The following is a 120,605-nucleotide window of genomic DNA, read 5'->3' on the forward strand; positions in this document are numbered from 1 at the left end:
TTTTCTTTAAATAAATTAATACTTTAATTATTTTGTCACTAAATATGAATGAATGTCACTTAATATATAGCTATATTATTTATATCGCGTTACTTATTCCAAAATGACAGATTTTTATACTGCCTTTTGGTTTTAGGAAGCTTCTCAAATCCAAAAAAGTGTGAATAGAAAAAAAAAGGATTCATTGACACAAAAAATCTTTACTCGCCTAAAGAAAATTTTTACTTACCCCAAGAAATTTTTTGCATTGTGAATTGAAAACAAAAATTTATTTAGAACTAGAAAAAATTACTTGGTACACGGAAAGAAAATTATGGGAACTTTTCCTATGCATTATGGGAATGGCTCCCATAATGGTATGGGAATAGTACCTATACTACTATAGGAATGGTTCCCATATATTATGGGAACCATCCCCATAATAGTATGAGAATAGTTCCCATACCATTATGGGAATGGTTCCCATAATGATATAGGAATGGTTCCCATAATGATATAGGAATGGTTCCCATAATGATATAGGAATGGTTCCCATACCATTATGGGAATGGTTCCCATAATATTATAGGAATAGTTCCTATACCAATATTGGAACCATTCCCATAATGGTATGGGAATCATTCCCATACTATTATGGGAATGGTTCCTATATTGGTATAGGAACTATTCCCATAATGTTATGGGAACCATCCCTAAAATATCATAAAATTCTTTTTTTGCACAATAATGTAGAAATTTCCCAAAATTTGAATTTTCTTGAATGTTTTGTGCTGACAAAAAATTCTTGTTAAAAATTTTAATGATTTTTTGCCAAATACGATTTTTTTTTTGAATTTTTGAATTTTTGTTTTTATGTTTAATAATATTTCTGTGTATTGTAGAAGTGATTACCACACTTCTTTAAATTAATTTTTTCATGATAATATGGGAACCATTCCCATAATATTATAGGAATGGTTCCTATAATAGTATAGGAACTATTCCCATAATATTATGGGAATGATTCCCATAATGGTATAGGAACCATTCCAATTGCATTATGGGTATCATTCCCATAATATTATGGGAATAGTTCCCATACTATTATAGGAATGATTCCCATAATATTATAGAAAGTATTCCTATAAATTATAGGAACCATTCCTATAGTGTTATGGGTATCATTCCCATAATTATAGGAACTATTCCTATAATTATGGGAAACATTCCTATAATTATAGGGACCGCTCCCATAATTTATGGTCGTAATTCCTATGTTGGTATAGGAAAAAATTTCACAAAATTATGGGAACCGCTGCCATAATTTTCTTTCCGTGTACAAGGAATTATTTCTTGACCAAAAAAACCTTTTCTCTCCAAGACAATTTTTGAATTTAATTGATAATGCACAAAATTTCTTGGTGCAAATAATTAAAATTTTTTGCGGCAAGAAATCTTTTTTTTCTACGTATTTTATAAATTTAGTAGTGATATTTGGGCAGTCACGTAGTGACTGCAGGTTGCTCGTAATATACTCAATCGATTAATGACGGAACTGTATTTGACAATTAAAAATGAAATATTTTGCAAATCATTATTTTATTTTAAACTAATTTCAATCATAAACAGCACATATTTATTTTTAATTTTAAATTGTAAATCATGATTTTCAATATCATTGTTTGTATAGTTAAGTTATTTTCGGAAAATAATCTTTCAAGTTTTTTATATTCTATTTAAGAATCATAATTTTTTTCCGTGTAGTTAGCGTTCTTTTAAGCAAGTTACTTGAGGAAAAGTCCTCCATCATAAGTTTCTTACGGAAAATTTAAACAAGACTTGAAGAAAATGGATTTCATAACCAAAAACCTCATTAAGTCTTGCTTAAAATTCTTTTTAAAAATTTACATAAATCTGTAGAAACAGCCTGCAGCAATTCTCAACCATCATAGTACTATATAACAATATTAGGTCAGAGTTGCTGCAGAATTGCTCAAAATATCAGGTTTCTTTATCTCGAGTAATTTCAAGCTCAAACGCAGTACCTATAACTAATCCAGTATTCCTCATTTAAATTTAAAGCACTAAAAACTGATAGTCTTATTACTCGTTAAAACTGTAACGAACATTAACCTTCCGTTACACGCGCTTTCTCTAGTGTCTCACTCGTATTCACGTCAACTCTATTAGGATAAGTAGTGTTGTGCGGGGAACCCCCGTATAGCGCATGGAACAAAGGGTTAAATGAGCACTATTGAATTTATTATGCTGGATAGTAGGCGGCATACGATATAACGAAGAGGGTAGCCATGTCCAGGTATCTCAAACAATTTTGCAGCAAATCTAAGCTAATGCATCTGAAGCAAAGTATCTTGTTTTAAGGATAGTCCATACTCAACAAATTCTCGAATTTTCGATTTCTATTAATTGATTATCATTGCAGCAATTTTTTCAGCTTTCTGAAAAATGCATTCTTAAACGAACTTCCTCCAAAGACTTTCTTCATTCAAATTCCTTAAATATTTAAAACGTAATTAGAAATTTAAAATCCGGAAATTCGGTTAGTACTGCCGACCCAAATATTACTAAAGATTTTCTTAACGTATCTTCGAAAGTATCTTGCCTCAGACTTGTCTAAGACTGATCATGCAGACTTGCTGAAGACTGACGGTACAGATTTACATAAGACTTCCTTACGAATGCTACTAGGGTAATAAATTAAAGAAATTTTTTTTTACTTTACTAAATGGAATTTTTTTTTCATTTTTAAAACTTTGTAATCAGTATATTTTCCATACAGAAATAAATTTCAGATAAAAACGATCGTAAGTAACTTATTAATATACAATTTAATAGTTATAATGAATATTCATTAATTAATATGTAATATGTAATGTATATGAATCATAAATGATTAGAATTGACGTTTAAATAGTAATCTTTTATATTATTTTAATTTATACAGTCAGTCAAAATTAAAATTTTAGAATAATGTATAAGATTTTGATAACAAGTAAAAAATTATGCATACTTCAATATTGTCAAAGTATGATTAACATTTTTACATGCATAATTATTGTTTTTATATTACATATACATATACATATACATATATATGTATATATATATATATATAGATTGCTCGTTGAACATTCCATAGAGAACTTGATCTACATATCGCATCGAAATCGTATACTAGTGTTATTTTTAAAAATATCGATATCAATTGACCTCTCAACCCATTTTAGCTTTTATCGCAAAGAACTTGTCAGAAAGTGTTGAGAAACTATATAAACATTCAATTACACAGTTAACGTTCATCATTTGCAGTGAGAATACTTATTTTACATCTTGGCATCTTGAACATAACAAATATAATAATGGCACGTTGGTTATTATTTTTCCTTATTGCTGCTTTCGCCCTCATTTCTGTCATTGAGGTAAATAAAATTTTAATCAATAAAATTTATTTATATAAAAAAAAACTTTTACTTTACAAATAAATATTTTTTTTAGACTGCGCCAGCACAAGAAGAGACAAGTCCATCGAACAAAATTGAAGATTCAGTCAAGCAAGCTATAGAAAAAATTAGTCAAAGTTTCAAAGATCTGATGGAAGATCCAAAAATCAGTGAATTTTACAAAGAGGGTCAAAAAGCGTTTGAAAATGCTGCAGAAAAACTTAAAACTGAAGCGGCCAAACTTATTCCAAAAACAGATGAATCTACCGAATGAAGTCATTACTTATTCGAAAACTGTTAATATAAACTTATAATTATAAATAATATTCAAAAAAAAATTTCTTAAATTTTTTTAAATGTGGTTACTGGTAGTAATGGAATAAATTTTATTGACCCAATAACGGATTATTTTTATTATGAAATCTTAACAATTTAACTTAACATTAATTTGACAATAAATGTATCAACCTAATAAAGCGGAAATTATAGCATCTGTAAATTGCTTCCAATATTGAAGAGTTGGAAATTACGTTTTATTTATTTAACTTGAGAATATTTTGTCCAAACAATTTATAATTTATAGTTTATACGAAATCACTGTAGTTTAATTTGAAAAAATAATTCCGAGTAAATCATCTGAAAAAGAAAAATGCGCCTGGAAACAGGGAGGGAGAGAGGGGGCCTGGATCAAATGCGTTTATGAAGTCAATTTAGAATCATTTATGCTCAAAATATTATTTCGGGTCGGAAATATAGTACCCGTCAATAGTTTAATGGTATTGCATTAAAATCGACTCTCGAACGGAATTGGGTGTTACAAAACAGCTTTCTAGAACATAACAATGTTATATAACAATAGCTTCCCCTGTTTTAGAAATATTTACAATTTTCTTGAATAGAAGTTTAAAATAGATTTCAAACTTCTCCCATTTGCTCCAAGGTATCTCAAATGTGTTCTAAGCTACTACTTCACTAAGTCGCCTTAGCTACATCTAAATAGCTTCTATAAAATAATACAATTACACCAGAAAAACATTCCAAAAGCATGACGTAAGTTAATGTGTGTGATTTGTAGCAACTCCGTGATAAATACTGATAAGTAATACAGAAATCAATAATCTATATATAGGAACAAAAAACAGTGCGAGAATACAAAGAAAAAAAATCTAGGCAACGGTTGTCCCTGCGGGCCAGCCCCAAAACTTCCCGCTATTTTCGAGCTCTTTGAGCTCGGAAAAATTATTATTATCAATATTTTTAAATTCTGTGCGCTTGAAAATACTTTTAACTACATTGGCATTTTCGAGCTCTTCGAACTCAAAACGAGTTACGTTTGATATTAAATTATGAAAATTTAAGAATCGAAAATATCACGAAAAAAAATGAACTGTTATAAATAAAGTTTGATGTCTAATAATTATAATATTTTTAGCAATTAATTTTAATTCAAATAGTAATATCGTGATTTCAATATTTAATAAATAATAATTATAAATCGAATGCTAAAATATATAGTTCATTTAGATAAAACTATCATTTAAAACTATAAAAAAGACAAAGTAAACACTAAAAAAATTAAACTTGAAAGATTAACAGCCAAAACTTAAATATCTATCGTTTGTAAAATAAGAAATTAAAGTCTCAAACAATGGAAATATAAAAAATACAAAATAATAAATTTAGTTAGAACGTTATTTTGTAAAGTCCTCTAACTAAGAAACTTTACCAGGAGTTGTTTTTAAATTTTAATATTAGTCGGGCCCACTTCCACACCTTGAAACATTTCAAGAACCAGATGTTAAGATTTTCTTAGCCATATTATTGTAAAAGAATTGGATTGTTCATTCATTAGGGGTCACCGTAAGAGGCTGTTGGTTTTACAAGTTAGTTCTGACTTTCTATCGATGGGTTCCGTCCACACTGATAAGGAGTTATACGAAAAAATTGTAAGTCCTTTTCCACCATACCTGCACCAACAGTTTAAATTCCTACGCTGTTTATAGGAAAGAAAGTCGTTCTTTTTTTTTATGAGAAAACAAATGATAAAAATTAGCGCATGTGCCATTTCGTCTCCAAACAGAGGTAAAAATTTAAACTTTCAGGTACAAATCCGGTGAAAAATTGTATACACACCTAAGGAAGAATACTCGCCTTTGGCTCGGGTAGGCAATTGTACACACGGGTTGGAATGTCCTACTTTCCTCCTCAGGTGTGTAATATACTATTACACCTTGGGCAGTAAATAAGAAAGCCTCAGATCACATGTTTGTTGACCTCGGCTTCGCCTCGGCCAACAATTACATGAGATCTGAGACATTTCTTACTTTACTGTCCGAAGTGTAAAATATACCATTCTTCCCAAGAGAAGAAACACGCATGTTTCTGCCCGCTGTATGAAGGTATTTTTGAATTACGAATTCGCTAGCAGTTGTTTGCAGCATCGGCTTGAAATTAGCTTGTTTCGACGGGCTGTAGAGACACTGAAACTTCAAGTTTCGATGCTGGTATCATGAAAATTTAATTGTTCATGACCAAATTACTTTTGAAAAAACTAATAATACAAACAAAGTAAATATGGACCATAAGTAAATATATTAACGAACAAGTAAAAAAAAATAAAATAAAATAAAAAAATGCTTATATTTATAACTGAATGATGATTGATTATTTGATGCAGCAAAATTCGTTAATGTTATCTTGACCAATTCGACCTCCAAAACGATTTCAACATACCATAAAGTATCATTATCAGTAGTAAGCAATAAAGATGATTGGATAAACTTTCATTCTTAGAAAATATATAATTTTTTTAGTTAAATCGCGTGTTCTTATTTTTTTACATATTATATGGGAAAATCTTCATTTATTGTTCGATCAATGTAATAAATGATGAATATAAATTACAATGTAACTAATTTAGTAACTTTTAAAAGTTATCTATAATAAAATGATCGAATAACATTTAATTTTTGTATATTATATATATTATTATGTACTCACTGAGAAAAAAAAACATTTTTCAAGTATGTGTATGTTTGTATCCTACCGAGTAAATATTTATTTAATCATAGTAAATATACATACTCCAACCGAGCAATATTTTCTTGATTTTAGAATTTCTATACTTATTTTAAGAAAATATACTTAGTTAGAGTATATTTTTATTAAGATTATACACATAGTTTTCTCGGTAGGATATACAAACATATACAGATATACTTGAAAAATGTTTTTTTTTCTCAGTGCTAATTGTTTGGTACACTGTCGTTGTCTAAATAAAATAAAGATTAAATCAACTTTTCAAAAACGATAAAATATCTATTAAAATTTATCATTTTTATTTTTATATCCAAGTATGTGTGTGCTGAAGCAGGTTCTCACGCTTGTGCGTGTTGAGTAGAACAATTAAGCTCTACGATTCTTTCGGAATTAATTAACAGTTTTCAATGGTTCTTGCCACAAGCAAAAAATTCATCGAAATTTAGATTTAAACATAAGGTAAAAGACCTAGTACCTGATCAGGGAACTAGTACCCGATCACTCCATGTATTTGTATATCTATATTTAGTAAAATCTAGTAAATATAGATATACAAATACATGACTGATCGAGTACTAGTTCCCTGATCGGGTACTGGGTCTCTTACCTTCCCTAACGGACACAATTTACGGTAAATCCACCGTAGTTTACGGTAAACCCACCGTAATTTACCGTGAATTACCGTAAATTTGCGGTAAATCAGGTCTGCTAGGGTTACTATTAAATCCATTAACCACGTAAATTTCAAGATGTTTAAAAAAAAAAATATCTTATAATTTAAAAATATGATTTTTTTCATCTACACAGAGAAATTATTCTTGTTTGAAATGCTATGGTGTCATAGTAATGCCAGACCATGTTGGACACCTGCAGAAATTGAAATTAACACATTCAAAAATTTCTATGACTGTAGTAAAATTTACAATAGTTACAGTACTTTGTGATATAATCGTCAAATTTTACTGGGGCGTTTCAAACGAGAGTAATTTTCGCGTACATCAGTTAATTTTGGTGAAATTGTAAACCAAAAGTTACACTTTTCAATCTGGTCTAATTATATGTTCTAAATGAATTTCGAATCAGTTTAATAAATTTCCTTGAATGACACTATTGAAAAAACTAATCAAATTCAAAAGCATTGAAGAAATTATACGGCTGCCCAATTTCAATACACGGTAACTGAAGAAAATAAAATTTTTGAAATATGTATTGAATCATGTTCACAAAACTCTACTAAAATTAAAAATACTAAAATATCGATTTTAAACAATTTGTCCCTTACTGTGTTTTAAAATTGGGTAGCCATATATATAGTCGATGAATTCGACAAGTTATTTTTATATAATAAAATACGAATATTACTATTTTTTCTTGACATTCGCAAACTTCTAAAATAATTTATATAGTAATTCACCTGTTACCTATCTCAAAATCGTTGCAAATGATATTTTATCTTAAATAATCAGATATTTATAAATCATAGGTTTTATTGAATTAATAAATCCTTTTTTATAAAATAGTTGTCTATAAAGCTTTGGAAGAAAAAATAACACAAATTATAAATATACATTACAATAAAGATTTATTTATTATTCATTTAGTGAACCTGTATATTTAACATAATCGTATAAAATTTAAAACATTTTTTTTTTTTTTGAGATAATTTTAATCCGTTGAATTTGTTGTATAGAATAAGAAAATATAATATTTTCAAGTTAATTGAGCTTGGATATATCGAATCCGGATATGAATAAGTTCTTTAATCTTAAAAACATTTAAAAGTACTACGGGATATTTTACGTTCTTCATATTTGGTTCGTGATATATATATTCATAATAAATAATAAAACGACGATATCGTATTTTTATACAAATTGTAACGATTAAAAGAACTTTGGAAATTTCTGTGTGTCATCAGCGAATACTTAGCGAATGCTAAGTAAAAAAAAATAATGGATAATAATTCGAACTTTGGCCTGAATATTGTTGATAAGAGACAGCTATATAAGAATCCACCAAGTGTATTGCATTACGTCAGTCTTCATTCGTAATAAATTTGAAAGTGTTGTAATTCATTTTTATTTTATTTTTTGAATATTAAAATTAAATTACAACGTAAAAATGAAATCTATATTAATAATTGCAACTTTAGTGACTATTTCATATGGAATACCTGCTGGTGAAGTATCTACTCAGCCTATGCAACTGTCTGAATTGATAACTCAAGCTCAAGCAAGTATAAATAATTTTGGGGAAGAACTACAAAAAAAACTTAATCTTCCTGACCAAGAATCTGTTGCTAAGGCAATTCAAGCTCAAACTACAAATTTTGTTACCAACGTCCAAGATTATGTTAAAAAAGTATCTGAGGATGTAAGTATTAGTTTGTTATTTATTTGATATAATAAATATATTTTAATAATTTATCTTACTATTGTTGATGTTGAAGATAAAAACGAAAAATCCTGAGCTAGAAAAAATCTGGGACGATATCAAAGGAAAATTCACTAAAGTTGCTGATGATATTAATTCACAAATTCCAAATGCTCAGGAACAAGCAAATCAACTTAAAGAAAAATTAACTCAAGGATTTAATGTTCTCGTTGAGGAATCGAGCAAAGTTTCAAAGGCAATTGGCACAGATTCGGAAAAAATCCAAGAAGATGTAGGAAAAATTACGAAACAGGCTGTTGAGCTTGTCCTTGAAACAACTAAAAATTTTGAAACTAAATTGCGTGAATTGGCCGTTACTGAAGCCCCAAAATAAATTATGCGAAAATAATATATTTATGACTTGAATATTTATCCACTTTTTTTTTTTTTTTCCTATTTAAGTCAATAAATTAAAAAAATTTTTATTATTCGTTAAAACATCAAATTGACAATTTTTGATCTACTTTATATCAAATAACTGCATTTCAGTAAATTATAATGAGGTCAATGTAATCAAAATTTTTCTGTAATTGGAATTTTTTTTGTCAGCATATTTTTTAAAGTAAAGAATAAGCTTGTAGTCAGTAATATGTTTATTTTATTATCATACTTTTGAGAATACAGTACAAGCACTTCTGTTGTGTATAAAACTTGTTGTTTAAATAAATTTTTTACTTAAAAAATTTTAATTATTACAATGATTGTACTACAACATTGAATGTTTTAATTTATTTTGTGTGTTTAAAATAAAATTAATTTATAAATAAATATGGAAATAACTTCCTGGAGAATGAATATCCTTCTTTCAATAATATTTATCGTAAGTTATTTTTTTAGTACTACACGGAAGTTAATTGAATTATTTATCATACCAGTTGAATTTTAAATTATCTTTTTAATTATGGTTTGTTGATTTTTTTTAATCAATCAGTTGTTTGATAATTAAGAATTCGATTGCTTAATTATAAAAAGTTAATTTTAAAGTTAACGTCACTGTGTTTGAATTCATAAAAAAATAATATTTTTTTTTTATTTTTTTCATAGATTTTAGTTACTACCACAGCTGAAAAATTTACTAAAGATCAGAAAGAACTCTTAGAGAAAATGGTCAAAGTTGTAGCTGTCCATCCTCGTTATCCGAATTATGAGACTTCTGAAGAAAGAACGGAGCGAATTAACAAAGAGTTAGATCAAGCAATGAATTTTATTAACGTCGTTGGACAAATAGATAATTTTCTTAGAAATAAAATGAGAATTTTCATTAAACAACTCAATTCAATGTATGATATGAATGATTCCGATCGTTCGTAATTACAGTTTCGACCTTTATACAACCAAAATGCTAAAGCATTGTAGCTTATTTAATTATAAAATTTTTTTATTGTTGATAGTAGGATTACTTAAAAAATATTAATTATTTACATTTGTTCTGTATTATTATAAATTAAATATATACACAACTTAATTTTTAATCAATATTAAACATAAAATGAATTAAGAACAGCAGAAAGCAATGATGAGTTCAATGAGAATCTTTACAGAAATAATTATATTACAGAAAAGAGAGGAACTCAAAATTTAGTTATAATTACTTCATGTAGAGAGTAAATTAAAACCATCATGTGAGGTCCAATAATTTTAACTTTTTACATACGTAAAAATTGTCGGATCCCATTAGTGGTTTCAGTTCACTCTCCACTGCAAAAATTGAAAATAATTATTAAAGATTGAAAATAAGAGCCCGGATCAAAAGATAATTGAAATTAGACTCTTTGACTTAAATTTAAGTCAACGAAGCCAAAACTAAGTCAAATTCGAACTTTTTGACTTGAATGGATACTAAGTAGGTCAAGTTAGCCAAAAGCAAATCAAAATTAAATGGGTTTTTCATTCACTTTTGACTTGCTTTTGGCTAACCTGGCCTACTTAGTATCCATTCAGGTCAAAAAAGTAAATTTTGAGTTTTTTCCTTGACCCGGAAATGTCTAAAATTTTATTTTCTCTTAAATACTCTGAGCAAGTATTATAATACAGTCAAAAAACTCATAAAGTCTTGAGAAGTTAGAAAATTTTCCAAGTTTTTTAGAAAAATTATCAAGATTTATTAAAACTTTGAGCAGAAAATTTTCATGGCAAAAAAAAAGTTCATTTTTTGTCAAAATTTTTTTTTCCTATAACGCAATAATATTCTTAATTATACCTGATTTTTTTTTAATAACTTTGAAAACTTTTTTTTATTGCCATGAAAGTTGTCTGCCCAAAGTTTTAATAAGCCTTGATAATGTTCTAGAAAACTTGCCAAATAATCTAAATATTTGAGTTCTTAAAACTGTATATCTTTTTTTAATAATATTTTCTTAGTTTGTAAGAGAAAATAACAATTTCAAAACTTTTATTTTCAATTTGCAAGAATTATTTTTACTTTTTGCAGAGAAAAATTTCCACAAGAGATGGCAATTTTTGCAAACTTTTTTTATTCATGTATATATTTATGAAATATATAATTTAATACATAATATATTTAAGCATTTAATAATATTTCATTATAGAGTATAAGATTGAAAACGCGTATAAAAAAAAGGGCTTAAGTACTTTTTACGAATCATAAAATTTTCGAGAAACGGCACATCAGTACAATAGCGAATTAATGAGCGTGTTCAGCCGATGAAAGTTCTTAGTAGTCTGAGTAAGTTACTCAGCGCACTGAACTAAGTTTTCGGTCTGGACACTTTACAGATACTAACTAACTTTTTTCTGGCCGCCATTTTACTTAGTATACATTTTACCGCGTAAACCACTAAAGTAAACAATAATAATTAGTAAAGTGCAAATCTGTACATGTATGCTTTCTGTAAAATTTGCATTAGTTAAGTAACTTAAAAATGGAAGAAAATAATTTGTATAAGGAGCATTACGATCATAATGGTGTAGGTTATGACTCCCTAAACTATAGTAAGAGCTAACAGCGTGTCCAGGCCGAAAACACACTGCACTCAGACAAACAGACCAAAATTTCTTTTAGGCTGAGTAACTTACTCAGACTACTAAGAACTTTAACCCTTCAGCACCTGCGTTATGAGTTTTTTTCTCACACTTGCCTTCAAATATTTTTTTCTAAGTAATTTCAAATGGAATGACCTAGTGAAAATTTTTTTATCTTAATGAAATTTTATGCTTTTTATGATTTTGAAATTTAAAAATTATTTCGAACATAAAAAATATTTTTAAAAGATTTATTTTAAAAAGCAATGAGACTTTTTCTCATCACGCGAGTAAAGTAAGGAATAAAAATTAATACGGTTTGGCTCAGTTCGGGCAGTTCCGAATCTTTTCGCCAATCACCGCCGTTTTTTTCAGCCGTTAAGTCTGTCATTACTTACAAAATTAAAAGTAAAAAACAAGTACATTATAGAAAATTTAAAAATAAAAACAAGCGAAATATTGAAATAAATTATAATTACGTCATAATCGGGAAAGTGCATAATATTTTTGTTTTATTCGACTTAGAATTTACGATGCGCCGAAGCGTGAGACTTTTTCTCATCACGCGGGTAATGTTTTACGTTGTTCTAACGCGGGTGCTGAAGGGTTAATCGGCTGAACACGCTCAATAGTCCGCGTCAACCTTTTCCTGATTATTTTTTATCAATATTATTTTAAAATATTTTAGGTAATCAAAAGAATGTTGCCATAGGCTGATAATATAGTGAATTTGTCCGGATCAGTTTCTTAATAAAGCACAAGGAAACTTAAGACTCTTAAGTCTCCATGATCGAGCATTACATGAAAAATTAATGTAAAAACGTTTTAATTTTGAATATTTGATCCACTAATAAAACAGAATATATATTTAATATATATAGATATATTATGATACATATAAATCTTTGAGCATTAATGAACGTTTACATCGGCTAAATATAATTCCTCAGTAGTAAAATCTAAGGGTGATTTTCACACCGAAACATTTTTCCAGCAATGGTGATTCGCTCTCAAAAGATATCAGCTGATGATTGGTCGAAGTAGTTATCATAAAAAAATTAGATCTAAAAAATTCGCGGTTGCATGTTTCCGTCACTGACCATAGTTAAACTCGATGTATTTAAATATGTATAAATACAAAAATTGAATTTATTAATTAAATTTTATTTTTTACAATGAAAGGATAAATTGTAATTATATTTTTTTTTCATTTCAAGTGTTGCAATATTTCTTAAATAATCAATTGTGAGTGTTTTTGCGGCAACCAATTTTTTAGATTCTTAAATTTATTTAAAATATCTGGCAGGTTCGAATTATTCCTCGGAATCCGTACACAGTAAAAATTATCGTATATCAGTGTTAAAAACGGTCCGTGTTAAATTTTTTTTATATTTTGTGTTAAATAACATATTTTACTGTGATACTTGAAATTTGAAATCCATCTTCTACCTAAAACTTTAATAGTGTTACCTATATATAATATACTACATAAATCGAAATTATCAACATTTATTAAGTGTTACTTTAAAATTAATACTAAATTATGTTGAAAACTCAATCGATAGTCACGGAAAAATTATGAAAAAAAATAAAAGTGAAATCGACATTTTATAGTGTCAATTTAGTGACTCAAAAAATTTTATTATTAATTTAATAAATTTACTACTTACTAAAACCTGGAATGTTTACTTTCATAAATAAGAATCAAAAAGATTTAGTTATAATTTGATAATTTCGAATTATTTTATGTAATGTAGAAATTATTTTTTCGTTAAATAAAAATGGTTTTTTTTTTTTTTTTTTTTGTGTCGCCACTGACATTTAAAAAGTGTTGAATTTGCTTCTGGTATTACCCGAATTTGATGTTTAAATTCAACCCACATAGTCTGTGTCAAAAAATTACACAATACTTTAAAAGTCCACACAAGCTGAAAAAAATGATTTCCGAAAGTCAAAGGAAAACTAGTAATTTGTTTTCGAAACTTCCTACTGTGAAAATTAATAAAAATAGTTTTTATTTTATTAATTCCGATACAACATTTATTGAATTAATCTTCAAATTATTACAATGAGAAATTAAAGAAAAGATTTATTTGTCAACTAATCGATAAAAGTAAATAAATTTTGCTCAGCTTGTATATGTTAATTAAAATGAAAACATATTCAAAGGAATGAAAGAAAAAAAAAGTAATTTATGTAATTACAAAGTTATTGAAATTAAAAACTAGTATAACAATATGAAAAACAAATACGAATGAGAATGTCGCAATGAATTAAGCGCGCGATGCCAACAACTTTCCTAAAGTCGAAACAGGATTGGTCGTTAAATAAGAAAGAAGAGATTTTATTGGACAGTGAAAGCTCGCCTAAGAGTTTTATTTTTCACCGAGAGATCGAGACGAGAGAGAAATCTATATATGTTAAAGTTTATTCTCTTGTTCACCACATGTTGATTAATAATATAAAATTCGATAAGCGTGAGTGGAATCGGAAGTCGTGGGTGTTATCTTATGAATGCTTAGACGCGTAAGTTACGCGATAAACGTAAAAACGTGACTGCTCCCGTTCCTTTTTAAAAACATCTCGCTCTCGGAAGGATTCCAGCGAACTAACAAGAAACGAGGCAACGAGGGGTAGAAGTGCGCTGAGTTACGTCACACGCGACATTAGAATTATAATTTTCGTGGTGGCCCAAGTTGGTCGTCTCTCTCCCCAATTGTCAGTTATCTTTGCCACGAGGTGTGGCTAGTGATTTATATTTTATTTTCGTAAACAAAAATCCATCTTAATACACAGTAATAAGTGTGTTTACTAGCACACACCTTGTCTCAAGTAATCTAGGCGCGTCATCAGCATAACCTCTAAATTCAATCGTTCATGTTGCTAAATTATACGGACTTAATTGACCTTTGTTATCGTACATAAATTAATTAACTTCAAGTTTCTCAGTGGCATTATTGCAGTGAGTTTATTTTATTTTTATTTAAAACTTAAAATTATTTTGTTATATTAAAGATTTAATCGGAAATTATTCAAAATTCCGGTCCCCACTAAGAAACGAGAAGGCGCCCTGCGAACAGGCGATAGATTTCTGCAAATCAGTGACCAAGATTTTTCCTCAATAGATACCATGAATAACAAAAGAAAAAATCGTTCCAATCCAACTAGGTAATATATTTATCCTATTTTTATTATTTTATTTTATCCCTGTTCAAACTAATTTAAATTTATTTAAGTGACAGCTATTAAGTTGTCAGTCAACTGATAAGACTTAAATTTAGTTTTTATACTTTACTTTTGTTTATTCCTATAAACAATAATTTAAGCAACTAAATTATTTTAATTGTAGGTCCCCTCGAGCTCGAGGTCCTCAGGAGAGAAGTGTTGTTGCTGAAGGAGTTTACAATAATGCTCATTTTATGCATGCAATAACAAGTCATGTTGGCAACATAGTTCAGGTGATGAATAAATTTATTTTTATTAATTAATTTTTTTATGATACTGAAAGTTAGTTATAAGAAAATTTTATCATTTTCGATGAAAAAAATAAATACTGATAGACAAAAATTTTTAAAAATGCATGTAAAAAATTTTTTAAATTTTTCTTATGTATATTTAAAAAAAATTTTTTCGATGACAATTTACTTGATAATTAAAATCCTCTAAAATTGTCAGATGTCGACTTCTTTCAGTATCATTTTTAAATAAAATATTTAATCGCTCTTTTTTTTTCTCTTATTTAATTTTTTTTTTTTTTTTTATTTAGATTCAAACCCAAAATGGCTCATTGTACGAAGGTATATTTAGAACTTTTTCAAGCCAATTTGAAGTAGTTTTGGAAATGGCGCATCGTGTAGATAGTTCAGGGAAGATTTGTGTAGACACTGTGGTTGAAAAACTAATATTTAAACCACAAGATATAATTACAATGTCTGCTAAAGACGTAGACTTAGATTATGCAATTAGAAATACATTTCAAACTGATACATCAATTAGTAAGTTTAATGGTTTAGTGGGAGAAAAAGAACTTGAACCATGGGATGCACCAGCAACAATAAATGGCGATGACTATGAATTAGATGGAGGAAATTCTGTACGAATTCATTTGTTTATAAAATGGTTTAAATTTATAGATATATATACTAATTATTATTTATATTTTAGAATGGTTGGCCTGCTGATGAAATGTTCAGTAGAAACGAACAAGTATATGGTGTACAAACAACATTTGAACCATCTTTAGTCGGTTATACTCTTCCATTACATCGTAAAGACACTAAAGAATTCAAAGATCAAGAACAAAAAGCTGCTGAAATCGCGAATGCAATAGAGGCTCAACCAAATCACAAAGCTCGATTGGATCTTGAGAATGGTGATGAGGAAGAACGTTTCGCTGCAGTAATACGACCAGCTAACGAAGGAAAATATGTTCCTCCTGCTAAAAGAAACAGTGTCAATTCAGGTAAATTGACACGATCAACACCGCCACCACCATCGCCTGGTTCAGCAAACAATAAAAACATGTTTAATCATCCACCTCCTGGATCAACGGTAAATTCTTCTCAGCCAAGTAACATTCCATTAGGGGGCCCGTCAAATCATCCTTCAGTACAACATCCGGTAATGGCTATGCCACCAAGTGGTGTTGTTGTTGCTTACAATACACCACCACCATTTGTTCCTCCACCAACGACACAGCCTCCTCCCGTTGCAGCGATTCCAGTGATACCTCAAATCCAGCCTCAACATCAACATGGATCAACGATGTCACAAGTCACATTTGCTCCACAGCAGCCACCACCGCCAAATAAATTAAATCTAGAAAAAAGAGAACGTCCAGGGCGACAACAAGGTTATCAATCAGACAAAGCGCCTCCTGCGCCATTTCCACAAACTGCAACTTCTCATCAGCAACAACAACAACAACAACAACAACAGCAGCAACAGCAGCAACAGCAACAACAACAATCGCCTCATACTCCACACACCCCTATTCAGCAGCAAAATTCTCTTGAAGGTCAACGAAGTGATCTTCTCACTTCAAAATCTGATCATAGGAAAATTCCTACCCCGAGGACAAGAGATGAACAACATGCTGAATTACGACAATTTTCATCAGATTTTAAATTAAGTGACCAACAAACACAAGAAACTCAATCTATTCCACGAAAACAACAGCAATCACATCAAGATACACATACACAACAATCTATGCAACCGTCACATCATCCACCAGTTCATCAACATCAACAATCATTACCACAGCCTCCACAGCATCAAACGTCTCATCAACAGCAACATCAAATTGTACAGGAAGAAACAATAGTTGTTTCTAAACCTCCATCAGGTCCTGTACCTATACGGCCTACAACACCACCTCAAGTTCAACAACAAACTACACCGCCAATGCAGCCAAGTCACGAGCCAGCCGTTGAAAAATTAACGACAACCTTCAAAAAGTCAACATTAAATCCAAATGCTAAGGAATTTAATCCAAACGCAAAGCCATTTACACCGGTAGGCAATAATAATAATTAATATTTTAATTCAAATAACGAAGACTGATGATACGTTTCAGCGATCGCCAAGTACACCAACTCCAAGCAGACCACATACACCTCAAACACCCCAATATTCTGGAGCCATGCCTACTACAGTAGTTATGACACCAGCTTACGTCATGACAAGTCAACCACCAACCGGGTTCTCTCAACCTCAGGCCCAACCTGTAGCAAGGTTCCGGAAGGGTCAGTATTTAGGTACAAACACAAAGCTCTTGATTATATATTTATATATTACAAAAAAAATTATAAGTACCATAGACATCACTGGTTATTGAATTATAATTAAACTTTACTCTAGTACCAATGATGCAACATCGAGCGCCAGATATTGCATCACAAATGCAGGTAGCAGCCGCAACAGGGCAACCACTGCTTGCTCCTGCGCCACTACATCCATCATTTCAGGTGCCTTATCCAGGACAACCAACTTATCAACAAATGGTGCGTATGGTACAAGCACCACCACCGCCGCCACATATGGCTACGCCTTATCATCATCACCATGAGTCGCCTGGGCCTCAAAATCCTGGTATTCAATATATGGGTCACCACGGACATCCTCATCAACATCATGTAGGACAGCAGCCTCAGAGTCAAACACAATCGCCAGCTAATCAAAATCCTCAACATACACCTGGTGCATATAATCCATCGGGTACACCGCAAGCATCGTATCCACAGCCTCCACCTCAAGGTCACACACAAAACTACCCACTTATGTGTCCATTGATTCCACCACATTTATCAATTCCACCACAACACATGCCGTATTTACAACCTCAACCACCTGGTGCTCAACAAGCAATACCAGTTATTTTACCCCATAATCAGTAGCTACGACGGCGATTGAGAAGAGAGAAACGTTAGTATTTTAATTGAGACGCAAAATAATTTATATTAAAACATAAATAATCCTCTGAATAATTAAATCTATTTTATTAAATATAAATAAATATCTTTAATAAAGATTTATTTATTTAAACTTTTTACATCAGCCGTTTTAGGCGTCAGGTGTCAATTTTTACTACTGATGATTTGCATTTAAACTTTTTTTTAAATATCATTCTACATAATGCTCAAATACGTACCTTATTATTTATTTTTTATTGGGAACTAAGATCTCGAATAAATACAACAACTTTTTTTCATTCACACGAGCAAATTATTTAAATGCAGCATTAAGTGACACAGCCGTACGGCTTAAAGGATAAATAATAAAAAAAAAAATAATAATAATAATTTAAAAAGAAAACTGCGTCTCAATCAGTGTCTAATTATTGCACTATTACTATTCTCTCGACTCAGGAATGTTTACGTTCCCGTTTGTCGGCTCGATTGTCATTAAATCTGCAATCTTATAAACGATTTTTAAATCGGTAAAAAAAAAATCCACGTGAAATTGCGGGATTTTTTGCGTGGATTTTATTTAATTTCACGTCCCCGTTTGTTTTATTATTAATAAATTCAACTAAATTATTGCTTAGTAAAACAATTATTGTTAAAATCACAAAATTATTTGATTTAATCTTTCAATATATATTTTTTTTTATCTATAGATTCTTCATTTTTACTTTGCTGTTTAGTCAAAAAATTTTATTATTTTTCACCTTGAATAATATTTAGCCGAAAATAAAAAATTTAAGTAAAGTAAGCAAATGCAAATTAAAATTTCAAGTGCTGGATCACAAATAAGACCTTTCTAGGGAATTTCTCAACTTAATAAATGCTCGAAAATTTAATTATAATATTAAAAAATCTATGCACGAGTATAATTACCACATTATTGTAACCAAATAGCCATTATTGCATTATATAATTAACATAAAAAAAAAAACGTCTTGAAAACATATTTTGTTTATGTACGCGCTCGCATGATTTTGAAAAATATAAATTTCATCAACTTCTTGTTGTCATTGCGAAAAAAAGTATCGATTGCAGGTTACAATAATAAAAAAAAAGAAAATTTTTAATGTTTTCTTATATGTATAATTATAATGAGAATATTCCTGAGAGAGGTTAAATTATCTAAATTCAACAGACGTACTAGTAAATTATTAATATACTATCATGCAGAGTAATTAATCATCATATCTCTGCAATTTGTTAAAGTAATTTTTGTTACAAGATGCTAATTTTTGAAACTATTAAAAAAATAAATTAAAAAAAATCGCAGACAATTGAGTAAAATATAAGAGAAAAATTTTCTCAAATTTGTCTGCAGTTATAGAATAGACGGAAAATAATTATTTTATCATGCGAAAAAATAAATTAACTCGTGTACAAATGTTTAATAATAATATTTTATTTAACAATGAAATATCGACAATATTAATTATTTAAATTAAATTCTTTTATATCATTACTGTATGTAAAGTAAACAGCTAAACTTTGCAATTAAATTGGTATTAATATAATTATTATATTTGCAATATATTAATTAAATTTGTTATAAACGTTTGTAAACGAGTTACCCTATCCAAAAATTCCCATAGAATCCACTCAAATGCGACAAAAACTGCATAGAATCCTACAGAGTGTATTGGTTTCTATGCGGTCTTTGTCGCATTTAAGTGGATTCGATGGGAATTTTTGGATAGGGTAAGTAATTATAGAACCTAATATCAGAGAAGTCTGAAATTAAAAATGAATAATTAAATAATGTTATTAAATTAAAAATCAGTGAAAAAAAGAAAAAAATTTAAATAATATTGGTTGGACATTTGAAAAAATTAATTAATATTGAAATAATCATGGTATTTTGAGTTCATAAAATAATTAAAAGAGAATAAGATGAATACATAATAACGACGATATTAACGATAATATGAATGTGTGGAAAATGAATTTTCCTATTTACGAAACAAGCTTGCTACGAGGCATCGTTAGACACAAATTTTATATCAAAGAGATTTAAAATAAAACATCTAAATAAAACGAATAAGTAAAACACCATATTAATACATTTTTATTGTTTAAGTTGAATTTATTATTTTCCTCTCCTGTTTAGTTGCTTTTTAATTTACTTTTTTTGTTTGATTCGAAGTTTCCCGCGATTATTAAAAATATTCATTAAAATATAAGTATCTAAAGGCACGTTCAGAAATTTATTCAAGGGGATACAGTTGCATTCACAGATATCTGGTTACACCAGATGGACAATTCGACATCACCATAAAGCGTTAATAAATTCTGTGAAGAAAATGTAAATGCAGTGTCAGGTATTTTCTTGTTCCTCTAGTTTTAAGTAAATCATGTGGATTTTCACTTACAAACCATATGAGAATATATTTATCAATCTCTAGAGTTTATTTCTGAGCATCCCCTTAAATAGCCAGGATTGTCAGCTAAAGTTTGCTTTCATTTTGTCATCTAATAACGGCAGCAGATTTTGGACCAACTAAATTCCCAGTTTGATGACAGAATTTCCCGTCAATTTTACGACAAATATACATCAACTTCTTTCGTTCAGGCTCAGTTTGCTTGAGGAGGGGAGACGAGACCTTTATATCCTCCATACTTCAAAAGTTTTCTATTTAACTACAATGTGAGTTGTGAGTACAAAATACAGTGCAAACCGACAGAAAGTTGGCCGCTTTTAAATCTCGTTCTTTAAATACTAGTACTTTGCCGCCCGATACCAACAGTAGATTTTGGTTTCGAACAAGTTGAGTTTTCAAATTGACGACAATCTCCAGCCCAAGTGGAGGGAGGAATTTTATAAATACAGAAATAAATAAAATTAATTCATAACCTCAAAAGCTGAAAACACGTGGGTATAAATGTTATTAAAAATATGTCTAATAACTCTACAAATGGAATTAATAAGCAAAAATGGGAAAATTTAGGGGTTACTCTAAGTAATAGAGTTTTAAAAACTTTAAAGTTACTTAAGTTTCACCATCCAACTCCAATTCAAGTATGTATCCAACAAAATATATATTTAAAAATTTTTTATTTATCAAAATATTGCAATGATTTTAGGCAGCATGTATCCCTATTTTATTAAATGGAAAAGATGTAGCAGCAGAAGCTGTTACTGGAAGTGGAAAAACACTAGCATTTCTTATACCATTGATAGAAATTCTTCAGGTATTTATTTATTAAATAATTTATAAATCATTATTTTATAATGTGAATTTATTTTTATAGAAAAGAAGTGATGAATGGAAAGCAACAGAGATCGGTGGCATAATTATTTCACCAACAAGAGAATTGGCTACTCAAATAAGTGAAGTATTGAACCTATTTTTGAAAGACATTCCAAAATTAAAGCAAGTATTATTAGTTGGTGGTACTACAGTTAAAGAAGATGCAATAAAGTTAAAACAAGGTGCAAATATTATTATTGCTACACCAGGAAGATTAGAAGATATTTTTTCAAATTGCAAAGATGTTAATTTAGGAAAAGCAGTCAAATCATTGGTTACTACTCTATTATTATATCAAATTTTAAAATAAATTTGTAAGTGATATTAAGTATTAAATTTTAATATTTTTTATTCTATAATTTTAGGAATTATTAGTATTAGATGAAGCTGATAGACTTTTAGATCTTGGATTTTCGGCAACATTAAATACAATTTTAAGTCAATTACCACGTTTACGAAGAACTGGATTATTTTCTGCAACACAAACAAAAGAATTACAACAATTAATACGAGCAGGCTTAAGAAATCCAACAATAGTTGCAGTTAAAGAGAAATCTAGTGTTTCTACACCAATATCACTAAATAACTATTATGCTATCGTTGAACCTGATCATAAAATTGCAACTTTAGTTAATTTTATAAAATCAAAGGGCACTGATTTAAAATATATGATATTTTTTTCTACGTGTGCATGTGTAGATTATTTCAGCCATGTATTAAAATTGTAAGTATTGATTTTAAGTAATTAAATATTTTATAATTGTGTAATTTATTTAGATAGATAAAGATTTTATTTGGCCATGAGATCGAAATTTCTTGTTGCCGTTCATACAAAATAATACATTAAATCAATATATAAATTTAAATTATAATATATAATAATAACAATAATAAGCTAACAGTAAAAAATAAGCTTCAACATCAAGTCCATTTAAATTCGAAGTTAATTTATTATCATCAATTATCGAAATGATTTATCATATTATGCTAGATGACTAGTAAATAAACGTAAATATAGTCTTGATTTGCGTCTCCCCTACGCAGCATAGGCTGTAAAAAAAATTAACTTATTTTTTAATAACCCTAGAAGCATTGTCTTAAGCAAGTTATTCGAGGAAAGTCTTTCAGCAAGTTTCTTACGCATGATTTAAATAAGACTTAAACAAGTAGGATTTCATAAGTATACTTGCCAAAAACTTCAGCAAGTCTTGCTTAAGATACTTCTTAAAGACTTACGAAATCTTTAGAAACAGCCTGCAGCAACTTTTAATCAATAGATAACAATGTCAGAGTTCTAAAACTCAAACGCAGTGCCTATAGCTAATCCAGTAGTCCTCATTTAAATTTAAAGTACTACAAATTGATAATATTATCAAACGATAAAATTATATCGAACATTAAGTAAGCACTACTGAATTAACTATACTAATTATGGATAGACGGCTCGCGATGTAACGAAGAGGGTAGCCATGTCCAGGTATCTTAAGCAATTTTACAGCAAGTCTGAACTAATGCATCTTGAGCAAATATCTTGTTTCAAGCAAATATTGCTACAGGTTTACTTAAACGTATCTTACGGAAGTATCTTATCACAGACTTGTTCTCGACTGATGATGCAGGCTTGCTGAAGACTGGTGGTACAGATTTATGTAAGACATCCTTAAAAATGCTAGTAGGGAATTGGCCCTGATTCACATAAATCATTTGTTTATTTAAATTTTATTTTATTTATTTGAATTTTATTTTATTTATTTACATTTTATTTTATTTATTTAAATTTATAGTATGTTTCCTGGCAAAATGATATTTTCTTTGCATGGAAAAATAAAAGATCGAAGAAACAGTATATTTGAAGAATTTCGTAACATTGAAGCTGGTATACTTATATGTACTGATGTAATGGCCCGAGGAATTGATATTCCAGAAGTGGATTGGGTTTTACAGTACGACCCACCATCTACTGCAAGTAACTTTGTACATCGTTGCGGTAGAACTGCGCGAATTGGTCATCAAGGCAATGCATTACTTTTCCTTTTACCAACCGAAGATGCTTACATTGAATTTATCAAACGAAATCAAAAAGTTGAATTAGATAAATTGGAATTAAATACTCCTGCAGAGCTTATTCAAAAATGTTTAGATTCTATGAGGAATTCACAGCTTGATGATAGGCTTTTATTTGATAAGGGCAATTGTGCTTTCGTATCATATATACAATCATATAGTAAACATGAATGTAATTTAATTTTAAGATTGAAAGATTTAGATCTTGGTTTGATAGCAATGGGCTTTGGTCTTTTACGAATGCCACGTATGCCAGAAGTTAAAAATCGTGACACATCATCTTTTATAGAAATGAATATTGATATTAATTCAATCGGATATAAAGACAAACAAAGAGAAGAAAAACGATTGGAGAATCTTAATATTTATCGTAAAACAGGAATTTGGCCTAGCAAGGATAAACGAAGGATGAAAAATACAGAACCTTGGTCTGAAACAAAAAAAAAAAAAGTGGAAAGACAAGATAAACGTATAACTAAAAAAGATAAAAAAAGTAAACGAAACGAAACTAATGGATCCGCTAAATCGATAAAGAAAAAAAGAAAAGGACCTTCACAAGAGGATTTAGATGAATTATCTAAGGATATTGCATTGATAAAAAAATTGAAGAGAAAAAAGGTGAGATTTGATACTGTATTATATGATTGAAACTAATTTTAAAGTTTTGTTAACAAAATATTTTAAAAATCATTTTTATTGCAGATATCAGATGAAGATTTTAATGAAGCTTTTGGAGTATAATATGTACATAATTAAGTATTTATTTATTACTTATTCCTATTAATATACAAATTTAAAATAATAAAATTTTAATTACAATCGAAAAGTAATGGGAGATTTTTTAAACATAGATTATAAGTAATTAATTAAATTTCATTAGTTTTCTAAAGTCAAAAAAATTTCTAAAAGGTTTCGAACTCTACTAAAGCGGAAAATCTTTGCGAGCCACTAAATTTATTATAAACTAGCCGTCATCCGCAGCTCCGCCTGCGTACATTATGTGATATTTATATTGTTGTTAAAAATTTCGATGAAACTTCCTTCATAGTTGATTTTCGAAAAAATAACAATAATGGTAGATACTTATAAATGTAAGGAAATTTTTTTACGAAGTTTAAGCTTGGATCTTAAACTTAAAAAACGGGATTGTTTTCATTTGTGACTCTGCCGCAACACCTTCGGAGTTAATTTTCGGAAAAACAGCAGTAATGGAGGGTGCTTGTTAGTGTAAAGAACATTTGTTTCCTAGTTTAAGTCTCACTGTCTGATAGTTAAAAAAAAAAGAGCCATCCGGTCATACCGGGAATGGAAAAGTTTTATACTTCTTATTTCAATTAATTTAAAAATTTCATTTTTTGGAAGATTTTATTAAGAAATCTGCGTACTATATTTCTTACAATATCATTTGAACAATCATTAATGAGTGTTCATTTCTTTTTTTAATATTTTCAATTTATCAAAGCAACGATGTCAACGGGGAAAATTCTCGTGTAAAATTACATTTTTATCTTTTAAAATTTGTAAAAAGTACCGTATAGACTTAATTGCGATCTTACAAAATTGATTATTATACCTCTGAAGCGCCATAAAAAATAAACTAATTAGTCGAAAATAAAGTTATAATACTGTTAATTAATGCTTATTTTATAAAGTATAACATGAATTTTTTTTTTTTTTTTTTAATTTTCAAGACAATCAAACGGCTAGAAGAAATCGTAGAAATAATAAGTTATATAGCGAAATTCATAACTAGAAAAAATTAAAAATACCCACAAGCCCCGAATTAATTGACCGATTTTGCTCATCTTCGAGCTTGATCAAGGTAATCGCCCGAAGAAAAAGTGTACCGAATTTCACAATGATCCGATAAGAATTGTAGCCACAATCACTCGGGCATAGCGCGTCATATCACATATACAACTAAACTTTTGAACTGATCGTATTTTTCGATAAAATAAAACATGTAACTAAATTTTTTGAAAATTGCGACATGAGACCCTCTACAATAGCTATATTTCTCCAAGAGTAATCGGCTTAGAACGATTATTTACTGTATAAGTTTCATTAATTTCATTGAATGTGAGAAAAAGGATTTATGATATTCCACTTTAAGGTCCGCAATAACAATTAAAATGCAGAATAAAGATCTATCGTGTGTCAGCTCTATACTTGAGAAAAGACTTCTATTTTGTTTATTATATTTTTGTTTTTATTTTTATTACAATGAGAGATAATTTTCTAAAAATGGAACATGAAAAAAAAAAATTGTTATTTTGAAACACTCATGTAATGTATAATAAAATATAGTATATAGTATGCATATAAAAATTTTTTCAAATTGTAACTGATTTTCGTTTAAATGAGTATTGAAAAAAAATTGTGTTAAACTTATTGTATAAGTTTTTATTTAAATATTATAAAACAAAAATGTCAATCAAATCATAGACAATGTATTTTTGCTATTTATACTAATAAAAAATTTTTCTTGTTTACTTTTGCTATACTCGCGTATATACATTCAACATTTAACATTCAACACAGTGGTACAGCTGTGACTCAATGCCCTGTAAAAAGAGTGGGGCGATATGAGTCAGACTGGGGTTTTAGAGCGTACAGCATAAACGAGAAGAAACGATGAGTCTTATTCCAGTCAGCATAAAAGACTTTAATATGAGGCGTGTAATAGAATAAATAGATTATCATTAAACTTTAAATTTTTATCATTAACTAAGAGTATATTTTTCTACTTTTTACTAAATTATTTTTAAGAAATGGAATTAAATGCCCAAGTCAAAGAAGATGACCGTCCAAAGTGGCTTTTGGAGCTGGAAAATCGTAAACGAAAAGTATGTCAATTTTTTTTCTTATCCTAATAAATATTTTATCCAGACTAAAAATAAATAATTGTATTGTTAAAAAAAATTATGCCAGTAAATAAAAATAATATTTTTATATTTATTGTTTATTATCTGTTATTAATTAATTGATAAGATTATTTTATGCAGAAATAACAAAAAAAATTTTGAATTATATTATTTTTCATGAGATAAAAATATTGAATTTTATAAGTAATTAAAATTAATGAATTTTCTCAGCCACGATTAGCTCATGAAGTTGGTGCTGGATCTCCGTGTATTAAATGTGAATCTAATTGTCCAGGACTTGATTTACATTTTTGGCGAAAAATATGTAAAAATTGTAAATGTGGACATGATGATCATGATGTTCCTATTGATGAATTTCCACAATTTGATTTATTATTCGGTTCTTCGGGAAAATCTAAACGCAAATTAATTGGTAAATAAATTATTTTTTGTATTAATTAAATTAAACTACTAAATTTTTATTTAATCAATTTTTCAGTTCTTAAAATAAACAAACAACAAGTGGATAATGAAGAAACTTTTGAATGGGCACCACCGGATACGACAAAAGAACTTGCAGCAGATTATATGAAAGCTTTGCCAGAAGATAAATTACCCATTAAAGGATCAGTAGGAGCTGCTTTGAGAAAACAACAACTTCAGAAGCAACTTCCGTTACATGACATTGATCATAAAGTATGTGATGAATTATCAGATTCAGAGAGAAAACAATTTGAAAAATATCTAGAAAATTTAAAAAAATACGTTGGTCAAGGAAAAGTTTCTAAGATAATAACAGCAAAACCTTTTGAAAAATCTTTAGTAACACCAGCAAATGCTTCAGAATGCTTTACACCTAAACATAAACCAAGTTTAATAAATAGCCAACCATTAAACCTTCGTACTCCCAGTAGTTTTATACCTAAATCTATGAAATCATCATACTCTACTCCATTGGCATCACAAGAAGAAATTTATAATCCAAATCTAACTTTCAATACATCAGTAAACGATCCAGAAATAGCTCCGAGAATACTTGAGACTCTTCGTGGCCCACTTTTAGGACAAATTACCAATGACAGTCATAAAATGGCTAGATATCATCATATTATTGAAAATATGAAAAACGAAGGAAAAGTTGCTGCGGCTGATTCTGTTTCTGGTAATCGTAATTTTGCATTAAATATTTCAAATATTACTCAACTGCCTCATGATGAAAAATGTTATCCTATTGGATCAATGGAACAAAATCTAGAAACGATAAATAATAACCCAGATAACGAACAAATTAGAACAGATACAGTAGTGCCAACGCCGTCTTCCATAATTGATTCTATTCATTCCAATAATCATAATTTACCATTAAATTTTGCCCAATCTAATTTACATTCCGATAATTATCAGAAAAATGAAAATATTAATAAAAATAAATCACAAACTGAATTTAACGCTTTAGATTTTCCACAATGGTCAACAAAATTAACAACACCATCAATAAATTCATGTGAATCGATTTCTCAAGAAAATAAAAATTCATTATTAGCAGACAAATTGTTATCAGATGCACTTTTACCACCAAGCGCAATTAATTCTGCAGATATTATTGGAAGTACATTGGACGAAAAAGAACTTTCATATATTCGCGAAAAACTTTCATCAAAATACAGTGGTAAAGAAGAAGAACCTATTGATATAAATAATTTATCAAGATCCCGGGAATTAATAAGAGATAACGGAGAAGAAAAAAATATTAAAAGTTATTTAAACCATAATGCAGAATCTAACAATCAAAATATTCATTCAAAACCAATCCACGCTCACTTAAGTAGTTGTAATAGCCCTGGAAATTCAATTATTAGATCAGAGCAACTTAATAATCCTGTATTTCCTGAAGAAGCCTTTGGTAAAACAAAAAATTTCGAGAGAGATTCAATTATTGATAATCTGAGTGACGCAGTGAATGATATATCGATAAATCAATCAAAAGTACAGAAATGTCATAAATGTCAAGAAGGAATTGTTATTAATGATGTTGTTGTAACCGCTGAGAAAGCTAAAAATGCTGTATGGCATCCTGGATGTTTCGCTTGTTCAACTTGTAATGAATTACTTGTCGATTTAGTTTACTTTTATTATAAAGATAAACTTTATTGTGCTCGAGACCTTGCTAATTTATTAGAAATACCAAGATGCTTTGCATGTGATGAGGTAATATGATTTTTACTTTAACTATTATTATTATTTATTCATTTGGTCATAAGACTCCTTACGGCCATCCAAAAAACATAATATTACATAATAGTAAACATAGTAGTTAAATAATGAACACGAAAAATAATAAGATTAGTATAATTATTCCATTAATCATCTTAATTAGCTATCATTCGATTTAAGAACTATTCTCTCGGTAACTCATTCTATATTCTAATTGCATTAATTAAGAGCGATTTGTCGCATTTCGTGCTGTGGCATCTTGATGGCATCAGATAATCTCGACGGATATCACTTCTGCAAAAACGAGTTTCTAACACACACAATCTTTCATAAATAGTGACTTTTGATTTAAATATAATATTTTGTAAACTAAACATCAAAAGAAAAATTCCCGCCTTAATTTTATTAGAGTTAGCCATCGTAGATTATTATATTATGTCGTAACATGCTTATATTTCGATATTTACAAAATATAAAGAACACAAGCAGTGAGTTTTATTTAGATCTTTAGTTGTTGTTTACCAATTGTATCGGTGTAATCCCTATCAAAAAAATCCACGTGGGAATCCAGCTCAGATTCCCATGTAAATTCCGATATGGCGTTTTCGGATGAATTTCCATATAGTTTCCTTAAAGAATCTAGCATAGATGCTTACGTGGTTTCCTATGGAAATCCGCAGTATCCTAAATCCATACGGGAATCTAGTATGGATTCCTATGTGAATTTTCAAAATTATTTCCCATAAAAATTCAAAGCATGCGAAAACCCATGGAGGGACCTAGTTTAGATTCCTATGTGGACATACAAGGTTCGCAATGTATACTGAATTTTTTCATAGAAATCCAGATATCCAGGTTCCTATACGGATTTATAACATGGGAATCCAGATATTCAAGTTTCTATGTTTTTTTTTGTATGGGAGTCCAGATATCTATTGTTTTCTACATCGATTCTTATATAAATCCGTACTTCCCTGTGTTGATTCTCATGGATTCTTATATAAATCCATACTTTCCTACATGGATTTCTATGGATTCTCATATAATTCTACATGGATTTTTTTGATAGGGCAGTTATATCAGTGTATAGCTATGCAATAGTCAAATATAGGGAGTATTAGCATGTTAATTAGTTTTATCTTTGTTAGGGAATTAAATACATCACCATTAATTTTAAGGTGAGCAAGAGCCCTTATACATCGTTTACAAACTTCTGTTACTTGCTCTGACCAAGATAATGTGTTATCTAGAATAACATTTAAGTGTTTAACCGATTCAAAAAACTCAATCTCATCAATAGACATTACTATCAACTAAGATTTTCAGAGCAAATGTACAATAATCAGTATTTAAATTTTGCGCAGTACCAAAGATAACAACTTTCGTCTTATCTAGATTTAATTTTAACCCATTTTTCAAACACCATAGCTGTATTTCTTTAATTTTAGCGTTAAGAATATTAATACAGTCCGAAATATTTCCCAATTTACATATTTAGTAAATAACCAGTCATCAGCATCGAATAAATGTTTTATTACAAAATTAATTAATTTCTAAATGAATACTTATTTTATTTAAATTTCAGCTAATCTTCGTAAGAGAATATACTGTAGCAGAAGGACATAATTATCATGTTAAACATTTCTGTTGCTGGGATTGTGACGTTCCATTAGCTGGACAACAATATATTTCAGAGAATGATCGTCCTCTTTGCTTGGTTTGTTATCAAAAAACTTATGCCAAAATATGCGATAAATGTCGTCAAGTTATAGCAGCTGATCAACAAGGCGTAGCTGTAAAAAATCTAAACTTCCATGCGTCTGATGAATGTTTTTGTTGCGCTACGTGTAAAAAAAGTCTATTAAATGGCAGAATGGCGATTAGAGAAGATAAACCATTTTGTTGTAAAGAATGTATAACTGTCTATCTAAATACTAAAAAATAATAAATATTTTATAATGCACATTAAACATTTTTTAATTTTTTTTATTGCAGTTATTAAATAAATTTCAACTCTGAAACGTGAAGCGCTTTAATATTTTCTGTTTCTGTTGAACAAATTACTATATTACACACCAAGGTAGGAAAGTAGAACATTTCAACTCACGCATATAATTGCGTACCTGAGCAAAAGCGAAGGTGGTAAACACACGGATTGGAACGTTCTACCCTCCTCTGTGGTGTGTAAATGATTTTTCACCATAGCTGCACCAAAGTATAAATTCCTACCTTGTTTAGGGGGAAGAAAATCGTCCTTTTCTTTTATTAGAAAACAAATGATGAAACGTAGCACATGCGCCATTCTCCCCACAAACAGGCAAAATGGGAATTTATTAAAAAAAAAAAATTTTTTTTGTTTCATCATATTTGTTTTATTTTAAAGTAATATAACAATATGAAATTGAACATTGATAAATTTTCACTTTACAATTTACACTTTTCAATTATTAAAAAAATAAAATTTTAGTATTATACAATAAATTTTTGTCTGAATCATTTAGTATGAGTTTTTTTTTAATTAATGACAGTTTACAGCAGCGGAGTTTTGATTTTATTATATTTATTATGCTTATTGGTATCTTATTCTCATTCGTGCATTAAGTATCATGTTAAATGAGTAATCACGATTAACATTGCACGAATTGCTTTAGAATTTACGAAAATTTCTAATAGTAATATGTCAATAGTAAAAAGTTCAGTAGGCATCATTTCCTTAAGTGGCTTATCCACTATTGGTGGACACATGCTTTGGGAGGATCTATCAGTGTGAATTGAATCGACTGTAATATTACCGTTGGGTACGTTAGCAACAATATAATTTAAGTATTAATAACATGCGAGACATATTACTAGCTAATGACATAATGATCGTTGAATGATGAGCAATTTATTAACTATTGTTTTTACTATCAGGTACGGTCAGTAGGATGATGAAATACTAAATGATGTCAAACTAAAGTATACAAGTATAAAATATGTTAAAACTATACTTTCGAAATGTCAGCAAAAGTTTAGACATCTTTAAGATGGATTTTATAAATTTTAAATTATTCATATATCTTTATAAATATATTTGTACACAGAAAAAAAAAGGGTTTCTTGGCGCAAAAAATTTTTTGCATTATAAGTTAAAAACAAAAATTTTCTTAGGCCGAGAAAAAATTTCTTGCTGTAACAAATTTTTTTTCGTCCTAAAAAGATATTTGTTTCCAATTCATAATGCAAATTTTTTCGTGTGTCGAGAAATCCATTTTTTGTGTAAATAATATTTTTTTTTAAGAATTTAGATAATTGGATCCATTTTTATGTTAAAATTAAAATTTTTTATCAATAAAATGTTATTACTTAAGGAATAATAAAAACAAATATTTTAATCATAATTACTGAAAAATTATTCAGAGTCACTATCGATTACGACTTTAATTTTTTTGCGTATTGCTTGATGCCGAGTAGGCGAAATTGGCGGTGGAGTTGGAGACTTTTGTTTTTTTGGAGGAGCTCGTCTAGATCGAGTTACACGACCTGTTAAAATTAAGGAATGCATGAGAAAAAAATCGATAATTAAACAAATAAAATATTTTTTTATATTAATAATACCTTCTGATAAAATATTTTTGGGATTTAAAGAAGCAGCTTCTTGAATACGTTCACGTTTACGTTTAGCTGCCCTGCATTTTTCCAAAGTTGGCCGTCCAGAAACACCATTTTCTTTTAATAATTCTTTCAATTTATTAATCCGTTGTGTATCACTTTTACAACCAGACCAAAATCTTTTATAACATTGTACTCTTATACCTGCCTCGCGTATTAATTTTTTTAAGTTTGCAACTTTTTTCTCAAAAGTAGCTGCCTTGGTGGGCTAATAAAAAAATAAATAAATGAAATAATAATAAATAATAAGTTTACAAAACTTACTCTAGCCGCATTTACCTTTTTTTTTGTACTTTTATTTTTATCTCCATCTTTTTCATCTTCATCGCTGTTACTGTCATCATCATCTTCACTTTCTGATGATTTTTTAGATTCATCAGTACCATCAGATTCTACATCTTTAGTATTTTTCTTTTTATTATCGGTCTTTTCATTGTCATTTTCATCATTTTCCTCATCTTCAGAAGTATTTTTTTTTTTTTTAACAAGTTTTGAATTTTTATTATTTTTAGAAACTTTGGAAGCTTTCGAAGATTTTAATTTTTTATTCGATTTATCACTTTTAGTATCGACTTCATCGCTAACATCATTGTCATCTGAATGATTTTGGTTGTCTACTTTATGATTTACAACAGATTTTGATTTTTTTTTATCTTTGTTCTCTTCAACTTTAGAAATATTTTCATCATCTTTATCATTTTCACTTTCACTTAATTCATCTTCTGAAGATTTTCTAGTATTTTTTGCAGGACGACCTCGAGATTGCTTGGCATTTTTCGGTTTTTTAGTTGACGTTTGAACATTTTTTTTTTTCTTTATTTCAACATGATCTCGATCAGAATCACTTTCTGAATCCATATTTAATGGATAAATATAATTAATAATTTTTGATTCATTTTCTTTTTTCTTAATCTTTTTAGTTTTAACACTTGGACTGTCAGTATCTGAGGGAATTTTTTCATCAGAATTATCAGATTTTCCATCTGTTTTATTTTTTGTATCATTTTTTATTTTTTTTTCTTCCATGTCTTCATCTTCATCTGAATTTTCGGCTTCTGATACTTTCATCTCTAATGTTGAATCATTTGATGGTTCCTTAACGATAATTGTTTTTGGCCGAGTTTTAAATTCCTCTTCTTTTTCACTGTCCGATGAGGCCTCTTTCTCACTAGCACATTCTACCGAAAGTTCTAAGCCATCGACAACTTCAGAATCCTGATCATTATTTTTAATCTCAGATTTAAAATTATCTGTCTCGTCATTTATTTTTTTATTAACAGAGGCAAGTTTACTCATTTCATCCTTTGCATCAATTTCATTTAAAATAGATTCATCTTTCTGTAAAACAAAAATTTTTTTTTAATAAAAAATTAATAATTTGATAAAAGTACTGGATTAAAATAATTACTTCAGAGTCGTTTGATTCACTTGATGGTTTATTTTCTTCAGAATTTGTTTTATCTTTTTTAAGTTGTTTAATTTCTTCTTTATCAACATCTTTTTGTAGAGAATCATTCATTTTTTTAGAAGAAATATCATCGTCGGTTTTAGACTCATTTTTATTTTCTTCGACCCGAGGTTTTTTAATACATGCTTCATCAAGGTCATCATCCTCACGTGGACGTTTTTTTATGATTTCTAACCTGCTCGTATCATTATCCAACTCACATTCCGTTAAAATTTCCTTTTTTTTATCAGTATTTTCACAGTCCGACTCCATTATTCTTTATTTATGACTAAAATGTAGATAAAAAAAAAAATGATTAGCTCTAAGGAAAAAATCATATTTTTATTGTTGATTAATAATACGACTAATTTTCTAAGTTAATTAATTATTTAACTACGCGTAAAAATGTATAGATATAATAAAAAACCTCATTGTTATTGACGAAACGAACCTCGCATTATTTTTACAATATTTTGTAACCATTTTATTAGTCTTATATTTTTTAAATTTATAGATAAATAAATAGCCTGTATACATAATAATATATAAAAATGTAAACTTACTGTAATCCACGTTTTTGTTTGTAAATATTAGTACAGTAATATTTTTATCAGCTACTAACAATTTGCGCGGCAAAATATAATCACAACCTCTAATATTATTGCAGACCAAGCTCGTTAAATAACCGCCCAAATTATGTAGGAGAAGAAAATTCTTGGAAATGGATATTTACTTGTAGCCCCTTCACTTCTAAAAAATTAAATAAATGCGCATGCGTTCTATCCACACAAAAAGTACACAAATATACTTGTGCTTCATATAATTTTAATTTAAAACTAATTACAAACTGCTTATAATTAATTTAAATTCTACATGTGAAAAATTGATTCAATTTGTAATATATAAATGTATGACTCAAAATTTTAAGTGTCACAAAATTTATTTAGTATTTTCACTGTAGTATTAAGTTATACCGGTTATACAAAGAAAAACACGACGAAAGGTGTTGCTCTACAAACATCTTTATGTAAAAATTAATGATACTGAAATTAGCCGACGCCTATTAATTTTTTGATTTTTTTTTTTAAAGATAAATTAAAAAAAACAGTATTTAAAAAAAATTGCACCTAGTTTTTGTAATTTTCTACATGTGCATATTTAAAGTTTTCTTGCTTTTTGTCATTGATTTGTTGGAAAAAAAAATTCGAAAATTGTTTATTGTTTAATAACTTCAAGATCATAAAGATAAAAAAAAATACCAATAAAATTGTCTCAGCAAAAGAGTGTACCTCGGGTGTTTTCAGTTTTTACTCCCACTCTGGGTGTTCTATGGGCCTATAGCGTACGAGTATTTTCAATTAACGCGCCCGGCGACAAGTCGACAAACTTATTTAAATGCTCGTTTGGGATTACGGGTAGGGTAAGTGACCATCAGTGAAAAATTACGATGTTGGTCGATAAAGTAACCCAATTTACCCCGTTACAAATTATGTATAATTCTATATGAAAAATGCCCCGAAATAATTAAATTCTTTTACAATGTATTATATAATTCGTATATTTTTGTTCATATAGTAGATACTCTATAATTTTAATAAAATTAATTTTTTTTTTGTTCAGTTCAATTTCAATTTCAAAGGAAAATTATTTATAGAAACATTGATAATAAATGTTAATGCCATGATGTAATATCAACCCATGCCATAAATTAAAGGAACAGAAAAATTTTAGAAATTTTTTTGTGATTTTTGCAAAGCTGGAACTTCGTGAAAAATAATCGTATCGAGATTTGAAAAAAAGCATTTTGTAGCTTGAAATCTCGTTTCAATGCATTTTGATCAACTTTTTTTTAGAAATTCAGCCATGGCGCAAACATGAGAAATACCGCGAGACAAAAATTTTCGAAATTTTTTCTTTTCTTCGAGAGAGTCCACGGGCTGCGAAAAAAAATTTTCAGCTAAACCAATACATAGGTCGGTTAGAAAATTTAATCAGCTTTAATTTTCATTTTTTTGGAGATTCGTGCGACAACTTGTCGCTGAGATATCAGCCTTCAAAGGAAAAATGATTCTTTTGGGTTTGATCATCGATATTTCAGGTACCAATGATTGCACAGTAAATTTGGGGGCGGCGTTTAAAACTTGAACAAATTCTCTATAAGACCCTTCCATCATTTTTTTAATTTTTTTAATTTTTAACATCCATCAGAAGTACAAAAAATGCCTTTTTGGTTTTTTAGTAAATCAACCGCTACTCTACAATTATCGATGAAAATAATAATGTTGCCAGGTACTTTTTTACCCTCCAATAACCCTGTAAATTTTAAATTGATCTATCGAACCCTTTTGTCGGGGTCGATTGATCAAAGCTTTGCTAAACAATTAAAGGAACAAGTTTTGTTTTCCTCAAAATTAAAAAATAATTTTTTTTCGACTTTTCTTCCATTTTTGCGTTGGTTACTCAGTAAATGCAAAGAAAAGACAAAAAAAAAAAAAAGATTCGAACACGAAAAAACAAGTTTCAATTTGCTTTTTTTTTTAAATCTCGATACGATTATTTTTCACGAAGTTACAGCCTTGCAAAAGTCACAAAAAAATTTCTAAAATATTTCTGTTCCTTTAATTTATGGCATGGGTGTGTGATTCATGTAGAATTGTGTATAATTTTTTTTTACTCGGGTATAGAAAGCTTAATTCTAACAAAAACAGATTTTCTGTATAAAATCGCGCCAAGTACACGTTTAAAATTTTTTAAAAGTAAAATCGAAAAAATACCAAGTACCTAATAGAATTGAAAATCATGGAAAACATTTTCATAAAATTAAAAAAAAAATTGAATAACAAAATTTCAATGTACTTGGTGTGCATTACTAAATTTATTCGAGCAAAATTAATTTCTAATAAAATCAAAAAATGTTATTATTTTACTATTTTGTAAGCACACCAAGTACATTGAAATTTTGTTATTGAATTTTATGAAAATGTTTTCCATGATTTTGAATTATCTTAGGTACTTGGTATTTTTTCGATTTTACTTTTTTTTTTTACTTTTAAAAAATTTTTAACGTGTACTTGGCGGGATTTTATACAGAGAATCTGTTTTTGGTAGTATATATAAATCTCAATATTTGGGGCAGCAAAGATACTTACTTCGGCTTATTTCGGGTTTTATCTACAGTCCGTAGTAAAATCAAGTAAAACATTCGAGCAAAATACTCTTTAACTATTTCGAGTATAGACAGAACTATGTATTTTTACAGAAAATGTATGATTCAAGGTTAAATTATTGTTTTTTTTAGCAATAAAAAGTTACTAAAGTTTAATTGAATGAATAAAAAAAAAGTTTTATAAAGTATTTGGTGCAATTAATTTAAAATGAATGAAGTAATATTTTTTAATTCTCAAAAAATAAGTAGATCATGGTTGTTTTCTAGTAAGAAAAATTAATCATAATAAGTATTTTAATTAACTTTAATATGAACCAATAGTTTGTTACGTCTAATTTTTTACAAATCAGTGCTTGTTTAATTATTAAAGCTTGTTTAGAGCACCTAGTGTTGGCTGTATTTTTACTGATAATCTTGGTAATTTTGCTCCTGTCAGGGTTATTTTTTCATCCCCTGAAAAGTATACTTAGAATTCATTTTTACTCTTAATGTGGAAATCATTCAATTCGCAACAATTTACTGATTACACGAATGAAGAATCCAATTATTTGAGAAATGTTTAAATATTATTTTTTGGGGCAGACTAGGTTACCCTTACAAGATAAAGTTATTTTGGTTCAAAGTTGAAGCCTTAAAAAATATTTAATTTCTTTAATGTTAATTAAATTTAAATATTTATTAAAATACTTTTTTAATTACTTGTGCCGTTTAGTAATGGGTACTTGATATTTACTTTTGTATCTGAGAAATTTAATAACGTAATATGACAACTCTAACTATTAGTACTATAAAAAGTATGACACTAATTTATTTGTTATATTTAATATTAATGATAGATATTTTTTTAAACGCTTTTTCTTATTTTATGTCTAATAATTAAATCATTTGTTTTTTATTCTTAATAAATAAATACAAGTGTCCACAATCGGTATTCTGTCAATAGTTGGGTCTTTTACCTAATATAGAATTTATTCTTAATTAATAATTATTAATGTTTTTATAATAGATTTATTATTTTTAATTTTAGATACTCACTCACTCAATTAAATACTATTATTGTTTAATTTTTATGTTTATATAGAATCGTTAATTGTTCGTCCATTACCTGCCTCACTTCTCTAAATGCTTTCAACTTATCTGCTAAAAATATTATTGATACCCCAACTGTTTTCCTGAGTATTCTGGTCGATAATTTAAGTTTTACTGTTGTAGTACATGAAATTTCTATTTTATTATCTTTTCAAAAATCTAATCTTTCGAAATGAAAATAAATTTTAGAAATACTCAAAACGTACAGGTTCTGTTAAATTAATTATAATTAATTCTATAGAGTTAAGAAAATGAACACTAATAATTTGTATTACTCGCCTAATATTTGATTTGTCATTCCGAAGAAATAATTTTTTTTATCAAAAATATTGTCTGCATAACAATACAATTTCTCAACATTAAAATTACTATCAGACATTTAAAATAAAATTTTTTGTACTTCCAAACGGGAATGTAATTTGATGATGATGATGATTATTATTCTTACTATTATTAGTATTTTCAGTACTTTTAAAAATATTAATTAGAAAATAGAATAAAATTATATCATGCCAAAAAAAGGATAGAATCATATAGATTATGTTCTTATGTTTTATTTGAACAAAAAGAACAATCGATAATCGATAAAATTTATTAAAATGAAATTTAAAAAAATATACTTTTTATCATCAAAATCATAACAATATATAGCTAAAAACCTTCTTTGAAATACGCAGAATTTTGTGATATAATTTCATGTCAAAGTATTCAGTAGTTTTTATGTGATGCGCGTTCAAAAAGAAGACCTATCATTTTATAGATATAGATATCGAACGCCTAATATTTATTGCAAAGTTTAGAAAAATTCATTTATTTTTTAATTAAGTTGTGGATTATTATGAATGAATTATTAATTTGTTTTGTTAAATATTTTTTTCAATTAGTTTTTACAAGTATGTTCACTAATAATAATAATAACAATTAACAAAAATATTATTCTTTAGGTTTAAAAAATTACTCCAATCTTTGTTTTGTACCAAAATATGAACCACCAAAGCCAAATGATTTAATTCAACTTGAAAATTTCATAAAAAGTGAAGGAAAATTATGTGTTTTAACTGGCGCTGGCGTTTCAACGGAAAGTGGAATTCCCGATTACAGGTCAGAAGGAGTAGGATTATATGCTACGAGTAACAGGAGACCTGTTTTATATCAAGAGTTTAGGAATCATGATCATATTAGAAGAAGATATTGGGCTAGAAATTACATTGGTTGGCCAAGGTTAGCTACAGTACTTTTATAATAATTTAAAGATGAATAAATAATTATTAATTTTAACAGATTTTCAAAATTCAAACCAAATTTCACTCATCATATTCTCAAACACTTAGAAGATATGAACCTTGTATCATGTGTTATAACTCAAAATGTTGATGGATTACATTCAAAAGCAGGCAGCCGTAATGTAATAGAATTACATGGAACTGGCTACACAGTAATGTGTTTAAATTGTGATAATAAAATTTATAGACATGATTTTCAAAAGATTTTAGATAAATTAAATCCAACTGTTAATGCCGTTAGTAAAGAAATACGACCTGACGGTGACGTAGAACTTTCAGAAGAACAAATCCAAGGATTTATTTTACCACCGTGTAATAATTGTGGTGGAATATTGAAACCTGATATCGTATTTTTTGGAGACAATGTACCAAGACACACTGTTGAAAAAGTTCAAAGTGCTGTCGATAAAGCTGATGCATTATTAGTACTTGGAACATCTCTAACTACATTCTCAGGCTACAGAATTATTTTACAAGCAGAAGAAGCTAAAAAATCAATTGCAATTGTCAATATTGGTGACACTAGAGCTGATAAATATGCTACTATTAAATTGAATACTAGATGTGGTGAAGTATTCAAACAATTATTTCCCACTTTGAAATTTTATCACTAAATTAATGCATAACTTAGTAAGTTATTTGTTTATTTCATTTAATTTACGCCGATCAGCATTGTGCATAGAAAAATTAATCATATTAATTTTGAAAAAAAAAAAAAAAAAAGATAAATTATTAAACAATCAGTCACAAAAAGATATTGCGCCATATTGCTCGTATGATTATTATTAGCAGAATTAACCAGTACATAATGGCTTTTTTACATTCGCTGAAAACGATGAGAGGTACCCACTTGCCTGCGACTAATTAAGCTACTAATCTTAAATTGCTGGTGTGTGTCACTGATGCTGTTTACATTTTCTGACTGCATAAAGTAGCGTAAACATTGTATGTAAATAAATTATGTATATATTAAAATTATTATTTATTGCAATTTGTAAATAAATATATATAGATAATTCAAATACTATAATATAAAAATCCATAAAAAAATTATTTGAGTGAATTAAAATTACGATTTCATAACTTTAGTACAAATTAATGTATAATAATATATTGCGTAGCAAAGGATAAAACCAGACGATTTCAGACGAGGGTTAAGTCGACTACCCAAGTCGAAAATGAAAACTAACATCCCCTGAAGTCTGAAATTGTTTTATCCCGTGCTATACACATACACTATAATCTTCATGATTACCTGCATTGATACTGGAATTTTTAATATTTAGAGCCAGAAAAACACTACTTTCTGGCCAATATACGCGGCAAAAATGTAAAGCTGTAATTTAGATATGCAAGTTTAATGATTTAACAAGGAAAACAATGGCTATTATTAACATGATAATTTTTTAACTTACTGCTGTAAAAATTGAAAACGAAAAATAAAAATTTTAAAAAATTGTTTTTTTAAAGATTTTGTTGCATAACTCGTAAATCGCTTGACCGGTTTATTTCTAAGTTTGATCAAATCTAAATCTTAACAAGCCCTTTCGATTGCCGCAAAGTACGTGCAAACCGGTCGATTTGTTTCAAAGATATCGTCGGACAATAATTGCTTTTTTTCAGCGAAATCTATATTTTTTTAGTCCAACCGATTTTTGAGCTCGGTCCATAGGGTCAACGATTTTTCAGATTTTTAGGAGATTTCTTATAGAAATCTGGTTATTGCGTATGTCCTCATGGTGGGATTTTCAAAGAATTTTGTCATAATCTATAACAAAATTCGTCAAGTAGGTTGCAAAAATACTATTAGTTAAAAAATTTATAGTGCTGACAGAATTGCAATTAACCTAATTGCCAAAACCACATCAGTTTCCAATAGTGCAGAGAAAGATACATAAATTTCAGAAAAATTGAAAAGGGTCGGTGTCAAAAGTGGTCGATTTGGCATGGAATGCCCCATATGTATGTGATATAACACACCATGTCTGAGTGATTGTGGCCACAATTCTTATCGGATCATTATATGAAAGTTGGTATAATTTTTCTTTGGGCGATTACCATGATTAAGTTCTAAGATGAGCAAAATCGGTCCATTAGTTTAGGAGTTGTGGACGTTTGAAATTTTTTTTGATTTTCATAAAAATGTCCTTTTATTGTTTTATTTTTAAATAACTTCTGAATCGAAAGTTATAACTCAATTTTGGAAAATGGATTTTAAAGTTCGTAAGATGAGCTATGATTTCTGCTAAATAACTTATCAATTCAACGATTTCTTCTTACCGTTTGATTATCTTGAAAATTTGAAAACACAATTCAAGAAATTTACTTTCGCAGCTTTACAATCAAATTACTTATGAATACGAAACTCAATTTCGTAAAATTCATGTTGTACCCTCGGTCAAAAAAAAAATAACATGATTTTGACTTTCTTGACTTGATTTTGGCTAATCCTACTTTTTTTTTAACTTCAATATGAATTTTTTAACTCAAAAATTTGAGTCTTCAAATTCAAGTCAAGTTTCATTTGAAATTGACATATTTGACTTAAAAATTTAAGTTAACAGTCAAATCTAAGACAACAAGACTTTAATTTGACTTGGTTGTCGTACATCGGCAAGTAAGACAATTCCTGTTACAGCTACAGGTCTGGTCATGTAGCTGTAACAGGAATGTCCTGTAGTATTTACAGGTCTAGTTCTATTACAGCCACAGGATCATGCTACAGGAACGTTCCTGTTGCAGCAACATTTCTTTTTTTTCCATGTTTCTGTTAAAACAATTTTAGGAACCCGTTCGGCTAAAAAATATTCGAGGTTTTCGAAGTCTAGGCAGCCCATTTTACCCCCGCCCCCAACCCTTTTCATGTTAAAAATTTTGGGGGACCCATTTTGCCCCCCCCCCCCTTCCCCTATTGATATATATAATTAAATTTATATATTATACTCATTATGAATTCAAGACTATTCCTGTATATGCAACAGGAATATTCCTATGGCTGCAACAGAATTTATCTTGTGAATTCTACAGGACTTTTCTGTTGCTGCAACAGGACTGAGTCCTGTAGCTGCCACAGGGCCAGGTCCTGTTGCAGCAACAGTTTTTTTTTCGTATACCTGTGTGTCGAGGTCGCTCATCAGGGCCATTGGTTTCAGTCATAAAATGACTGAATCCAATGGTCCCAATTTTTTCATAACTAACAAACCACTGTGTATCTTTTGGCAAATTACATAGTGACTTCTTTCAACGTTAGTTACGTTTACATGACGAAAAATATAAAATAATAAAATGAAAAATATCAGTCTCTCTAGTCTTGCTTTATTTTGAATTTTTGAAATTACGCCAAAATCAAGTAATTTTTTGATCGAGGACCTTATGAAAAAAGCATTAATTAACACTATTATAACTTTTTCTCAACTGATTAGTTAATTTTTTATGGCGTTTCAGAGGCATAATAATCAATTTTGTAAGATCGCAATTGTCTATACGGTACTTTTTACAAATTTTAAAAGATAAAAATGTAATTTTACACGAGAATTTTCCCAGTTGACATCATGGCTTTGATAAATTGAAAATATAAAAAAAAGAAATCCCTGATTAAAAAGAATGATTAAAAATGATTTCACACGTTAAATGTCCATAAGAGACAGGATTAGAAATGATTTGAAGGATTAAAAAGTATTTAAAATGATTAAAAATTAAATCATTTTAAATACTTTTTAATAATTTTTTTAAATCAGGGATGAATACTCATTAGTTATTGTTCAAATAATATTGTAAAATCAATTTGAAATTTAATTTCTGTATTAGAGTAAGAAATATAGTATGTATACTTTATGAAAACTTCTAAACAATTAAATTTTTAAATAAGAAATATCGACGTTCTCATTAGCAAAATGTCAAACTTAATATTTTTAACTTCCCGCTAAGAAAATTCGAAATTCCATCAGATGTCGACGTTTTGAGGTCCTAGGAAGCTCTTCTGACTATTTTCAGAATGATTTCCGAGTGTGTGTGTGTAAACTCTTTATAACTTTTTAACTAATGAACCGATTACAATGGTTAAGGCGGCAATCGAAAGAGCTTGTTAGCCATCAACTTTTCTGAAAATTTAGATCATTTGATCGAGTAGACTCGAAAATATTGGCAAATTACGAAAAAAAAAATTTTTTTTTTTTTTAGTTTTTTATTGATTTCTCAGAAACGACTTATACGACCGATTTCAAAATCTAATCAGCTCTAAAACTTAATAAAACGCGTCGACTGCCGCCTTAGCCATCAAAATCGGTCAATTTGATCGTGAGATATCGTGGGAGAAAGAAATGCTAAAAAACGGTTATTTTGGAAATCGATGGCACATAAAAGTATTTTCGAGCTCAAAGAGCTCGAAAATGTATCCACAACAATGTTTTCGAGCTTAAGGAGCTCGAAAACAGCGGGAAGTTTTGGGGCTGGCTCGCAGGCTCAACCGATAGACAGATTTTTTAGTAGGTGATTCTGTGAAATTTTCAGATAGTAATTGTAAAAAAAAAAAATAGTATTTGAGTAACTTGGACAAAAATATTATATATATAAACTAGATATGGAATTGATTTTTAGATGATAAAAATATTTTTAAATTACTTTTTTTTTTTCACATAAATGGAGGATTTTCTGAAATGGAATTAGACAATTTGCTAATTAGAATGTTGATATAAAACCTTTTCATTCCGAGTATGGCCTGATGACACTTTTTTTTATCTAGGATAAGTATAAGAAAAATCCTAGTTGATAATGTTTAATATTAAATGCATTTTAGACACCAAATGTTCATTGATTAAATTTTAATACTAGCACAATAGTTATGAAGCTAAGTAGTCAACAAGTTGATGATGTATACAGTTTACTTCTACTGTATACTCACACCTTTACTCTTGTAGGTGTATCAATATTAGCGTTCTCAACCGCAATCAAATGATCAGTCGGTTCGCAACTGTTGAAGAGTCATATTAAGTTTGAAGAAATAGAATAAAGTCTGTCATTCAGTTTAGCCACAAAAAGATTATTAAAATATTATGAAATAAAAATTAATATCAATCTCTAAAACGAATCTGGCAATTCAAAAGAAAAAATTATAACAGTTAACGGTACGTACAGTAAATATTGAATTAATTTATAATAAAAATTGCATTTATTATATTCAATTTCGACTTGATAAAAAAATTTATTTAAATTTCAAAAATCTTGGTAACTATATTGTAATATCTATTTTTAATTCAAATTAAATAACATTAAAACACGAAATCAAGTTTTTTTTCTATAAAGATTTTAAAAATTGAGTAAAGTCATAAATTTATTATTTACTATAGCTAATCTAATTAATTTAAACAACGAGTTTTCATATTTTGATTGAGGGTAGCTTTAACCCGCTCGCTATATTATTATACGCATTGCGGGAACTAAATTTTAGTGATGCGCGCGCAGTAAAAATAAAAAATAAAATCCCAGTTTTATTTGGTCCTGCGAATCCAGTATTTCGACACATTTTTTTATTTTTATTTTAACGTCTCATACATTAAATTGTTGAGTAACATTACATTCCTTAATAATTTTAAGTATTATTTGTTAGAATAAACATTCTTGTCATAAATATTTATATATTTTTAAACAATAAAATTATCTATAATAATTCACTTTAAACACCTTTAGAATTTTATCTATATACGCATTGCAAATTTGTTGTTGTCTATCTATAATTTCATCAGAACGCCAGTGAAAAAAATCTTTGGATTATTGTATTTAATGATTTTTTTTTTTATTTAATAGGTATATTTACTATTGCAAAATACATAGAACAATGTAAAAAATATAGTAACCCAATAAATAACACCAAGAATAAATAACTGAAATTTAATCCCCACATCTCAAACACAAATTTGGTTTAATGACCATTTGATGAGGTCGAATATCACGTTGTATAGTGCACACACGTGCATATTTTATTTTTTTAATTTTCAGTGATTCATTGATAGGATATTTTTAACTTGTGTACATTTAAGATAGTTGTTTACGGTTTTTTTAATGTTTAAGGATAAATATATATAACTTGAAGGGCAAACTAATTTATAGCCTTTTATATAGATTTATTATATCGAATTTTATTATTGTTTTTATGTTAAATTATAAACTTAACACACATTGTTTTTTAAGTCTTTTTTTTATTTCTACATCATTATTTTTATAAATACTGATGGCGTAAATGAATAAAAATTTATTCAGTAATTTAAAGGATCAAGAGTTTAAATTGACATTGAAGATGAAAGAATTGATGTTATTGTACCTTTTATATTGTATCTGAACTTGTATAAATTTTTGATGACCTTGAGTAAGTTTATTCAATGTTTTTTTCCTTTTTATTTTTTTGCATTTCAATGAAAGTCAAGCAATTCAAACTGGCAGTATGAATCTTAACACGATTCATACAACTGTTTGTTAATAAATTTACTGGTATTGTATTTCAGATCACATTACAGACATCGTTTAATAAATTAAATTATTATTTGTTTTTAAGAACTTACGGCAGGTGCATAAATATTTTTTAAAGACAATCCTCATGATTAGTAATTAGTTAAATTACATTTTATCAAATCTATTCTTTCTAAATGAAAAATCATTTTCTATTTATGCTGTACGAACATGGAACTAATTGCCATAAAGAGTTGTTGCTTTGGAAACTTATTAAGAATTCAGATCTGCGTGTTACTCATTGTTTTTCGATAGAGATGCCGAGCACTAGTATTTTATTACATATATATCAATTTTATTCTTTTTATTGTTACTTTTTATTTATTTGCCGCTTATATATTATAAATTTTGTAATTTCGGACCCTAAGGAACTAAGGTTTCAGGTTCGACAAATGTCTTAAATAAATAAATAAAGGACTTATTCAAACGATATTGATACATACATATAATAAATTAGAGTTTATAAAAATAATATTTATGCAAGTTAACTAACTGGTACTTTTATTATTATACTGATGAGTGACACTGTGATGATTCACTTAAGCGAACTAGTGAAATGATAATAGATCAAGTAGATAAGTGTCGCAGTTATTTGAATAGAATTGGTGTTGCTTATACGAATTAAGGATGAAAATATTATATATTACAGATTATGTATTTTATAATTTTGTTGATCTTACCGATTCTTCGGTCAACGGAAGTAATCGTCGAGGGCAGTGTCCTCGTTGCGGATAATACTATGTCTAGGATGGTTGAGTTAAACGCTGGCGCACCTTTTTGCGCCTTATACCACGACCGCGGAGTTATTCAAAAGATGATACTTGGCGCAGATCCGAAGAAAGTTCGTCAAATGTCAAGTAATTTAGTCACTGATCTCGAAGAAACTTGTAAACAATCAAGGAAAAAGGGCAAAGTAAAATGGACAATTTTAAAATATTAAAACTTTCAACAATAGTTTACTTCAATGTTAAATTACTTTTTTTATTTTTTTTTTAGAATCAACCTGCAGGGGGTGGTTTAATCTATCCAGGTACTAAATGGTGTGGACCAGGTACTTTGGCAACTTCTTATGATGATTTAGGATATCATGCGTCTGAAGATGCATGTTGCAGAGAGCATGATCATTGTCCAGAAGTGATAAATCCGCATCAATGTTTAAAGAGTATTTGCAATAATTCACCATTTACTCGATCCCACTGTGACTGTGACGCTAAATTTCGACGATGCCTCCAAAATTTAAACACTGAAGTTGCTAACACACTCGGCGCTCTCTTCTTCAATGTCATACAAGTCACGTGTTTCCAAGAAAGACGTCCGTGTTCGCAATGGCAAAGGTTAGATTGTAGTAAAAAATTTTATTATTATTAAAGTTATTATAGTTGATAAAATTTTTTGTTCAATAGTTTTTACAGAACTAGATTACAGTGGGCTAATTCTCAAAAATACTGGCCAATGAATGCTCGTCGATGGCGATATCAATCAAAACCATTGATAAAAACTATATTCAATTTTTTTGTTAATACTATCAATAGTATCATTAAATGATCAAATATTCATCAATCGACTGTTTTAAATGGGTTTATATATTTAAAAATTTTTTTTTTGATCTATATAAGATAACTCATAAAGGAGTAGGTGGTGGTGGTAAAATAAATGCATGACCCAAGTAGCATTTTCAACAAAGTTTTATGTAAATCTGTACCTTCAGTCTTCAGCAAGTCTGCATGATTAGTCTTGGACAAGTCTAAGGCTAGATACTTCTGTAAGATACCTTCAGTAAATCTGTAGTAATATTTGCTTAACCCGTCAGGACTCCCGTCATGAGCATTTTGCTCACAGGACAATATTAAAATTATAGGATGTCCCTGTAGTACAAGCGAGGCACTAAAAAACACGGAAGTGTTGAAAGGTTAAGACAAGATACTTGCTCAAGATGCATTAGTTCAGACTTGCTGCAAAATTGTTTAAGATACCTGGACATGGCTACTCTCTTCGTTACTTCGCAAGCCTTGCGTCTATTCAACATTAGTATAGTTAATTCAGTAGTACTCACTTTTGGTTCGATACAATTTTATTGAGGGATAGTATTATCATTGTGTCGTAACACTTTGAATTTGAATGAGGGCCACTGGATTTTCTATAATAAGTACTGCGTTTGAGCTTGGAGTGACTCGGAGATAATGAAATCTGATGACTTAAGCAATTCTGCAACAACTCCTGACCTAATATTGTTATATATTGATTGAAAATTGTTGCAGACTTTGGCAAGTATACTTATGAAATCCATTTTGTTCAAGTCTTGTTTAAATCTTCCGTAAGAAACTTGCTGAAAGTTTTTTTCTTAAGTAATTTGCTTAAGACAATGCTACTAAAAGAGCTTTTAACTAGGTGGTGATAATTATTTGAAAGCAGAAAGATTACAAAATATTTACTAAACCAGTAATTAAAACGTCTTTTAAATAAAATAATAAAACAATTTGTTTTCTTATTACAGAGTTGGTTATGATGAAGCTGAAGCTGATAGGATATGTTCACTATACCATTTCCAGCCAAGTGATAAATATGTTCCACTTATGCCATTAAATATTTGAATTTTAATGTCAAGAATAATCGAAATTAATCTTTTTTAAGTAATATTTTTTTCGGGTTCGATTTGATCTTTTAATTAGGTTGAGAACTTAAAAACCCATTAAATGTTTATTACAGTGTATTTTAAATAGCGCAACAATAATTTTAGTTTTTATTTTTATAAGGAAAAAAAAAAATTATTCCGAGAAGCTTAATAAATTAATTAATAGAATTAAAATTATATGTCTACGTCATATAATCTATAGATTCTTTCCTTTCCCCTCTTTAACGTCCTTTTATTCAAAATATCATTATAAAGCATGTATCCTTAGCAGACCTGATTTACCGTGAATTTATGGCATTTTTGCCGTAATTCACCATAAATCTACCGTGGAATACGGTAGATTTACGGTGAAATTCGGGCGGATTTACCATAATTTACGGCAAATGGGTAATTTACGGTAAATTGGTATTTTATAATGGATTACCGTAATTTACGGCGGGTTTACCGTAGATTACGTAATTTGAGACCGTTAGGGATAATATCTTTTCTTGTTGAAATGCATTTTTAAAATAAAAATATATAGCCGTTCGATGAACGGTGTAGCTCAATAGATACAGATAAATTGTACAATAATCGGCCTAGAGACGGATAGCTCATTTGGAAAAGTATGTATTTTATTTTATTATTATCATTATTTTTTTTTAATTTATTAATTTTTTTATTTTCTATTAGGATCTTATCCAAATTCTATTCTAACTCGAATATCCTTAGAACGCTCTTCTTATAATTTCATTTCCTGCTGGAAACTTTTTACATAGTAATGTAAAAAAAATAGTGGAGGTGATTTAAGTTAACGACAACCCTGCTTTGACATTTGACGACAGTAGAGCACTACCTCTCCGCTTCGCGTTCGAGGTATGCAAAAGTGTGATTCAGCCACATCCGGAATAGAAAGGTGTATGACTCATTTCAATCAATTAAAAAATTTAATTTTTTGGGAAATTCCATGAAGAAATCTACATATCGTATCTTTTACTCCAATACAGACATTAAATTTGAAATTTATTTTATAATATCATTTGAATAATAATTAAAGAGTGATAATTTTTTTTAATATTTTCAATTAATCGAAGGCACGACATCAACTGAGAAAATTCTTGGGTAAAGTTACATTTTTACCTTCAAAAATTTGTAGAAAAAAAAAAAACAAATAAATTTAATTGCGATCTTATGAAATCGATTATTATATTTTTGAAACGCCATAAAAAATAAACCAATCTATTGAAAGTAAATTTATAATAGTGTTAATTAATGCTTATTTTTCTTAATTGAGCGAAATTATTTGAAATGATTCAAAACAATTTGAAATGATTTAAAACAACTCGAATCGACTGATATATAGATATCCACTTTGCATGGATTAAATCATTTTTCTTAATCAGGGTTATAAGGTACCTACAACATGAATTTTACGAAATTGAGTTTTGTTTTATCATTCAGAAGTGATTTGATGATAAAGCTGCGAAAGTAAATTTCTTGGATTTTTTTCTAATTTTCGAGACAATCAAACGGAAATCGTTGAAACAATACGTTATATAGTGGAAGTTAGCTCATCGCACGAACTTTATTAAAATCCATTTTCCATAATTGAGTTATCACTTTCGGTTCAGAAATAATTCAAAGACAAAGCGATAAAAGGACATTTTTATGATAATCAAAAAAAATTTTACATACCCACTACTTCCAAACTAACCGACCGATGTTGCTCATCTTTAAACTTGATCAAGGTAATCGCCCAAAGAAAAAGTGTACCGAATTTCATAATGATTTTATAACAATTGTAGACACAATCTTTTGGACATGGCGCATTATATCATATTTATAAATAAACTTTTGACGCGATGGTATTTTTCGTCGTTTCTCGACAAAACAAAACATATTGCAACAAAATTTTTGAAAATTGCAACATGAGATCCTCTACAATGACTATATTTTTAATAGAAGTAAACCTAAAAAAGTTCGTTACAAAAATGTTAAAAAATAGTTAATAACAGTGATCTTACAAATTTGAGATAATTCTTAACTTAATTTTTAAATTTAAAAAAAAATTCATGATTAAAAATAATTTGATTTGAAAATTTTTCTTGCTACAGAAAAGGTTAAAAAAGATGACTCTTGAACCAACTATGAACGGTTTTTGGCTCTTATCAGAACTGACCTAGAACGAGATTGGATGGTTGAAAATTCTTCACTTCAATTTTTTTGAATTCAAAAAATGATCAATTTAAAACTTAGAATCATTTAAAATTCGATAGTTCACTGTTATGAACCTTTTTATAAGCAAATTGTCAAATAATATTTATTTAATCGCTTAATTAAAAATATTTAAATAATTTAAACTTTTTTGTTTTATTTAATCCATCTTTATTGAACAATACGCGCTTTTGTCCACAAATTTTTTGTTATTTTAAACGAATCTAAAATAGTCAGAGACTCATTTTTTATTTTTATTTTTTCAATAAGAGCCGAAGTTTTTTTTCAATACGACTTTGCCTATTTTAGATTTAAGCTCCTATAAATATGCATACAATATTTTTTTTACTTTTGAGTTAGTAAATTTATTTGATTAACATGATAATATTTTGGCACTAAACGCAACTGTATATGACAAATTTTATTTTTTTTATTAAACTATTCTAGATTACACATTGAATATATATCACAAAATTTCAAGGAGTAAATATAAAAAATAATAATTATTTATTATTTTGATAAATAAATGCTAAAAATATTTTTCGAATTTCATAAAAAATGCATTATCAGTCGTAAATAAAAAAATTAATGATTTATATTTAAGGAATCCATTCTACTTCATTGGTTTCAGATGGTTCCATTTTCGGATGGCTAATGGGCCTTACATTTGCAGGCTGTTGATTTTTTAAATCATCTTTATCCGAATTGTTTGACTCAGAACCCGCAATTTTATGGTAAACTTTGTTTCCTGCATTTACTACCCAATCAAAACCATCTTTGATTTTACCTCCAGCTTTGCGGAAAATGTTACCGACATTTTCTGAACTAAAAGTATCGGGATTAATATCAATTTTAACTGGATCTTGGCCAACATCACATCCAGTTTGAGGAACAATGCTAAGATCAAAAGGATCAACATTGAAGCTACTTAATTTATTACGCAGAGCATCAATTTTCGATTTGTCAAGTTCTTTTGTCCGTGATAAAATAGTTGCACTTCGGCGGTGAGCGAATCCAAGTTTTTGACAAGTAAAAATACCTGCATAGTTATCATAATCTGTTGCAAAAACAACATGAGATGCACTTCCTGCAACACCTAGAAAAATTTAAATTGAATATCTATATTTTTTTATCCATTATTTTGAAATAATGATTTCAAAGAAAATAACGTACTTAATGGAAACCGAACTTGCATCAGCGCTGGTGTACTTGGCTCTGGTACATTTAATTCACCAGTGTAACGATACTCGTGTTTCAGGGGCGTAAGACCTGTAATGCCGACAGTTAGAATACAATAGATCTCACTTTATTAACATTTATCTTGTTAATGTATCTTTATGAAGCTTGATGAAATAAAATCATACTTTATTTGGTATATACTTATTTATTTAAAAAAAAAAAATTGTTTTTTTTTTCAATTATTCTTCATGATTCTTATTGCTCTAAATATTATAAAATATCTTTTACCACTTGGAAATATATCAAGCCTTCATGTTTTTGTTTTATTCAAAAGGTACACGGTAAAAAATTTGCGGAATGAATGCGGAGTTACGATGTTTTATTTATATTTAATCCTCGCGAAGTAAATTTTCCCTCCGAAGGGGACTTTTAGAAAATATCAATTATAAAAAAGCTCTACAAAATGAAATCGTAGTAAAAACTTATGGAGTAAATTACTTCTACATAGTGAGGTTTAGTCTTTTATATTTAAACATTTATATTGAGTACGGAAATAATTACAAGCTCCCTTTACATACACTGGTCACAAAAATTAAAGGATACAACTAAGCAAGGTTTCAACAACTTTAAACTATCTTCTATGAGATATGATTATGGTTTTTTGTTGAAAAAATTTGATTAAAAAAAAGTTAAAATCCTGCGCATTCCGGAATTTTGTATAACTTAGCATAACTTTACAAATAATGGATGAACTAAACCTTGAAAAGTTCAAACCTTTGCGTTTTTTTTTTCGTTGAGTTTTGAACGATTGAAATTGTCGATTTTGCTAAAAATCAAGTAAAAGATAAATTTTTTAATTTTGATTTGTTTTTTAAAGGTTTGAACTGTTTTTTCCAACAGTAACATAAATGTTTGTCATCAAAAAATTTTAATTATTGTAAATAAGAAAAATATTTTTTTTTTAATTTACAAGAAAAAGGAACTTTTGTAATTACTGTGTAGCATTATGAATATTGTTAAATAATTTTCCTTCAATTAGAAATGAAAAAAAAATTTCTCAAACTAAAACAAAAAAAAAATGTTTTTTTTTTTCAATTTTTTCAGTGATGTTTAGGATGATTTTGATATCCTTTAATTTCTGTGGCTAGTGTATATTCACGCGAAATAATTTCAAAAGTTATAAGCAGCTGATAATGAAAACTTTCACGCTTATGAAGTTAAAGAAATAGACTTTGAGTTTTTCATAATTACTATAATTTCACTGAGTCACAAACTGTCATAAAACTTACATCAACCATACTACGAAATAACATTTTATATTTGTACCGCAATATAAAATGTTCCTATAAGAACCGTCACTATAGTGAGAGAACAATTTATTTGAGCCAAATAAATAGATTTATTTTACTGAACAAAATGATTTATTTCATTCAAATATATATTTGTTTATAGCTAACAAATGGCGCTACAATGCCACTATTCAAATACACAGATTTGTTAACAATAAACAAATCAGTATTTCATTCAAATGGAGCATATCTTTGTCTCAAATAAGTATTGATTGGGTCCATTTAAATATGGGATTTATTTGCCTGAAACAAATCTTATTTGGCTCAAATAAATTGTTCTCTCAGATTATAATTATTGAATAATTTAATGTCTTTATCATGTGTTGTATAAAATTATAATTTAGTAAGTTTCTAAAACATTTTATAAATTAAAAACCTAATGTACTATGTTTAATTACTAATACATTAATCAATTATTTAATAAAATAATTATATGTCTCATAAAAAAGTTGTTTCTATTGAATATAAATTTATTTAAGTGTTAAAAATCCGCATCACTCCGCAAGCAGTAATTTTTATAGTGTAGTACGTTTTGAACGGTAAAATCGACTGGGCCAATTATCATGATATCTATGTAATATATGTACATTTTTTAAAAATTCATAACATATGAACAAATAAAAGCAAACTATATGATAAATATAAATAAATTTTTGAAAAAATTACCCAACACAGGATGGTTCGATTCTTGGATAATTGTGTACTGTCCAGGTTCATCACCACGCGTGTAATTATATCCTACGCATTTACTCGCAGTTGAAGTTTTTTGTATGACATTCCAGTATCCCAAAAACTAAATTTAATAATCAAATATTTTATTAGATATTATTTCTTTAAAACATGGTTAAGATATTTAAGTAAGGTTCTCTTTATTTTTGCATAAAAAAAAATTAATTATGGCTTTAGGCGATTTTACTTTTTGAAGACATTTCTGTATTTAGTAGATAGATAAAAATAACAATAATTCTTTTTAACTTAGATCTTTTTTAAGCATTTTTATAATTTTTAAGTTTGTACATAAAGTATAAAATATGCTTAGTTTCAATATAATCTTTGAAATTTTTAAGTTCCGTGCAATGATACTCTATTTGACATAATTTTCTTATTTTTCTATGTATTGGCTCTTAAGTCAACCATCAAAACTCGAGGAATATGTATATGTGCCATAATTAGTAGTTTAGCCCTGAGTACGTTAACGGACTCTCCAGCAAAGCTACGCTGCCGCACTCTTGCCTTGGATTGCACCTTGTAAGTACAAACCGAGCCAAGACCTTGTAGCAGGCTTCGCTATGCACTATACTTGTAGAGGGAAGTGGATACCGTTCAAACCACTTGCATTTATATACTAGATGAGCTGCTGTACACCGAAAAGTTAATGAAATAACAAAAATTTGTCAATTTTCAAGTACTCAAGAGCTCCAAATTATTATAGCTCTCAGATCAACCTTTAAATCTCCACCGTCCGACTTATGGCTTTATATAAAAATTATTATTTATTTAAAAATTTATTTTGGAAAATTTGTAAGATTTCATGTTATTTTCGTCAATTTTTTACCATTCAGATGCAAAGTTTAGATAAGTATCGTGTGTTATGAACAAAACTGAGGACAAAAAATTAAATCCACCGCGTAACTAAACACGTGGAAACAATTCAATTATAGATACTTAAATTGTAAGCACATGGAACTTAACTTTGAAAAATGTATGGAGCCTCTCTTATTCATAATAACATTATTATTTCGGATTAATCTGCCGATGATACAATTTAAGAAAAAAATTACAAAAAAACTAAAACATTTTTGCGAGCTAAAAATAAGTAAAACTTCAGTTCTATAAGCTTCTATACAGTTATTAAAAAATGAATAAATATAATTAAATGTACGTACTTTACTCATTTGGAATCCATGCATTGGTTCTACAACAGGACATTCTCCCATATGATAGGTATGAGCATTAGTTACTGCTAAAAAACTTATCGCAAAAATTATAGTGATTATCGCTTTCATCTAAAACAAATCAAAATAATAAATAAATGAAAATAAATTGTGTAGAATATAATTTTGCGATATAACAGTAAACATTTACTGTGTCATTTACAACTGGTTTAATTTTTTTTTTTTTTTTACTTATTTTTCACCTTGAAGTATTTGTTTACGCGTCAATGTTACATACTAACTTGATTAAATTAAAATGTTTAAAACTCAGGAAATGAATTCAATATAAACGGTTTAATTATTGACCTATGCAAAATAGTTGATGTGAAAAACATATTTATATGTAACAAACAAAAACTTTTCTGTAGTGCGCGAAACTTTTCAATCTTCTGAAGAGTTTTTTAAAATATTTTTATACAATTAAAATATTAATTTATTGAACGAAATAATATATTTTATAATAAAATTGATTCCGATACTTAAATTAAATAATTATATTTTTAAGAATATTAACTACTAAATAATATTTAAAATTCTTACTTTAATGAGTAAACTGGCGCACTCAACAGTTTATGCTTCAAATTCAAATGGATACTGAATGAATATTACTATTTTATTTATATATAATGACATACCCCTTCCATTTCGTCAATTAAGTCCCCCCAAATATTAATTCTTGACTTACGAATGATGAATCAGTGTAATTTTATCAGGTGCGTCTTAAGATTTCTCAGTATCCCTGGACCACAATATAAATATTCAGTCGACAACCCGTCAAAAGTCTGGTCTCGGAGACGTAGGGGAAATTTTTCTTGGAATTTCTGCTTCCCCACTATCGTATGTTCAGTTTTGTTCTCGACTACCCGTTACAAGCTTCGTTATTTAAAATAAGATTTTAAACGTCAAATTTACGTTTTTTTTACACATGCCACTATCCCGATTTTTCAAGTGCTTATAGTGCTAAAATAAATACTTAATCTTTTTACACTGATAATAATTGTAATGCAAAAAATTATAATGATAACGGTATTCATTACAGTATTAATAATAATTTAATTGATGAAGTTAATAGTGAGTCAGACTTTCCGATTGTAACAGAAACTTTGAATGTATTTCATGATTACAATTATGAACAGTAAATAATATTTTACTTAATGTTGATTCAATTATTTTCCTCGAAACATAGATAGTAAATTTTCATCATTAATTTGTCTATTTTTTTGTATTATTAGTTCACAATTTAGACCATTTTAGGGGACGCTTATAACGGGCTATCTGGTACGAAACTCCTTAGTGTTTAAGCGGGGGAAGTTGTTTGGACTCAGTAACTGTCGATTGAGAGGAAGAAGCTTATTACGAGTAGTCGATTATATGAGCTATAAATTAAGTTCTTTAAATGTTATAATTTTTTATATTAATGAAATTAAACATTTAATTAATAATTACATAAGTATTTAATTTTATGATTAATTACAAATAATAGATATAAAAAGAAAAAATTAAGAATCTACAGATTTAAAATAAATTGAAATTTCCGTGATGACTTATCGTCATTATAAAATAAGATAACTAGAGAATAACAAATAATTTCAAAGAAAACCCATGTCAACATCAGTTTTTCCACGTATTTTATAAAATTTTATCTTTTTATATTTATAAGAAAGGTCGTCTTATATTTTAAAATTGATAATTTTATATATTAATCTTTATTTTGGGATTTATTTTATTGAAGAGCTCCTCCGATTCGATATAATTGTTGATCGACAACTAAAGCTGAAAAAAACTCAATGCTTGTATACGTTATATTTTTTAAATATCGAAATATAAGCATGTTTCGGCATATAATCTACTATCGCCAACTCTAATAAAATTTAGGCGGGAATTTTTCATTTGTTGTTCAGTTTACAAAATATTATATTTAAATCAGAAGCGACTATTTTCAAAAAATTTCTGTATGTTGATGCCTTGTCTTCGCAGAGGTGATGTCCGTCTAGATTATCTGATGCTACCAAGTTGCCACAGCACAAAATACGAAAAATCGTTCTTAATTAGTGCAGTTAAAATATGAATTGATTTACCTAGTGCTTGCACGCAACAGCCGACATTTATTGAATTTCGAAAATCATGCTATGATTATTTCTTAAATCGAATGATTGCTTGTATCTACTTATATTTATTGTAACTATTATGTAACTACTATGGATACTATCACGTAATATTATGTATTTTGGATGACTGCAAGGGGTCTTATGGCCAAATGAATAAATAATAATAAGAATAATAGTAATATTGACCAGCAAAAATTAATTTTATTACTATATCATTATTCTTTAATTCTGTTATAAAATAATCTATTTTCCAGATGATTACATAAATATACGATGTAGATTTAAAACGATGTCAGTGAATAATTTATAACTAACCAAATATTAAATATAAAATAATGAATGTAATTATAAATGATTGCCCGAAGAAAAAATACTATGTTGATAAGACGAATGCAGTTTTGTTATCTTTATGTAAATATTTACAACAGTAATTAAATGAATGTATGTTCACATTGAATATTAATCAAATGATAATTACTTAAAAAAAATGAATAAAAGCTTTGTTAGTATGCATAATTTTATGCTTAATTAATATGAGAATATAATTTATTTATTTATTATTTATACTTATATGAACAATAAGACGGAGTTCAAACGAATAAATTACATATTCAAGATATATTTTATACGGAGCTGATATAAACTGTGATTGACGATTGAAAAAAATAATTTATCCATAAAAATAAGTGTAATATCAACGAATTACTTTTAATGTGAGAAAATAATCAGATATTTCAAATGATAAACAATTAAAAAATAAAAAAAAAGCGTTAATGTTAAATAGTTTGGTCGAAAAGATAAATAATTAATATATATATTTTTATGAAGTGAACTGTTCAATTATTATTACTTAAGGATTAAATGAATTATTAAAGAACTTAGAAATAAATGATGTGAAATATTTTAAATACCTTAATATATTAAATTAATGTATTAAAGAAAAAAAAATATATATATATAAATATATATATATAAATGTTAAATTTAAAAACTTATAACTATGTTCTAAATTATACACACGATTTTTTCGAGTCTAAATCATTGAAATAAGGATGTGTTAATATAGAACGTGCTGAAATTCTACGCTCTGGATTATAAATTAGCATTGCTTCAAGTAAATCTAGACCCTGTTCATCAAGGGTTTTCACGTGGTTAGCCAAATTGTTTGTCGTCCAATTTGGAAAAGTTGCTTTGTAATCAGAAAGTTGAGTGACTCCAGGCCAATTTTCTTCAGTTGGTGTTTTCAAAACACTGAAAAAATATGATATTATGTTTTTAATTAAGAATAATTTGATTAATTACGGTATTGTTAAAAAAAAATTGTCATCTGTTCATACCCGGAATGGAATGGTGTATATAGCTTGCTTCAATAAATTTAAAAATTTAATTTCTTAGGAAATTTTAAAAAGAAATCTATGTATCGTATTTTTTACTCTAATACAAAAATTAAATTCCAAATTTATTTTACAATACCATTTGGTTAATAATTGAGTGGTAATTTCTTAAAAATATTTTCAATTCATCAACGGCACGACTTCAACTGAGAAAATTCTTGTGTAAAATTACATTTTTATTTTTTTAAATTTGTAAAAAGAACCGTATAGATTTAATTGCGATCTTACAAAATCGATTGTTATTTGGTTCAGAATTTATTCCAGCATAAAGCGATAAAAGAACATTTTTTGTATGCTTTTGGCTCGGGTGGCATTATACACGCGGGTTGGAATGTGCTACTTTCCTTCCTTCGTCAGTAATATACTATGTTTCTTCAGGGTGGCCCGAAACCGGAAATATCGGGAGTTATTAGGGAATTTAATGCAAGCCGGAAATATCATGGTCATGTCAGGGAAAATTTCGAAGAGTATCCGAGAATTCGATTGCGACAGTTCAACATTTTTTTAATTTTCAATAACTAGTCATAAAAATTAAGAGGTGTTAAAAATATTCCAAATTTTTAAAAGGTTGTAACTCGAAGGGAAATGGTCGTACAACAAAAACAAAAAAGGTAAATTGTAGCTTAAAGTGTCTAGTTTTCAGATCTGATCTTGAAATTTTTTATAGTAAACGGTTCCGGAGTAATCCTAGGAAAACCATCGAAAATAAAATTTTCAAAATATTTGGTCGTCTTAAAAACAGTCTATGGGCTTCAATAAATTTTTTTCGATAGTTATGATTAATTTTTTTATTACTCCGAAACTATGGATAATTAAAAATTTTCACCAGATCTGAAAACTCAACACTTGGAGCTACAATTTGCTTTTTTTGTTTTTGTTGTACGACCATTTCCCTTCGAGTTACAACCGGTTAAAAATTCCTTAAAAATTTGGATTTTTTTTTAATCTCTTTATTTTTGTGACTAGTGTATTTTGAATTTAATTTAATCATAAAATTGCTTATTAAATATTTTAACTTACATATTTGTAACATCGAATAATCAAAAGTAGGCCATATCAATTTATTTTATTGACTTTTTTTTGGTTAATTGCATCAGTTATCATCAGATTTAATTATTAACAATGAAAATATAATCAAAACTTTGAATATCTTAATGATACAAATAAAATTTCTGAATCAGGGAAAAATGCGAAAAATTTCACTGGAAAATCGGGAAATATCAGGGAATTCTGATACCATTTCTTTGTGGCCACCCTGTTCTTTGACACTGAAATTTCTAGTTTCGACGCTGGTATCATGAACAATATTTTTTTATAATTGAATAACGATTTTTCATCAACTATTATTAGAAAAAAAATACATTGTCATCTTTAAATACTTCGAATGGATTACCCATTGTACAAACATTGTGAGAAAAGAGTTCCTAAATTTTAAACTATTCTGTCAAAAAAAATAAAATTTCTTTCCAAGTTATTTTTTTTTACAATTTAAAAAATGTTGACTCAATTTTTATACAATTATTTTGTTTTACTTTTTACCTTCAGCATGAATACTAACTAAAACATACCTCATATAATTATTAAAGCGATATAATAGTGTTGGTCAATCATTCGAGTAATTTAAAAAAAAAATGTATTCTTACCGGAAAATTCTAAAAAGTTGATCTATTTCACTGTCACCTTGAAACAGTGGTTTTTTAGTAGCCATTTCAGCAAATATACAACCGATACTCCAAACGTCAATGGCACATGTATATCTAGTAGTTCCAAGAAGAATTTCTGGTGCTCTATACCATAGAGTGACGACTTCATGAGTATAAACGCGTACTGGTATTCCAAAAGCTCTTCCCAATCCAAAATCAGCAACTTTGATTCCTCCTTTATTATCGATGAGTAAATTTTGTGGTTTTAAATCACGATGTAAAACTCGACGAGTGTGACAGAATAATATTGCTGTTGTAATCTATAAAAAAAAAGAATTTAATTAAGTAATTATTTTAAAACTGATAATTATAATAATAATGTTTTATCTTTTACCTGATGGAGATAGGATTTAACCATAGTAGGCTCCATAAGTTTTCCACTTCCTAAAGTATCCATATATTTTTTTAAATCCATGGTAAGATATTCAAAGATGAGATAAAGTCTTGATTCTTCCATAAGTACATCAAGTAAACCAACGATATTAGGATGCTTTAATTCTTTTAACAACGAAATTTCTCTGATTGCTGTTGATGGAATTCCTTCATCATCACTCTCCAAACGAATTTTTTTCATTGCTACTATCTCGCCGGTTTTCTTATGCTTACCTTTGTATACTACACCATAAGTACCTATAGAAAAATAATCATAAATATTTATTTATTTGTTAGGAATTATTATTATATTTTTCAGTTTAATAAAAATGCGAGATAAATGAATTGTCAAAAAAATGAAATTTTTTTAAAAATATATTTTTGAATTAACCTTCAAATCGCAATGTTCAAAATTCTGATATTGATTGTAATAATTTTATTGTGATATTTAAAATGCTTTAGACAATTAGTTAAGCTTTAAAATATTTTACAATAGCAATAAAAAAATTGATAAATATTTATAGTGCTCTAGTAAATAAACAAAAAATTTTTTAAACGTTACGTCATATATAACTATAATTGTTTGAAAAAAAAAAAAAAAAAGAAAAGATAGATAAATTAAATTATGAGACAGGTGAAATGTATTTGATTGATTAAAATCCAACCTCGATCAGCCAAAATGTCGACGTTATTTATTTTTAATTAATGGATTAAATTTAAAAAAAAAAAGGCATCACTGCAAGCCATTTTATAGAAATAAAATAAATTTGGTTGAGTAAAAAATCAGGTGTAAAACACCACAAGGTCAAAATTTATGGTATAAAAATGACATAGCGTGGAACGCCAAAGTTTATTATTATTTATATAAATAAGTCTCACCTTCACCAATTTTTTCAATTTTCATATAATTGTCCATTATTATTTTTCAAAAAGGCCTAAAAAGGCCGCAAATTTTATAAATAATTAAAAATGATTATATTTTTTATTGTTATATAGTAAAATATTACGATCACAAGCTATCACAGAGTTGCAGCTGTCTATACCCTGCTCTTTCTCTTTTCACCGGTCACCGGATTCACCAAGTACGTTAGCACGCTTAAATTCAAAAATATTCAGCCATATTGAAAATAGTTATTTTTTGTTGACCAATCATAAGCTTTATAAAAAAACTTATTTTGCGCACTCTGCTGGTTCATTTTAATAACGAAAATTTAGAGCGGCAAATTATAAACAAATTTAGTAGTAAAATATTTAATTATTTGAACTAACATTTAATGATAGTGAAAGAGCATCGTCAAATTGAAAATCTTTTTATACTTAAATAAAGAAATTTATAGTATTTATAAAAAAATATTTGATAAAATTCATACGAACGATTTTTTATAATTTTGTGCGTATCTTTAAAAAATATGTAATTTGTTTATAAATATAAAAAATTTTTCGAATATATGCTACTTTCGGTATGATAATATTTTAAAACAATTATGATTCTTGACCGATTGTTTAATTAATGTGCAATAATATTGTTGGACGAAATTAATTATCTAAATGGCTTAAATTAAATTATAATTTTTATATAAATAAATTTAAGAAAATCAAGTTATTAATTAAATGAAGATGAAAAAACAAAAGAATTTCATTTTAAATAAAATATAGGGCTTGTTCAGAAACACACTCTGGAAGAGAAAATATTCAACTCCTGCGTTCAGAAATATCCACTGGTCGAACCAGAGGTGCGATATAACATTACAAAGGTACTAATCACACCTAGATAGGTAATTTTTCACCTCCAGAGTATATTTCTGAACACGCCCATAGTTAATATTTATAAGATAAGTAATTTAGATTTAATAAATTGAAAATGGAGTGGAATTTCGCACTCCAAAAAATTTTCAGAGTGAACGCAAAGTGAATGCAAAGTTTTTGCGGGATGGATGATTTTTCATTTATTTAATCTTCTAGGAATGAATTTCACCCCGAAGAGAAGTTCGAAAAAATATTAATTATGAAAAAACTCCGCAGAATGAAATCGGAGTAAAAACTCGCGGAGTAAATTATTTATACATAATGAAATTTGGTTTTTTTAATGTAGACATTTATATTGAGTACCGAAATAATTACAAGCTCTTATTACATATATTTACGCGAAATTATTTAAAAAAATTATAAGCAGCTGATAATTAAAACATTTACGCTTATAAAGTTAAAAAAATAAACTTCATTTTCCATAAATAATATAATTTCACTGAGTTACAAACTGTGATATGACTTATATCAACCCTAACAAGAAATAACATTTTATATCGTACCGAAATATAAATTATTCCCATAAAAACTATGCCCCTATAACTATTAAATAATATAATGTCTTTACTACGCATCAAATAAAATAATAATTTAGTGAGTTGCTAAAGCATTTTATAAATTGTCAACGAGGAAGAACCGTCAATAAAGCACCCTCAGCGCTTTTGTGCTTGAGGTGTGCAATAAAAACATAATATATTATGTTTAATTCATACACGAATCAATTATATTTCTCATGAAAAAGTTGTCTCTATTAAATATAAATTTAAGTGTTAAAACTCCAGACCAGGGTGAATGGATTGAAACGAAATCCGCGTCACTCCGAAATCACCTCGCTCGAAAAAAATCCCTATTCACTCCGCATGCAGAGTGATTTTTTTTTAAACCCCGAAACTCCGAGTGACAGAGTTAATTCGGATTTAAATAAAATTCATATTCATGTTCGGATTCACTTCCGATTTTTCACAATGTATTTAATTAAATGTTATGATAAAAATTAATAAACAACGAAAAATTCCATTAAAATATTTGCTTCACTATTAATCTTATCATATATTTGCATTTTTTGTTATTACTTTTTAATCACAAAAATTTATCGGTAAAATAATAGACGTTGAAAAATATTATTTTTTGTATTTATTCGAAAATTCGTGATTTTTGTTTTTCTTATATATTACATAGCATAACTTCGAAAAAATTAATCGTAAATTTATTATTGTATTAAATATTAACTTTGTTCACTCAATAGAAATAAACGTCATTGAAATTATTTTTGTAAATAGTTCAACAAAAACTCAAATAGAGTATCTTTCAAAAAGTTATCTAGAAGTTATCTAAAACTATAAAGTTGCTAAACCATAAAGTTTAAAAGACAAAAATAACTTCTAGAAATTTTTTTTTGTAAAATACTCCACTATCAATTGAAACTTTTTCTACCTGTTTAATACGTAATCGATAAAAACTTAAATAAATAAAGTAATTGTACAAACATTCATGAGATAAATCTCCATTTTATTATAATACTTTAGTAAATTTCAAAATACTCTTATACTATTTAGAGTATTGACAATCTTATACATTTATCGAATAATTTATAGATGCATCATATTTTCATAATAATAAACTCGCAGATTAACTAGAATCATAATTTTTTTAAATTCATTTTTACTATTCTTCATTTATTGAAAATAAGTCTGTTTCATCACTTTGTTTGTAAACAAAAAAAAAAAAAAAAAAAAGAAAAAAAAAATCAAACAAACTATCTAGGAAATTGATAACCACTGCTAGCATAACCGAGACCAACACCACGTTGAGTATGTGTTGTTGCGCGAGCAACTTCGTACTGTTGTTCCATATTATTAAACATTTCTTCTTGTTTCTTTAAAATTTCAGGTTTTTGTCCTGCCGTTGGTGCAGTAAGTACTTCATTTTTAATACCCATCAATCGTTTAAATTTAGCTGAAAGTTTTCCATCTTGATCATGAGTAAATGTCGTTCCTATCCATGTATTTGAACTGACTGCAGGCGTACTTTTACCTTCTTCTTGTTTTGACTATTGATTTAAATTTGTTATTAATATAATATAATCCTCTATTTTAAAAAGTTAAAATAATTAAAAAATAATTCTTACCTTATTTGCCCACAAAAGTTTACGTTTTTGAATTTGCTCGGCATATTTCCCCTGAGTTGCAGTTGTCAGTGGATTATAAAAACTTTGTTCACTATGGACAGTTGGATTATTTGCTGTACATTCTGGAGTTTTCAATTCAATACCAAGTTTTTCTAACTGTGCTAATTTACTTCTTCCTTTTTCTTCACGATAATTCAATGAACGAGAAGGTAATGATGAACGTTCTTTCGATCTCGATCGAGACCTTGCACGATCTTTGTCTTTTTGATATGAGGAACGGTCATCTCGATAACGGTCTTTTGTTCTATCACTTCTAGAATGCCTTTGATCTCGATCTCTATATTTTGACCGCCTGTTTTGCTCATCTTGTCTGTCTTCTCTTCCCGAAGAATGTCGGCTAGATGAATTTCTATCTCTACGATCTCGACGATCTTCATCACGATGTCTTCTATCATCGTCTCGAGATTTTTTAGAATCTTTATAATCGTAATCGCGATGTTTTCTGTCATTTGATGATCGGTGACATTTTTCTTCCGAATTTCGTATTCGATAATTTTTATCAGACCGTTTGAGATCTCCTTGCCAATTTGATTTTGAACTATCATGGTCTGCACGCCTGTAAAATGATTACGTTCTGCAGGGGTATACCACACAGATTCATATTATTAATCGACTCATGGAATGACTACTAATTATTTGCAAGCAATCATGACAATTAAGATGTGAGTCGTGTTTTTAATTGTTTAAAATTTTAATTCAATAATTACTCTAGATTGCAATTCATATACATTTCGTCTACTTGGAGAAATTAAAAATGGATCTATTAATCTCGATACTAATTATTGAATTCCGTGAAAAAATAACCAAAAACTAAATGAAGGAGACACAATAATCGAAATAACAATAACCTTGTAACAGAATAAAAGCAGACAAAATAATCTATACCACAATAACCAGAGAAATATGTAATACCAACGAATTTTCATTAAATTAGTTTAATTAAAGTAAATTTAGTGTTTAAATTCAACACGAATAGTCTGTGTTTAAAAATAACACAAATATTGTCTACACCGTTTCTACCACACAGATTGTGCTGATTTTAACACATTATTTTTTACCGTGTATAATTTATATTTTTCCGATTTCTCTTCATTTATATTTTTCTATCTGTTATTTTCTCCATGATTATTTTGTTACATTATTGATGTTTCGGTTATTTTGTCCTCGGAAGACTAATCATTGTTATTATTGTTTGTGTGATGGAAATCATAACTTATACAATGTGTGAAACTTTAGTATTCTCCATAACAGTTGAAATATATTTAATTGTAAATTATCGTCTCTACATTACTCAAATAAGGAGGATAAATATTAAATAGGTTATTCGTTTCTATAGGCTTCGTAATTGATTCGTTAATATACGACAATTAGTATGAGTTTTATGATGATTTTAATGTCAATAATAAAGTTTAAATTATTAAATATAAATAATCGAATCGATTTTTTAAGTTTCTATAAATTGTAAGTTTAATTAAATTTCAACATTTTTATTTTAAATATTTTTTTTTAGTATGATTCAGTCCCCCGATAAAATGAAAAAAATTTTTTTATTCGGTTTGTTTGAATTATGTATCATGATTTTTGATCAAGTTAGCGTTTCTTAAACAAAAATTATGCTTTAATTATTAAAATTATAATATTGATAAATAATTCTGATGACCTTGAAAAATTTTCTTATATCGCCATATATTATTTATAATATTATAGTCAAACTTGTAAGAAAATCTTTGAAAGTATATTTGTTAATCATTTTTTCTAAATTTTAAAATATAACTGATAAAATTTTTATAATTTCAGTGCCCAAAAATGGCACGATGTACTGATGCTAATTAACGATTTTTATTGTAAACAAACCAGCATACCTCTGGTCTGAGGGAGAGGGACGAGAGCGTGTTGAATCTGATTTTACAGCACTCGATGCCTGGTGATTCAATATCGGTGGACTGGAAGTTCTTTCATCGTTATCCGAATCATCAAAAGAGTTATTGTTGTTACTCTCCTAAATGAAAAATAAAATAAGTTATTTAAATACTTTTTAATAAATAAAATAAAAGTAAAATACTTATAAAATAAAATAACCCAAAACCAAGTCGAAGATTATTTATCACTGGCTTTATATGAAGAAACACGTTTACATTTGTTAATCTTTATTTTGAAAATAATTTTTTTAAGCTAACATTAAGTTGTACTTTCAAATATCATTTCAGTTATACAAGACTAACAAAGATATTTAAGCTTTCCCCAATAAATAAGTTAATTTTTTTAAATTCCTATCGATCTTTCACACTTTTTTTTTTTTTTCTTTACCTTTGAGCGGGTTTCCACTACTCACCTATGTCTTCGTTATGAGACTTGGGGGTAGACTTGATAGACTCTTGTACAGCATTGACCTTGCCGAGGTGCGGAGATATTGTATCATGTATTGTCAACAGAGCTACGTGTTAATATTCTTTCACGAAATGGTACCATTCCCACTTACTTAATATATATTTTTCAAACTATTACTCTAACTAAATTTATCAACAATTGATATTGATAATCACGAGGTCATGTTTTTTTTTTTTTTTTTTTTTTTTTTTTTTTTTTTACAATATTGTAGTCCCAGAAACAGAAGGAGATTGAAGATAGTGATTGAAGTATAAGAATCTAAGATTAACTTGAAAAATAAAAATCTCATTTTTTCATTGGGATGACTAAATAATTTTAATTAAAATCATCAATGGAATATATAAAAAAAAAAAAAAAATACACCGACTGATAAAAAAAGCCTTCAAACATAACCTCGTATGATTTAAAACACAAAACTCTGTTCATCACCTACGCGATATCTTTAAATATTCTAAAATTCTATAATCCAATAGCTTATCACTAAGTACGTAAATAATTTTAAAACATGCATTTTTTTATACCTCACTCATATCCATTTGAACTGGATCGTAGTTGACGTCACTGGCTTTTCTTTCACGGATACGACACTTTTTTTCATTTGATGGCTGAAATTATTTTTATATATGTAATCGTATCATTAAATTTAAAAAGACTATCAAAAAAATTAGAAATATGTATATATATATACATACTCAGATTTATTTATAGAATAGCATAATCGACTAACATGCTATCAATTAATGATACTCATAATAATACTAATTTTTAAAATTAATAATTAATAACGACAAAAAAAAAATTCAATTTTAAAATAAAATAAAATAAAAACAACTTTTAAATTATTTTATAGAAAATAATGTGTGTTTACTATTTATCGTTTTTAAAAATTCAATTTACTAAGGAATGGTTTTTATTGTAAGGTATAAAACAAGTTTACTTACGTGAGCGTCGCCTGAATCGTTGCTATTTTCCCCATCACTGCAATAATTTGCAAGAGAATCCATGGTAGGATTGGAAAATTTAAACCACCGGTTTATGCTTTACTTTTTTATTAAGCTCTTATAAATGGATATGAATCTAAACGATAATTTTTGGTCGTTTAGTGTAAAAATTTTAAGTTATGTACGTACTTGTAGTTATACACGATTTTTTATTTTATGTTCTTGCTTGCTTTGACTACTAACTATACACATTTGTGTAGTTGTAGTTTATGGGCCGTACTTACATATAGTTTAGTTATGATTGGGGTATACCTATATATGCATATTGATTTAATCGAATTTACAACCAACTATAATTAAGCATGTACACAAATAATAATGTCGTCGGAAGCAAGAGTATTTGCGTCGAACTTTTTTTGGCGCCTAATCCGAGTCTGTAGTGAAATTTGTGCAGTGAAAAGAGTGTAGAAATATGTTTTTGTGTGAGTAAAATAGTCAAAAAGAATCAAGTGTTATTAAAGCACCCTAATTTTTATATTCGCTTTTGAATTATAAAAAATAGGTTTTACTTTCCATGAGTGTGAATGTAACAGACATCAGACAAATTTGAAACTGTTAATAAATAAAGTAAATAATTGATAAAATAAAACTTTAAAAAATTTTGAAATTACTGTGCATTTTTTATAAATATTATTGTTTTAATTGTTTGCTCTATTTATTTATAATTTTAAATTTCTCTGATGTCTGCAATATTCACACTCGCTTACTTTCTTGGGTGGGTTGCAAAAATAAAGAAAGTATTATTTATCTCTTTCCAAGTATGTTTTTTTTTTCTAGATTTTGTCATTTCGCTTTTTTGGATAATTTTTACTTACCTTACGGCATTTTTGAACACGTACCTAGTTCTAAATCTTTTTAATATCAATTAATTAATATCAGATGTAGAAAATATAATTTTCATAATTTAAAATTGTTTTGCATTTATTAACTATGAACTTTTGATGTTTGTTTCATAAAACGTATTTCAATTTGTTTAATAAAAGCTCAAATATGAATATCAGTTGTGAATATACCAGGATTTATATTTTTCGTTTTTAAAAAGTGGAGTTTTTTTTTAATTTAACTTAATTTTAAAAATAACATTTATATGAAAAAAAAAATAATTTTTCAAATTTTTAAAGTCTTTCAGGAGTTTTCATGAAGGCTGTGACGCTAGATAGCATGTGACCGTGGCGACTCAAACTTCAAATTCAATACCATTGACGATTTATCACGTTTTATGTTTACTTCAGTTTACTTACAAATGGCATAATTATTTTTGCCGGTGGATTTAATATAAAAGATATTAAATAAAACTATAATGAAGCTAGTAAGGTATTGATCATTAAATTTTTTTTGTTTAATTAAAAATCTTATTTACAATAAATATAACTTTTTAAATTTTTTACAATAAAGATATTGCAGGAGGATGTTGCTCGATCATAACCTCATTTAAAATTTGTTTTAATATTTAACGATTAATTTTATTTATTTAATTTTTTTATTTTAGATTTTTAATGAAACTCAGTCATGAGACTGTGACAATTGAATTGAAAAATGGGACGCAAGTTCATGGTACAATTACTGGTACGTATATTCAACTTAACCCTTATCTTACTCCGTATTTCTACTATAAAATCACCGTACTTGTATATCGATCGTTGATGTCCGGTGTTTTTATTAATTTAAAAAAAAAAAAAAAAAGATAAATATTGAAGGAATTTTTGTCATCCTACGTTACATTGGAATAAAATATTTAAAAAATTAAAATTTAATTCTTAAAATAACGATAATCAAACTAATTAGAACAAGCCGGACAAAAATTATCCAGATATACAAAGTAATCGATGAAATTTGTTATTTATAAATAATTATTACTTATTTACATAACACTAATTGAAATATGTAATTATAGGTGTTGATGTAGCGATGAATACCCATTTAAAAACGGTTAAAATGACAATTAAAAATCGAGATCCGGTGCAGTTAGATACGCTAAGTTTGAGGGGTAACAATATTAGGTATTATATCTTGCCGGATTCATTGCCATTAGAAACCTTACTCATTGATGACACTCCAAAAGCTAAAGCAAAGAAGAAGGAAGCTGCGAGAGGTGCGACTCGAGGTCGTGGTCGAGGTGGTCGTGGAGCTCGTGGTGGCCGTGGAGGACGTGGACGAGGTCGAGGTCGACGTTAGTATTAAGAATGTTTTAACAGCTAAAGTAATTTTCCTGATTTAAATAATAACAGATAAATAATAACATTTTTAATAATTTTTGTAACTGGAAATACCTAAACTCTTCTACTTTCATAATTAAAATTAAATATAAACAAATTAAAAAAAAATGTATTTATAATTTAAATCTTATGTTTTTTTATACGAAATATTTTAAATATTTGATATAAAAACATCATTTTTATAATTTGTAGGGTTGCCATTATCAAGTAAGATTAATTTATGATGATCTTTCATTATTTATGGTCAAGTTTCAAGTTATTAGTTTATTCAATTACAGTTGTATAATATAAAATTTTGAGTTCCCGTGATTCTATTTTGATTCGTAAGTTGCGATTATTGTAAAAGCGAAAATGTGTGGTGGTCGCAAAACAGGTATTCACTGTATTCTAATTGACAAATCTAAGAGTAATTAGAAATATAAAAATCCAAAAGACTTACTTGATAAACATTTGATCTAGCATTATTTAGCAATTGGAATTTTTTTATTATTTTCAACAACTGAACTTATATAACAATTTTAATAAGTAAGTATTTTAAAAGTAGTCAAAATATGTTTTTAATCTACTGAGAACAACTGTTTTTTTATTTTTTATTTTTTTTTTTCAATAACGCCCAAAAAGTTGTAATACATTGGAAACATTTTTTCTTTTCCTTAACGAGTCCTCAAAAATGTCACAAGAATTATCTCAATCTGTTCATTCTTTTTGAAGACATTATGATTTTTAAATATACGAACATAAAAAAATAAGAATTCGTACTATAAAAATATAAATTCTACACAACGAAAGAATAATGAAAAGTTTTGGGTACAGAACTGTAGAGAAGTCGAATCCCCGGTTAATAAAACTTATTTGAAATGATTCAAAACAATTCAAATTGATTAGTATATAGATATACACTTAGGATTAAATAATATTTCTTAACCAGGGCTGTTTTGTTATTATTTAAAATTTTAACGTCTTTCTTATGGAAAACTCCAAGTATTCGTCATTGTCTTTTTTTAACTCAGTTTTTGTGGTTATTTCACAATACTAATACATCTAAGTCAACGATATCTTCACATAATGTCAAATATTTATGTATAGAAGTTGATACAGATTCTTACTTTTGCATTGACACATTATTTTAAATTAGAAACTATTATCGACACGTTGCAAAATTATTTTACTATCACTACGATATGGAAAATAAAATAACTATTTCAACCAATACTTCTTCAAAAACGCTAGATCATAAAATTAATAAATCATGCAATATCTTAGCATCTTCAAAAACATTTACTGATGAATCTATAAACAAGAAGAATATAACCTACAAAATTAACAGATTACATGAACTAATTTCTGATCCAATAACTCGAGAAAATATGATTTGGATTGATCGATTGCTTAATAGTTTTCTACGGGATATGAAACATCGTGGATATGTATCCTTAATATTATCTATTTATTAATCAATTTTACCATTAATTTAATCACTATATACGTTTTACATATGAGGCATTCCATAACAAACTAACTTACATTACCCTGATTAAAAATATTCATGGAGAAGTATTGAAAAAGATGAAAATTGAATCCTTTTGAATACTTTCTATACCCAAAGGTTTTCATTTGGACATAAAATTAATACTTTTCAATCCCAAAATAATATAAGAATTTCGAAACTTCCGAGGAATTGGAAAAGATTCAAATGAATTAATATTTTTAATCTTTTTGAATACTTTTCAATACTAAAAAAGTTTCGAATTTTAGAGTCACGTATGGGATTGAAAAGAATTCAAATGAATTGAAATTTTTGAATCTTTCTGAATCCTTCTCAATACCAAAATAATTCCATATTGGAAGGTATTGAAATGATGAAAGATTGGATTCTTTTCAATACTTTTGAATTCCATTTTAAGAATTAGAAAGTATTCAAATGATCGAAATTTCAATTCCATTCAATACTTTCCAAAACCTCCGTGGGATTGAAAAGAATTGAAATAATTTTCAATCCTTTTCAATGAATATTTTTAATCAGGGTATATATATATATATATATATATATGGGGCATTCCACGCCAAATCGACCACTTTTGACCCCGATCCCTTTCGATTTGGCTGAAAATTTTTTTTCCTTTTATACCCGATTAAAATCATTTTTCAGAAAATTTTCAAATTTTTTTACCCAACCCAAAAAAAGTTATGAGTTTTTCAAAAATAAGGCTTTTATTTTATCAAATAGCTATAACTTCTTCAAGAATTGACTAATCGGGACGTTTTTTTTTTCAAAATTTTTGTCATTGAATGTACTTTAAAAAAAAAAATACAAAAAAATTTTATGATGATAAACTCTATGAAATTTTCAGTTTTTTTGAAAAAAACCGTGATTTTCTTAAAGTACGTCATGTTTTATTTTTTTTTTTATTTTCTCAAAAAAAACTTCATTTAATGCTGCAATTTTTCCCGCCAATCCTAGAGTGGGCCGACTATTCCTTCTATTTTTTTTTATCAATTGAAAAAAGAATTTTTGCCCAGTTGGGCTTATTTTGGAGGATTACCACTATCAATGAATTTTTTCGTCTCAATTCTTCAAAGCCGGATGTCATCTATAAATCCTCAAAAATTTCCAGACTGATGTTTAGCAAAATAAGCCCAACTGGGCAAAAATTTTTTTTTCAATTGATAAAAAAAAATAGAAGGAATAGTCGGCCCACTCTAGGATTGGCGGGAAAAATTGCAGCATTAAATGAAGTTTTTTTTGAGAAAATAAAAAAAAAAATAAAACATGACGTACTTTAAGAAAATCACGGTTTTTTTCAAAAAAACTGAAAATTTCATAGAGTTTATCATCATAAAATTTTTTTGTATTTTTTTTTTTAAAGTACATTCAATGACAAAAATTTTGAAAAAAAAAACGTCCCGATTAGTCAATTCTTGAAGAAGTTATAGCTATTTGATAAAATAAAAGCCTTATTTTTGAAAAACTCATAACTTTTTTTGGGTTGGGTAAAAAAATTTGAAAATTTTCTGAAAAATGATTTTAATCGGGTATAAAAGGAAAAAAAATTTTCAGCCAAATCGAAAGGGGTCGGGGTCAAAAGTGGTCGATTTGGCGTGGAATGCCCCATATATATGTTAACAATTTGCTTAAAATTTTGATATCTTTGAGTGTTTATCAAAAAAAACTTCTTTGAATTTTCAAAATTTTTTTTATCAAACCTTTTGTGAGACATAAATTTTATAATTTTCATTTTTTTAATTGTCTTATAACCTTGTAAGAAATTAGTCGATATGGATACTTAGTTAATTTAAAATTTTCATTCTGAAAATTACTTTATGAAATAAAAAAAAACTGTTTACAATTGATGACCGAAATGTTTAAAACTCCTCTATCAAAAAAATCCATGCAGAATTATATGAGAATCCATAAAAATCCGTATAGAAAACTATAGATTTATATGATGATTCATGGGGACCAACATAAGAAAGAACGGATTTATATAGGAAGCCATGTAAGAAAGTATAGATACGTGGATTCTCACATGAGGATTCCACATCAGAAACTGTGGATATCTGGATTCCCATATTACAAATCCATATAGAAACCTGGGTATCTGGATTTTTATGTAAAAATTTAACACACATAGTAAACCATCTATAAATTCACATAGGAATCTAAACTAGGTTTATACTATATCCCATTCGGATTTTTTTATGGTGTGGATTCTCATGGAACTCCACGTAAGAATATATATAGGAATCTATGCTAGATTCTTATAGGAAATCATATGGGAATCTGTCCGAAAACGCCATGTGGGAACCTATGCAGAAATCTAAACAATGTTCCCACGTAGATTTTTTTTATAGGGGTTATCGAATTTAAACAGAAATTTCATAATAACAAATATAAGATAAAAGACCTAGTACCCGATCAGGGAACTAGTACCCAATCACTTTATGTATTTGTATAGATATATTTAGTATGTAAAATTTAGTAAATATAGATACACAAATACATGAGTGATCGGGTACTAATTCCCTAATCGGGTACTGGTTTCTTGCCCTACGTTTAATAATGAGTTTAATAATTTCTTCAACCTTCACTTTTTCTTATTATCAACTTATGAGTGCACATCATAATTAATTTTTTTCTTGTAAATTGATTAAAATGTTCAACTAGATATTAATAAAACTAGGGTTATTAATTTTTAATTCATGTGAAAAAAGATTTCCTTCTGTGCAATTATGGGCTCAAAATTTGAAATATGTACAACATTTTCGATCATTTTTATTGAAACATAGATCTACAACACTCTTACCGTCAAAGAAAAAATTTAATTTTAAAAATAAAAAAAATTCTAGGAACAAAATGTCTGATGCTGATAAATTAATAGAAATCTAATATTAGAGAATTTGTTGAGTACAGTCCAGCCTTGAAATTTCTTTATTTTTTAACCAGTTATATTCATGTCTTGTAAACGGTTTGACAGAGAATAAATTAAAAACAAAACAAAAACCAAGGAGACTAATTGATAGATACTAATGGATATTAAAATTTGAGCTAAATAAAAAATGTCCAAGCTTTAAGTAAACCAGTTTGACATGAAATATGTTTTATATTATACGAATAAATTTTAATTTTTCTTAAAACATTTCTTAATAACTAGAAATTGAAATATCTTCCAGCTGTTACAGAGCTCTTACAATTCTTAGCATGGAAAGCAAATGATATACCAGGATATAAAATACACTTAAATAATATGATAAAACTCTCCTCTTATCCACTGTTACTTGAAAAATCTTCAGATAATATATCATACTCTGAAATATTAGACTTTTATTTTACAGTATTAGGATATCTAACTATTTTACTACCACACGAAGACCAAATTATAAATATTCTTAAAACTTTCAATAAATTGTTAGTTAGACCAACATCTTTTGATGTTTTCATGGTAAAATTGGATGTTTATCATCGATCTATTGAAAAATCACAAGTTTCAATAATTTTTGTCAAGCTGATAGAAATAAGTTCACCGGGAATATATAGAAATGTTTTAGACACTGCGCAGATCATTCTATCAATATCTCATATTTGTTGTAAGCCTATTTGAAAATCTTATTGCTTACCTCATAACGCGTCGTGTTAGCCTTCCCCATATCCGCTACAAAATTTTCGGCTAATTCACTTACTTTAAATCTCTGTTACACTCTCATCAGTACGTAGAAATAAGATAAATCATATACCATCGTGTAGACAATTTCTTAAACTTTAATTCTGTCTTAGTTTTACATGAATTCATCGATTAATTCATTTTAGAATAAATACTTCAGTCTAAAAAACCTATTACGTCAATGACCTTGTATGAAACTTCGTAAACACAATAACTTTTGAACAACACCATCAATTAACACGATTCTTTTTTTAATACCTTGATTTTGTTAATAGGAAGAACCTTATCGAAATTCATTATCTAATTTTTTATAATAAAAATTAAAAATCTACAACTCCACAGTAGTAAATCCTATTTTATTTGTGTTCTCTTTTTTCTCACATCTACTATTACCAGCTATGTTTATCTAATTGACGTGCGGTATCAACGTAATGTTCGTTTAATGTACTGCGTGTAGTGTATCATATAAAAAAATTTATGCAGATTATATGAGAATCCATGAAAATCCATATAAAAAACTATGGATTTATATGAGGTTCCATGGGGACCAACATAGGAAAGTACGGATTTATATAGGAATTAATGTAAGAAACTGTGGGTACCTGGATTCTTATACAAAAAATACATATAGGAACTAGAATATCTGGATTCCCATGTTATAAATGTATATAGAAACCTGGGTATCTGGATTTCTATCTCAAAATTTAATATACATGGTCAACCATGTATAAGTCAACACAGGAATCTAAACTAGGTTTCCATGTGGATTTTTACACGGGTTGGATTCCTATGGAAGTTCACACAATAACCTATATAGGAATAATCTATGCTGGATCCTTACTGTGAAAGAAAAAATCCTTCGATGTGGAAAAAAAAAAAATCTATAACTGTTCTAGTAAATTAATTAAATAAACTATTGTAACAATGAAATCAAACGCGTTTGAGGCGTGCACTTTTAGATTTTCCAAACTTTATTTTTTATATTTCCACTTATGATACAAGTTACTTTTTTTTCTGTTATTTGTAGGTCATAAAATGTTAAAAGCGGGTATTTTGAATTATCTTCTGGTAAGAATGAATGATAAATCATCACTTGATACAAGTGTAAAATTAGAAAAAAATAGTGTAAAAGTCAATGAAAATATTATAGTAATAAATATTCTATTCTTATTAATGGAATCGATTTTTCCTCCACAAACATTACCAGAAGCTTTAAAAAAACTACCAGCTCCTTCTCCGGCTGCAATGAGGTTTAAACTATACAATCATTCAAAATAACATATTTATTCATTATTAGAGTAATATAATTCATGCTAGATCTTTGAGGGATATATTTGAACAAGTAACTGTTTACTCCGGAACAAATTGTAAAATTTTAACTATTCGCAACAATTTAGCTACAATTATTTTCATGGGACTTGTAGCTTTACCTTCATTACCTATCGTTAATTTTGATCTTGCTGAAGATATTATTAAAATTTTAATAACAAAAGAACTTAAAAACAATGAAGATGTTTTTTTTAAGAAAATATTATTTTCTATTGTCTGTCAATTTTCTTACTTCAATAGTCTATTATTGGTAAATATCACGTAAATTCATAAAATTATACGTTTAATTATTTTAAGATTATGAATTTTTTGATAGGTCATGACCGAGAGCTGTGTGATCGAAAAGATTCTTCGATTTCTTGATAATAACATAAACAGGACAACGAGTTCATCAAATTATTTGAATTTGTTACCGAATGCATTACGGACATTAACATTTCTAGTGCCCAAAATTCCAGATGATTTTATCAAATATAATGGTCCAATGAAGCTTTTTCAACTACTAAATCAAAGTATGACAGAACCAATAAATATTGAAATGACATTAGAAATTGTTAAAACTTTCTGTCCAATAGTTACTTTTGAATGTTTAAGTTTATTAATCCAATTACGAGAAGTAGAAGCTATCCCTACATTTTTAAGTAATTAAACTGTTTTTCATGATACCAGCATCGAAACTTGAAAGTTTAGTGTCTCGACAGCCAGTCAAAACAAGCTAATTTCAGACTACCACCGCGAATAAATATTAGCAAATTCGTAAATTGCAAATGCCTTTCATCAGCGGGCAGAAATATGTGTGTTTCGTCTCTTGGGAAGAAACAAATAACGTTTCTATCCGCTGGCAGAAAGCATTCATAATTTCAACTCTGATACTTGCCATTTGTTTAATAGTAATTTCAGGCCATTAGTTTTATTTGCGTAATGGCAGTTTGGACTTCGTTATTAAGTTTTATAAAAATTAGTATTGATAATAAATAGTATTTATAGTTTCTTCTTAATTATAAATTGCAAATAACAATTTACGCTTACGTTAATAGTTGATCACACCATTGGTCCTCAATTAACTTGTTTCTGACTGGCTGTTGACATTGAATCTTCAAGTTTCAATGCGGGTCATCATGAAAAATATATTGTGTGGTACCGAATGAAACACGATCTCAAACTGCGGGTGATGTCAGCCCTCGTCTACGGCTCGGGCAGCCAACTTCATCCTGGATTGAAATCGTCTTTTTCCTACCTTTGTCACATAATATACTACAATATAATACTTTGCACAATATACTATTATTGTGCAAAAATTTATAGCCTAAAGTTATTTTATTTTATACTTTGAAGAATATATAGAAATAATTATTAATTTCGATCGATTAACAATTCATTACCAAAAAATATTAACATTTATTATTATTACAATTGATATGATAATAACGAGTGATTTTGATGTAATTTCAATTTATGGAAATAAATTAATTGAAATATTTGTAAACTTATTAAAACGTTGTCAAAATCAAGAAAAGAAGGATTTTATTTCAAACGAGAGGTATCTGCCGAAAAAAAATAAAATTTTGATTTTGAAAATAATTATTTATTTAATCAACAGATTACTCATCGGCATAGGGTCTTGTCTTTGGGAATGTATAATTCAGTCTTCAGTGATGATAAATAAACTTGTAGAAATGGGTGGACCGAACTTGATTTTAGATTTAATAGATCAATCAAATTATCTTATACAAAATGTTTACCTGGGTCTTTTAACAGACTTGTGCTTCAGCTCACTTTGTATTCCGTATATTTGTACATGGAGAGGTGCTGATAAGACAAAGACTTTGATCTCTTTGTTAGCAAGAGTATGGAGAGACGAAGAAAATCGAATAGGAGTAAAACGAACTCCAGACGGTTGTATAGCGGGCAAGTTTTTTTTTGTTTTATAAAGTAAAAATTTAGTAAAACTGATAGTTTATTATAATTTTTTTATACTTTATAGACCTTGAATTACCTTTGATGGGAATAGATCAATATAAAAAAAATATTCTTATAAAAAATCATGGTGATTTTAGTCCTGCAATTGCCGCAATATTTGGTTCTATAAGACCAAAAGTCTACAGTATAAGAAAAATATTACTTGTTGATTCGGAAATTTGTGAACAATTGCGCGAGCATTATAAAATTTTTTTATATGACTTACCAATTGAAGATTCCATAACATTTTGTATTGTGGATAAATTCTTTAGATTTGTACAAGGTCAAGTATGGGCTGAAGTAATTAGTCATATAAAACAGTTTGGTATAATTCCAGTTGGTACTGACGGAGAAATGTTACTTGTAATGAGACAAAGACATCGAAAATATGCATTATATGTTCGAGATTGTCAAGAAAAACTTTTACGAGATCTTAAAAGACATGAAATGATTAAAGAACGAAATGAGCTTATAAAAATTCGTAATGCGGCTCTATCTTCCATACTAATAGCTTTTCAAAGAATGATAAAAAAAAAAGCTTTTGAATAATAATTTTGTATTTAATTTTATTGTTTACATAGAATTACTGTCAGTTAACTTTTTTCAAATAAGATATGTTAAATAATTGAATGTTCTAATCGTATTATTACATATTTTTTTATTTAAAAAATGTTTATTTTTAAATATTAAGTAGATTCATAAAAAATTATCATCATCCTAAAATTAAAAAAAAACATTATTTAATAGCCGCATAACTACTACGCGCCAAAGAAGCCTTAGTTTGATTATTTAATAGCAATGAAAAAATTCAAATGAGTAAAATGCACTCAATATTCTTTGCTTGAGCGGTAAAATATTGTTATAAAGATAATTTATTTTTATTTGTTTATTGCATTTTGGTTCTGGGGAAGACCCTTTCAAAACTACCAAAAATGCAAATGCTTGAACCTTAATTGATACATACATCCAATGGTTATTTTGAAATACCTATAAGAATAGAAGAATTAAAATATATAAATTGGTAATCAAATGTAAGCTGCTAATCAGTCATTTTTCTCTCGACATATAAGATATTTAAAACATCTCGTTTTAAAAATACTTGGACTTTTTGCCGATGTTATCTCTTCTGGCAGTGAGTTACACAAATAAATATCAATAACGATAAAAGATTTTTTATAATAATCTGTGACAAACAAGTATCAATAATAAATCAGTCCTTATGATTGATCAATTCTGATATTGTAGTTATCACTTCATAAACATAACTTATTTCCCCATAAGCCTGAATCACAATTATATATTACTTTATAAATATGTGTTGCAATTAAATAAAGCCTTATATTTTTTTATTGATAATGATAACCATCCTAGCTGCCTACGATATTCAGGTAGGTGTTCATGCTTACGTAATCTTAAAATATACCTGATGCAGGAATTAAATGATTTTTGTAATTAACTATTTAGTGCATCAGGCATATCACAAAAAATCATAGCACGGTAATTACCCTAGTAGCATTGCCTTCAGCAATTTACTCGAGGAAAGCCCTTCAGCAAGTTTCTTACGGAAGATTTAAACAAGACTTGAGCAAGATGAATTTCATAAGTATACTTGCCAAAGACTTCATCAATTCTTGCTTAAGATTCTTCTCAAAGATTTATGGAAATCTGTAGAAACAGTCTGCAGAAATCTTTAACCAATATATGTACTATATAACAATATTAGGTCAGAGTTGTTGCAGAATTGCTTAAGTTATCAGGTTTCTTTATCTCCGAGTCACTCCAAGCTCAAACATAGTACCTATAGCAAATTCAGTGGCCCTTATTTAAATCTAAAGTGCTACAAATTGATAATATTATCACTCGATAAAATTACATCGAACATTAAGTGAGCACTACTGAATTTACTATGTCAGTGCTGAATAGACAGCTCGGGAAGTAACAAAGGGCATAGCCATGTCCAGATATCTTAAGCAATGCTGCAGCAAGTCTGAGTTGATGCATCTTGAGCAAGTATCTCTTGTTCTCCTGTAAATATTACTACAGATTTACTTGACGTATCTTACGGAAGTGTCTTATCACAGACTTGTCCAAGACTGATGATGCAGACTTGCTGAAGACATCAACACTAACTGCCTTGTATTGCAGTAAAAAATATTTCATTATTCATTTTTTTAACCTATGTAAAGTTCTCATGGTTTTATTACACACTAATAACCTAAGAGGCCATGAAAACTTACTGCAGAGCTGGGATAGAAAATTCAAAATAAACTTTAAAAAAATAAATAAAATTACATTAAATTTGTTACTCTGATTGGTAAGTTTATAACTTTAAATGATTTTGTATAATTTGAATTAAGTATTAAAATAGATCCCTAACATACCTAGCAGGCACGTGAAGCCAACCCAATCTAGATGGCGCGTCACTTCATTTTATCAACCTTACCTTTTATCTAGATATCTACGTGGTTCGAATAATCTAGATACTGAAGAAAATGAAAACTTTCAGTCCCCCAACTCTAAAAAATGCAAAACCCATCAACTTACAGAGAGTGAAGTCAGTCACAAAGAGTATCCTATACTCTTAGGTCAGTCATTAAAAGTTGTTATCTTAGAATAGAGTTTAAATTGAATATTTGTGGTACCGGTTTGATATATAATTGTAATCAGTAATAATAATTAAATATTTATTCCAGTTATTTATTTATTAAAGTTAAACTTTACTATAGTTCGACATGTATGTTTAATATTTTTAAATATATAATCATACATATTTGATTGAATCAAATAGAATAAAAAAAATTTTTGTGTAAAAAAAGTGCTGATAAACCTGGGGATTGTTTATAGGCGCCAAAAGTGACCTCATCGAAGTGAGTCGAAGGACGTCAAGCTTCTAAAGACAGTGAAAAGCAAAACAAGAACAAGATCATTTTAAGGGGTCGAGGGACATAAAGTCGCGAAGAAGCGGCAGTTTATCGGCCCCAAGTTTTTGAATATGGCGTGTGAACGATATTGCTTGTTAACCTGCGGGTATTTCATTGGATTTACGGTGGCTCTCGTTTTGGGATCTTTACAAGTTATTGCAGAGCCAGGTGAGTCCTTTTTATTTAACATTTAAATATTTATTTATGCGCGCTAGTAAACCAAAAACTAAAGTAGAATATTGTCAGTCTCAGCAATCTCAGAATGGGGCAAGAGCATAAAAAAATATACTAAGAAAGAAAACGATGAGACGTCGGACACGGTAATAGTGGGGATTAGATCGGAGAAACGCGACTAAAAAAAGGGAGAGGAAAAAAACGTCTGCGCCAAATAAAAAATATCCCATACCACCCACGCTCTTTTGCTATTCCTTTTTTCTCTAGTTAAATCGTTTTAATTTCGTATAATTATCATTCCCAACCCATATTTGAAAATGAAAATCATTAAACCACTATATATATGTATATAACTTTTTTTTTTAATTCTTCCATTTTCCTACGTTTCTATCGAAACTACGAGTTGTCTGAATATATTTACTACCAATCACTTTTGTTGTTTATCTTATTTTAAAGGTCATTTTCATTAAATAATTTATGCATATTATATCAATGCTACATGAAGTATTAGCAACATTCATTAACAATTATTAACAATGCTTGTTTTTTAAAATAAAAACAAATATCCAATGATGCATATTGTGTGTACCGTTATTGTCAACAGAAAATATATACGTATATATGTATTTTTTTGTTGATAACTTTATACAACAGTTACTTATATTAGTAACATATTTTTTACCATCTTTTATAAATTATGCAGATATTAAATATTGCGTAGTTTATGCAAAGAACATAAAATGTGCAACTCGACTAATAACACGTAAAAAAAATGAGTGTGAATGTAGCAAACATCAGTCAAATTTAAAATTATAAATAAATAGAGTAAATAATTAATAAAATAAAATTTAAAAAAATGCACTTATTAATTTTTAAATTATTTAAATGCGCATTTTTTAAAAATTTTATTTTGTTAATTATTTACTATATTTATTTATAGTTTTAAATTTGTCTGATGTCTGCTACATTCACACTCATAAAAAAAATATTTTTTATAAATCACTGAAATTTAATGAAATTGAAAATGAGAAAAAATGATTTATTCATAACGATAAACCTACAGACTTCCTACAACACAAATTTTATCAAATTCTGAGGTATATCTTGATATAAAATTGTTTTTTCCATCAAAATATTTGAATTAAAAGTTAATAAATGAAATATTTTGTTTGTAAATTTGAAATTTATCTAATATTTAGTAAATATTATTATTGTAATATTTAACTACAGTCGATTTAAAGCCACATGACACTTGAAATAAAAATCTGATTGACATGATATAACTGTCCGTAATATAAATATGAAATGAAAAACAAGACCTTCTACGGTCCGGTTCTTCAAGTACAATCACTAGAGTGTATACGAAAGGAAAAATAGGATGAATCAAATTTATTTTAATAAATGCTCTTAATACTCTTATTAATTTTTCGTTTTTAGTGTATGATATTTTTGAAGGCATATTTTTATATTGTTTTCCATTTTATTACAGTTTTCGTAATTAATTGATTAAATTGATAATATGAAGTTCAATATAAATGCTGATAGAAGAAAAATCGTATAAATAAATAACTTATTACCTTCTCGTTTCTATGACTCATAGCTCCTGGTAACGGTTGGCATACATGAGAAAAAACACATACAGCAATGCACACTACACTTGTATAATAATTATTTCAACCATATTTGTTTATTAATCTTTATAAGCAAAAAAAATAATTGTACTAACTATAAATATTATTTCTCAAACTGTTTTTTAATTCATATATATTATTAGCGCTAATATAATATTGCTTTTTACAAAACAAATTATAAATTTCCGGTTTTATATTTTTATCTGCACAGTAAAAAATAATGTCTTAAAATCAACATAATTTCTTTGTTAAAGACGGTCCACACAATATTTGTCGTATTTTTTGACACATACTGTTTGTGTTTAATTTAAACCCTAAATTTGTGTTAAAATTTAAACACAAAATTTGGATAATACGACGCGTAAATTCAACACTTTTCAAATATCAATGGTGGCACATGAAAAATGTTAACTTTTACATTTTATTTTTGTATCATGAAAATTCATTAAATATAATTTATAAATTGTTTTGAAGTTATCAGAAGTGATAACAATTATTATTCAACATTGAACTATTTATTTGCACTAAACAATGTTTCTATTAAAGTAGGGATTTAAAAAAAATCACATAATATACATACACAACATCATATCAGTTGTAAACAGTAAATCAATCTTTTTTTTTTAGAAAAAACAAAAACATTTTTATTTAGAGTGTGATGCATCCCTACAGATAATTTCTCAACATTATAAAACCTCACAAAGTTTTTTCCGACACGAATTAACTCTACACACACAAAAAAAAATTCGCGACTGAAGGTAAATATTCTTGATTCAAGAAAATTTTTTTGGAGACCTAAATTTTCTCAGATAAGGTAGAAATCTTCTCCAACCAAGACGAATTCTCTTGGCTCAAGAAAATCTTGACTTGGTTCCCGAAAACGTTTGTCTTCAAAAACATTTTCTTGACTCAAGATATCTGTTTTTTCTGTGCAGATGAAGTTTTACATCGCAAAAACTCTACAGAATATTATTTTCAAATCGTTCCATCTCTACATGATAATATCTCTCATATTGAAAATCTCTACAGTGATCATTTTTACATAGCGCTAAGTTCAAACAGTAGAATTTTGGTTTCGACGTTTAATTAATAAAGTAGGTTAATTATATAAAAGAAAGAATGAACGAAAGTTAAATTAAATTATTTAAATATTACTAGTGATGATTCACCTCAGGGCAAATTTAGAAAATCTATCGGTTACTGCGTTCATACTAGTGGTCTTGTGTTAACTTTTCGTATCAATTTCGATAACTTTTTTTTTCTGTACTTAAACTTGATTTCTTTACTTTGGTTTATATACAGCAACAGGTGCTGTATCTTCACTCATTTTGAATTATTTTTTAACAGTATCACGGTTATCTTATTCGTCGATTAATATTTTATTAAAAATAAAAATCTAAAGACAAAAAATATTAATTAAATAATAATTGATACGAAAAGTTAACGCAAGACCACCAGTTTAAAAGCAGCAACTGCTGGATTTTCTAAATTTGTGTTGGGGAGAATCATCACTTTTGTTATATTTAAATAATTTAATTTCGCTTTCATTCATTCTTTCTTTGATACAATTAACCTTCTTTTTTAATAAAATGTCAAAACCAAAATTCTACTGCTTGAACTTAGTGCCATGTAAAAATGATCGCTGTAGAGATTTTTAATTTGAGAGATATTCTCATGTAGAGATACGGCTGGATGGGTTATCCCAATGCCTTATTGAAGAACTAACTAACTAACTCATGTAGAGATGAAACGATTTGAATATAATCTTCTGTTGAGTTGTTGCGATATAAAAATTCATCTGTAGAGTTGATTTGTGTAGAGAAAAACTTTGTGAGGTTTTATAATACAGAGAAATTCTCTGTAGAAAAAATAATTTTTACATTACATAAAATAATTCGGAATTATAACTAAATCTTATTGATTAGTAGTGATTAATAAATGGTAAATATAGTTTATTAATCATTAAAATTCTTAAGTTAAATTGACATTTATAAAATGTCGATTTCACTTTAATTTTTGTAATCATTTTTCCGCGACTATTGATTAAGTTTTCATCATAAATTTTATGTTAATTTTAAAGCAACACTTGTTAAATATTTTTTTTACTGTGCGTTTATAATGAAAAAATTGTGACACTGCTACGGTATCTATTTCTTATTTGTCATAATAGTTCAATATTTTTTTTAAATATTCATGTATGTTTCTTTTTCTGACGTATTAAATTATATAGGTTCAAAAATTATGGAGTAATTCGGAACAACCTGCAGTTGCTTATAGTTTTCACCAATATTATTTTAGTTCCTGAGGACTTTTTAGTTTTCATTACATAAATCATGAATGTTAGTCTAATTATAGAATTTGATGACTGAGAAAAAAAAACTTAATGAGGCACAGAAGAAGATATAGAGTATTCAATGCTCAATTTAAAAACAAATTTTTATAATATACTTCTAATTCATCCTAAAAGTTTAAACATAATTAATTTACAAGAACGGTCTAAAAATAAATTTAACAATTAATTCATTATTTCTTATCTAGGTCATTGGATACTAGTTGATATCTTAATTTATGCATGTGATGCAATTTGTGTATTAGAGTATTGAACTAGTTTTAAAGCAATGCATACAGGTGGAAAAGAAAACATAGTTAAATAAAAATGTTAGAAATTAGATTGTTTTGTTCACAAAATTAGTTCTACTGTGATGCGAAATGACAGTTATTTTTATGTTTAGTTAGATCAAGAGAAATTTGCTGACAATCGCTCGCCAATTGACGTCAACATGATTTGGTCAACTTTCCGGTCAATTTTTTATAAAATAATTCTCTAAACAACATATTAAATGTACGCAAAATGAGCACTTGTGATTGTAAATCAACTACTGCAAGTCGTATCACTTAACATAACGACCGATTTGTTTCTTCAAAAAAATTCGTAATAAATCGCTCACGACTTCTATTTACATGCTAAATGACGGTGAAAAATTTTTCGGTCAATTTTTTATAAAATGATTTTCTTACCATATTAAATGTTTAAGGGGCACACCTAGTGTGAAATTAAAAAAAAATCGATTTATTTTTTTTTCATATTTCGATAGATTACACCTTTAACAATAACATATTAAAATTTCAAATCGATATCTCAAATAGTTTTTGAGTTATAGCCATTCAAAGTGCAGCCGCTCGACAGATAGAGATATTGAGACAATTACGTAATAATGACAATAACGTTGTGATTGACATCTGATGAATATTGTATTTTACAATTTATATCAGTTTTCAGTGCAATTAGTAATTTAGTGGCGTGTAATACCTGGAATAGCAGATTAGCTGTAAGTATGATTTTAACCCATTTATAACAGTGATAATGATCATTTTATCTTTAAACGCGTTTTTCTCGAATCAGCATTTTCCGAATTTGCTGCAGTGATTACTCAAAGACAAATGATCCGATCACTACCGAATTTTTTTCTACATGTTTTTTATATAGTTCTCCATACAATGATCTATAGATTTTTTGATCTGATCAAAAATCGAATTTTGGCAGGCCAAAAACGACCAAAATTTTGGGTGAAATTCGACTTTTTTTTTTTTTACAACGCCGCCATTTTTTATTTATTTTTTTATTTTAACGCTATCTGCAATTTACAATAGTTTAACATAATAATAATATATAAGTGTAAAAATAATTGCTCGACTATAATTAACTCCATGTGTTTAATAATAATAAAAATTACATATTTAGAAATCACTCAACATTTTTGATACAGCTTTTTTAAAAGTAGTGTAACTACTATCGAAAAAGTTTAGATCATTGGCATATTCATTTACTGTAGCAAATATTCTGTTCCTAGGGCCACTCATTATAAATTTCCTCTTGTCTTGAGGTAGATCTAATAATCTATTCTCTCTTAAAATTTTTGTGGGTACTAGTAATTTTATTTCGTTGAGATTTTGTCAATTTTTGATTTTTTTTTTATCGTAGGTTATTGTACGGACAATATCTTTGTGGTACAATTCTTTGCCGTCGGAGATCGTGTATAACTTGAAAAATATTTAATTTTTTTTTTCAAAAATTTCGCTGTATATTCTTAAAACATGTATAAATATACTCTTAAAATTTTGAGACAATTAATAAAGTAGTTTTTTTAATAAAAATTCCTAAAAATCACCTTTTTTTTTAGGCCGTTACACTAGGTGTGCCCCTTGATAAAGACTTGAATTTTTCTCAGTCAAAAATGTATTCTCTCTCCGAAAGGTTGACATATAGATTCTTTTTTTTTTTTTCTATCTGAAAGTTAATTTTTTGTTTTTTTATTTCGCAAAAAATTATTCAAGTAAACATTCATATTAAATATTAAAGTCATGATGTATTATAGGATATACTATAGTACAATCTAAAAGGGTACGTGTAGCTCTGTCAAATGACAGGAGTATTCGAAAAAAATCGTACTGAAATTTGAAATTTAAGAATTATAGAATATCTTTCTTACCAGGGACACTACAAATGGTAGGCGTGATCTCGTGGCGAGCACCGAACTACTCCTGCTGCTGCTGCCTAGCACTGGTGACTTTCCCCTTCTCCATATCGATCTTTTCTCCCAAGAAATTTTTTCTCTTGGCTTAAGCAACTTTTGTTGTCTTAGTCGGAGAATACAAAAATACTTGCGTGAAAAGAATAGTACTTGTTCCGAGAAATCTCATTTTCTTTAACCACAAAAATGCAATATTGCTACAAAAATATAATGTATCTTGCTCCAAAAAAAAATCTCTTACTTTAAGAAATATAAACTCTTGAAACAAGTGAAAATTTTTTGATTCAAGCGTAAAAATATGTTGACGTGAGAAAAAAAATTTGATTCAAGTTAAAAATTTGAAGATAATTGTTTACTTGGGGCAAGTAAATTTTTATTTTCCGAGTCGATCAAAAAAAATTTCTCTTGAATCAAGAATATTTTCCTTGATTCAAGTTAACTGTCTTTTCTGTGTACCCTGGTGAAAATTTTTCGGACTTCTGTCCGAAAAATTCAGTTCTAGAGTTCTAAAGACTTTTTCAGAGTTCTAAAGACCTTTTCGGACACAAGTCCAAAAAATTTTCACCAGGGAGTTCAATTCAAAGGTATTTTGAGCAAAAATTTTGTCTAAGCCTTTAACATTAGATCTGTTAAACATAGAAAACCTTTTGTACGTATATACATTATACAATAATATCAAACAATCCGTATTCACTACGTCCGTGCAAATGTATTTCTATAGATAAGAACTATTTTTCAGAAATAAGATGGTCAATAATTTTTAATTTTTTTCATATCGTTTTCCACCGATGATTTCTGCAATATATTAAATATTGATCAAATTCCTTTGATTCGCTTTGACTTTTCGTTTTAAAAAAACGTACACGTGAACCTCTATTTTCTATAAAAACTCATGTCTAAGCATCAAAACTTTGACATCCTAGTAGCTATCTTAGTCGAGATCTGGAAATCCTAATAAATATAATATTTCGCTGTATTCTCCTTGACTTGTTCAAGATTCGCTCCAGAATTGATCAATATTGTCACTAGGGATCGTTTTTCTCAAAATACATCAGATGGCCAATTTCAATCGAAATAAGCTCTTATTATTTGTTATTAATCAAATAACAATCACGAGAAGTTTTGTTAAAATCCAGAAAATCCTTTGAAAAATCATTCCACGCAACGACTATCTTAAGAAAAAGAAATAATATGAGCACATTAAATGATCGTATAGCATGACGTATTCGCAATCATTACCGAGGCGCATCGTCGTTCGAGTTTGGCTCTAAAAAAAGTTCTCTTACGCCACCGCGTCCGGTAATTGTTTCTACTTACAAGAGGAAAGAATAAAGTAAATTTACTAATTATTGACATTATTAAAACTAAGTCTACTTCATGTTTTATTATACGTATTTTAAAAATTACATTTAACTGAATATATGTTCTGTTTGTTGGTTTTTTCGGATGAATAAGACATTCTTTTTTTAATTCTATTCTATTAAAATAATTTATAATAATTATAAACATTTTAAAAAGTAGCTTTCATTTCCTAACGGTTAAAATATCGTATACTTCTTGTTGTACCAGTGATCAAATTATATAAATTATCCACACTTAATTTGTCATACAGTTTTTCATCAATCACGCTCAGTTAGTTTTTTAAGTGACGTCATATTAATAATATACATCTATCAGCTTTTAATAGGGAAGAGTGGGGCAAAGCCCCCCCCACCCCTGAAATTTTGATCGAAAAAATTTTTTTTCATTTCATCTAATTACTATAGATTAGATATATTTGCGCATTTTTAGCCCAACGCATGACACCTGGGGCCAAATGGACCAGCCGAAAATTTTGAAAAAATGATTTTTTTAACTTCCCGCTAAGAAAATTGTAAATTTTCAAAAATTCGGGAAGTCATTGGTTTCGGTCCGATTTACGAAAATCGAATTTCCATCAGATGTCGACGTTTTGAGGTCCTAGAAAGCTATTCTGACTAATTTCAAGATGATGTCCGAGTGTATGTATGTATGTATGTAAATACCTGTATCTTTTGAACGGATGAACCGATTTTGAACTTTAGGGTGTCATTCGACGCGGCTTGTCAATATCTTGAAGCTGTAAGAAAATTGAGCTTGATCGGTAGGGCTCGTTCAGAGATATTCCAAAAATAAAGTTTTTTCAAAAATGTTTTTTTTGGATAACTTTTAATGTGCTCGATGGATTAATTCCAAAATGGACTGGGCTCTAGAGCTTTATAAGCCGCGTCGAATGCCACCTCAACCATCAAAATCGGTTCATTCGTTCAAGAGAAACCGTTGTCGAAAGAATTAAAAAAAAAAAAATTTTTTTATTTTTCCTGAAATATCTCGAAAACGACTCGATAAATCGAATCCAAAATTTGATCAGCTTTAGAACTTGACAAAACGCGTCGATTGCCGCCTCAACCATCAAAATCGGTTAATTCGTTCGCGAGATATCGTGGGAGAAAGAAATGCTAAAAAATGGTTTTTTACAAAACAATGGCATACAAAAGTATTTTCGAGCTCGAAGAGCTCGAAAATGTATTCACAATAGTGTTTTCGAGCTCAACGAGCTCGAAAACAGCGGGAAGTTTTGGGGCTGGCCCGCAGGGTCAACTGACAGACCGATTTTTAATATTTTTATCGTCAAATTATAAAAAATTTAATATACTTATCCATTGTTCGGCTGATTCTCTATAGCTGGGGTAAATTTTGCTACTAAAAATATTTGAAAATAATGATTTTTTTTTAATTGATAAAATTTTTTAAATAAAGCAAAAGTATCTGCAATCCAAAAAATTGAAAAATACGTTTTTTGCGTTAAAAATAATGACAAAAAAGAAATATAGAATTTTTTTTTTTATTAAATAAGAATTAGTAATTATTATTAATTAAAATTAGATAGAAATTCGAAGAGTTTTTAGAGAAATACTGAATTTGAACATCAAAGTTTGAAAAAAAATAATTTTTAAAAACTATGTTTTTCAATAGTGATAATTGAGTTTTCCATAAAACAGTAATTTTTTAATCATTTGTATAAGTGATTTAATTAATAAAATTGATTTTGGATACTTAAAATTAAAGAAGATAATTTGTTTCTATTAATTTTATGTTGGTCATTCACTGATATACTTTATTACTGCACTCAGCCAGCAAATGACAGACAAGTCATTTATTGGTAAGCCGGAAATTTTTCAAGCCCAGTGAATGTCCGTGTGTTTGATTTTCTTCGTTTGATGATTTTATAAAATAAAAGCGGCCTATGAACTTAAGTCAACTTTTTGTTTCGTATATTTTGAGAATTTAGAAAAAAAGAAATTTCTAAAATCGGTTCATACCCACCGAAGTCATGATCTTGTATCTGGTTTTCGTGCGCATCGACTGGACTTTTCAGTATTAAAAAGTAAAAAATTTCAGTATTAAATACCGGCCAAATCATTTCATATCATAACCGGTGACAGAAATTCAAGTATTATTTCAGGGTTGAAAATTATTCGGAATAATCAAAAATTTTATATTCTGACGCTTTTGCAGTATTAAGAATGGTTTGTAATGATTAGTAATTAATTTAAAAAATGATATACGTGATTTCGAAGGAATAAAACTAATTAAAAAAATTAATCCTATCAAATGATTTTATTCAATCAGGGTATACCCTGAGTGCCAAAAAAAAAAAAATCTGTCTATCGGTTGACCCTGCGGGCCAGCCCTAAAACTTCCCGCTGTTTTCGAGCTCCTTGAGCTCGAAAACTTTGTCATGAATACATTTTCGAACTCTTCGAGCTCGAAAATACTCTTGTATGCCGTTCTTTTCGAAAAAAATAGTTTTTTACCATTTTTTCTCCAACGATATCTCTCAAACGAATAAATCGATTGAGACGGTTGAGGTGGCAATCGACGCGTTTTATCAAGTTCAAAAGCTGATTGAATTTTGAATTCGACTTATCGAGCCGTTTTTGAGATATTTCAAAAAAAAATAAAAAAAAAATTTTTTTTTAATTCTTTCGACAACGGTTTCTCTTGAACGAATGAACCGATTTTGATGGTTGAGGTGGCATTCGACGCGGCTTATAAAGCTCTAGAGTCCAGTCCATTTTGGAATCAATCCATCGAGCACATTAAAAGTTATCCGAAAAAAACACTTTTGAAAAAATTTTATTTTTGGAATATCTCTGAACAAGCCCTACCGATCAAGCTCAATTTTCTTACAGCTTCAAGATATTGACAAGCCGCGTCGAATGACACCCTAAAGTTCAAAATCGGTTCATCCGTTCAAAAGATACAGGTATTTACATACGTACGTACATACATACACTCGGACATCATCGTGCAATTAGTCAGAATAGCTTCCTAGGACCTCAAAACGTCGACATCTGATGAAAATTCGATTTTCGTGAATCGGACCGAAAGCAATAACTTCCCGAACTTTGAAAATTTACAATTTTCTTAGCGGGAAGTTAACAAAAAAGACTCTAGTAGAATAAGATTCAATTTATAAAATTAAAGATTTTATCGTTAATTTTATCATTTTATTTATTGAACATTGTTTGTTCTTTGTGTTTCCAAGATTGTAAATCTTTAACCAATTCAAAGATTAATAATAATAATTTAAAAAGATTAAATAATTAAATAAATAGTTTACGTTAATCAAGTATGATTTTATTTTATACAGTTCAAATTGTTAATGTGATATTAATATAGCTTACGAGCATTTTTACGCATTCAAAATGTTTACTTTTATAAAAATACAATAGTTATTTTAATGCCTCGGGACTGTGATTATTAATGATTCGTTGAATAAAATAACAAAATACTAAAATCGATGTTTTTTTCTACATACTATTATTGGTTTATCGATCGGATAAAATAAATGTTTCTATAAAAATTAACTTTAAGTTAGAACTGAATTTGTCTGTCATTTCCTGGATTATGCCCGGTCATTCAATGGACGAAAGCTGTCATTCACAGGGTGTTTACAATCCCCCATGAAAAAAATTTATAAAAAAAATATATGTTAAAATATAAAAAAAATATATTTTTAATATAAAAAAAATATATTAAAAATACATAAAAAATATACAAATATATATAAAATATGTATAAAAAATATATTTTAAATAGCTAACTTTTGGCCGATTTTCGTATATATTTTATATATTTAAAATATGTTAAAATTATATCTTAGAATATATAAAAAATACATGTATAAAAATATACAAAAAATATATTTTTTTATATTTAAAATATAAAAAAAACATAGGTAAGGTAATATAAAAAAAATATATTAGTAATATATTTTTAAGTTAATCACCAACCTAGAAAATGAAATATAAAAAATATATTGCACACCTCAAGCGCGAAAGCGCTAGGGGTGCTTTACTGACGGTTCTTCCTCGTTGACAATTTTTTATATAATTTTTTTATATTTTTTTTTATCTAGGTTGTTGGTTGAATTAAAAATATATTACTAATATACATTTTTTATATTACCATACCTATATTTTTTTTATATTTTAAATATAAAAAAAATATATTTTTTGTATATTTAAAATATAAAAAAAATATATTTTTTGTATATTTTTATACATGTATTTTTTATATATTCTAAGATATATTTTTAATATATTTAAAATATATAAAATATATACGAAAATCGGCCAAAAGTGAGCTATTTAAAATATATTTTTTATACATATTTTGTATATATTTATGTATTTTTAATATATTTTTTTATAAATTTTTTTCATGGGGGTTTTATGCTGATTATATGTAATTTTATAAAAAAACTAATGGAATAAATAAAAAATCATGATAAATATCGCAAGATAAATTATGTCACAATGCAATTATAAAAGCTTGACTGAGTTTCAAAGTTAATTATTGTATTTATTAGTCAAAATATCTGTCACTACCACAAATCGGTCATTCATTGGGTAGTTTACCCTAATAGCTGTATTGCTGCAACGAATTATACAAATAAAAATTATAATTTTCGTTCTTAGTCGGTGAAATATTGTAAAGAAATAACAATGATTACTACGTATAAAATAGTTTTTATTATGTTCCAAAGTCGATCCAACAATAATCCGGGAAAAACTAGAAAAAGAGCTAAGGACCATATAGTACATTTAGTATTTAATACTTAATTAAAGAGACTATGTATAGACCTAACTACTTGTATTATATGTTTTATATCTATATTTCAATCGAGGAATACTCTATTTGATATGCAGGGATGGAAAAAGTAACAAAGTTTATTGCACGCCTCATAACGCAAAGCGTTCGAGGTAGTGCATTACTTTCAACATGTCATTTTAAAAACTGTACTCATGTGATAAAATAATAATAGCTTTTAATATTTAAAAAAAACAAACGATAACTTGATAAGTACGGGTAAATAAAATGCAATTTCACTTGATGTCTACCTGTCATGTAGATAGAGGGATATGCCAACAAACTACGAAAAAAAAATCTGGTCATCGGTTGGCCTTGCGGGCCGCCCCAAAACTTCCCGCTGTTTTCGAGCTCCTTGAGCGCCTGTAGCGCCACCAGCCTTAATGTAATTTTTTTCAACCAAGATTTGTTGACTATGAAAAAATATATATTTGAATGAAATAAATAATTATGTTCAGTCAAATTGACGGAATCACTTGATTCAATTAAATATTGATTTCAATCAATTAAGTACCCTAGTAGAAATGTTCAATTTTTTACTCGATTAAGTCTAGTATCTGGCTAGCGTTCATATCTAGTAACTGGCCAGCAATCTTATCCAGTAACTGGCTAGTGAAACTAGGTAAAAACTGGAAGTTGCGCCACCTATAACTGAATCGTAAACATTGGTCACACTGATGTTCTACTTATACTAGTGTATGTGTATGTTTATTTTTTCACTTTAACCTGTAAGTTGAATAATATTTAGTAAACATCAAGAAACAATACAAATAATTAACAAAAAATAAAAATTGTGTCTTTCAAAATAAAAATAATCGGTAATATATTTTAAAAAATGGATGAAGTTAAAAAAATCGACACAATAAACGAATTACGGTTGTGGGCAATCAAAACAAATACTCCAGATTGTCATCTGGACGAATTATTAAAAATTTTACGAGGAGTTATCCCAGATTTGCCAATGTGTGCAAAAACATTTCTAAATAAATGCAGTGTATCATTTGAAAAAAATAAATATCATTTTTATTGTTTTATGTTATGAATGTTTCTCGTTTTATATTTAAAAATATAATATAATAAATTAATAAATAAATTTTATAACTTTTCCGTGTATTATTATTATTATTATTATTATTATTATTATTATTATTATTATTATTATTATTATTATTATTATTATTATTATTATTATTATTATTATTATTATTATTATTATTATTGTTGTTGTTGTTGTTGTTGTTGTTATTATTATAATTTTTAATTGTAATAAAATCAATATTTAAACTCAATAACCTCAAGATCAACAAGAGTCGCCATGTTTTATTTGCTATCTAGTAAAACTGGCCAGTTACTAGACAGTTACTGGATATTATACTAGCCAGTTCCTAGCTTAAGTCTAGTTAAACTAGCCAGTTACTGGCCAGATACTTGATAACGTTTCTACTAGGGTATTTCTTTCAATCAAATAAATACTTCTCAATTGTTTCAAATAAATCTATTTATTTGGTTCAAATAAATTGTTCTCTCAGTGTAGACGCACATGAAATTTTATGTACTGTCATATTAATTTACAACAGCAGTACCAATAAATTTAAGCATTTAAAAGATATAAATCGAATGAAAAAAAAGCAACTCTACAATTTATATTTTTTTCATAAATAGTATTTTTTATACCTCCTAAGAATTAATCAAATCATTTTTAACTTTCCGCTATGAAAATTGAAAATTTTCATCCGATGTCGATGTTTTGAGGTCTTAGGAAGTTGTTCTGACCATTTTCAGAATGTTGTCCGAGTGTCTGTAAGTGTGTGTGTGTGTGTGTGGGGGGGGTGTAAACTTTTTATAACTTTTGAACTAATTAACCGATTTGAATGGTTCTTGCGACGATCGGAAGAGTTTGTCGGCCGTCCACTTTCTTGAAAATTCTAGATCATTTTATGGATTAGACTTAAAGATATCTGAGAATTAGTAGAATAAAAAAAAATTTTTTTTAGTATTTTGTTAATTCCTTAGAAGCGCGTTCGACGATCGACTTCAAAATCTAATCAGCTCTAGAACTCGATGAAATGCATCGATTGCTATCTCAACCATCTCAATCGACTACTTCGTTCGAAAGATATTGTCGGAGAAGGAAATGGTATAAAACGGATTTTCGCGAACATTTTTGAAACGACTGGACCACCCAGAGAGGAAAGTACGACGGGCCCAGGCTTGGTTCAACTATGTAGAACTCTGGGCCAAGTTTGTAAGCCAGCCTAGGCCCAGCCTTGATAGAAGTCTGGAATGATAACACTGTGCAAAGCCTGGTAGCCAGCCTTGGCCCATGTTTGCTTGCCAGACCTGGCCTATGCATTGACAAAACAAATAAATTTAATTAAAAAAAAAAATTTATTACTATTAACCTAATAGAGTTTGTAATCATTAACAATTAAACTATTTAAGTGAAGTAAATAGTGTGAAAAAAACTCGGTGAAAATTCTGCTGGGCTCTGGGCGCGAACTACCGTCCTTCTGATTGCTGAGTCTAAACGGTAGCTACTGAAAGAACCTACTAATGTTGAACTGATACTTTTATATAATCTACTGATCCATTTGACTACAACTACTCGGTTTTATGGAGTATAAAGAGCAATTTAATTAATATTTTCGATTAAGAAAAAAATAATTATTTCGTATTATTTTTATTATAATTACATAATTTTTCAAAATAAAATTTATTAAATTTAATTGATTGTTTATCGAGAACCTACTTGAATTATCTTGCTCTACCACCATTATTAAAAATAACATTTATTATAAAAATTCATGAGTTATTTCTTAATTAAATCAATTTTTATAAGTAGAATTATAAAATTATGGTTGTTGATTGCAAATAATAACGAACTATAAAATATTTTAAGTATACACTGAAAAAAAAGTATAAGTCCCACGCTTATAAATTTAAGTGATATCGCAATACTTGGTATTGCGACTATACTTATACCAAATATAAGTCTCAACGCAATATTTTTAAGCACTACACTTAAACTCGTTTAAGTCATACGCTTGAACCGAGTTTTAGCGCCACCGCAAAACTCATATCAGCATTACACTCAAATCCTTACACTCATAAATTTACAGAATTAGAAAAGAAAGGTTATGGAAATAAATAATGCTATAGATTAAAGAAATGACAATAAACCTATTTATTGATAATACTTGATGATAGGATGATAAATTCCACTCGGTTAATTTATCTTTCACCCAGGAATCCATAAATGATTATTTTTAATTCCAATTATGTAAATAATCTTTTAAAGGTTCTTAAGAACGATGCATAGGTTAAAGGTACAATATATATAAACACGGGGAAAAAAGATGCAAAATACGCGCTGAGTTTTACGTGGGAACTTTTTTTACTATACTCTCTGGACTTGTTATAGTATCGTACGGAAAATATAAGTCACTCACTTAAACAGAGTATTGCGATAATACTTAAACTTTTTTATACCATATTCGCAATACCAATTCATTAAAAAAGTGTATACCAATAGGACTTAAACTTTTTTTTCAGTGTATTAGTTGTAAATGATTTTAATCAGAATGTTAAAATATTTATTAATTAAAACTTATTTTAATTCAAAAATAAATAATTATCAATTTGAAAAACCATAAAAATAAGTTAATTGAATAATTAATAAAAAACCTGAGTTAGCCAGTTCCGGCTCAAGGATGGGTAACCACAGGTATAGCCGAACTTTGGTAATCCTACTTTTGCCCAAGTCTGGGTTGCTATTAAATGATCAAGGCAGGAGAACCCAGTCTTGGCCTAAGCTCGGGTAATCATTGGGTCGGCCAAAGCTAAGTGACCCAGTCCTGGCCCAAGTTTGGGTTGCCATTGAATAGCCAAGATAGGGGAACCCAGTCTCGCCCCAAGCTCGGGTAATCATTATAACGGCCAAGGCTAGGTTACCCAGTCCTGACCCAGGCTCGAGTAATGATTGGAATGGCCAGGATTGAGTAACCATTCTTGACCCAAGCATGGGCCAACATAGACGTGACAAAGCTAGGATTCCCAGTGCTGAGCCAAAGAGGGCCCTAATCAGCTCTAAAACTCGATAAAATGCGCCGATTACCAGATTGAACTTAACAATCGGTTGATAAGTTCAAAAGATATCGATGACGAAAACTTCAAGCAATAACATTTTATGTCATTTTTCTCGGATAAATAATCATAATATAATGTACTGAAATGTGTTCAAAATAATATCGACTCTTCGTCTTTATGGTCACTCTCGATCTCCACATAATGTGATGCAATTCGTTCTTCAGTTAAAATAATATTGTTAACAAAAAAATTGAAAAAATCGCCGTTTTTAACATTTTTCTTGGATATTTACACATTCAAATCCTTATTTAAATCACTTACATTGATTTCTACCTGAATACATTGATTTTATTGAGCATAATCGTGAATCTAAATTTTAAAAACGCTTGTTTATTAATTATTTTCGACGTCTCAAATTTTCCAAGTTTAAATACTTGCAGTGATACTTTTATAATTTTTTTCGCTATTTCAATTGAATAAATGAATAAATATTAATTTGATTCAAACTAAAACTGTTATTGAGTGTAAATGATATCATTTCAACAATCGCCAATTTCAAGCTATCACACTATAGAAGTAATTTTCATCAAATAAATATAAATGACTATTATTGATGTTTTTAAAATGATTATTTTTTAAAAATATACATATTTTGTTTTGAAGAGGTTTATTTATCCACTAGATTTAAGTCACAAAAGACTTTGGTAAAATAAACGATTGTTTTTATTCTTTTATTAATTTTGATTTTTTTAATTTATTGCCAGAAAAGAATAGTTTTTTTTTTTCAAAAAAAAAATACCTGTTTATTTATACAAATAAGTATATGCTGTCTTTTCGCTAGCGGAATCGTTTTTTTTTTCGTTCTCTGAATTAATTAGCTTGAGTAAAGAATTTATACTCTTGATTTATAACAATATTTACTCAAAGCATGTAACTTTAAACCAAGTAAATAAATTTACTTAAATTTGCAAAAAAAAAAAATTCTCTGTGACATTAATACTTGAATTTCAATTTTAGCTTACATTTGAAACTTGATACTTTTTCACTTTGTATAATAATGTGGCATATCTCTTCCGTGTACTATTGTGTACAATTAGGGAGCTCGTGAAAAAATGGATGAGATCTACGTAGAATTAATTTGTTCCATTTTGGAGATTTAAGTAGATCTACTCAAGTCTACGTAGATACACCTTTTTATGCATTATTAGATATACACAGTGTACATCTACGTAACATAGATCTACGTAATTTTAATGTAGTTGATGCAAGTAGGTATGCGTAGACTATGTAAATCTGTAAAGATCTGCATGCTGTCGTATGCTCAAATCTACACTGTAAAAAAACATTCCTGACGTCAAACCAGATTCGTTTGGCTCAAGCACTCCGTGCGTTTGGATACAGCCGAATGCGTGAAGTAATCAAGTCTACCGCTCTATACGTTTGACAATATTCTTTGCTTCAAGTGAGGAGTTTCTTGAGTGAATGTACCGAGTCATTTAAACTAACTCTGTAGTTTTTGACATAACTAAATAAGTTTTTTCATATAAAAAAAAAAGAAATTAGATCATTTAAAATTTCACTCAAAGTAAATCGTAAGGTGATTGAAGGTATGCATTTTCAGTTGAGCCAAAATCTCATTGAAGCAAATGTATTTTAGTGTTGAAAGTAATATCTTTTTAGGTTCATAGAAACTATCCTTGCAATCGTTTCGATAAAAAATCGAATTCTTTCAAATTGCTGTATTGCATTGATCCAAAGGAAACAGTAACCTGAATCAAGTGAATAGTATCTTTAATCATTTCATTGATAATTCAATTTTTTTTTTTTTTATTTGGATTTGATTTTATTATTATTATTATTATTATTTTTTTTTTTTATGTTAAATATTGGGATAATTATATTACATTTATGTCATTTATTATACTTTAATAAATAATCCCAACATGCTCAGTTTTTAGTGAAAAATTGAATAATTGCAATTGCCCTACGGAGGGATTCGAACCCAACACACCTAACTCGTTACACGCGAGAGACCGACGCTTTACTGCCACGTTATGGAGCCAGTTACAAAATCTCAGTTTGATTGTGCTGCTAGTACTTTGTTTCCATATGAAATGGATATATTAAATCAATTACTTTACACATTGATCTAAACGTGATAAATATGACTCTTTTTACAAATAAATTTTTTTATCGAATTGATAATATAAAAACTTCTCATCAAATATAATATATTTTTTTCTTCTATTTGTTTTCCAGAACTTTCTTATTACAATTACAAAACTTTATCAGAGCTCAACACCGATGAAATTCTAATTCATACACCAGAATTAGATAAAGCGTCGAACTTTAAACGATTACGAAGATCATTATCAGGACCGGAGCCATCATCACTAACAGCTTCAGCAACTGTTCCATTATCATCAAGAAGATCGCAAGATCCAATTCAAGAATCTCCACTTATAAAAACAAATACAGGACCAACAGCGAACGTTACGTACTCAACAGAAAATATTACAAATTCAACAGATGAGTCAACAGTAATAAGTACAACATTAAAACCGAATATCACAAAAAATGGAAAAAATTCATCTATTATTGTATCTCAACCAATTGTTCCTGTTACTGGACCATCTGTGAGTTTTGAAAGTTTCATGATAATTTGCCAATCATACACAGTAAAAAAATATTGTGTTAAAATCATCGTAATTTATGAGTTAGAATCGATCCACACAATGTTTGTGTTATTTTTTAATACAGATTATTTGTGTTCAATTCAAACACTAAATTTGTGTTAGAATTTAAACGCAAAATTCGAGCGGTAGTATTACAATTCTACTCACAACATGTCTACTTAAGAGAAGTAGATATAACTACTCACTCACAACTTTACTCAGCTTCAACTTTACTCACAGTTTTTTTTACTCAGGTTTAACTCTACTCCGTTATATCTTTACTCAGGTTCAACTAGACTCAGCTACAACTCTACTCACAAAGAATTGCTATTTTATCGATAGGCTAAAATACGTGAGTAGAGTTGTAGCTGAGTCAAGTTAGTTGAAGCTGAGTAAAGATATAACGCTATAAATCACTATATAGTAATTTACTCACTATGAGTAAAGATATAATCGCTATAAATTATTCAGTATCAAATAATTAAACATTTCTGAACACATAAATATTTTTCGTAAGTTTAATCATGGGTTTGTTATTAAATTATTAATAAAATAAGAGGCGAATTTTAGTTAATGACGTCACATGTGTCGTGAAGCTAAGAAACGACGGCAACAGCGTAAAATGACGACCGCGAAAAATTTGAATAACTAATAATCATTGGTGTCGGACCTGAGCTCCAGCTAGTAATAAACCTTGTGACCAACAATAGTACACAAAAAAATTACTAAAACCTAGCGCACAGTTGCCGTACTTCCGCGTTTATTTTTTAATCACTTATTTCATTAAAAAAAAAATTTTTTTATGATTTAATGCAATAATAATGAAAATATATTGTGTTAATTCTTAAAACTAAGTCAATTTATAATATATTCTATCAATGAAATTTTGGTGCGTAGGAGTTGTAATCTTGCAAAAATACAATAGAAAATCTACGAGATCCTCTAGAAAGATAATTGGTCTCGAACCTTCTCCAACCTGAGTAAAAAAAACTGTGAGTAGAGTTGAGGCTGAGTAAATTTGTGAGTGAGTAGAGTTGTAGCTACTTTCCTTGAGTAGAGATGTTGTGAGTAGAATTGTAACACTGCCTTTTATTTTTGAACCACGGATATTCATTGAAAATAATCTTTGTATTATTTTGAGATTATCGAAAGTGATAACAATTATTGTTTAACATTAAATTATTTTTTGGTAGTAAACAACGTTTTTAGTAAAGTCAAGATTTGAAAACAATCACGTAATATTTCATACCAGTTGTATATAGTAAATCAATTTATTTTTTTTAAATAATTATTTAATCATTAAGTAATTTTTTTTTTTTATCAATTAATGCCTTATAAAAATTGAAAACACATTTTTATTTAGCGAAAAAACAATTTTTACATTACACAAAATAATTCGGAATTATAATTTAATCTTTTTAATTAGTAGGATAAACATTCCAGAAATTGACATTTATAAAATGTCGAATTCACTTTAATTTTTGTAATAATTTTTCTGTGACTATCGATTGAGTTTTCATCATAAATTTTGTGTTAATTTTAAAGTAACACTTAATAAATGTTGAGAATTTTGATTTTTGTAGTGGGTAACACTTTTAAAGTGATAAGTAGTAAATCGATTTAAAATTTTAAAGTAACACAGTGAAATGTGTTGATTTAACGCGAAATAATCGACACACAAAATTCAGCACGGACCGTTAATTAACACGCATACGGAATATTTTTTACTGTGTAAAATAGAATAAAAAATTCTAATTATTTAAATTTAATAGCCTACTAATATTCATGTCTGGGCTAACCAAACACGATGGCCTAATGCGACTCAAGACAATGTTAATTCAAAAATGGATAATAAATTCAATAGAGTTGATTTAATGAATACCACCGAAGCTTCTTCTAATTCTTCAGATTTAGATGATATATCTATATCAAAGTTTACTAATGTTTCAAATAATACTTTAACTCAAAATAATACTATGAAACAAGAGGACGACACTCATCAGTATTACAACAGTACGTTTATCATCGATGAATCTATAGCCAAGAATTATTGGGTTGATATGGACAATCATCCTAATCGCAAAGTTAATGATCTTTTAAGTCAAAGTCATAGAAGAGCCGCAGTTAGTATATTTATTCAAATAATTTTATAAAATATATGTATTGTTAGGATGTTAATTATGAAAACCTTAATTATTTCAGACTGTAGAATTGAATTTTGATTTTCCATTCTACGGACATAAAGTTAGAAATATAACAATAGCTACGGGTGGATTTTTGTATACAGGAGACTATGTTCACAGCTGGCTTGCTGCCACTCAGTACATTGCCCCGCTGATGGCGAATTTTGATACCCGTCTTTCAAATGATAGTTATGTCAAATATGCAGATAACGGTAAATAAATATATATTTGCAGTAGCTTTCATATTAATCATTATTCAATTTTATAATATTAGAGTATATAATTTACAAATGAAGTTCTTTTAAAACATAATAATATAGATACACTGTGAAAAATCGGGAGTGAATCCGGAGTGAATATGGATTTTATTTCAATTCTCATTCACCCCGGTTTAGAGTTTTAACACTTGAATAAATCTATATTTAATAAAAAAACCTTTTTATAAGAAATATAATTATTTTAATAAATAATCGATTCAGGTATTAATAATTTACCTAATATATTTTATTTTCACTATATAAAGTATTTCAGTAGCTCATTAAATTATAATTTCATACAATACCCAGTAACAACATTAAATTATTCAGTAATTATAGTGACAGTTTTTATAGAAATAACAATACAATATAAAATGTTATTTCTAGTTAGGGTTGATACAAGTCATATAACAGATTGTGACTCAGTGAAATTATATTCATTACGAAAACTGTAAAATCTATTTCTTTAACTTCATAAGCGTAAAAGTTTTCATTATCAGCTGCTTATAATTTTTTTAAATTATTTCGCGTGAATATACTTATGTAACGGAATCTTGTAATTATTTCGGTACTTAACATAAATGTCTAAATATAAAAGACCACATTTCACTATGTATAAGTAATTTTCTCCGCGGGGTTTTACTACGATTTAATTCTACGGAGCAAAAAAATTCATATTTAAAAAAAATCAATCAATATAAAATAATAATAAAAAAAAATGAATGGTTAAAATTAAAATGAGCGATTGAGGTGTGCACTTTTGGTTTTCCAACATTTTTTAAATATTTTTTAGTCAAGAAATAATTCAATTTCATTGCTTGCTTTAGAATATTATATAGTTTTTCTAACATGGATGGCAATTTATTTATGTTAACAGTTCAAATAAATTTAATGAAATTCTGCGTAGTGTTTTTAATTAAAATTGAAATTTAATTTCTAATTGTGTGCTTAAATTTTATTATTCCTCTTTAATAATTCAACTCAATAAATAGATTGAAATTTATTGTACTGTTATCAAAATACTAATAATATTTAAAAATTTGAACTCTAATGTTTTTTATCTACAAAGTTTAAATAAACAACATAGTACTGAAATTATGTGTCAACTTTAGGTATGACTTGAGTGTTTTTTTCACTCTACTATCGAATTTTATGAGATAAGAAAAGAAAAAGAAATAATTTAAAATCTTGTTATGTTTACATAAATAATTAAAATCTTAGAGAAAGAAAATATCTTAATCACGAAGGTGATTCTTAAAATCTAACAATTTTTTCCAAATTCAAAATAAATTTTTTAATTAACCAGACTTGCATAGGCAAAACTAGAGCTCTATTATTTTTTTTTTTCACAATAGTTTTTGTTTTTAATCTTATAAAATATTTCCACGATTTTTAAATTTTTATCTTTATTTTGCTTTCCATGGTCGTTAGACAATTACTATTCGATACATAAATATAAATAATTGCTTCATATTATTCATGATACTTTATGAATATTCAATCACTGTTTCATCGATAATTATAATCTCATTAATTCAAATATATTATTATCGAACAGGTACGGCATTCACTGTCGAATGGACAAAGGTCGTACTTCAAGATAAACCAAAAGATGGAGAATTTACATTCCAAGTGACTCTTTATGAAAATGGTAACATTGTTTTTGTTTACAAAGAAATGCCACTTTCGGTTGAAGAAATCGAAGACAAGGCTCATCCAGTTAAAGTTGGATTAAGTGATGCTTACATCATGGATAGAACTCGTTTCTGTGAGTAATTAAAACATACTACATTGTTCATATTATTAACCATTGCACCTGGTATTATTTTATTTTAAACCCTGAATTGATGCTTTGGCCACTGATAAATTCACTAAAGATATTTTTTTATTGAGTTGAATTTTTAATTATTTAATTAGACATGATTATTTGTATAATTGGAAGAAAAAAAGTATCCAAAGTAATTAATGAAATGACTTATGACAAACAACGATTGTTAGTTAAGATTCTATGCAGAGATGATAAAGAAAAAATGTTATCTACTCTACAGCTATGTGGAATGTTTTCTTGATTGACGACAGATAATTCAAAATTCATTTTCAATAGAACAATTTTTAAATACATATCCGTGTATTAAGAGGATATGCCATCTATTCTCTTTCTCACACACATGTAAACGAACGGAACTGTCCTTGTTGCACTTACATTAGCAAATAGAAATTTCAAATGAGCCGTTCTCAGATATAAACTGCTATATCCGAACGAGAAACATTTCATTCGATAAATAATAAGTTTACGCATCGAATGACATATTTTGTTTAATAATTTGTGTCTTTACCTGTGAAAACGGATCATTTGAAAATCACCTGGTACACTCTCTTAATTATGGATAAATCTATTATGATGGAAAAGTAAAAGTAATTTTTTTTTATGTTTCTGTATTCTTAAAACATTTGAATCATAATTACGGTTGCTTTGAAATTTATTGGGGTAATATTAACTCTCGGGATTGATTGGTAAATCCAAAGAAAAGCCAGAATAGAGTTAATTTTTTTTTTTCTCTTTGAAAATCAACATGACAATCTTTAACTATTATTTGCTTAGAAAATCTTATTGGCGAGCTTTATCACCGTTACAAAATTTTCGTTTAATTCACTTACTTTAAATCATTGTTACACTCTCATCAGTAGGTTAAAATAAGATAAATCATATGCCATCATGTAGAAAATTTATTAAACTTTTATTCTGACTTAGTTTTAAGTTGATTGATCGATAAATTTATTTTAAAATAAATATTTCAGTCCAAAAAACTTTTTATATCAATAATCTTGTTTAGAACTTCGTAAACACGATAACTTTTGAAAAATACCATCAATCAACTCAATTCCTATTTTAATACCTTGATTTTGTTAATGAGTAAGAACCCTATTTAACTTCACTTTATAAATTTATGTTTTTTAGTTATAATTAATAAAAATTTAAAACCTATAATTCTACAATATGAAGCCCTGTTTTGTTTGTGTCTCTTTTATTTCTCACGGGATATATTAGCATTAGTTGTCTTTATCTATCTGACGTGACGGTATCATCTACTGTACATTTAATGTACTACCCTTGATTTTGAAAAATGATTCAAAACAATTCAATTTTAATACTATATAGATATACATTCATCATTGAGTAAATCATTTTTTTTAAATCTGGGACGTGCAGTGCAGTCACTTTAACGATCACACCAGGAGCGCAAAATTCAAAATGTATATTTATTGCACGCTTATATTTTTTTTTTTGCTCAAAAATATCCTTTTCGGCGTGGTAAAAATAATATTAATAAACCTTGCATCGTAAATTAATTAAATAAACTATTGCAAAAATGAGGTTAAATGCGTATGAGACGTGCACTTTTAGACTTTCCAAACTTTCATAGGATTATATCCGATCTTTTTTGCATTGTATTTAAATAATATCGCTGATCTGAATATTATAGACTTAAAGTACTTGACCACCTTGGAAAGTTGAGAATTACAACATTTTCTAAGATTTTTTTTTCAGGCCCTGTACAAGATATTACAATGATTTTTTTTTAAACTTTTATTTGAAGCCTATAGAATACAAAAATACTTGAGTTTTTTTAAATTTCCGCTTTTAACAACTATCCAGAAGGCGTCAAATTCGAAGTCTCAAAAAAATGGTGTCCCGCGGCGGACAGTTAATCTCAGGATTAGTGAATTTGAAACAAAAAACAAAAACGCGTTTACAGTTTTTACTCGCAAACATAGAGTGCGGAAGCGCACGCACACTTTCACTAATTTCTTTATATTAGAATTCGAATTTTAAAAAAAAATTGTTTAAGGGTGATTTTTACAAGTAAAAAGATTGAGAAAATGCAAAAATAATCTGTCCTTGAGCCCGAAAACATTGTTGTGAATACATTTTCGAGCTCGAAAATGCTCTTATATGCCATTGTTTTTTAGCATTTCTTTCTTCAACGATATCTCTCGAACGAATTAACCAATTTTGATAGTTGAGGCGGCAATCGACAGGTTTTATTACACCCTAAAACTGATTAAAATTTGAAATTGATCGGTCTAGTTGTTTCAAAAATATTTGGGAAAAACTGTTTTTTACCATTTCTTTCTCTCGCGATATTTCTCGAACGAATTAATCAATTTTGATGGTTGATGTGGCAATCGACGCGTTTGGTCGAGTTCTAGAGCTGATTAGATTTTGGAATCAACCGATGGAGTCATTTCTGAGAAATTTAAGAAAACTAGAAATTTTTTTTTTTTTTTCGTATATCTTTTATACCTTAGAGTTTAGTTTTGATCGATCGATCTGAAATTTTCAGGAAAGTTGATGGCCAACATGATCTTTCGATTGCCGTGAGAACCGTTCTGATCGGTTAATTAGTTAAAAAGTTATAGCAAGTTTACACACACACACACGCACGAACACACATACATACATACACTCGGACATAATTCTGAAAATAGTCAGAATAGCTTCCTAGGACCTCAAAACGTTGACATTTGATGAAAACTCGGTTTTCGAAAATTGGACCGAAACCAATAACTTCCCGAATTTTTGAAAATTTTCAATTTTCTTAATTAGTTAGAAGTTAAAAATTGATTTTTTGAAATTTATAAGGTGATCAAGTACCTTAAACCATTACATCATTTTTAAGGGTTTTATAATTTTAAAGATAATTGTTATCATTGTATTATTATTGTTTTAATCTAGTTGTCCGTAAAAAAACTATTTATGAGTACCATCGTGTCCATTTTAATCATCAAAATATTACGAATTGGACGGTGATTTTTCTTCGTGCATTACCAACTTGCCTACAAATGGAAAATTGCACAGATTGTCTGACTAAAGTGCCGGAATTCACTTGTAAATGGTGTGCAGAATTAAATCAATGTAGCACGGGTACATTCCGACAGCGACAAGATTGGTTGGAGAAAGGATGTGATCAGAAAAGTATTACAGAGGAAAGCAGTTGTCCAGTAAGTCCTAAAACACTTACAGGACATAATGATCATCATGACAATGCCCACATTATTTCTGATGGAGAATTATCAGCAGATGTTCAACCAAATCGTTTGGCCAATGAACCAGCTATTACCGAACACTGTAATTATTTAATTGTTAATTAGCAATAGTGATGTAATTACAATTTTAATCGATTAAAAAATTTTTTATTTACAGCTCACAGTCATGTAAATATGAGTCACATGAGTTTTTCAGGAATCATTAGTATTCTTCTGGTTATTTCTTTAGTATCAGGTTTAGCTGGCTGGGCTGTTTACGCTTATCGCAACCCTCATAGTGCATCAGGACAAATGCTAATTCGAGTAAACTATTTATTATTTTATTTATTGTTGTTTATATTTCTTTTCTTGAAATTATACTTTTTTTGGCGCGTTGAGAGTAAAATTTTAACAAATAATGCAAGTACGCGCACGCCACTAATGAAAATTCGACAGTATGGAGGCAGCCGTCTGAAATAATCAAATGTATTTTTTTCTATACTGACCACGTTAACTCAGAAGAGGCCCAGAATCTGGACGTGGTGGTAGTGGTGGTATACCCAAAAATAATATGCTGCTGAATAAGATTAATTTGCATTTTTAATATAATTAGTTAACGGGAAATAAGGACACTTATGTATGTGCAATTATTTTTTTATTTATTGCCAACGTTTCGTCACTATTTGTGACTTTCTCAGGGCTAAATATTAAAATTTAAATATTGGTCAAAAAGTTATTATTATTATTAATTACCTCTAGTGAATCTTTTTTTATTAAAAAATATATTTGACACATAACTGTAACTTTGCTGTTAACAATTTAAAATTTCGATTGTCATTAATAATTAAAAATAACTTTAAAAATTTCAGACGGTACTGTGTGCTATCTAGACTGTATCCACTACTCCTCTGGATAGTACTGAGTACTATCCCACAGTAGTGAATACAGTCTAGATAGCAGTCAGTACTGTCTAAAATTTTTTTTTACAGAAAATACTCAATACTATCCCAGAGAGTTGCGACTACTATATTGTTTTTTCCGCGTAGAACAGAAAAGTAATATTGGTTTGAGTATAAAAATTAAAAGGAAGAAGGGTAAAATGAGTCATCTGATCATAAATTGCTCCATGTGACTAAACTATTACACTAAAAATCGTAATGTGTGGTGATAAGATCGAATAATTAATGAATATTAGACAACTAATATAAGAAATCTTAAAATATTTTATTTCCTACAAAATTGTCATCTTTACGGTTCTATTCGGCAATTTAAACTACAAAATACTTAAACTTTTTTGGAGTTTGCTTTTTTTCTAATTTATCCTAAAAAAGTTGGTGTTAAGTCACCGCTTATAGTCGTCATGGCAACCTTTGCTATGGAGACTGTTGTCATAATAACGGTTGCTATGAGGATGTTTGGTCATGTTAGCAGTCAATAGGGACAATAGGCATCCATGATGAATATTTTTAATAAGGACTTTTTTATAAGGGAAGCGTAGAAAGTAGTTATCAAAACATTACAAGAGGTAAAAAAGAATGAGTCAGCGCGAAAAAGCCTACTAGTTTCAATAAAAAGTATGAAGATTTTTCTACATAAGTATATATATTATTTGCATGCGTAATAAAATTTATTTTCGTCTCGCCAAAGAAGTATAACTTCTAACGCGCGTACATAAGTACACGCACCCACTTTTTTTAATATTAATTTACTGTTTTAATTGATTTTTTTTTTCTTTTCAAAGTATCGTCCAAGTCAATGGAGTTGGCGAAGAGGTGAAGCACGTTATACAGCCGCGACTATTCACATGTGATCGAATATATTGAAAGTCAATTCAAATTAAATTAAAGTATCAATCAATTGAAATTAAAGCTATAAGATCAATGTTCTCTAGATATTATGCTCTATAGTATTCACGAATTTAAAAATAACTCGTGATGAATAATTGCTGCTATTACTCGGTAATTAACTTTTTTTTCCCGAGTAATATTTACATTTTAAAAAATAATAGAAATTTGTACATTTTTATATTTTTAAAAATACTGCATTAATATGGAATAATTTAAAAACTCATTGAATATAATCAATGGTTTAAAAATATTGATGCATATTTTTAACAATTTTTTATTATACTTACATAAGAACAAATATTTACTTTTATATATAACAAAGTATTTTTGAAAGAAATCAATTTACACGACAACTTTTTTAAAAATATTTCATATTCTTTACAAAATTTTAAAAGTTCAATTTTTTCGAACAATATAGTCTTTATATCAATTAAATGGTAAAAATTATCAGCATGAACAAAACAAGAGAAATTATATCTTTAAATCATAAGTGCCTTAGCAATAAGTTCACTAAAAATTGCTGTAAAAAAAAAATTTATGATGAATGAATGACTTATTATGCAAAAACACAATCATGTTAATGTTAAAAAATATTTGTGAGGTGCCTTAGGTGGGGCTCATCCTATTTAGATCTGTGAAAACATATTTTATGGTTTTTATTGCTCATTTAACTCAGCACATGAAAAAAAAATCTAGCTCTGGGCAAGTTTTGGGAGTTTTTGAATTCCAAAACACAGCACTAATAAGCTGCTGAAATCAGCGTGCAAAGCTTTGGCATCTAGAGGCACTATAACTAATGTTTAAATTATCTCTCATTTTTGAAGCTATTATAATTTATTTAAAAGTTAGAACTTTTCCATTGGCTTTTTTTTTAGATTAATCTTTATTAAAAAAGTGAAACTTTGACTGTGTGAAATAGATGAATCTCATTTTTAAACAGTTCAGTTTTCATGTCCCCATAACTAATCCTAAAATTAAAATTTCGTTACATATATTTATATACTTATAAGTCACCTTGATTAAAAGAAACAATTTGTAATGTTAAATGCCCATAAGAAAAGGGATTCAAAAGTATTCAAAGTATTCAAAAGCATTAAAAAGTATTTAAAATTTTTTTTTTCTAATCGTTTTAAATCGTTTCTTTTAATAAGGGCAATTAAACTGTTGAAAAAAAGAGAAGAATAACATCTTCAAACAAAAAAGAATGAACTTATATCCCATCAGCATAAATTTTTAGTCAAAAGTAAAAATAAAAAGGAGATAAACTGAAAATCACGGATATTTTGTTGGAGCGTGTAAAATAAATTCCTTTGTTTTTAACTTTTCTAAAAGATTTATGTTTTAACGAACAATATCTTAGAACAAAAAAAAATTGGTATAAAAATTAACACATGAAACAAGTGAATATTTTTTCAACCTTCCCCTTCATTAATTGTATAATATAATTTTTCATGATACCAGCATCGAAACTTAAAATTTCAGTGTCTCTGCAGCCAGTTGAGGCAACCCTGTTTAGAAAATCTCATAGAATCCAATAGATTCTCATACATTTCTATAGAGATTTTGTTAAAATGAATGAATTCTATGAGAAGTGCTATAGTTAAGTATAGGGGCTCATACATACAGCTATTAAAATCTATCGGATTTTTTAAGCAGGGAAGCTAATTTCAGTCCAACACCGCGACCAAATTTTAGCAAAGGCGTAAACTGAAAATGCCTCCAGTCAGCGGACAGAAACACGTGTGTTTTGTCTCATGAAAAGAGACAGATAACGTTTCTGCCCGCTGGTAGAAAGGATTCGTAAATTCAACTATGATACTTGTCATTTGTTTAATAGTAATTTCAGGACATTAGTTTTATTTGCGTAAATAATAGTTCTGACTTCGTTATTAAGTTTTATAAAAATGAGTATTAATAATAAATAGTATTTATAGTTTCTGCTTAATTATAAATTGCAAATAACAATTTACACTTAAGCTAATAGTTGATCTCACCATTGATCTTAAATTAGGTTGTTTCTGACTGGTTTCTGACATTAAATCTTTAAGTTTCAATGCAGGTAATCATGAAAAATATATTTTGTGATACCGAATGAAAGACGTCTCAAACTGCGGGTGATGTCAGCCCTCATTTATGGCTTGAGCAGCCAACTTCACCCTGGTATGAAAGCGTTTTGTTCCATCCCTTGTAACACAATATACCATACACAATGCTTGTACAAAGAGCTGAAAATCGAACTCTCAATGAATTTTTCTTGCACCGTAACTGTTTTTAAGATCATGAATTCAACATTTTTACAAATACAAAAGAATAGATCCGTATATGTCATATCGGAAAACAGTTTTAATGCGAACATAATCCGTCCAAAGTTCGTGTTTTGCGTACTTGTTTTTGCTATTAAATCAACATTAGACAGCTTCTTTGAATTTATTATTATCATTATTATTTATTACAATCACGAAAGTGATGATGGTAATTTAAAATTAGAATACTTAATGTTTTTAATGTTGCAAAAGTAGATCACACCCAACATTTTCACATTTTATGTGTTCAAAAAATGTTTACTGGTTCAATCAATCAATAAATTTTATAGGAATTCAATTCTTTGCAAAAAATTTTATTGAGTTTTTCAACAGTTTATTGACAGTTAATTTTTTTTTTAAGTTCTTGTAAGATTACTTGCCGCAGCTAAATTATTTTACATTAAATTTTGTACAGAAATGTATGAAAAATGAAATATTGTACAGTAAAAAAGGATTCATCAAATTGTAAAAAAAAAACGCGTGTTGAAAATTTCCGTTGAATTTAAACACTTTTGTGAGTAAATTCAACAAATAGCTATTATCTTGTTTGACCAGTTTTAATCGATTTTTTAATACACATAAATTTTATTTTATACAAAAGTAACATCTTTTAAATGTTACTGTCAAATCAATACAGAATACATTTTAAAAATACTCTAGACCATTACAAAACGATTCCTGAAAAATTTAAGTAAAAACGACACTATTTAAATTTAACATATAGTTCGTGTTGGTTCGTTTAAACAACACTCTCTTAAAATGAATCAGTGAAAAGTGCTGCAAATCAGTGAATATTCACTGTATAAAAAGTCCCAAGTATACCACTTATTCAATCAGTGGTATACTTAGGACTGTTTATGCAGTGAATATTCACTGATTTGCAGCACTTTTCACTGATTCATTTTAAGAGAGCACAAAGAATGCACGTAAGAAACTTGCTGAAGTACTTTCCTCAAGTAACTTGTGCAAGACAATGCTACTATGGAACATTCAGTTGTGTTACTTTTAACATACATATGGCTAATTTTTTACACACAAACGATCTAAGTTAAAAGGACATACGATCAGTATAAATTTTGACGAATCCTTTTTTATTGTGTATTTGATAGAAAAAGAAGTTATTTGGTTAAGAAACATAGACATTATTTTATAAAATTTTAAGGGTAAGTTTTATAAATAAGAGTTGAAATAACATTATGGAAGTTATTTTGTTAGTTTTAAAAATTAATGATTTTTTTTCTCACGCTTTAATATATTGTGTATGTTATATATCATAAATGTTAAAGTAAAACTTTTGTTTTAATTGTATTATGGTTTAAAATAACGAAATATCTTATAAAATAATTATATATTTTCACTGTGTGTAAATAGATCGTATAAAACATAATTTTTACTTAATTTTAAATTTATCTTTAATCAGTGGTGCCTTTTTAATCATGTTTTTAATAATTTCGACCGTATTTGTAAAAATTATTTACTTCTGCGTATAATTAACTAAATTGTACCAAGAAATACTTAATGAAATTATAAATTTATGAGAATGAATGAAATTAGTTTATCGATTTGTCTTACAAGTTATAATCATACTCTATACTTTTTGTGCAATCTTTACTAAAATAAATTATATACAAATAAATGTAATATTGTATCATTATTATTATAAAATATTCGATTCAATTGACAAAAGAACTTTAATATCAAGAAAAAACATAAATATCAAAATTGTTTTTAATAAATATTTATGATACAATAAAACAAATTTTTCATTCTAATTTTATTACATATAATTATTGTCTTTTAATAATAAGTTTTTAAATAGTAAAAAAATTTTCGTTTTTTCATAAAAGTCATGAGTCACATCAGTTGTGTTATTTCTCTACAAGTTACTTTCGAAAATAATAATATATTAAGTTTAGGCAGAGGCTATTGTGACAGCTGTTATGAAGTGTATTGTTGTCGTAAAGTGGTGTTGAAGTAAACACAGCCAGAAACCCGTTGAAAATTATTATTCTATAGTTATACGTTTATTATGATTATTTATTTATTCATTTGGCCATAGAGTCAAGACTCTTTGAGGCCTTCCAAAATACATAATATTTCATAATAGTATATATAGTAGTTGAATAATTGATACAAAAAATAAGAAAATTAGTATAATCATTTTATCCATCATCTTAATTGGCAATCATTCGACTTAAGAAATAATCTCTCGGTAACTCACTCCATATTCTAATTGCACTAATTAAGAACGATTTGTCATATTTCGTGCTGTGGTAAATTGGTAGCATCAGATAATCTCGACAGATATCACTTAGCAGTACATCTCTAAAAAGTTTTTCTTTTAAGATAACTTTCAAGTGATATCAGAAGATCACGGAAACTGTTACCGTGATTCCCGTGACTTTGGTGGACTGAATACTCCATCGTCCATCTTACAGTTTTGGCCATTGTAAATTAGTATAATATGCCGTAACATGCTCATATTTTGATATTTTTTAAATATATATTAGTTATTGGCGTAACTAGTAGGATAAGTGATTCATAATGTGTCAGCGAGATGCGTTTAGCACGAGTCGCAGGTGCGCAGACAGAATAAAAGTAAAATATTACAGACTGAATAGTAAAAAGTAAAAACAATCTCCTCGAACGGTATGAAAATTACAGTATAACCCGCGTTTTTAGTAGACCATATAAATCTATATATTGCGTTTGTCCGCATGGTGGAATTTTCGGGTGGGTGCCTTTAACACAGATCCCGATGACACAGATAATTCAATCACCCAGATCCCGACATATATGTAATACTTCTATACAGCCAGTCCCTGTAAGTGGAAGCCGTTCCAACCAGTTCCAACATAGTGAGAAAGATAGTGTCTCGTGATCTTTTTCTTCCGAGCGACTAACTCCATTCTGCGCAACTTTTGTACGCACACAGTGAAAGAGAATGTTACAAATAAAATGTAGGTGCTTTAATAGATTTAATGGATTAAAAAAAATTATTTGATTGTTAAAATCCATAAGGTTAACAACTATTTTAATTTTCAATACTTTTATCTGAATAAAAAATTTTTAATTTTTTCTTTAATAGTTCATGAATATTTTCTCTAAAATTTTACAAATGTTAATTACATCTTTAGATGGTATTTTGAAAAGTCATTTATTTTTAAATAAAGATAAAAGTGGCATTGTTCCATGTGATTCATCAGGTATTAATTGATTTTTGCAAACAAGACAGAATATCGTTTCTGAAACTTAGTATGAAACATAGCCTGACATAAATATTAAACGATATTGTCAACAAAAGGAGTTAAATCCCAATAACATCAAATACATTCATGATCTGAAATTACTGGATTTTTAATATTACGAAGAAGGTCAACATGTCTAATTTTATTTTGAGGAATTTTAGACAACATATGTAGAATGTCTATATCATGTAAAACATAATTACTATTTTTGAATGATTTTAATTCATGTTTTACTAAGAAATGTTTAAAAGCATTTTTCAATTGTAAAACATTTAGATCATTATTAAAACCTCCACGACTTCTGATGGCACTAAAAAACATTTCAATATAATCCTGAGACAACTTATAAGTTATTAAAAAATTCATCCCGTTTAAGATTTCACAAAAGAAGGTTTAGAATTGCGACTATAATTCAAATTAGCACCTAAAACATTTCACATGCTTATATTGAAAGCAGTTCCATCAAAACTTATTGAGTGAACTTTGCAATTAGCTTTGTGCGATAGTTCCAGTGCTAATTTTAATATATTCACTATTTAATGATCTAACTAAAAAATAACCAATTGGAATTTTTCAATTTTCATTCATGGAAATTTTTATTAAAACCAATGCATTTTTTGTTGTAATCGAATTATTGTTATCATAATCTGCAGAATCTAAATCTCTTAATGTCCCATAATCCATACCTCCGCGAAATTGATTTTTATCACAAATTATAACTTCTTTAATTGATATATAATAAAAAACAAAAAAATGACCAGAGACTTAATTTTACATTTTTTCAATATGAAAAATAAAGTTGATAGAAATGTTTAGAAATTGTAGTTACAAATGTTATATTTTCTTTAGTTTGAATTTTATTGCTGTATTTAAAGTAGAGAACAAAATCCTAATAGTATACTATTTGTATTAAATCGAGTAACCAATATTTTCTTTTTTCGGGTTTTTTTTTGATAAAACTAATCAGTGCATATAATTATTAATGGATGTAACATTAAGTATCTATGTTGATATTATACACAACCATAATTCGTTATGAAATTTGTCGCTAAACAATAATACTACATAATTATTAAAAATATAAACAATTTTATAAATGAAATTATGTCAAAATATACTTTACCATTTAAGCATCTCTCTCCACTCTCATCAGCTTATACGATCCTACTTAAGATGAATAATTAAATCTTGCAAAGACTTAATTCTTTTATGGAGGCCTCTCATTTGTCTTTGTAATTGTTTAATTTTTTGCGATTTTTTCTCACCAGTTTTTTAAATTAATTGAATTGTTCTGTTGTAAATCAGAGGTGCAGATACTTCAAAATACTCAAGCTAACCACCTGACGCTTGTGTACGACGGGCGTAGCCTCAACTAATCAACCACTAATTTACCAGTAAAAAAATCACTGGTTAGCGTCAGTGAAGATTTTTTTTTTGTAAGCTGTTCTAAATTATTTTAATGTAATTAAAATGACATTAAAATAATTTAGCTATTGCTGTCCTCCAATTAATTTTTTGTTTTTAAGGTATAATTCTATCACAATATTAAATTATAAAAATTTTTAATTGTTAAATAATTTATCGTCTTTTTTGAGGTTATATACGTAGGAGCGTGAGTCCTTGATAATTTAGTCTATAATATTTGATAAACTATGAAAAATATCTACTACTAGTCATTATTTTATATTGATATTTTTAGAAAGTTGAAAAATTAAATGAAATGATTTACACACCTGCTGATAAAAAAAATTAACACTCGTATGCTATGAAATTCGTATGGGTGCACAGCAATATGGTGTTTCAATGATATATATAACGCTAGCCGAGTAGTTTCACTAATTTAACAGTGAACAATAACTATTAACTGGCAAAACTAGTGAAAATTTAACTTACATAAATACATCTCAATTACAGTCACTTATAAATAACGAATCTGACGTTAGTTGTGTTTTATTACCGATGGTCATAAGTTTCATTATTCATCGACTGATAGAAAAATATATCACATATAAAGACAATATTTTAATATAATCTACTGTTTATATTTAGTGGGTTATATGTTAATTTCATTTACTCAAGAAATTACTAAAATAATTCTGAGAGTTCCAATCACTTACAATTGAGTGAAAAAGTCAAATATTTTTTCAGTGAGTAACAGAGCCACTGCCAAAATTAGTGAGAATTTCACTGATTCATTTTTAGCGAGTTGGATATCATTTGGAGTTGTTCCAGCTAAGTAAAAAATTGTATCATCTGCATGTGCCATCGAGTAAGTATTATTGTTTTAATTGAGATAAAACAGGTTTAGAATGCTGCAAGTGTAAATATTGAATAGGCTAGGGGAGTTTAGTTGTTCTTGCATAATGCCTAAAATGAGGAAGATAATGGATGATTTGTTGGTGCCATCCCAACTGATGAATTTTCAGTTCGAGACCATGTGCCAGATGAGTCCTATGAGATCCTTATTGAAATTCTTTCGAATCAGTATAATAAATATTAGCCCAAATATCCACACTGAATCAAAAGCTTTTTCGAGGTCAATTAGAGTGGCTCCGACTATTTCAGTATTAGCAAGATGTACATTAATATCTGAGAGCAGTTCGTGTATGGCGTAAACTATGGAGTGTTGATGCCGAAATCCAAATTGGCTGTCCGGTATTACTTTTTTTTTTTTGCAGTGATCAAGTATCGAGTTGTTTATTACAGCCTCGTACGTAATACTTTTGTGTGCCATTGTTTTCGAAAAAACCGATTTTAGCATTTCTTTCTTCCACGATATCTTAGGAACGAATTGACCGATTTTTATGGTTGAGGCGGCAATCGGCGTATTTTATTAAGTTCTAGAGCTGATAAAATTTTGAAATTGTTTGGTCCAGTTGTTTCGAAAATATTAGCAAAAAACCGTTTTTTACCATTTCTTTCTCCCGCGATAACTCTCGGACGAATACTACGATTGAGATGGCTAAGGCGGCAACAGACGCGTTTTATTAAGTTCTAGAGCTGATTAGATTTTGAGGTTGATCGTCAAGTCGTTTCTGAGAAATCAATAAAAAACTAAAAAAAAAAAATTTTTTTTTCGTAATTCGCCAATATTTTCGAGTCTACTTGATCAAATGATCTGAAATGAGTTGATGGCCAACAAGCTCTTTCGATTGCCGCCTTAACCATCCAAATCGGTTCATTAGTTAAAAATTTATAGACCGGTCACACACACACACACATACATGCATACAGACACTCGGGCATCATTCTAAAAATAGTCAGAATAGCTTTCTAGGACCTCAAAACGTCGACATCTGATGACAACTCGATTTTCGAAAATCGGGGTGAAAATAATTTCCCAATTTTTCGAAAATCGTCGATTTTCTTACCGGGAAGTTAAAAAAGAAAATGGGCGAAGCGGCTAAATTAAAAGAATGGGAGAGAAGGTTGGCGGACGAACAGAAAGTTCTGGAACAAGAGCGTGTTAGGTTAAGTGCGGAAGGGCAAAAGCAAAATGTGGAAAAACAGCAAATCAAGGATTTAAGGAATAATTTGCAAGAAGAACAATAAGTAGTACAACAGCAACAGCAAAGTCATCATCAACAAAGACTTCCGAGCATAGCACCAGTGGTAACACAAGTTTTAATAAGTAACATCGGATCATTAAGCGAATTCAACTTGGAAGATAATTGGACGATGTGGATTGAAAGGTTTGAGCATTACGTTATTATAAATAATGTGGGTGATAAATTAAAAAAGTCTATTTTTATCACGTTACTGGTAGCTAGAGCGTACGAGTTGCTGAGAAATCTCTATACACGAATTTCACCGTCCGATAAAAGTTCAACTGAGCTGCAGTTAATAATGAAAAATCATCTGCAACCAGCGCTGTCTGTAATAACAGAACGGTATAATTTTAAAGAATGTAGGCAAACTGAAAGCCAAGATATTTAATCGGATTTGACGGAATTAAAGAAATTATCGATGCAATGCGGATTTGGATATAACTTCGAAATAAGCATTCGTGATCAGTTTGTATGGGGCTTAAAAAGTGCTACCATGAAGAAAAGGCTGTTAGGTGAGACAAACTTATCATATCAAAAGGCTGAAGAGTTAGCGTCAGCATTGGAGTCAGCTACAAGAGATGTCATGTATGGAAAACTCATCGTCGATAAATATGAGCAGCTCTAATATTAACAGTTTCCAACGAGTGGAGATGAAGAATCAGCAAGGCGTAAGTGGTATGGGGGCTGGTTGTTACTGTTGCGGGAAAAAGAGTCACAGGGCAAATAATTGTAGGTTCAGAAATTGCAACTGCAATTTGTGTAAAAGAATAGGTCATTTAGCATCGGTATGTAAAGAGAAAACAAACAGTAAGGAAAATCATAATGAGTCAAATGATAAGGCTTATGGAAAACAAAATTATGGTAAGCAGGATAATCATGCGGATAAAAATAAAAATAATCAAAATTATATTAACCTTCCGTAACACGCGCTTTCTCTAGTGTCTCACTCGTATTCATGCCAACTCTATTAGGTTGAGTGGTGTTGTGCAGGGAATCGCCGTATAGCGCGAGCTACGAAGGGTTAATAATATTGATGCGGATGATAATGATGAGTTTAATAAACTGTTTCACTTGGATGATATTTAGTCTAACAAAGAGGCAAGTCAAGCAGAAGATAATGAAATGATTAATATCGATTTATTAGTTAACGGTAAAGAAATTAATTTTGAGTTGGACTCAGGATCGCCAGTTTCAGCGATA

General features: G+C 28.2%; 14 protein-coding genes across 23 annotated transcripts; 10 read left to right on the forward strand and 4 right to left on the reverse strand.

Moving 5' to 3' along the window:
- The first annotated feature begins 3,132 nt into the window (after positions 1-3,132).
- Positions 3,133-3,966, forward strand: LOC130670960 (uncharacterized). The gene is made up of 2 exons (XM_057474601.1): positions 3,133-3,419; positions 3,496-3,966. The coding sequence occupies exons 1-2, from the start codon at positions 3,360-3,362 to the stop codon at positions 3,712-3,714; spliced, it is 279 nt and encodes a 92-aa protein (XP_057330584.1). The 5' UTR covers positions 3,133-3,359; the 3' UTR covers positions 3,715-3,966.
- A 4,536-nt stretch (positions 3,967-8,502) lies between these two features.
- On the forward strand, positions 8,503-9,611 carry LOC130671620 (uncharacterized). Its single transcript, XM_057475626.1, has 2 exons — positions 8,503-8,852; positions 8,929-9,611. The coding sequence occupies exons 1-2, from the start codon at positions 8,601-8,603 to the stop codon at positions 9,244-9,246; spliced, it is 570 nt and encodes a 189-aa protein (XP_057331609.1). The 5' UTR covers positions 8,503-8,600; the 3' UTR covers positions 9,247-9,611.
- Positions 9,612-14,348: 4,737 nt separating this feature from the next.
- Positions 14,349-19,626, forward strand: LOC130672155 (ataxin-2 homolog). Of its 2 annotated transcripts, XM_057476503.1 has the most exons (7): positions 14,349-14,856; positions 14,950-15,062; positions 15,244-15,352; positions 15,661-15,987; positions 16,059-17,411; positions 17,473-17,653; positions 17,757-19,626. In XM_057476503.1, exons 2-7 carry the CDS (start codon positions 15,025-15,027, stop codon positions 18,290-18,292), a joined length of 2,544 nt encoding a protein of 847 aa, XP_057332486.1. In that variant the 5' UTR covers positions 14,349-14,856; positions 14,950-15,024; the 3' UTR covers positions 18,293-19,626. The 2 variants fall into 2 exon arrangements, with proteins under 2 accessions (XP_057332486.1, XP_057332485.1); XM_057476502.1 differs by having other exon boundaries at positions 14,349-15,062.
- Positions 19,627-20,571: 945 nt separating this feature from the next.
- LOC130672157 (probable ATP-dependent RNA helicase DDX55 homolog) lies at positions 20,572-25,360 on the forward strand. The gene is made up of 7 exons (XM_057476506.1): positions 20,572-20,676; positions 20,761-21,374; positions 21,440-21,547; positions 21,608-21,880; positions 21,972-22,330; positions 23,391-24,288; positions 24,373-25,360. Exons 2-7 carry the CDS (start codon positions 21,252-21,254, stop codon positions 24,409-24,411), a joined length of 1,800 nt encoding a protein of 599 aa, XP_057332489.1. The 5' UTR covers positions 20,572-20,676; positions 20,761-21,251; the 3' UTR covers positions 24,412-25,360.
- An 824-nt stretch (positions 25,361-26,184) lies between these two features.
- On the forward strand, positions 26,185-30,718 carry LOC130672156 (testin). Its single transcript, XM_057476504.1, has 4 exons — positions 26,185-26,516; positions 26,766-26,967; positions 27,034-28,742; positions 30,334-30,718. Exons 1-4 carry the CDS (start codon positions 26,442-26,444, stop codon positions 30,691-30,693), a joined length of 2,346 nt encoding a protein of 781 aa, XP_057332487.1. The 5' UTR covers positions 26,185-26,441; the 3' UTR covers positions 30,694-30,718.
- A 1,329-nt stretch (positions 30,719-32,047) lies between these two features.
- LOC130672158 (uncharacterized protein DDB_G0283697-like) lies at positions 32,048-34,781 on the reverse strand. The gene is made up of 5 exons (XM_057476507.1): positions 34,410-34,781; positions 33,808-34,135; positions 32,679-33,737; positions 32,346-32,607; positions 32,048-32,270 (listed from the first exon to the last, which is right to left on the reverse strand). Exons 2-5 carry the CDS (start codon positions 34,117-34,119, stop codon positions 32,140-32,142), a joined length of 1,764 nt encoding a protein of 587 aa, XP_057332490.1. The 5' UTR covers positions 34,120-34,135; positions 34,410-34,781; the 3' UTR covers positions 32,048-32,139.
- Positions 34,782-37,076: 2,295 nt separating this feature from the next.
- Positions 37,077-40,137, forward strand: LOC130672159 (NAD-dependent protein deacylase Sirt4-like). Of its 4 annotated transcripts, none has more exons than XM_057476510.1 (3): positions 37,077-37,122; positions 39,046-39,322; positions 39,383-40,137. In XM_057476510.1, exons 1-3 carry the CDS (start codon positions 37,092-37,094, stop codon positions 39,996-39,998), a joined length of 924 nt encoding a protein of 307 aa, XP_057332493.1. In that variant the 5' UTR covers positions 37,077-37,091; the 3' UTR covers positions 39,999-40,137. The 4 variants fall into 4 exon arrangements, with proteins under 4 accessions (XP_057332493.1, XP_057332494.1, XP_057332491.1 ...); XM_057476511.1 differs by having other exon boundaries at positions 37,077-37,110; XM_057476508.1 differs by lacking the exon at positions 37,077-37,122 and adding an exon at positions 37,129-37,278.
- A 4,178-nt stretch (positions 40,138-44,315) lies between these two features.
- On the forward strand, positions 44,316-48,687 carry LOC130670912 (group 3 secretory phospholipase A2). 3 transcript variants are annotated; one of them, XM_057474537.1, is made up of 5 exons: positions 44,316-44,507; positions 46,535-46,798; positions 46,882-47,219; positions 47,289-47,462; positions 48,380-48,687. In XM_057474537.1, the coding sequence occupies exons 2-4, from the start codon at positions 46,538-46,540 to the stop codon at positions 47,428-47,430; spliced, it is 741 nt and encodes a 246-aa protein (XP_057330520.1). In that variant the 5' UTR covers positions 44,316-44,507; positions 46,535-46,537; the 3' UTR covers positions 47,431-47,462; positions 48,380-48,687. The 3 variants fall into 3 exon arrangements, with proteins under 3 accessions (XP_057330520.1, XP_057330523.1, XP_057330521.1); XM_057474538.1 differs by lacking the exon at positions 44,316-44,507 and adding an exon at positions 45,592-45,745; XM_057474540.1 differs by lacking the exon at positions 47,289-47,462 and having other exon boundaries at positions 44,317-44,507; positions 48,380-48,685.
- A 2,170-nt stretch (positions 48,688-50,857) lies between these two features.
- Positions 50,858-55,851, reverse strand: LOC130670911 (apolipoprotein D-like). Its single transcript, XM_057474536.1, has 5 exons — positions 55,713-55,851; positions 55,125-55,244; positions 53,905-54,031; positions 51,884-51,979; positions 50,858-51,806 (listed from the first exon to the last, which is right to left on the reverse strand). Exons 2-5 carry the CDS (start codon positions 55,242-55,244, stop codon positions 51,310-51,312), a joined length of 840 nt encoding a protein of 279 aa, XP_057330519.1. The 5' UTR covers positions 55,713-55,851; the 3' UTR covers positions 50,858-51,309.
- Positions 55,852-58,042: 2,191 nt separating this feature from the next.
- LOC130670909 (cyclin-dependent kinase 1) lies at positions 58,043-61,846 on the reverse strand. The gene is made up of 4 exons (XM_057474535.1): positions 61,629-61,846; positions 60,712-61,007; positions 60,318-60,637; positions 58,043-58,531 (listed from the first exon to the last, which is right to left on the reverse strand). The coding sequence occupies exons 1-4, from the start codon at positions 61,663-61,665 to the stop codon at positions 58,291-58,293; spliced, it is 894 nt and encodes a 297-aa protein (XP_057330518.1). The 5' UTR covers positions 61,666-61,846; the 3' UTR covers positions 58,043-58,290.
- Positions 61,847-64,271: 2,425 nt separating this feature from the next.
- LOC130671188 (arginine/serine-rich coiled-coil protein 2) lies at positions 64,272-68,330 on the reverse strand. The gene is made up of 5 exons (XM_057474919.1): positions 68,073-68,330; positions 67,653-67,736; positions 66,606-66,742; positions 64,684-65,299; positions 64,272-64,605 (listed from the first exon to the last, which is right to left on the reverse strand). Exons 1-5 carry the CDS (start codon positions 68,133-68,135, stop codon positions 64,312-64,314), a joined length of 1,194 nt encoding a protein of 397 aa, XP_057330902.1. The 5' UTR covers positions 68,136-68,330; the 3' UTR covers positions 64,272-64,311.
- Positions 68,331-69,289: 959 nt separating this feature from the next.
- LOC130671189 (probable small nuclear ribonucleoprotein Sm D1) lies at positions 69,290-70,473 on the forward strand. Its single transcript, XM_057474920.1, has 3 exons — positions 69,290-69,446; positions 69,622-69,698; positions 70,027-70,473. Exons 1-3 carry the CDS (start codon positions 69,433-69,435, stop codon positions 70,305-70,307), a joined length of 372 nt encoding a protein of 123 aa, XP_057330903.1. The 5' UTR covers positions 69,290-69,432; the 3' UTR covers positions 70,308-70,473.
- Positions 70,474-70,610: 137 nt separating this feature from the next.
- On the forward strand, positions 70,611-80,064 carry LOC130671190 (cilia- and flagella-associated protein 69-like). The gene is made up of 8 exons (XM_057474921.1): positions 70,611-71,775; positions 75,001-75,433; positions 76,535-76,757; positions 76,825-77,086; positions 77,153-77,477; positions 78,172-78,376; positions 78,437-78,732; positions 78,821-80,064. The coding sequence occupies exons 1-8, from the start codon at positions 71,530-71,532 to the stop codon at positions 79,342-79,344; spliced, it is 2,514 nt and encodes an 837-aa protein (XP_057330904.1). The 5' UTR covers positions 70,611-71,529; the 3' UTR covers positions 79,345-80,064.
- Positions 80,065-81,291: 1,227 nt separating this feature from the next.
- Positions 81,292-111,706, forward strand: LOC130671081 (plexin domain-containing protein 2). Of its 4 annotated transcripts, none has more exons than XM_057474774.1 (9): positions 81,292-81,380; positions 81,640-81,884; positions 100,576-100,952; positions 102,764-103,114; positions 103,194-103,386; positions 104,990-105,199; positions 108,170-108,562; positions 108,638-108,783; positions 110,201-111,706. In XM_057474774.1, exons 2-9 carry the CDS (start codon positions 81,788-81,790, stop codon positions 110,267-110,269), a joined length of 1,836 nt encoding a protein of 611 aa, XP_057330757.1. In that variant the 5' UTR covers positions 81,292-81,380; positions 81,640-81,787; the 3' UTR covers positions 110,270-111,706. The 4 variants fall into 4 exon arrangements, with proteins under 4 accessions (XP_057330757.1, XP_057330756.1, XP_057330755.1 ...); XM_057474773.1 differs by having other exon boundaries at positions 81,333-81,529; XM_057474775.1 differs by having other exon boundaries at positions 81,354-81,454.
- The last annotated feature ends 8,899 nt before the right edge of the window (positions 111,707-120,605 follow it).

This window comes from Microplitis mediator, chromosome 7 (genome assembly GCF_029852145.1).
Source record: "Microplitis mediator isolate UGA2020A chromosome 7, iyMicMedi2.1, whole genome shotgun sequence".
Lineage (NCBI taxonomy): Eukaryota > Metazoa > Arthropoda > Insecta > Hymenoptera > Braconidae > Microplitis > Microplitis mediator.

Coding starts and splice junctions, on each gene's coding strand:
- LOC130670911 (XM_057474536.1), bottom strand. CDS start 55,244: ATGAAAGCGATAATCACTATAATTTTTGCGATAAGTTTTTTAGCAGTA. Junction 54,032..55,124: donor ATGGATTCCAAATGAGTAAA/GTACGTACATTT, acceptor TATTAAATTTAG/TTTTTGGGATACTGGAATGT. Junction 51,807..51,883: donor GCAAGTTCGGTTTCCATTAA/GTACGTTATTTT, acceptor AAATTTTTCTAG/GTGTTGCAGGAAGTGCATCT.
- LOC130671620 (XM_057475626.1), top strand. CDS start 8,601: ATGAAATCTATATTAATAATTGCAACTTTAGTGACTATTTCATATGGA. Junction 8,853..8,928: donor TTAAAAAAGTATCTGAGGAT/GTAAGTATTAGT, acceptor TTGATGTTGAAG/ATAAAAACGAAAAATCCTGA.
- LOC130672159 (XM_057476508.1), top strand. CDS start 37,221: ATGAATGAAGTAATATTTTTTAATTCTCAAAAAATAAGTAGATCATGG. Junction 37,279..39,045: donor TAGATCATGGTTGTTTTCTA/GTAAGAAAAATT, acceptor ATTATTCTTTAG/GTTTAAAAAATTACTCCAAT. Junction 39,323..39,382: donor AATTACATTGGTTGGCCAAG/GTTAGCTACAGT, acceptor TAATTTTAACAG/ATTTTCAAAATTCAAACCAA.
- LOC130672158 (XM_057476507.1), bottom strand. CDS start 34,119: ATGGAGTCGGACTGTGAAAATACTGATAAAAAAAAGGAAATTTTAACG. Junction 32,608..32,678: donor ATAAAAGTACAAAAAAAAAG/GTAAATGCGGCT, acceptor TTTTTTTATTAG/CCCACCAAGGCAGCTACTTT. Junction 32,271..32,345: donor CAAAAATATTTTATCAGAAG/GTATTATTAATA, acceptor TAATTTTAACAG/GTCGTGTAACTCGATCTAGA.
- LOC130671188 (XM_057474919.1), bottom strand. CDS start 68,135: ATGGATTCTCTTGCAAATTATTGCAGTGATGGGGAAAATAGCAACGAT. Junction 67,737..68,072: donor ACGATTCAGGCGACGCTCAC/GTAAGTAAACTT, acceptor AAATAATTTCAG/CCATCAAATGAAAAAAAGTG. Junction 64,606..64,683: donor AACTTTTGTGGGCAAATAAG/GTAAGAATTATT, acceptor TTAAATCAATAG/TCAAAACAAGAAGAAGGTAA.
- LOC130671189 (XM_057474920.1), top strand. Junction 69,699..70,026: donor AGTTCATGGTACAATTACTG/GTACGTATATTC, acceptor ATGTAATTATAG/GTGTTGATGTAGCGATGAAT.
- LOC130672155 (XM_057476502.1), top strand. CDS start 15,025: ATGAATAACAAAAGAAAAAATCGTTCCAATCCAACTAG. Junction 15,063..15,243: donor AATCGTTCCAATCCAACTAG/GTAATATATTTA, acceptor TTTTAATTGTAG/GTCCCCTCGAGCTCGAGGTC. Junction 15,988..16,058: donor AATTAGATGGAGGAAATTCT/GTACGAATTCAT, acceptor TTTATATTTTAG/AATGGTTGGCCTGCTGATGA.
- LOC130671081 (XM_057474774.1), top strand. CDS start 81,788: ATGGCGTGTGAACGATATTGCTTGTTAACCTGCGGGTATTTCATTGGA. Junction 100,953..102,763: donor TTCCTGTTACTGGACCATCT/GTGAGTTTTGAA, acceptor TAAATTTAATAG/CCTACTAATATTCATGTCTG. Junction 105,200..108,169: donor CATGGATAGAACTCGTTTCT/GTGAGTAATTAA, acceptor GTTTTAATCTAG/TTGTCCGTAAAAAAACTATT.
- LOC130670912 (XM_057474537.1), top strand. CDS start 46,538: ATGTATTTTATAATTTTGTTGATCTTACCGATTCTTCGGTCAACGGAA. Junction 46,799..46,881: donor AATCAAGGAAAAAGGGCAAA/GTAAAATGGACA, acceptor TTTTTTTTTTAG/AATCAACCTGCAGGGGGTGG. Junction 47,220..47,288: donor CCGTGTTCGCAATGGCAAAG/GTTAGATTGTAG, acceptor TTTGTTCAATAG/TTTTTACAGAACTAGATTAC.
- LOC130672156 (XM_057476504.1), top strand. CDS start 26,442: ATGGAATTAAATGCCCAAGTCAAAGAAGATGACCGTCCAAAGTGGCTT. Junction 26,517..26,765: donor TGGAAAATCGTAAACGAAAA/GTATGTCAATTT, acceptor GAATTTTCTCAG/CCACGATTAGCTCATGAAGT. Junction 26,968..27,033: donor ATCTAAACGCAAATTAATTG/GTAAATAAATTA, acceptor TCAATTTTTCAG/TTCTTAAAATAAACAAACAA.
- LOC130671190 (XM_057474921.1), top strand. CDS start 71,530: ATGGAAAATAAAATAACTATTTCAACCAATACTTCTTCAAAAACGCTA. Junction 75,434..76,534: donor ATCAATATCTCATATTTGTT/GTAAGCCTATTT, acceptor TGTTATTTGTAG/GTCATAAAATGTTAAAAGCG. Junction 78,377..78,436: donor GATTTTATTTCAAACGAGAG/GTATCTGCCGAA, acceptor TTTAATCAACAG/ATTACTCATCGGCATAGGGT.
- LOC130670960 (XM_057474601.1), top strand. CDS start 3,360: ATGGCACGTTGGTTATTATTTTTCCTTATTGCTGCTTTCGCCCTCATT. Junction 3,420..3,495: donor CCCTCATTTCTGTCATTGAG/GTAAATAAAATT, acceptor TATTTTTTTTAG/ACTGCGCCAGCACAAGAAGA.
- LOC130672157 (XM_057476506.1), top strand. CDS start 21,252: ATGTCTAATAACTCTACAAATGGAATTAATAAGCAAAAATGGGAAAAT. Junction 21,548..21,607: donor CATTGATAGAAATTCTTCAG/GTATTTATTTAT, acceptor TTATTTTTATAG/AAAAGAAGTGATGAATGGAA. Junction 24,289..24,372: donor AAAAATTGAAGAGAAAAAAG/GTGAGATTTGAT, acceptor TTTTTATTGCAG/ATATCAGATGAAGATTTTAA.
- LOC130670909 (XM_057474535.1), bottom strand. CDS start 61,665: ATGGACAATTATATGAAAATTGAAAAAATTGGTGAAG. Junction 60,638..60,711: donor TTAAATCCTATCTCCATCAG/GTAAAAGATAAA, acceptor TTTTTTTTATAG/ATTACAACAGCAATATTATT. Junction 58,532..60,317: donor CAACTTTTTAGAATTTTCCG/GTAAGAATACAT, acceptor ATATTTTTTCAG/TGTTTTGAAAACACCAACTG.